Here is a 126376-nt window from a genome sequence, read left to right as displayed (position 1 = left end):
ACATTGACATTTAACCATAGACTGTATATAAAGCATTTAACCAATGTTTAGTTGTAGAAAATAATTCAGTAATTTAGTTTCAATTGAATGTGAGTTAGGCTATTACATATCAAATATTATAACAATATTAATATTACATGGGCAATATTACATTACATTTAATATTACAACCCAAAATGTCCTTGTTTAAAAAAAAGTATAAGCCATTTTATTCTAAAATTGCAGTTTCTTGTCATAAAAATCTTCATAAAACCCCATTTGTTTCTATACGCAGAAGTGACATTCACTATTGTTATTCATCCCATCATTTGAAAATGGTATAATAGCCTGGAAATGTTTTAAAACATCTAATGATAACCTTTTCCCCCATAAACTGTCATCATTATACGCGCCCCCTGCGTGAACGCCATCAGACTCCGATAATCTCGTGCCCTCTGAGTGCATCAGAGTCTGAAGTGCTAGAGTAAACGATCTTCACACAGTGGAAGTTGATGACAATATATTGTTGTCTGATGGGCTTGGAAACACACCCCTGAGAGAACAGTGCAGCGGTTTAAACCACATAAACTACCCTGAATAACTTTTGGCAGATCAAACAAAAATCTTTCTGCCTTTTATTTATAGGCTCTTCCTCACTGCAGTGACACAAGTTAGCACACTGGTAGATGTAGTTGAGTGAATCATGGGAAAAAACATGACTTTATGACTCTGGGGAAGAACACCCTGTCCAAGATTATTACAAAGATTCAATTCTTTCATCTCCTACACAGCCCTGCTGCAGTCAGTTTCCTTTGTGTTCTGTCATGCCTAACTGCGACTATATACAGCACAAAAAGCAACATTTTACTCAAAACCCATAAAGAACACAATTAGCTTTAGTTCCTGGCAAGAATTAGCCTTTAAATATGAAATTCTCTGGTGTGTTAAGACAAAACCTGTGGTGCAAAACTGGAAAGAAATGCATAGAAACAGCTAAAAGAAAAGAAAAATATTTCCCCATAAATTGGTATGTAACAGCATTTGCTTTCTCCTGCACTGAGTGTGACTTAATTAAAAAAGGTTCCACCATACTAACTTGCGAGGTTGCAAGTGCAGCACTGTTATTGGTGATATTCAGAATAGGAAATAATAAGATGAATTATTATATGGTCATTTCTTCAGGGAGAAAAAACATGTACATTTTGCATTGTCTAGACACTGCATTTACACACTGTTTTTTTTTTAACAAAAAAAGCTTATACGTGAATGATGATTTATCAAACTTTTCAAATTGGCTCTTGTTCTATATTGTGAACTATTATAATCCAATTGAAGGAGAAAGGAATTCCAATATTGTGGCAGAAAGATTAAATGATGAAAACATGTTTCATGTCTGGTTATTGGATTCATTTGAATTTGGTTAACTCAAGTTTGCATCCCACATCTGTCAAGATCATCTTGTGGTCATGGTGTTCTGCACAATGTACACACACAGAATCTCTGATATTCATCACAATTATTGCTGTCTTTAGAAACAGCGCTGTGCTGATATAGAATTATGAGACTATTTATCACTCTTCCCAGAGGCACACATCTTTAAACTTTAGTCAGATTTATGGCTGTTGTTTCGCACATGGAGATAAGATGTGAATATCATTTTGACAGGTAATGACTCAAATACATTGTTTAATATGTGATATAATGTGAGCAGCTTCAACAGCAGCATAATACATGTCTATACAATTCTAATGCATTTTCTATTTTGGTTATAAAAAATAAGTAAGGGTTATTCCATCAAAAGTTAGACATTTTTTACAAGATATTTAATTAGATTTATGTTTGAGAATAACAGTCTTCAAGAAGTTTGGAAACCTAAGAGAACAGTGTCAGCCATTTTTCATTTAAATCAGTTTACCCTAGTTGAACTGGTAAAGATAGTGTGAAGGTTCAACATAAAAAAAAACCTAACCCTTAAGAGAAATTTGGTGAATCCCCTAACCCAAACGTATTCAAATGCCCAGAACTTCCTTGACATGTACATGTATGCTATCAAACAACACAACAAACCATCAGTTTAAAGTGTATACAGTATGAAATGTACTTATTTCGATATGAATGTCAAAGCAATAATCAAATTACGATTACGATGATTCTGAGCCTGATTTCCACTTGATAATCATAACTTACAGTCATTTCCCTCATACAAGAGGGACACATACTGCCGTGATAGTGATGGAATGACATTAATTGTCAGTTACTCCCAAAACCATAGAAAATAAAAAATACAACTTTTCTAACACTTATATGTTTAAGCTCTAGTTAGTTTTTAGGCACAACTTGTCATGGCTAGGGTTTGAGAAAAGTGGTGGTTAAAGAATAATTAGATATTTTGGAAAATGTGCTCTCTATCCTAAAGGTAAATGAAAAAACTGAAACAGCATGACGCCATAGCAAGCAGCCGATTAGCTTAGCTTTGCATTACAACGGAGGAAACAGTGAGTATGGCCTTATGCTACAGTGAAAAATATAAAAAGGGACAAAGGCACTGCCAACAGACCTCTAAACCTGAGAAAAAATACATATGTACCAACTAAGCCTGCAAGATTTCTCCACCAGTCTCTCCTTTACCTTTGCTCTCCACTTTTCTTGTGATTGAAAAGAAAGCAGTTAGTCCGGTTACCCTCAGGTCAGTCATTATTTGACACAGTGAAAGGTAATAAATCAGTCCTTTTTCTCTTTTTCTCTTTCCCTCTTGTTTTTCTTCCTAAAGCCTTTAAGTGTCTGTGGCTGTGCGGCCAAGGGACCGGGCGGTGATGTGTAATGAAGGTTCTCTAATGAAAATGGAGAGCAAGGATAATCACACTTTGGGTCAGGTATAAAACCCAATTAGAGTCTGAGTGCCTCCGAGTGCACTCCACTGCTGGCCATCAGCCGTGTGAAACATTATTTTCGCTACTCATCTGTATATCTTTGTATATATATATATACATAATATTGATCTGTTTGTGAGCATACTGAAATGTTTTATTGATATATTATATTACATACATAGTAAATGTGTTCCCTATGGAATGATATACATAATATTTACCTGTGATGAATGTAAAATATCAAGCATTTATCTGGCCAGTTTGACCATACTCTTAAGTTCCAGTTAAGAATCACACACAACAGGACAACAAAAGAAAAATGTCTGTCTCCCATCCTCTTGATCTTCCCAACAACATAACTCCCTGTGCAAACACCATGGGCATTGGGAAGATGAAACAGAAGCAACAGGGCAACATAGTATTCTCATTGATTTCTATAAAACTCTAGCAGTCCATGTGGGAGTTTCAAGTGAATCTCCAAATGTCATATCTCAGTTGACTTGAAAAGTTTGAGGGAACAGAAAAAAAGGCCAAATATTTTTCTTTCAAAGTCCTCATCACCACATTAAACCTTCTGTTGCTCGTGAAGCATGTCAGATCCACACTGATGAACCAGCCCCTTTGAATCATGCTTCCAGAGTGTGTGTGTTAACTGCTCTCTTCCATATTTCATAAAGTCTCGCTTGACGGTTACAGCACCAGATGTCAGAATGAGTTATGATGTCACACTCTGAGACGCGATCCCCACGAGATGTCCCTGAATTACTTTTATCGTCCCGGCAATTGAACATCTGCCATATGAATATTAATGAAAGCCTGAATGAGTCGTGTAGTAAAGGGATTGTCGTCTGTGTAATTGGCAAGACTGTTTCCATTACTTCTGCTGGCATGAAATGGATTCTAAATTGCTGCCTTGTAACACCAAAATTAGTCATCTTTTTACATGCAGCCTGCATAATTTCACACTGGGAAAATGACACATAATAGTCACATTTTATTTATCATAAATACAGCATTATTATGAGTGACACGAAGGACATAAATGGCATAATGATGTAAATCATTAGTGGTAATAAACATACTTGTTCACTTTGTTCCTTCAGGGAATTGGAGGGAATTCATTACTTTAGGAGATTACCTTTTCATTGCATGTGAAATATCCATCTCGTCACTAGCCAGAAACAAGTTTAATATAATGAGTTTAATAGCTCAGCATTATCATTTCATTAAAGCCCGAAAAGTGAATGCTGTGCCTGTGTTCTGTTTGCATGCGTATATAAATTCTACCCTCAGCATTGTCTGAAATGACCCATGCAACTGAGTGCAGATGAAGGCCATGTTATTGTACAGGATGTAAGCATCTGAGCCACACAGTGCAAAGTATGAGGTGAAAATGAGAGTGCTTTTGTAGGAAAGTGTCAAAAGATTAACATTATTGTTTTTTTTGCAGATGGAAAAAAACAACATTATAAATACAAAGTTCAAAAGTTTATTCCTGACCGTGAAAAAAATGGTGCGCTTACAGTATAGGACTTTTAACTTTAAGCCAGCATATAAGTAGAGAAAAAATAAATATTCTAACATTTACATTTCCATGACAACTGAGCATATGGAGCCTGCTTTTGAAGATTAAATGACATAATCAAAAACTGGGATTTCAAAATGGCGGGAGTGTTTTAAAACATTTGAATGTGCGCATACAGAAAAGTAGAAAAAGTGACATTTTATACACAAAACCTGAATCAACAAGTGGGGGGAATATGCAGATGTTTACATGGCACCAGGGTTCACAGGTTTGTGAGCATGAAAGTGAAATATATTAAATGCTATGGCCTTTACATGCACCCCATCTCATCTCACTTAAGCACTACATAAGAGATGTTGGGTATGTGTTGGAAAGGGCTCTCTTCGAGTTTCATAAAAACACCAAATGAGGGACTATTTTTGTAAAAATCCTATGTAAATGACTGTAAAGTTATTATTTTGGGTTAAAGTGACAAAAATATCCAGCAATCTGCATTTATAGCTCTAAAACAAGTGTTCATGAATAGAGTGCTGCAAGGATGATGAGTTTTTGTAATGCAATTGCCAGGAGTACAAAGCAAACGTTATAGATTAACAGACTACACCATGGATGCATGGCTACTACTGTATGGCCATAGCACGAAGCTACAGGTGGAATGGTGTTCAATGAGACTATAGGTAGTGCTCAACAACTTTGTCTTATTTAGCCTCCTGTAAATGAACATGTAAAAGCTTCAAAGTTCATAACCAAAAACCCATTGACTTCAAGCATAAGAGCTGGAAGTGCAAACATGCTAACTATTTCCCCAATGTTGGACTCATCCAGCACAATGACTGGTTGCTAATCGGAAGTATCATTAATAGACATGTTTCTATAGGCAAAGACATTCTCACTCCTAATAGTGGATATTCTGTATGAGTTGGTAAAAAAAACTATGAATTACACTGCTCATTAAGTCTTTGTTGAACCATTATCTAAAGTCTCAAACCAGTTAAATGTTAATAAAGGGAATGAGTCGATAAAATGAGAATGAATTCACATGAACGGATCAAGGTACAGGAAAACCGACACATGTGTCACACCTAAAATTAATTAACACGCATTTGTCAGCCTCATTTTCCAGGGAAGGCAGAAAGAATATTGAATCTAACTTGGAGAGGGTCCCAGTCCGACCCTTGTCAATTATCTACAGGGGTCCCTCAGGGCTCTGTCTGGGTGTGACCCTAGATAACAAACTGTCCTTCACTGTCTGCAAACATCGCTGCAACAACCCGCTGCTGCAGATACACTCTTTACAACATCAGGAGGATACGTCCCCTCCTGACCCAGAGAGCGACGCAGCTTCTGGTCCAGGCTCTTGTCATCTCAAGACAAGACTACTAGACTACTGCAACTCCCTCCTGGCTGGTCTACCTGCATGTGCCATCCGACCTCTGCAGCTCATCCAGAATACAGCGGCTCGTCTGGTCTTCAACCTTCCTAAATTCTCCCACACCACATCGCTCCTCCGCTCACTTCACTGGCTTCCAGTAACTGATAGAATCCACTTCAAGACACTGGTACTAGCGTACCATGCTGTGAATGGATCTGGCCCTTCCTACATCCAGGACATGGTTAAACCGTACACCCCAGCACGTGCACTCCGCTCTGCATCAGCCAAACGGCTCGCTGCACCCGCACTGCGAGGGGGACCCAAGTTCCCATCAGCAAAAACACATCGGTTTGCTATCCTGGCTCCAAAATGGTGGAATGAGCTCCCCATTGACATCAGGACAGCAGAAAGCTTACACATCTTCCGGCGCAGACTGAAAACTCATCTCTTTCGACTCCACTTCGAGCAATAAAATGAAAAATGAAAAACAAAACAAAATAAAAAGCACTTATATACTAACTAAGCACTTACATACTAACAAAGCACTTATATACTAACAAAGCACTTAAATACTAACAAAGCACTTATATACTAACAAAGGACTGGCTTATCTGAAGCCAGTTGAGTAGCATTTGAAATGTTTTGGCTCTATGAAACCTAATGTACTTATATGATTCTGTTTTCTTCAAGTTTGTATCTTCTTGGTCGAATGCACTTATTGTAAGTCGCTTTGGATAAAAGCATCAGCTAAATGTAATGTAATGTAATGTAATGAGTCTAGCTGTAAAACAGTGTCATATCAACCGGATCCCAAGAGAACCATAAGTGGTGCTTCTCAGTCTCCAGGCCACGCTCAACGCCTCATCAACACAAACCACATATGCTGATTTGGCATTACTATTCTTGCTGTGCCATGCTGTGGCCTCCCTCTTGATGTTTTATTAAAGTCTAATAAATGACAAGAAGATTGAACAGGCAGACATTGAATGCCATTAGAGAAGACCAGCCTCTCCCAAGAGCAGCATTAAAAAAGACCTTGGTGTGTGATGTGTCAATAAAACAGTTCGACAGTATTCAACATGCAGGGCAGACAAGGCTTCACAGCCCATTAGATACACTAAGGAACAGTAGCATGGGGATCTATTGAGAGTATTTCAGCAGCTTAATGTGATAATGAAGCATATCAATCTCTAACAACATGATCATCTTTAGACATCTTACAAGCATGCAAATATTTTTTGTTAGTCACTCGCAGATTTTCCCTTCATGCAAAACCTTTCATATTTGTTTTTCTAAGGCAGGGAGCTGTATTATATTCACGTACAGCCCTGGGCACACACACATTCTCGATAATGTACACACACTAATAGTTGGCTTTGCAGTGTGAACTTAGTATGAAGGCTCATTTTTATAAAGTTTCACTTATACCCGTTAAAGTACATCACATATTTTAGTTGGTAATGGAAACAATAAAGACCCAGTTGCCAAGGATACTCCTACACTGCGAGATATGACGGCAAGAGAAATAAGACGACATAAAGAAAGAGAGAGAATTAATGTTTTCCTTTGTATCAATGATCACGTAACGCTTTGGACGTATTCATCGTGCAGGCTTTATTATAGTAGTATATTGATTTGATGAAAATCTAAAAGAGATGAATATAGTGGAAGGAGTGGAAATGAAATGGAGGAGGAGGATGTCAAGGAGAAACAGATAGGATGGATACTCAAGGTTGAAGCGCCCAAACAAGGATGGAAGTCTATAAGCCGAGTCGCTCATTATCACAACTTAGCTGCACAGCGAGACACTGTTCCACCTTCCACACTCCATCCTCCAGCGCAATTTACCCAACCTACAGACCATAAAGAATTACAACCGAACCTTTGCTCCTCTTAATTGTGTATACAGTATATCTGTCTATTCCCATATACACACATTATGTGCAGTCCCGTGTCCACTGGTACACGTATGGGCTTGGATTAGCGGCACTCCGTCACGGACCAGGGACGAGTTATGTGCTAATTATCCCAGTTTCAATTAAGCCAAATTACTTTCCAAGAGCAAGGTTGCATGACAGCTCGATATTAATTGACCGACGCCTTTGCGCAAGTATGATTGTGTGTGTGTCTATGCCAGAGAGTGAATGAGTAGAAATAACAATATGTGTAAGACGGGCAATGATATGAGAAATAAACAGCTGAACATAAAAACCCAGTAAAGTAAGTATTTGCCTTAGGTTGTTTATCTAACTGTCTTGTGCTTTCTGTTGCGAGAGAAGACAGCTTTTGTGAAACGGGTCAAGTCAAGATGAAAAGAGCTGGAGGGCTGAATGCATTACAGAATGGACAGATAGAACATGGAGGATGTGTTGAACCCATCTCGACTATTGTACACTTTAACACTGACCTTAGAGATAGACCTTAAATCCCCTGCAGGTCGGCAAGTTTTATACGGTTTGCTGTTGACGCTTTTTCTATTACTCTTACTCAAATGTTGCTATTGTAGCAGACTGTTATTTTGCATATATTGATTATTGTGTTTTTTGTATCTTAATGTGTGCATATGTTGAAATGTGTCTGTTGAATGTGTATATGATATACATATTTTATACATATCTGTATACTGTATAATTTTACATTCGGGATTGTTGGAAACGTCATTTCGATCTCTCTGTCTGTCAACACAAACTGAGTAAGATTGACATTAAAGTTGACTTTGACCTTTGACCTCTAAGGACATCATTCAGCATTGTCTCTGGGTAAACACTGGCGATCAACGTATGTGCCTTTTCTGTGATGTGTTACCTTCATGCTTACACAGTGAGAGTTGGACAGTGACAATGTGTTGCTATGCATGTTGGTAACTGTTTCCTATGGTTTCCTTGTTGAGTTGTTTTAGCTGGGGTAATAAACGACTCACACATTGTGCAGTCAAATATAGAAATTGTTCATCTCTATTTAAAGTATCTAATGAGTCATCTATGTGAATAACTAAATAAGTCATGTACACATTTTCCAATGAAAAACATCTATCTTGTGTCAGATATTTTTGCTAAACTTAATAATTAAAATCGCAATAGTTTTTATCTTGACTGTCATCTAAGTATCGAGCCTAATTTATAAAATATTATGAAGGAGTTCAGCAACAAACTGCCCAACACATCTTCTAAATTAAAGAGGTCCTATTGTGCTGTTTGGGGGTTTCCCTTTCCTTTAGTGTGTTATATGGGTTTTAGTGCATGTAAATGGTCTGCAAAGACTGAAATCCCCAAATAAACACCAGAGGAAGTTCTCTCCCACACACTACCCTTGTCTGAAACACCTATTGGACTCATTTGTTTGCTTCCATAACATAGTGACATAATAATAATAAAAAAATTATGATTCAACTGACAATGAGAATAAACTTTAAACCACAAAATGTGCCCTTCAGATCTATACACACAGAAGCATTTTTATAATCTTATTTGACTATTCCTTTAAAAACTGTCATAAACCGGTATTGAAAAGAGAGCACGGTTTTAATATATGCTATGGTTAAGGTTTGGTTGGGTGTTGGCATTAGAACAACGTGGATCTTTGTCATCATGGTGGTCAAGGTTACAGAACAACTACAAAAGAAGACGATTTTGGATGTCGGTATAGGAAACAGGAAATAAACAATGGTGTCCCATCTGAATACATTACTTTTACTGGCACAGCATCGCTAGACTAAGTTTTATATCCCTGGGGCTGGTTTATGGACTGTAGCTTATCTGACTTTGCGAAGGAGACGGGCGTTTGCCTCCCAACACTGACCTGTTTTAACTATTTGTAATGTAACAACACCTTTTATATAGTGTTTTAACTAAATGTGCTCATGAATTAGTTTAAACTCAAATTAAAAAGGCTTAATCAGTTACGTTTCAATATCAGCTTGGCAATCACGACACAATAAGATAGAGACAAATGTGTTTTGCCACTGTCAGCTATGTAATAATCCTTTGCATAGAGTGACAGAAATTGGATTGTTTTTTGAAACAGAACAGCAATCTTGGAAACAATTCAGTGCCAGTATCAGCTCCAAAGTGTGTGGTGAGGAAATATGACTCTGAATATATTACATCTGGATTCATAATGGCTGGCAGTGATGTCTGAGGATGAGCAGAATATTTATTTTAGTCATTACAGTTGACAGTGGCATATTTACAACTCAGTTTATTCGTCGCCTTTGTTTGTCATGTTTTTTTTTTCTCATTTGTTTTGGATGGCGGTCTCCAATCAGATTCAAGCCTTAAGTTAAAAAAGGCTGAGGACTGCTGACGTAAATCACCGAACCAATGACCTTTATAAAGCTTCACAGATTAATATCAAACACCTCACTTTGTCCATTGTGTCACACTATCACAGCATTATGCCAAAATCCCCCATTGTTAATAATTCAGACATCAATCTTGACGTTCAGCTCCAGAAACAACAACTTCCATTATTCACACAACAAAAATGATCCATCCCTCAGGCGCTCATCAGTCGCACCATTATCTCAGTTAGATCTGTATCATATCATGGCTAATTTCTCCCTCCCAGGCATACATTTCACACATAACCAGTTACAGCTTTACCAGAATTTGTTATGAAAGTCCTAAAAGCTATCATTATGAAGTAACAGAATACTTAAATAAAGAGGGAGAGTCATTTTTAAAGAGAGTAACATCTGCACAAAGGGAAGATCTCAATGGTAAAAGGCAATGACATTTAAATATCACATTAACGCTTCTTATGGAAGATGAGAAGTGATTTAAAGTCTCTGTAACAGTTTCTATGACACCCACATCTACCATACAAAATATAATAATAATATGCTGGCAGGGTTTAATTGCTCTGATAAGCTCTAGCACATTTGTAAGGATTTTATAATGACTTATAAGTCTTATTTTAAAGTATCATAGTACTACATATTATCTGTTCATTCAATGACATTTTATATTGTGTGTCTGCCTTTACCTCAGGAATTGAATTGCTTCAATAAAATACCCCAATGACCATAACTTAGAGTACCTCATGCTCCCAATATAAGGCATTGCAGCAATGAATAAAATGCATTATAAAAAGATTATGATGTATTACAAAAAACACATTAATAAAACACAATGATCCTTGCGAAAGAAGTTTGTGAGTGACTTTTATTATGTATTATGATAATTGTCCTTTACTTACTCGTGTACTTTAGTTATACATAAGCAGATTATCATGCATTACATGTATGTTTGTAATGCTTTATAGACATTAAAGACATACAAAGTGTTACCGATGTTTCTTACAGAAGTGGTATTGTCATTGGTAGAGTAGCATATAACAGCAAACTTTCAAAAAAGTTCAACAATGCTATGAAATTGAGGTTTCTCACACCCATGTTTTTGGTTCTTGCAGCCTTCTCTGACCTATGCTGGCATTAAAAAAAGAGCGGCGGCGGCGGCACTGATGGTAAGGGTCTGTGTGCTGATTGCTAATCAATCATCCCCACTGCTGAGACGGGCCAGGTTCCACTGCAGTGATCCCGAGGCAGTGACGAGGAGGGAGGAGAGGAGAAGAGACTCCAGGGTGGCAGGAGGGAGGAGGCCAGTGAAGTAAAGTGCAACAGAGTGGAAAAGACAAAGGAGAAGTTTGATCATGTCCCTACCAGGCAGGCATCCGAGACCTGACCCACACAGGGGGGGGAACACAGGGGGAGGTGAGGGGCTTAGCAGTGGAGAAGATGTTGGTTTAAACTTCAACCTGAACTTTAAACCTCAACGATGCAGGCTCAAATATGAATATAAAATCAATCACAGTGGCTGTGTGGATGCCAAATGTGTTCCGGGCAGTATTAAAACGCCACAGCATTTTTGAGAAGCTGCGTTTTAATAAAATGTGAAGGGAATTACATTAAGTGTTATTCTCATAACATGTGATGGATTCATTTGCAGACAATTTGATTACAGCGTATGCTCTGTTTCAGTCATTCAGTAAGCGACTTGTGCCCCGCAGCTATTTATCACCTGTCAGACTGTCATTTGTTCGGGGCTTGATGACTTTGCAATCAGGTGGGAGTAAAAACGACTTGTAAATATGGGGATTAATTAATTGTAAGAAAGCGTTTGGATGTCAATTCATTTGCCTACATAGAAACACACTTATTAACACCATATAGCAACATGTGGACATACACATAGCGACATTATACTGATATAGACACAACACAAAGTCTTCATGAATGTGTCAGCTGAGCTAACAGCAGTGTTAGCAGGGCAGACTGTTAGGGATGCTATTGCAGAAGGATCAAAGCTCCTAGAAAGTTTTGCATCTACAAGCAGACAAACTCTTTCATCGAGATTGCCTTGAAAAATTGACCTATCAGATCATTTGAATGAGCCCTGTGTAAAGGCTTGGTGTTTTTGTGAAGTCTGCCCATGTGCAATACATCTACAAATGAGTACCTCATTTATAATCTGTGCCGGTTTGAACTATGAACATGTTTGATTTCCATGGTCGAAAATAACGAGTTATCTTCCCAATGAAGTATTTGTGTTGACAATTATCAATGAGATACTGCTGTGAAAGGGGTCAAAGTCAAATATGAGTTTGTGACAAAGAGCAACATTCTCGTAGAAAAGGAAAATAACTGTCACTTTAACCCATATTGACTCCCTTAAAAAGGATATTGGACAACAAAGGAGTACAGAGTGAGCGGCTTTAGCTTGAACTGCTGTCAAAAAGTGACACATTTCTCCTGACTCCTCCTCCTGCTTCCCCTGCCTGTCTATTCCCCCGACCAAAATGTTTTTTTTACTCCATGGTCTTTTCTTTGCAGGAGTTTTGAATAAAACATCAGCTGCGATGCTGATGTATTTTCTATACTGCTTGCTGTATAGTACTGGTACACATTGATCTGGTGTGCACCGCCATCTGTCAGAACTTGAATATAGAGACAAAATCACAACCTATATCAGCCTTAGTACATGGATTTTTTTGTCCACTATAAACTGAATGTGTGTAGTCTTAAACTGTAGGTGGGGTATTAAAAATTGATCGTGCATAACCTTTTAAAGAACGGTGATTCAATGAAAACACATTGAGACAGGGTGTGGGCTGAAACTGTCAGTAGGATTTAACTAAACAAGTAGGATTTCCCCTGAATGCTGTTTTGCACCCATTACTATGCCTTAAAATATGGCAAAAAAGCATTTTTGTATGAATATTTTATTGTGCACATGCCGTCATTGAAGAAAGTTTGCAATATTAAATAGCTGTCACGGTGAGATGAATGAATTAAACATTTAGCCAGACGTGAATAGTGCTGGTAAAATGTGCATGCTCACCAGGGCTGATAAGCCGAAGAAAATAAAACTTTTCCCCCCATGCTGCCCGGACTGTATACATCAGCAAATATGTGTTTGTCTTGCATCTCAGCAGAGTGCTTATTAAAGTTAACTTTTGGAACTTAAACATCTCACAGCAGCTTGGTTTCACAGGGAGCTCAACTGAGTCAACGTCTAACTGATGTCAATGGGAGAAGAAGCTCTGACCTTTTAGCAAACCAGTGGGTGGGGTAGAAGTCGTTAAAGTTCACAAAAGACATGGAGCTCTCTTCACTTCAGCTGGTAAAAAAGACAAAACATTATTGGCTGATAGCATGGTGAACAAATATATAAAGGTTTGACCCATGCTGGCAGCAGAGCGAGCGATTGAAATGTTGTCCGTTGGTCCAACAATTTGTCCCAAATACCTCATCCGATTTGATGCTATGAAGTGTTGTACAGACATTCATGTTCCCCAGAGGATGTATTGCACATATGTTGTGTTCCCTTGACTCGTCCTCTAGTGCCACCAGTATTTTTTTCACCTACCCCAAGAAGTACAGTATCTCAACATATGCCAGACAAATTGATAGAACACATATGTATATATACAGTATTTAGAGACATTCAATGTTCCCAGAGGATACATACACGTACTTTTGACTTTTCCTTTAGCGGAGGACCGGACCATGAGATTAAAATGTGTGTTTTTGTGTGAAACGTCTTAAAAGCTGTTGGATAAGTTGTGTTGATGTTGTTAAAATGCCTTTAACAGGATGCATTGTAAACACTGTGGTGATCCTCTGACTTAGACTATGTCTCACTCCATCACCCGTTCTGAATTTCAAGTTGTTTAGTACTTACTGCAAACATTTGCCTTGGTTTTGCTTTGTGTTTATTACCAAAATGCAAATGACGGCTTACTAAACCAACATTGTAAACACATATTGTACGTGTGTAACATCAGCATGTTATAGTTAGTAGTCCAATATATACTTGTGTTTTTATTGGGTGTAAAAAGTACATTAAATAAAAATGCAATATGAGGCATCCGATAACAAGCAGCTCAAATTGAATGACATTTCTATTTCGAATGTTGCTCTGCATTGCTGCTAAAAATAAACTCATGTGTTTATTTCATAAGTTGGAAAAGCATTAGCATATGCATATGGCGAAGTCATTACTTTTGAGCAATAATGCCAGAACTTTGTGTTTTTGCCATAAAGCCGCTAGCCCTCAGTGGAAACAAATGTTAATCCTGCTATGTTGACGCTGGAGAGAATAATGTAACACTGAAACTCTCTGTCTCTCTCTGCCAGAACGAGTGATGCTATTCTGCTTTTGATGTATCTCCACTGGAAGCTCACTAATGGCCCCCCTTAATGCGTTTCCTCATAATAGCGACGTCTGTTTCCATACATAGGGGAACATGGTGGACCTAGTGTGGCTGCATCTCTTCTAATGAGCAGCAATTTGGCCATTGCACCAACTAGAGCAGAACACAGAAAATTAACAGAAAACATTTTCTTGCTGCCGTTGCCAGGTTAAATGGATTTTCAGGGCTGATATTGGGCACAGAGGGAGCTGAAAGAACAAGGCCAGTGTGTGTTTGTGCATTTGTGTAAGAGGATGCATGCACAGGTGAATGGGGATACTGATTAAGGGTTGTTTCTTTGCCAATTTACAATACACCCTGAGCCTTCCAATCAGCTACTTACAACTTTTGCACTCCAATCAGCAGTGGCGGCGCCAGAGCATTTTTGTTGGGTAATCTATGGTAGGGCTAACCCATACAGTGGTGGTGCTCAAGTCAGTATTTGCAATGTAATTACATACACGCTATATCGCCCCCCTTGACAGTGAAACGCCACACGTGAGGTTTAGATTATTTCCCTGTCTCAATCAAAATGGAACTGTATGAAATAAAACGGCACATTTGTCTTGTAGTAAATAAAAAGGGATCACTGTGAACGTGACGTATGATAGTACACGTTGAAGATCCAATGGGGATACTGAATGGCGGTTTCGATTGATCTCAATCAATAAGGCATGACGCAGATCCAACGTTGCGTTGCTCTGATTGGCTGTAGGTCTATTCAAATTGCATTCGGAGGCATTTTGATCTGACCGCGGCCGCGCTGATATTATAACGCCAGAGAATTTCCACACCTTTAGTGTATAAAACTCCCCCACTACTTAGACTATTCCTTGCACCCCTCTTATAGCATAAGCCCGAATGGTCTCAACCATATTGCATCAGTAACGTGCACTTGTTGTTACAGCAGGATCAGTTTGTGTGCTGTGGACACGACCCGTATATTTTCGCAATCCGTGTTCTCAACATTTAGCATTTTGCTTATTATTTAATTGAATTTGCATCACTTTTCATGGTGGGGCTAAGGTGGGGCTAAGCCATTTCTTGGTATGGCTGTAGCCTACCCCAGCCATACCCTGGTGCCGCCACTGCCAATCAGACAGGCATTTCAGAGCAGTGGGGAGAAATGTTTGTAGCACTCTACAAGGCTTTGCGATAATTAACACTACAAGGTTAAAGTAAGCAGAAATATCCTACTCCAAATTATTTGTGCATACTTAATTTAAAGAACAAACACAACAGTGAATGATTGTAGATCATCCAACCGTGCTAAGTGTGTGTATTTGTTTTGCATAATCAGTGTTTGCAGGAATGTTTCACTCAATAGTTAGGTAAACAAAGCTTCTTCAGCAGAAAAGACAGAATGTGAGTGTCTTCAGGTACTATTCATGTCATATAAAATGGAATTCCTGGATATGCTGCTGTGCTTCCAGCTGCAGCTAAATGATTACTGGCTTCATCTTCCGCCCGGACACACTCACAAGATAAAGAGAGCTCGAGGGGAGAAGGAGGAGGGAAACACACGGAGGTTTATTCAACATATCAGCATTCAGGTAATCCGACTGGCAGTGGAATAAGAAGATTAGCAACACACACCCTTGAATGTGAACACAGGAGGAATATTGCTGAGATTTCTGTGCTGACTTTGAACTGGCTGTGCACTGGAATCCAGATCAGGGATTTAACATTGCTGGGTGGAATTGTGTCAGCCGGAGATAATTCTTCCTTGTTCACCTTGAGATTTTTCAGCGTGTCATTAAGGTGTATTTGAAACACGAGTATGAATAATATACTTGTGCTTCAGAAAAATGTCAGTTGCTGTATTTTAAGTTTACTGGTGCTTGCATGTGTTCATATCTATGCAGCCATACAGTCAGGAATGTGATTGGCTTCAATTAGTGGTAATGAAACTAGGGAGTTGGAACACCTTTAGTGGAGCTTTAATTAGACAATACATGCAGATGGAGTATTCATACAACGATGACAGACAAAACAAGATGAGGCAAACCTTAATTTGATAAGCAAGCTAGCAAAATGATCTTAGGACCTTTGAGGATGCATGCATGTTTAATACGTTACAAGGAACATGTTTTTCATTTAGATTAAGAGAGGAGTTGTACCACTTGCCAGATAACATGGTACAAAGATTCATAGACAGGTCATCATCTTTAAATCACTGTTATGATGTATGCATATTTAATGAAGACTTCAGGTACGTCTTGTTCTTTATTTGATAATGAACATTCAGCCAGCATCCCATCGACCAGCCTGAAGGTATCATCATTCACTCGTTCTTCACAAAGCCTTTAAGATGGATGAGTGGCATGCCGGCCTAAATGGAATAGACCGGGTAAACAAACCTATCTGGTCCTGTTTGCTAAGCAAAAGGAAGGAATATTCTACAGCTAACAAAGCCCTCTCTATTAGGAATGGACGGAGGTAGGCAAATTAAGACACATTCATTCCGAGCAGGTTTGATGTCTCGTAGCCTATTACTCTACAGTCAACCTTCTTAAAGGTTAAGCGCGGTGGAAATGGGCTTTTTCTTCTGAACACTATTATCCATTGTAGCAGGGCAACAACAGGGAGGCTGCAGGAGTGGATCTCATTACCGCTGATGCAGAAGTAACCTGGGCAACAAGAAGACATGCTCCCACAAAATTAGAGCACAATTAATCACTAATAATAACACTTTTCAGAGTTAGAGTGCTGAGTGTGTATAAACTTTAAAGGTCTCCTATCATACAAAATGCACTTTTTAATGTATTTTATACATAAATATGTGTCCCCGGTGTGTAAGGGAACTCCCAAAGTATCAGAAAAATAAAACCCTCTCTCTTTTCCTCCGTACCCAAATCTCTAAAAACGGGGGTACAATGGAGCTGATCCAGATTTGCGTCCAATATGACGTAATATCGGAAATGTGGGCTGGCTTTACGTCCACGGCCCTATCAGAAACGTTGCTATCAAATGCACAACGTGTTTTGGACGTAATATGGTCTTTGTTTACATTAGCAAGCATCGCTAACACTCTGAGCTAACGCTGTACTGGAGAGAGTATGTGTAAAAAAAGTAGGAAATAAAAAAAGGAACTCACCTTGTGGTAAACCCGCAAGAGAAAAAGCATTTGAGCTCCATGCTGTTTCAGAAATAAACCTTGATGTGGTTTGGAACATGATATGGCGTTTAATCACGGCAGCATTTAGCTGTATCTGAGCAGAGCAGCCACTCATCTCTCTGGAGCTCACAGTGTGCCTGCGTGCTCTAAAGGGGGCGGGGCCAGAAGCTACTGACCCAGAATCAGCAGTTCTCTAACAGGGCTGAAACAGATGGATATGAGGGATGTCTAAAATGTATATCTGTTTGGTATTTTGAGCAAAACACATCATAGACATGTTTTTATATATTTGTATATATCTGAGACCCATAATATATGCATTTAAATAGCATAATAAGATGCCTTTAATGTAAAAAACTCCACAGCTTGGGTCCAGTCTCTGAGCAAGTATAGCTAGAGCCAAGGCTTTCAAGCCAATTGACCTTGCATGGCCTTGGGAGGCAAAGCTTGTCAAGAGTCTTTATTTTGACTTACTGTATGATTGAATCAACTGAAGTCCTCTACATTTTCAATCAAAGGCAATGTGTTGTATTGCCCTGGGGACATAGAGAGGGGGTCGAGTCATTCCACTGGATGAAAAGAGTATTTTCTAACGTTGCTCAAGGAGTGCAGCAAAGTCACTTTCTCAGTTTCATACCTCATCCCTGAAATCTGCCCAGCATGTCCCAACCTTAATGACACTGATAAATGAGGGGAGTCATGCTTCCATCACCTAAATGCACACAGGGTCACAGGCTTTCTATTCATTCCTTTGGGTAAGAGCTTTATGGTCATTTTCACAGGTAAGGAGATAAACTCACTGCAGCTATAATCAATCATTTGCATATTAAGAGTGCATGACATCACTGCTTGTATGTGGAAGATGTCCCATGTATGAACCCACAAATAAGTATTACCTAACAGTTAATCTCAGCTTTATGGAGTATTTTACTGTCTTTGATCTCATTGTTGTGGCCAAAACAGAGCTAAAATGAGAGTGAACAAAATGATATGTCGCCTTTTCTCCTGTATGTAAATTAACTGTTTGCTATACTACGCATTTAGCATATTACACAAAAGGTGATTTACAGTCTAGGAATTATTTAGTGCTACCCCAAAATGGACCCATGAATCAGTGCAGGTTAATGCTGAAAAATGGCATGCTGCTGACATTTGCCATTTCAATAGCTTACGTTTACCTAAAAACACTAGTTAGATGTTAGATTTCAGGAGCTTTTCTTTTACCCTCCAGGGGGAGGTCCAGACAGACAACAACAAGGGCTTTTGACAGTACATTAACAAGGAACAGGACAGGAATGACAACACTGAAAGGAAGAGAAAAGAGGAAACTGTGGCCAGCATATCGCCTTAAGAGAGAGGAACCAGGCAGTACAAAGAGTGGAGGAAGAAGAGGAAGAATACCCTTCCTAAGTGTAACATCTGTAATGCTGCTGAAGATAACAGGGCAGTTCAAATTCTAATTGACTGAACAATTATGACATCAAGCACTACAACCACTCACAAAACTGTCTTTCAGCCATATATGAGTAAGCGAAGTGACTTATTGTAGAAGAAATCCTGCTGCTTCTGTATAATACACTGAGACAGATTCACCTCACTGTGAACTCATCTCTCATTGGCTTGATTGTTTCCATTCTTGGCATGTATCTGCACTCCCCTCGCTTCACGTCGGTTGTTCTCAGATATTGAGTTAATCTCAGTATCAGATTGGCTCAGTTTTCTGCAAATGGACTGGGCACATTGAGTATGAATCTACAAACCTCCAAGCAATAGCCAGATATTTCTTTCTGACCACTTGCTCTAGACCACATATTGGATTTTGATTCCTCAGTTGCTTGCTAGGAGGGATTTATCTATCTGTAGTCTCAAAATATCCTCTATTATGTTTCAACTTTTTTTATTGTAAAATGCCTTTTATGCTGCTGTAACAAAAACAATTTCCCAATTTGGGATCAATAAAGTACGATCTATCTATCTATCTATCTATTGTATATTTGTTTTATTAACATACAGTGCATCTATTATCACTATGTCAAAACCCAATTCACAGCTACTAGTGTCCACAACGTTTTTGCTGCACCTGGAAGATTTTGAACGTAAACTTGGATCCATCTTTTCCGTCAATGTTCTCATTATCATTTTTGTAATTTGGGTCCAATAACAGAGGGTATTGTAGGCTGTACAAACTGTAAAGCCACCTGAGGCAAATGTGTAATTTTGGAAAGTCAATACAATTTGGTGCATTGAATCATTCTTCACAGACTATTTCAAAGCAGCATTAGCTCTTCCAAGTGTCCCTGCATGGCCCCTGTTGTCCCTCTCCCACTGGAGCCAGGTTGCTGTCAGATTTGATGGAGAATCTTATCCAGGCCAGCTGTAGCCCCTCTGCTCTCCCGGCCCCTCATGGGTTTGGAGTTGCAGTGCCAATGCCCATCAGCACTAAACATCAGTCAGTTCATGCCCCAGATTCACACATCATCTGCACTTCAGAGGGCTGGCCGGATGATGGAAGACATGTGTGTGAGAGTATCTGTCTGTGGGAAAAACATGAACTAACCGAGGCAATTCAGATTTCATGTATATCATTTGTTTCAAAAAGACACAACACAAACAACTTATATTTTTTGAGGCAAGAAGGCATTATAATCTGTGAATTTAGGAAATGTTAGTTACCCATACATAAAACATTGTATTCCACACACTTCTCCCAATTCTATCCCACAGTTTAAATTGTTAAGCACGAACAGTTATCTGAAAAAGGAAAGCACAACTTATTACAGTTGCTCATAAAATGACAAAAATGTTTTTGAAAACACCTTCAAAGATTTGGAGGAACACTTGGTTTCCTTTGAGGTAATGTTGTTAATTCTCACAAACTTTCACAAGCTCTTCAGAGGGAATAAAAAACAGGCTGGGATTCATCAACTGGAACCATACAAAGGGACTGAAAGCCAATTAAATGGATGAAATTAATAAATAAAGAGAGAAAGAATACAGTTTAAATATTGATCGTGTCTGCTCAGTCCCTTTACTCAACACATTTATGTTTAGAACTGATGCTTCCGGTGTTGATCAAAAAATATATTCTATGTTTCTCTCTTCTGCCGCTTTAGATTAAGAATACACATCACCAGCAACAGCAACAACAACAAACACTGTTCATCTATAATTAAAATACTTCTTATCCATCCATACCAAGTGTGATATTTACCTGTGAAGTGTGATGTTTCCTGAAAGGGCCTGAGGGACAAAATGCTTCAGGCAGCCTTGGGGCGGTGGAGCTGCCAGGCTGAAATGAGGCATTATTGTTGGACAGATACTGTGTGACAATATCTATGTGCCCCGGGCAAGATGCGCTTTTGAAGTTTATGGTTTATTAAAATACAGCACAAATCAAGAGAAGTATCTTTTTAGGCTTTTTGAAGTCATGCGTCGTGAGTGGAAGTATTGCCCTGCTCCGTAGATTGTCTATCATGGTGTTATTTTGTAACCTCTAGTCTAGGCTCAACCGTTTCTGAGGTTGATTGAATTTATAATTGCCTTCTCTCACAGCTTTTATCTTGCAGGAAATTCTGACAGTTACTTGGGAATGCAAGAATGCTGAATGAGCTCCAGGTGTCTAAATCTGAGTGTCTGTGGTGTAAGAAGTTGCATTAGTCATCATGATTTTGAGGATGTGATAGACGTCAAATGTTGCTATGGGTATGCAAAAGTCAGCTTTTTAAATAGAGATGTATTTGTTTACTTGCCGTGAGAGTTCAGCAGCATTAGACACATCAATTGTACCTCTCAAAACAGGGTGGTACAAATCAGTGCTTGATGTATACTGTAGCATTCAATTATATTTTAAAGCCTTTCTACAGGATCAAAGTCTCGTCTCAAACCCATTATCAACGCACTGATTGAGTCTGACAAGGAGATTCTTCATCTTTCACTGCACTTTCTTATAAGAACGTGTCCCCATCAAGAGAAGGCTAAGTGCAGTGTTTTAAATCACACCAAGTGTTTGACAACCCTGCATTTCACTGCACATACTTTATGTGGCATGAAGAGTGGAGGAGGTGGACGGAAATGCAGGAGACTGCAGGCAACAAGAACTTTAAGAGGAAACAACTTTTATTTAAAGTTTTGTGCAAGCAAGGCAAAAAATTATTAATAAAAACACAAGGATCCAACAAAGACTGAACAGAAAAGGAAGGACTTAAAATACAAACTTTTCTGATAAGGGGTTGAAGTGCAGTTGGAGAAGCTCAGGTAAGGGGAATGAGGTGATTAAAAAGGATAAAAGGCAAGGATTTGCTATAGGGCAGAAACACTCCGAACAGGAAACGATCTGATTGGCTGGGAAAACGAATGAGGCTGTTTCAGAGAAGGACTGTAGATAGCAGACTTTTGGGAGCTTGGAAAAACTAACAAGTGTGAAGTATAGGAGGTTTAGGGGACAAAGGCAACACTGGAACTCAAATGGAAAATAACTGAAAATAGAAAAAGACCACAACTCAGTCCAGGGTTAACAATATTACAGTATTTATTCGTCATACGGTTAAACTAAATCTCTCTCGCCAAAAAGAACTGCAAAAAACAACAACAAAAAGACGTGTTGTTTTGTTTAAACTAAATGAAAGCTCAGAGAGCGCTCCCGTTTCAGAGAGGTTTTATTTTTTTATTTTTTTATTTCATTTTCTGTATTTACATGTGTTTGATTTCTATCTGTATTTTTGTGTGAAGTGATGTTTGTAGCACTTTCCTGAATCTCAGTGAAGATATTGAATCTGAAGCAAAAGCATATTTTCAGAATCAGAATTCCTTTATTTGTCCCGAAAAGTGGAAATTTACATTATTACAACAGAAGAAGTATAGTGCAGATAAAGTGAAAAGATTAGACTGTATATTAAAATATAACAAAGTAGGCAGACATTATTAATAACAAAGAATCACAATAAGTAAAAACAAATAAGTACATCACGGTTAAATACAAATAGATGGAAATATATTTTTTAAACAACGTTGGTCGAATTAACATCAGCTGTGATCCTGTACAGACTGAACTATCTGGGCAGCAGGGAGGACGTTTCTGGAACAGGAGGAGACTCTTCCTCCTACAGAGGACACAGAGACACTGAGGAACCAGGCCAAACAAAAAACCCAGCATAAAGAGGTTTAGTGAATGTGGTTCTGAAGGTGTGGAGGTGGATCAGTGTGTCAGAGGAGACTCTGTAGAAGGAGAGAGAGCCAGCAGGATGATCCAGATACACTGCTACTCTACCAGAGGAGGAGGAGCAGGAGGAGGAGGAGGAGGTGTGTGTTCTTCTCTTATTGTGCAAGACAGAGTAATGACCATCAGAGCAGCTCAGACTCCAGGACTGATCATTCCATCCAAACACACAGTCATCTCTCTCTCCTCTCCTGCTGATTCCTCTGTAAGTCACTGATATAAGAACCCCTCCTCTCAACTCGACCTCCCAGTAACAGCAACCAGTCAGAGCTCCTCTACACATCAGCTGATGAAAGATATCAAATCTCTCTGGATGATCAGGATATTGCTGCTCCTCTTCCATACATGTCACCGTCCTGTTGTTGTCAGACAGTTTGAGGTTTCTGTGTGCTGTGTTTGTGTCGAGTGTGAGTTCACAGTAATCTGATGAGAGAAACAGCAGCAGTTATTAATCTATCAGCTGTTCATTTATTGACACTTTGATGATGAAGGTTACATTTGAAGATGGTGGCTGCTTTGTTTTCATGAATCAAATCAAATTAAACCACACTCACACTTCCTCAGACCGGGTCTCAACCATCGGACTCCACCAGGCACCATCCTGAAAGAAGGAGGCGGGGGGAGGGGGGGTTAGAGCAGCATGGAAACATGGACATTACATCACTCTCAAACACAGAGCTTTGTTATTCTCCACAGATGAACCTACATGTTCACATAGAGCACCTGTTATTAATCAAAGGATATTATATCAGATCAGTCAAACATCTTATTAGCTCATAAATAAAGCTAATTAACTTCAATTATTATTTATCAGAAAATAAGATGTAAGAATTGATCAGTGTTCAGTTAGTATTTCCTCAACATCTCCTAGCAGCAGTCATGGAGTGTTTCTCTTACCTGGAATCTGAAGAGGAAAATAAATGAACTTTATTTAAAAGCATCTTTCATGCACAGCCCTTTTGGATTGCTTTTAGCAATGAAAGGTGCTTTACACATAACATTTATTATTAGTATTATTATTAATTCACAGGACATCTGATAGTTCATCATTGTTTTTAACAGAGGGAGGGGCTGTTTAGTGTTAAAATAGGAGAAGCACTTCAGAATCAATTCAGATACAGGAGCCAGTGTAGATCGCGTCCATCAGGAGTGGGATGATCTCTGCTGTAGGTTTATGTTGTGGGATGGATCTTATATTTTCAGAATCGTGCCGGCTAAGTAGATGTCTCCACTGACTTTATTGACACATTTTTAAAAAAGTAGTTTTGGTCTGCAAATTGAAAGGAGCATTAAAATCGAGTTCAGAATCTAAAATAAAAGATTTATCCTGTGTTATCGTGTCTTTAATGCAAACACAGAGCTGCTGCCTGTGTCCTCAGAACCCTTCAGTTTTATTGTCCTGACCAATTTTCTTCAAGTCTGGGGTTGCGGTCGAATAGTCCAAAAATCAGCTCCTATCGTCTATCCCTATCGTCTATTCCTTGACCTTTGTGTGAAACGTCACGGAATATCCGATGTATTTATGATGCGCCAGCGGACGTCATAAATGTGCGTCTGCTGCTGTGGGGAAACTACAGTTTTCTATACAGCGGACTACAAAATGGATGTATAATAAGAACGACGGACTACTGTAAACTCATCTAGAGACTCTGCACCGTGCTCTGATGCTGTTGTTTTATGCTTTATGAACGTGGACAACAGAGAAACATATTCTTCATCACCAAAGTTGAAAGTGAGATAAAAAAGGAAAGTGAAACTTATGCTCGTCACCCTCTCCCTCCGGTCCACATTAATACAAATGATCCCAATACGTATTATTGTATGAAAATATCTTAAAATCAATACAAATGTATTTACCATTCAAACATATTTTAAAAGTTGAACAAACCCCACACAGCTCAGTAAAGACTGTGAAATGTTGACTTTATTTGATCATTTCAGTAAAAACGTTCATATTTCTCTTTTTGATTATAATACTGATGAACGTTCAAAACAAAGCACTTTGGCAAATTACCACATACGTTTTGAAATGCTTAATAAGCACCGTAACTTTCATGATATCATTTCTCGGTCATAATCGGTTGTTTCCGTGAACGGCCGACTGTTGTGTGACGGCAAATGCTGTGGCCGCAAGGCATTGTGGTTCCTAAGCTAAAGGAGTTTGAAACCTCCTTTCCTATCATCTAGAGAATTCAAACGGCACTTATCCTGGCTGCCACTGACGTACTTCCGGGTCATTTCACTCCATTAGGAAGGTTCCTAAGCAAAACGGACTATTCGACCGCAACCCCGGTCTTTGTGACTTTTTTGAAAATGTTGATTTATATGAATACATATATACGTTTATAATACCTGACAGTGTCCAGTCTCCAGAATGGATCATCCAGTCCAGCAGACAGCAGCTTCTCTCCTGAGTCTCCTGGATGATTGTAGCTCAGGTCCAGCTCTCTCAGATGGGAGGGGTTGGATCTCAGAGCTGAAGCCAGAAAAACACAGCCTTCCTCTGTGACCAGACAGCCGGAGAGCCTGAAAACACACAAAACTACACGTCACATAATCTGAGGTCACTGTGAGGACTGGAGGGTTAGAGAAGTACTCTGACACTGTCCGCTGATGTGGGAGTATTTTGACATTGTCCAACCATGCTAATCACTAATGTCCCTCAATAATCTGAAAAATTACTCTAGCTTTCTTATTCGTCCGGAAACGTTCAAGATCCCAAAAAATAGAAACAAAAGAAAAAAGAAAAAAAACAGTTGCCATCATTTCACCATGTTGATGAATCCTGACCTGAGAGTCTCCAGAGTACAGTGTGGACTCTCCAGTCCGGCAGACAGCAGCTTCACTCCTGAATCCTGCAGGTCGTTGTTACTCAGGTCCAGCTCTCTCAGACTAGAGGACTGCGAGCTGAGGAATGAGGACAGAGCTTCACTGCTTATCTCTGACAGGTTACAGCCACTCAGTCTGAGGAGAAAATAATAAACAACAACATAAAAACAATAGTCTGCTATAGTTTACTGCTTAAAATTAGTGGGGCCAATTTTGATGATATACTGTAGTCTCTTCTCCACGATGGCCTTAATCATTGCTTTTCCAATCAAAGGTCTGAGTAACAGGATGAGTGTTTTACATCAACTGAATTGTATTCATGTTTAATATAAAAGAAGACTTTGCTTTTGGCTATCTGACTGAATTTAAAAGAGATAGAGAAAGGAAATTGTAAACGAGCAGAATGAGAGAAAGAGAGAGAGAGCGGTGGTAAAGAAAACACAATTATTGAAAAAGATAAAAATGTAAAATCATTTAAGAAAAAATAACTAATCTGACCTGAGAGTCTCCAGAGTACAATGTGGACTTTCCAGTCCAGCAGACAGCAGCTTCACTCCTGAATCCTGCAGGTTGTTGTTACTCAGGTCCAGCTCTCTCAGACTAGAGGACTGGGAGCTGAGGAATGAGGACAGAGCTTCACAGCTTCTCGCTGACAGGTTACAGCCACTCAGTCTGAGTAGAAAATAATAAACAACAACATAAAAACAATAACTTCAGGGAGGTATTTTTCATTAATGACTGCCTTATCGCACATTATTCCTCATTCCAAATATGCAACAGTTTATTGCTTAAAATTTGTGGGGACAATTTTGATGATATACTGTAGTCTCTTTTCCACGATGGCCTTAATCATTGCTTTTCCAATCAAAAGTCTGAGTAACAGGATGAGTGTTTTACATCAACTGAATTGTATTAATGTTTAATATAAAAGAAGACTTTGCTTTTGGCTACCTGACTGAATTTAAAAGAGATAGAGAAAGGAGATTGTAAACGAGCAGAATGAGAGAAAGAGAGAGAGAGGGCGGTGGTAAAGAAAACACAATTATTGAAAAAGATACAAATGTAAAATAATTTAAGAAAAAATAACTAATTTGACCTGAGAGTCTCCAGAGTACAGTGTGGACTCTCCAGTCCAGCAGACAGCAGCTTCACTCCTGAATCCTGCAGGTCGTTGTTACTCAGGTCCAGCTCTCTCAGACTAGAGGACTGGGAGCTGAGGACTGAGGACAGAGCTTCACAGCTTCTCTCTGACAGGTTACAGCATCTCAGCCTGAAGAGACAAAATAGAAATAAAAACCTCTCCATTCAGCCTATGATTTTACTAAAGCGACTAACATACACTTCAATATCATGTCTAAAAAAGCAATTCGGGGTTAAGTATCAAGCCCAAGGACATTTCAACATGTTAACTGTGGGGAGTGAGGATTGACCTTGCCATTGATAATTGCCTATTTCCTCTCTGGGCAATAGCAGTCCAATATAATTCTACATAAATATATTTAAAATATAGCTTAATAATTTGGATGAATCCTGACCTGAGAGTCTCCAGAGTACAGTGTGGACTCTCCAGTCCAGCAGACAGCAGCTTCACTCCTGAATCCTGCAGGTCGTTGCTACTCAGGTCCAGCTCTCTCAGACTAGAGGACTGGGAGCTGAGGACTGAGGACAGAGCTTCATAGCTTCTCTCTGACAGGTCACAGCCACTCAGTCTGATAAAGGAAAGAAACGTAATATTTTAAAATGATGAGCAGAATATTTAAATCATGATATATGAATCGGACTATTTCTGTTCTCACAGAGCTTTGTTGGATGCTTTGACCACTGGCAGCAGCCTCAGAAGAGCCTCCTCTGAAGCAGAGTATTTATTCAGGTCAAACACGTCTAGATCTTCTTCTGATGACAGTAAGATGAAGACCAGAGCTGACCACTGAGCAGGAGACAGATTATTTGTGGAGAAACTTCCTGAACTCAGGGACTGTTGGATCTGCTCCACTAGAGAACGATCATTCAGTTCATTTAGACAGTGGAACAGGTTGATGCTTCTCTCTGGAGACAGATCCTCATCCATCTTATTCTTGATGTACTGGACTGTTTTCTTGTTGGTTTTTGAGCTATTTCCTGTCTGTGTCAGCAGGCCCTGTAGGAGTTTCTGATTGGTCTGCAGTGAAAGACCCAGGAGGAAGCGGAGGAACAAGTCCAGGTGTCCGTTTGGACTCTGTAAGGCCTGGTTCACAGCACTCTGGTAGAGATGTGTTAGTTCAGGTTTGACTTCAGACTTCTGGGAGGTTTTTGGTTCTTCTGACAGCAGGTTGACTCCAGAGTTGATGAAGGTCAGATGGACATGAAGAGCAGCCAGAAACTCCTGAACGCTCAGATGGACGAAGCAGAACACCTTGTCCTGGTACAGTCCTCTCTCCTCTCTAAAGACCTGTGTGAACACTCCTGAGTACACTGAGGCTGCTCTGATATCGATGCCACACTCTGTCAGGTCGGACTCATAGAAAATCAGGTTGCCTTTCTGCAGCTGCTCAAAAGCCAGTTTTCCCAGAGACTCCATCATCTTCCTGCACTCTGGACTCCAGTGTGGATCTGTCTCAGCTCCTCCATCATACTTGATGTTCTTCACTTTGGACTGAACCACCACGAAGTGGATGTACATCTCAGTCAGGGTCTTGGGCAGCTGTCCTCCCTCTCTGGTTTTCAACACCTCCTCCAGAACTGTAGCAGAGATCCAGCAGAAGACTGGGATGTGGCACATGATGTGGAGGCTTCGTGAGGTCTTGATGTGGGAGATGATGTTGCCGGCCTGCTCCTGATCTCTGAATCTCTTCCTGAAGTACTCCTCCTTCTGTGGGTCAGTGAACCCTCGGACCTCTGTCACCATGTCCACACACTCAGGAGGGATCTGATTGGCTGCTGCAGGTCGTGTGGTTATCCAGAGGCGAGCAGAGGGAAGCAGCTTCCCCCTGATGAGGTTTGTCAGCAGCACATCCACTGAGGTGGACTCTGTGACATCAGTCAGGATCTCAGTGTTGTGGAAGTCCAGAGGAAGTCGACACTCATCCAGACCGTCAAAGATGAACACAACCGGGAACTGATCAAACCTGCAGATTCCTGCGTCTCTGGTTTCAGTGAAGAAGTGATGAACAAGTTCCACCAAGCTGTACTTGTTCTCTCTCACCACATTCAGCTCTCTGAAGGTGAATGGAAATATGAACTGGATGTCCTGGTTGGCTTTGCCTTCAGCCCAGTCCAGAGTGAACTTCTGTGTTAAGACTGTTTTCCCAATGCCAGCCACTCCCTTTGTCATCACTGCTCTGATTAGTGCATCTCTTCCAGGTGAGGCTTTAAAGAGGTCTTCTTGTCTGATGGTTGTTTCTGGTCTGTCTGGTTTCCTGGATGCTGTTTCAATCTGTCTGACCTCGTGTTCATCATTGACCTCTGCAGACCCCCCCTCTGTGATGTAGAGCTCTGTGTAGATCTGGTTCAGAAGGGTTGGGTTTCCTGCTTTAGCAATGCCCTCAAACACACACTGGAACCTCTCCTTCAGGGTGGATTTAAGTGTACGCTGACACACCGCAGCAGGAGTTCCTGAATGAACAGACAACAAAGCAGATCAATAAGTCAAAGGAATCCTAAAAGAATAAGGATCTGAACATACTTTGTTCCATCTCTTGAGACATTAGTCAACATTTATCCAGCTTGTTAAATCTCTATAGAAACCCTCTTACTGCTCTGCAGACGGTCAGCCAGCTCCTCCTGCTTCATGCTCCTCAGGAAGTGCAGTGTGATGTTCAGAAATGCCTCTCTGCTGCTCCTCCTCTGCTCTTCGTCCTCTTCATCCTCACCGTCCAACACCTCCTCATCCTCCCAATGACTCTCTAAGCATTCTGGGTAAACTGAACTCAGAGCCTTCTGGAACTTCTTCAGCTCGTTCTTCACAAAAGTGACGATGTTTTCCTCCAGCAGCTGGAACAGAATACATGAACAACACCTTTAAAGTAAAGGCACCAAATATCAGATCCATGTCGGACAGATTGAAAATAACCTGTTCTAACAAGTATATTGTGGAGTTGACTGTGAGCAAAACAGATGTAGTAATTGTACAGACCATAAATGTCGAGTCCATTTCCATCTGATGCTGCTGGGCAGACTGACCTCTGGGAACCTCCGAGCTCTGCTGGTCCTCTCTGTGAGGAATCATGAAGAAATAACTCACATTATCTCAGTCCAAACAGAGACAAACACAAGGTAACGGTCCTTGATGTAACTTTCTGATGTAGTAAATATGTATTCCTCCTGCTAATCCCAATGGGTTTGTCTTTTCAGATATATAATTATACCAAATTTGTCAACCACTGAAAAAAGCTGATCTGTTAAAATAAAAATGAATCACAAATAACAAACGTATGTAGATATACATGTCTAGCTATGCACATGTATACTGTTATACACAGCAAATGAGTAAAATAACATAAAATCAATGCAGGTCAGTATTCATATGCTTCAGTGGTGCTGGAAATGTGGATTGAGTGCACGTGTGAGCATCAGGAGAAAGGACGGGTTTGCATAAATCCCTGGGTTTGCCCTGCAGTCTACATCTACTACATCTACTAAGGTTTAATGTTATGATCTTACATTTTGTTTCCTGTTTTATTTTGAAATGGCTTTTCTCATTTTGTCTTGTCTGGCTTTACTTCCTGTCTTTGTGTTTTCCTGCCTGTGTGATTGTCTGATTGTGTTCAGCTGCTGCCCTCCCCAGCTCTATCTTGCTCTGTCTTTGTGAATAGTCCTCTGTGATATGTCTGTCTGCCTATAGTGTTCTCTAACCTGTTACGCACGGCCCCCCCGGTACCGGGCGGATAAACGCGTCATTTGCAGGAAACAACGTCTAAGGAATCTTAATATTTAATAAAACTATGAATGTTTTATATCCATGTAACGGGAAGAAACTCAGCTAACTGATCTTTTTAATTTTTTTTTTCCAAAAAAAACCCACAATGCTAGCACTCAGCCTCTGAATTATCCACGAGCGAAAAAATGTAACCTAAAACGGCACTTAAACTCACTCTAACTCCCTTATTACTTATCCTAGATGCACAGCCAACCACTCGTTTTTGGTGTCCTGGAGACACTGAATCTAGTGGTGCCCACCTCAACACTCAGTGATAAACATTTGCGACGCTATAAACGAAAGCGTACATCATAACATGTGGAGCTAAGTAGCTAGAAACGCTAACATGGCTTACCTTGGTCAAAACTGGTCTTCAATGGCATTAAAACGATAAAAAAAACGATGCTGCAGTTAATCCATAGGTTCATCCAATGTATCTGTGCCCTCTTTGAAATTATTTCTGATAATCCATAAGCAATAAAACTGCTTTTTTGTTTCCAAATGCCAGAGCTAGAATGTAGCTCCACTCTGCTTTACATTTACATGCGCGCAGCCCCCACCTTTTCTCTTCACAACGTGTGTGTGTGGGGGCCTACCCCTTCGATTCTATTGGCTCTAACGGTCAGAAAGAGGTGTCAACCATCAAAATCGAGCAAGGGGGGCCAGAGGTATAGAAAAAAACCCATTTTCACCCAAATCACCTCAGAGGTGGGGTGGTTTTGGCTAAACCTCTCTAAAAAGGTCAAATGTCACTTGTTTTGCATCAATCTTGATACAGGGTACTTATTATATGTTGTACTTTGGATTCCTAAAGCTTTTAGTCTACTAACCCATCATCCAAGGGTAGTTTTCACTATCTGTAAAAAATAATTTTTGGACGGACACTATAATTTACAGTTTTTTACTATGTAAAATCTGAATTTTCTTTAAAATAAAAACCATTTATATTGATTCTGACACGTCTACATCCAACTCACAGATGTAACCTTACTTTGATAAAAGAAATTATTCATATAACCCTTTTAGAAGTTAAGTTGTAGTAATTTGTTTTGGGCATGTCATTTTCGAGCCTGAAACATGAAAAACAGGCTTGGTGCTTAACAGGCTAATTGAATATTAGCTATGATAAATATCAATGGATTATTTTCTCATCTCTGGTCTATCATCAGCTACATTATACAGAATAAAACGGGTGTGTTAAACTCACACGCAAGTAGACGGCATACTGTTGAATAGTATAGTCAACTACTAACATATTCTATCTGCGATTTTAAAGATGATCTCGTTTATTAAACCTGTCTGACACGTTAAACTCTGGCTTCAGGCTGAACACACCTTGGTAGTCCCTCCCTCAGCTTCAATAAGAGGTCTCTGTTCTTCAGTAACAACATGTTTTCTACTGCTGCTGATATAATGAAGTCACATGATGTCCACTTACTCTGTCTCTGAAGGTCGGCCTTTAAAATATATTGGTGCAGCTATAGACTGGCCACTCTTCATGGAGACACAACTGGGTCCAGGTCCAGGTCCAGGTCCAGGTCCAGGTCCAGGTCCAGGTCCAGGTCCAGGTCCAGGTCCAGGTCCATGCTGCTGCTCTGGGCTTCAACACAACACACACACCGAGCTTTGAGTGTGAATAATGCCTGCTAAGCTCTGGAGAAGAGGACAGTCAGAGGTCTTCATCTCACCTCTGAGCTTTGGTGAGGCGTTCAGGGTCCCCACTCAGAGCGGGTTCAGTGTCCTCACAGGGATTCATAGCAGAGCTCACACCTTCACACACACAACCACCTGCTGGAGAATCACACATTATCTCATCAGGACACACACAGAGAGCTCTCACACAGTAACACAGTTCAAACAGTCAACACAGAAAACGTAGTGTTTTGGAATGTATATAATACATAATACATATAATGTAATAAAGCAGAAATAAATAATAATTAAAGCTGCAAGCAGCGATAATCGGGCCCTCGCACATCAGGATACTTCCAGGATCCCTGTCCACACAGCAGTGAAGCACCATGACAGCAAGGATGAACATTACGTATTTCATGGAGCTGACGTTTTGTGAGACTTGCACAACCTCCGGTGTCCTCTATGTGGCGCTAAAGAAGAAGTGATTAACCAACAGTATGTTTCTCTATCTCACGTGTAGACCACACATCGTATTCTTCATGTAAATCTGATGATGTTCGTAACATGAGGCTGACTTCCTCTAGGCAGTAGGTGGCGCTATGACTCATTTGTAAAAGTCTTAGTCTGGGAAGGCTTCTCAATTCTCTAATTCCCCTCCTCGACTCCTATCCTCGTACAGTATCTTAGTCCCGCCCACAGGAGATGGGAGCGGATCGAGGAGTCGAGGAGGGGAACCGAGGAGAGAGGAGGGGAAGCAGCAGGCGGTTAGAGAAATGAGAAATCCTCTCTTCTGAGTGGTCATTTTAAAGAGACGTCCATTAATGATGACAGGAGGCACAGCAGCCCTCTGTCTGATGGACAGATGTGTTCATGACGACTTATATATTTACTTTAATTCATTGACAGTGCGGTATAATGAGACAATAACAGGCTACAGATGCGGACACACACACATATATATATATAAATATATACAATTTCAGAATCAAACAAGTATGAGAGCACTCTCATAATAACGTAAGACAATCAGAGACTGGATATATCCCCCCCCCACCTTTCTGGTCGCTGAAATGGGGAATTGAAATTACGGTCTTAGAAAAATATTGACTCTTTGTTTGTAGACATCTACTAAACTAAAGCATACAAAGAGAAACCAGCTCGAGTGCGCTAGAATTTGAAAATACACAACCGGAGAAAATCTGCCACTTCCTTACAGAGCCCCTGCTCCAACACACACGAACGTGCACATGACCAATGAGGGCACGAGATAAGTTTGTGCACAGATGGAAGGCTGACAGGCAGGTAGGCCATCCAGTCATTTTAGCCGGGCCCACCTTTAAAGGTGGGGTAGGTAAGTTTGAGAAACCGGCTCGAGATACACTTTTTGTTATATTCCATGGAATGCTCTTAACATCCTGATAGCAATGAATATCTTAACTGCTTTGACAAAAAATCCATACAAAAATGTCATCTGTGGAAGCCGTAGTACTGTAAAAAGCACGACCAATCATTTTAGCTCTTCCTCCTCCTCCTCCTCCTCCTCCTCCTCCTCCTCCTTAGATCTGTAAACTGGTTTTCCTTCGTTCCAAATATCACTAAGGTGAACACACCTTTAGCTTTTATTTTTGTCACATGTTTGAGCTTCCCGACTGAATAGAACACACCTTTTTTTTTGGTTTGTTGACGTGTGACGTTTTTACAGTTAAGACTAAGAAACAAAATGGCTTCCGTCCTGCTCAGCTGGTGTTTAACACAGAACACCTGAAGAGAAGACTACAATAGAGAAAGAGTCCCTCACAGTTTCATCAGAAACTACAACCTTAATGTGCTCTGTGAAAACAGAAAACTTAGAAATATGTTAAAAGTCTTTCAGCAAAAGTAGTGAAACAGTTCCCTTTAAATGACAGTTTATAGAATATATTCTAATGCCATCAGATACAGATATTGGCTGTAAGCACATTTTGTAACTTTCCAGTCTAGTACAAGTACACTTCTTCATTATCAGGACACATGTAACAAGGTGAGAATACTGCATTAAGACATTTGTGAGGGGGGGGGGGGTCAGGAGGGCGTGTTGATCGACCAATGAAACGCAGCCAGAGTTTCTCAGGTGTTTCAGGAGCAAAGGCCCAGGTGAGCTCTCTGCTGGGTCCTAGTGCCGGCCTGCTACCTCACCGTTCACATCAGGAGCCGTTCTGACAGACTGACCCCCATCATCCTGAACTCCTCTTCCTCCTCACAGGGAACTCTTTAAACTAACCTGCACACTCTCTGCTCTCACAGCTAGGAGGCCATCTTGTTTCCCAGCTTTAAACAATCACACGTTCATCAACTCAAGCGTTTCTGCGACCACAACAATCAACAACGTCAACCATTCACAGCCCCACTTACTGAACTGTTAGCCGTGAGATTCATCAGTAGCAGCCTCGTCTGAGCTTCATCAACTTCAGCGTCCATCAGACGAAGTGAAGTGAAGGCGCTTCCTATCCTGAGTGTGTGTGTGTGTGAGTGTGTGGGTGTGTGTGTGTCCTCACCTCACTATGACAGTATGCAGTCCGACTGGTTGGACTGAGTCTTAGTCTGTGCTGCGTTCACATGATCAAATGTGTTTGTGAATATAATTATTGGGAAGGGAAGTTTAACAGAGTTTCCTGGTACTCTAACCTGCAGTGCGTTTTATGAAAACATAGGAAGTCATTACTTTTTTGCAAATTTGCAGAATAATCCAGAGTGTCAGATTGGACTCTTTGCAGCCTCTGTTGTGTAGAGTTATGCTTCCTGGACACAGCTTGAATAAATACATTCATTAAAACAACACAAACTGATCTCATCACTGCTCTTTGGTGATCTGGTTTTTCATTTGTAGAGTAACCGCAGCTGTCAGATAAGTGTAGTCCAGTAAAAAGTACAACATGTACCTGTGAGATGAGTACAGGTATCTCACTCTCATTTCAGGTGTAACATCCTCTCGACCGCCCTTCCAACGTGTGTTATCTCGACCACCTCACCCACATTTCCGTGCCTCTTACCTCACACCAAAGTTCACTTTGTCATGCTGGGGATTGTCAACTTTCGGACTCTTAAACATCCATTAACCCCCTTGAGCCACACCATCCGGACAGATTGCAGTCACATTTTACCGGGTGGGTTTTTTCGTAAATTAGGGTTAGGGTTACGGCTAAAAGGGGAATTTGGCAGCTGATACTATGCTTTAGTTTTTTTGGTTTATTTTCATACAAAGCCTTTGATCCAACAATGATGGATTCAGAAATACACATTTCCAGTGCTTTACCTGCTATAGATGGTATGATTGCATGCTCACTTTATGCTTACGACCATACCCTACCATACCAATACTTAGATGGGACACTTCGGTATTCCCTGTGCTGCAGTCGTTGAATTAAGTGGTTTTGGTGGCACTATCCAGTATAACGGGGGAGTTTTGAATAAGGACGCTGCATATTGGCTTGTTCTGATAGAAATAAGGTTGAAGCTCGTTGTGCCAAAATACGTCACTATTTCAACACGTTCTACAGGTGTAGCACCTCATTTAGGACAGTTTGAAACGCCGGGGCCGTGGCCGGCACGGGTTCTGCCATCGCTGAAAGGAAAACCTCCAGCGTGACTTGAGACCGCCCCCTTGATAAATAAATTAAATTATAATGAAGCCAGCTGCAATGGATCATTGATCCACCAGGGGGTGCAGTGGGGTTCCACACTGGAGCTTATGTGAAATAAACTCTGATACAGAGTAGATTTATGTCTGGTACTACTGTATAGCGGATCTTTGTTAAGATCCATATGTCACGGATAGGATCATACTCTGTGCTAAATAAGAGACATGTAATCATTTACAAAACATCACCATGTCTTTATTTAACAAAATAATGTTGTTTAATCCACGTTGGCGTAAATACAAAACCATCGCTATGTTTTTTCGTCAGGAAATGCAGACCGGCTCATACAAACTATTTTTTTTGTAATGTTCGCCGAATTGACATGAAAGCACTAATACATGTGGTTTAATCCACGTGAGTTTACAACTACAAAAATAATCGGTTTGTCATCCGACGGGAGGAAATGCAGCCCGGCTCTCGATTTTTTAATCCTAATTTAATCATCATCTTCACCACGATCATTTATGTTTATGTTCGCCAAATTGACATGAAATCACTGACAAATATGAATATACTGTATTCAACTTCATTAAAACGTTATTAACGTGCCTAAACTCAGTAATTCACTAAAAATATTTATATTGGAATGGAGCCTCGTCAGGCAGATCAGGATCCCGACGGGTGTTATTTTCCCCATAATGACCAAGTTGCTGCAAATTATCCCGCTTATTACATGGCCACATTCTCAACAAAGTAACAACATGACTCCCAATATTAATTGAAATGCTTTTATGGATTTAGAAAATGTTTTTATTGATTTAAAAAATAGTTGTATGTATTGATTTAAATTGACATAAATCCGCTAAGAAAAAAAGTCACTAGACACTTGACACAGTGGCTTTTGGCAAAGCAGAAAAAGAACACTCAAACCGAGAGATGAGTTATTGTTATTACAATGTGACTTCACTATTATTTAACAACTCTTTTTATTGGGTTCTTTTATTTGGGGTTAAGTAGGGTGAATTGCCCTAATGTGGGACATTTTTTGTATTTCAGACTTCTGGAATATATTGCGATATGAAGCCAATAGAATAAATCAACACCAAGTACCATTCTGAAATCCCCAGGATGTGTCCTAATCAAACCAAAAGAGAAAATGCAGATATTACACTCATAAAAGAAATGGTAGACATATCAGTACTCTTAGTGCCAAGTTGTCTCAGACAATCTGCTTTTCCTAATGTGGGACAGTTCTGTGCAAAATGTGGGACACTGACATTTTGAAAAGCCTCAGTCACCTTAATTCATGTAATAAAAACATCTCAGGTCAGTAACACTCAAAGCTAAATGTGCCATGTTCAGCTATTTTACTATTTATAATGTTATTGTTGTTACAACATTTAGGCTTATAGGTGTGGATGTTACATGGAGAATCAAACATCATCAAACAATAGATTCTAATAGTTTTCAAAAATCATTTAAATGTATTTCACAGGGAACACATACAACTGCAGGTGTATTTGAAGGCAACATATCAAACATTGAGGCAACCCATAAAACCTAAACCTGCGTAAAAAAATTGCTTGTATAACATGCTGCTGTTAACCTGTTACGCACCATCCGCCCGGTACCGGGCGGATAAACGCGTCATTTGCAGGAAACAACGTCTAAGGGATCTTAATATTTAATAAACTATGAATGTTTTATATCCATGTAACGGGAAGAAACTCAGCTAACTGATCTTTTTAATTTTTTTTTCCAAAAAAAAACCCACAATGCTAACACTCAGCCTCTGAATTAGCCACGAGCGAAAAAATGTAACCTAAAACGGCACTTAAACTCACAATAACTCCCTTATTACTTATCCTAGATGCACAGCCAACCACTCGTTTTTGGTGTCCTGGAGACACAGAATCTGTGTAAAAAACCTCAACACTCAGTGATAAACATTTGCAACGCTATAAACAAAAGCGTACATCATAACATGTGGAGCTAGGTAGCTAGAAACGCTAACATGGCTTACCTTGGTCAAAACTGGTCTTCAATGGCATTAAAACGATAAAAAAACGATGCTGCAGTTAATCCATAGGTTCATCCAATGTATCTGTGCCCTCTTTGAAATTATTTCTGATAATCCATAAGCAATAAAACTGCTTTTTTGTTTCCAAATGCCAGAGCTAGAGATAGCTCCACTCTGCTTTACATTTACATGCGCACAGCCCCCACCTTTTCTCTTCACAACGTGTGTGTTTGGGGGCCTCCCCCTTCGATTCTATTGGCTCTAACGGTCAGAAAGAGGTGTCAACCATCAAAATCGAGCAAGGGGGGCCAGAGATATGGAAAAAAAAACATTTCCACCCAAATCACCTCAGAGGTGGGGTGGTTTTGGCTAAACCTCTCTAAAAAGGTCAAATGTCACTTGTTTTGCATCAATCTTGATACAGGGTACTTATTATATGTTGTACTTTGGATTCCTAAAGCTTTTAGTCTACTAACCCATCATCCAAGGGTAGTTTTCACTATCTGTAAAAAATAATCTTTGGACGGACACTATAATTTACAGTTTTTTATTATGTAAAATCTGAATTTTCTTTAAAATAAAAACCATTTATATTGATTCTGATACTTCTACATCCAACTCACAGATGTAACCTTGCTTTGATAAAAGAAATTATTCATATAACTCTTTTAGAAGTTAAGTTGTAGTCATTTGTTTTGGGCATGTCATTTTCGAGCCTGAAACATGAAAAACAGGCTTGGTGCTTAACAGGTTAAAGGTGGGGTAGGTAAGTTTGAGAAACCGGCTCGAGATACACTTTTTGTTATATTCCATGGAATGCTCTTAACATCCCGATAGCAATGAATATCTTAAGTGCTTTGACAAAAAATCCATAAAAAAATTCATCTGTGGAAGCCGTAGTACTGTAAAAAGCACGACCAATCATTTTAGCCGGCCCGGCTAAAATAACTGGATGGCCTACCTGCCTGTCAGCCTTCCATCTGTGCACAAACTTATCTCGTGCCCTCATTGGTCATGTCCGCGTTCGTGTGTGTTGGAGGAGGGGCTCTGTAAGGAAGTGGCAGATTTTCTCCGATTGTGTATTTTCAAATTCTACGCACTCGAGCTGGTTTCTCCGAAATTACCTACCCCACCTTTAATTACAAAGTTAAAATGTTATTCAAATCTAAAATCATTTAAATATAATTCATAGGGAACACATACAATTGCTGGTGTATTTGAAGGCAACATATCAAACATTGAGGCAACACATAAAACCTAAACCTGCATAAAACAATTGCTTATAACATGCTGCTGTTAATTACAAAGTTAAAATGTTATTAAAATCTAAAATCATTACAATTTATTTCACAGGGAACACATACACCTTTAACATGTATATTTGAAGGCAACACAACACACACAAACATGAACCTGCCTAAAACAATTGCTTACAACATTTGTATGGATATTTGAGACGTTTACGGCCCGTCCACACAGCGGCGTGCGTTGAAGCTTGCTCCATTTTTTGGAATATGAGGAAATGACCTGCGGTGTGTCTCTCCCAGCATACACGCAGTTTGATTTGCTGCATAAACGGGATTTGATTGGCTGACGCTTCCACCGAAGCTTCAGAAGCTTCAAAAGTTGAACATTGCTTACCTTTTGCACCTTCGATGCACCACCTCCGACTCCTATCTCTCGGCACTACAATACTATTGTTAATAGTTCATTCTTATCTAAAAACAGCGGGACAATACTGTAGCTCATATATGACATTTCAAAGGTCTTTTATCTTGAAATGTTACATCAGAATGTCCTGATATTCGCTGACTGACTTTCTCAGTCTGAAGTGGAATGACTCTTTGATTATGGACAGTTCCCATTAAACAATAATCAAAATATAGATGGACAATAGATCTAATTTGAGATTTTAAACAGCATACATTTTAAATTGTGCTTCAGAAAGTCATGTTATTTTTGGAGTGTTGTGAGATGGTGTCAACATCAATTGAAATTAGTCACCCAGTGGAAATGGATATTTTAATAATGTATTTAACGGTCAGATAAGTTTTACATTCACTCAGTTATACAGTAATGTGGTAGTTATACGTAGTTTGTTGAAAATCATTATTGATCACATTATAGGCTACATATTTCTTAATTTAAGCTCCAGTAGCCTATATATGAATATGTTTGGTAGGCTATGTTTTTTAGGTATATTTGTTATTTACCGAGTAAGCGCTCATTTTTAATCACACACGTCTCCCCGTCCCGAAAATAATAAAACAAATAAAAAGAGGAAACAATTTGATATGTCTACCATTTATTTTACGAGTGTAATATTGTTAAGATCCATATGTCACGGATAGGATCATACATTTACAAAACATCACCATGTTATAAATAGTAACATAGCTGAACATGGTATTGCACATTTAGCTTTGAGTGTTACTGACCTGAGATGTTTTTATTACATGAATTAAGGTGACTGAGGCTTTTTAACATAGACTTTTCAGTGTCCCACATTTTGCACAGAACTGTCCCACATTAAGAAATGCAGATTGTCTGAGACAACTTGGCACTAACAGTACTGATATGTCTACCATTTCTTTTATGAGTGTGATATCTGCATTTTCTCTTTTGGTTTGATTAGGACACATCCTGGGGATTGTGTTTACAAACATTGACCATACCGTTCACCATCCCCCACCCCCCTATGTTGACTATACTGTATGTTGATTGTTGTTGGTTTAGAGCAGTGAATTGTCTTCCTCTCTGCAGCAGAGAGCTAAGCGCTGTCAGACCGGACCTAACCCTAACCCTGAAAAGTATCATCATCTGAAATTAATCATTATGTTATTAGTATTAAATACATATAAGTATTTTTACAACTTGTATTTAGAAATACTCTGTTGTAATTATTGATGCATAAATGTGTTCATCCATTCAATGTGGCATCTGCTATAATGGGGTTAATGTATGATATTACTTAATAATACAATACACTATATAATATATGATATGATAATTACATTTTAATTTGATTCATTTCTTATTTCATAGTTTCTCATCATTATTATAACAGTTCTGTTTCATATGAGTGTTGAGAGCTGTATCCATACATCTCTTAATTTTGCCCTCAAAGTGCACCAGATTGATGCATTTAACTTCAATATAAAGAAAAACATCTTCTGTTGTAACAACAATAACATTATTAAAACTGCGGTCGCAGAAGTGCGCGCAGTGATGAGCGGGCCCTCGCGTCCGTGCGCCTGTCGGGGAGGGCGGCTGGTCGTCCCGGCGTCAAGCAGACGCGTGCGAGTCCTCCGAAATGAGCCGTTTGTCATTTCTATAATTTTCGCGTCCCAGACTCCCAGGTCCTCCGGCAGCGACCCGGAAACGGATTCTGGCGCGACGTGTCGAAGGAAAACAAATTTCTCTAAAGGCTCGTCGAGGATCGATTATCGAGGAGGCTGTCTGGAGGAGCCGTAACCGAGGATACACTGATTTAGAGGAGAGAGGAGTGTCTTTGGAGGAGCTATAACCGAGGGTACACTGATGTACTGTAGAGGAGAGAGGAGAGAGGAGAGAGGAAAGAGGAGAGAGGAGAGAGGAGAGAGGAGAGAGGAGAGAGGAGAGTCTCTGAAGGAGCTATAACCAAGGGTACACTGATGTATTCTCCGGAGTCGATTTCAGCCAACAGTGATGTTTAAAAGAGGCGTGATGCATGGCTGGACTTATGTCAACGAAGCACAGCTCTGCAAACTGTTCCCGTTGTGATTATAAGTTATTTAAGATGATCAAATGTGCATCAGACTTTCTGCCCTTTACCGTTTGTTTACTCACTAATCACATCTCCCCTGGATGTTAGGCTATTTATTATACAACTGCTTTCATTGTGACGCGATGTTTACAGTGAGAACAGCTGTTGAGGTCAATGCAAAAAGCAGAACAGTGTGTATAATATATATCGCTCAATAATATATGTAACAGGCCTACATTTCACACTTTATTTGTAGGCTTTAGGAGATATCTACACAAAAACAGGTGGGTTAGGGTTAGGTTGTGGGAGAGCGAAGGGCTCCGTGGTGCACTGGCTCTCGGTAAAAAAGGCGTTTAAAAAAACATTAAAAAACTCCATAAACATAGCCCTATTAAGACCTTATAAAAACCCTTTTTAAAAAGCATTATAAAAGCACTGTAAGAACAAGACCGTTTTAAAAGACTGGTTAGAAAGTGCAGGATGGGGCTGGACCACGGAACGGCGGCAGAGTATGTTAAAAAGCAGATCTCCCCAACCCAGGGTCTCTGGAGGGGGGCGTGTGTGTGTGTGCGCGTGCGTGCGTGCGTGCGTGCGCGCGTGCGTGCGTGTGTGTGTATACGTGTGTGCATGCGTGTGCAGGTGTTGTGTGCGTGTATGGAGCTCGTCCCAATGGAATCAGTAAAAGACCTTAAATGAGAAGGGGATCTAAAATGGTTAATTTAAAAGTGATTCTAGTTCTGTTAGTTAAAACCATGCATAAAATACATTTAAAAGTGAAAGTGCAAGTATTAAAACTAGGGCTGTCAAGTTAACGCGTTAATAACGCGTTAACGCAAAAAGAAATTAACGCCACTAATTATTTTAACGCGATTAACGCATGTGTATTTTTTGTCCTCGGCCGCCGTAGTTTCAGAGCGCATCGAGTGTAAAATACCATCGACAAGCTGATGCTGACAGCCCCGCTCCTGCCGCCCGCTTGTGGCAGACCACACTTCCACGCTCACTGGCAGGCCGGGACTGGCCATCGGGAGGACCGGGAGGGAGTGTGTATGTGTGGCGCGACTCGCGCGAGCGAGGCACACCTACGTGTTGTTGTTAGCATCTGGTGCTAGCTAGCTGCGCTAACGGATATAAGGAGCTGTTTCAATGACATTTCGCCGACAACTGCGCCGAGCACTTGACTTTATGCAGGTAGCGAGACAGTGGGACATTGTACGAAAAGTCAGCGCAACATTATTGCAGCGTCCAGGCAGCTCCCATTCGAGCATATATGCCTTGAGCTGCACATAGCTCAACGATCCATCACAGTGTCTATACACACACACACACACACACACACACACACACACACACACACACACACACACACACACACACACACACACACACACACACACACACACACACACACACACACACACACACACACACACACACACACACACACACACACACACACACACACACACACACACACACACACACACACACACACAGTATTATTGTATGAGAGAGGTTCCAGGTTGAATTGAGGCGAATATTTGTAATGTTCAGGTTGTTGTGTTTAATATTCATGAGAATATTTGTCATTGTTCAAATGATAATAAACAAACATATAAAGCATATTTGTCCACTCATATGTTGATAAGAGTATTAAAAACTTGAAAGATATCCCTCTAAGGTACATTTAGAACAGATAAAAAATGTGCGATTAATTTGCGATTAATCGCGATTAACTATGGACTATCATGCGATTAATCGCGATTAAATATTTTAATTGACTGACAGCCCTAATTAAAACACAAGTGCAATAATAAAAATAAATAGATTAATTAAAAAAAGAGGGCACCCTGGGTTAGTAAAATCGTGTAAAATGAACTAGATGTCACTGAAAAATAAAAACTACTAAAATCAAGGTCGGGTAAGTTTAAAAGATTCCAAAGGACAGGTGTTTAGTTTGCTCTGTTTATTTAAGAAGGTGGCAGGTCGGTGAAGAGTTTCTCTCTGCGGGTGGTTTTCTGGCCTCCAGGTAATATATACATTTAAATAAATATAAATAAATAAAATAAAATGATCGCTCCTCATGTGGCTTTGATTATAATCATAAGGTAAAAACATGCACATATATACATTAAAGGAAATAAAAACATAAATATAAACACCATTAAGATAAATAAGATAGTGCTAAAACATGCGTTACAAATGGAGCACACCAGTAAAAAAAGTCCAGATGAGGAGGATCTAAAAATCTCTATAAATAATTAATAAATATAAGTGCTTTTAAATAAAAGACGTGGAGGGTGGATTCAAACAGGCTGACACACCCGCAGAGAAGGAGATTAAAATCACCGATTTCATTCATTGCCTCGTCCTCGACCCCTGCTGCCGCTGCCGCCACGACCACCATCAACGCCACCACGACCAGTGGGGTAATGCTTGGCCTTCTGGTTTCTACACAACATAGTTTTGGCCATAGCATGCATAATCATGCAGGAGGATGTGACCTCTGGCACCACTGTAGAGCTCTCCTCAAACCCAGACTCAATCAGACCACCAGTCACTAAAAATGCAGGGAGAACATCAGTCTAGATTCTGCTACCTGCCAAACCGTTGCCCAGAATGAAATGTATTCCCTTGATTGGCAAAGCTGGACATACACCAACAGCTACTTCACCTTTAACAACGTCACAGTCAATATACATCTTATGAATAGGAATAGGAAGAACCTTTAATCCCATCCCCCAACTCAGAACGGTGTCACCAGTGTCACTTTCATCAGACAAAGGCAAAACAGAGGCAACAATATAGGAGTCAAAAGCCCCTGTGTCCCGCAAGATTTTGATTGGAACTCTGACATTACTACCTACCAATGACACCAAGCCGTCTCGTATAAATGGAGCATAAGATGCCAAAACCTCAGATCCACATAAGTGGGATGTAAGCACATCGACAACACAGCAGCTTTTCACAGGAGCAGCCAACGGAACAGGCCTAACAAAATATCTTCCTCCCTCAGATTTTGCTCTAAGCGCAGGACATTCTGCCTTCCAATGGCCTTTTTCACGACAGTAGTCGCAAATATCAATATTATCCATGTTGTCCACCTCAGATTTTACCAAACCCAATTTCCTTGGATCCATCCCAAACGAACCAACATCAACAGCCTTTCTACTTCCTTCAAAAACAGTTAGGGCCCTAGAGCGCCCTCCGAACCTGCTCTTATGAAGCAACACAAACTCATCACCTGCCACAGCAGCTTCAGCCGCAGAAGTGACCTTTCGCTCAGTGACATATGTTGCAATGCGATCAGGAAGAACATTTCTGAACTGCTCCAAAATCATCAGGTCACACAAATCGTCAAAAGAAGCGATATCAAGAGCAGTTAACCAACGCTTAAAATGAACAGACAAATCCCTCGCCATCTCTACATACGTTTGACCTTGTTTTTGCTCAAAGGATCTAAAACGCTGTCGATAGGCCTCTGGCACCAGTTCATATGCTCTAAGCACCGCCGATTTTATTTTACTATAGCTAGAGCTATCTTCCAGACATAAGGAGGAATATGCAGACTGTGCTCTTCCTGTGAGAACACACTGAAGCATCAGAGCGCAGTCTGCATCAGGCCAATCTCTAGCCCTAGCTACACGTTCAAATAATTAAAAAAACGTTGTTCTTGCTGCAACAACAACATTTCCTTCTGCTGCTCAAAAGAAAGTGCACCAGCCTGAAAAAGAGGTTTTAACAAAACCCCCTCTTCCTTTGCAGCAAAAACTCCTGTCCCACTCAATGCCGACACTATAGAGTCCTTTATGTTCTCTTTCATCCTTCTATCACCGACAATAGACACAGAGAAATGCTCAGCAATCAAGAGCAGCTGCTCTCTTGAAAAAGTGCCAAGAGACTCCTGAGACGGAGCTTCAATAAATGCCTCTACGTCAGCCATATTAAATTACAACGACCCCTCACCGGAACACAACACCGGACCTTTACGCCGAGAGAAGGAAAAAAACAAAAACACAAAAACAAACCGGACAGATACCACAACGTTTATTATGCGTCCAAAGTGGAACAACACACATTTTTTGATTGGAGTTTCCCCACTAACTATTACCATCCCACTGACTAATCTCCTCCCTAGTCTTCATGCAGTTACTTGTGGTGGGTATTTATGCACTGGAGACCACTGGCCCAGCAAAGCGACTAGCAAGCTAGCAACACTACTGAGACCACGGCCATGCTCCCAAGCCGAAGCTTCAACCACTTTCTCCGCAACACTACACACCCCGCTCAACAATCCCAAGGGAACCGCCGCTTAACCTGCCAGGGAAAACTCTGCACCGCTCCGCACTGCTCCACATACAACGCACCAACAAACCCACAACGAGAGAGAAAGGAAAAAAAACAAAACAAACAGCTGACCACGGCTAAGAACAACTAGCAACCACTCTCCTGAAATATAATACCAAACAAATCAAAGCCTCACAAAGTAATTTAATCAGTCCCCAAACAACGATCTGAAATATAATGTCCTTCCCACATGCGGTCTAATGAGCCGAAACACAGAAACCGGCCGCACTGCCTGCGCTCCCAACACACTTTACACACGCGCACCACTCCTAACACAAATCTTACCTATCTGTTGCTGTAGTACAGATAAGAGAAGCGGACGAGCCCTCATCTGTCATGGCCTGGCTCTCGGCCATAACAAAAAGTGTGGAAAGGACAAGAGGATGTATAAGAAAGTATGTTTATTAACCAAAACTAACACAAAGACAAGGCAAAGTATAAACGAGAGTGGCCGCTCTCAGCACAGGTCCTCCGCGGAGAGAGAGATCAAGACTCTGGCTCAGGCCTCTTAATCCTCCCGTGCCAGCCGTCAGGTGTCCTCAATCAGTGCGGGCACAAGCAGAGAAAGAACATTAAAGGGACACACACACACACAACAGGAGATAACAAGGCAGGGGTCGTCACAATGGTGATAGCATCCATCAAATTCAGTAAACTGGGATTAGGGTTTTAATGCAGGGGAAATATATTCACAAGAAATTCTAAAAGTACCTTGTTTTACTGGAGACAGGTTTGGATTGCAAGCTCAATATGATATTGGAAGACAGGCAGGATGTTGTAAAACAGAGATATAGCCTGGCACAGGTTTGTAATCCATGTTGAGCGATTGTACTGTTGAATTATTGATGTTTCTCCGGTTTTAAGAGGCAGGTGGTGCTACTCATGACAAACTAGTCATCCTTCACAGATATGATTTCTCATTCCTTTTAAGCCTCTGCTACGAAAAGGACGAAAAGACACACACATACATACAAATATATGCATCCATACATGAGCATGCACAGACATGAATGCTTTAATCCCAATAGTCAGTGTGTCTGTTAATCGGTTGACAGGTAATCCTGTGGTGTCTAATATTCCTTGAGTCATTCACTTGGAACAGACGGTGTTTACAAGCTTTTGGCATAAAGCTTATTACAAACAGACACCTGCATGTTTTGGGGGATGTGTTCTTTTACTATGATTATCATAGATAACTAAATAAAAACCTCAGGTGGTTTGAAAATGTGCCATGAATAAATAATTTGATTTCTGACAATTACTAATACACCATAGGACTGTGGATTTGGTCCTTCATCACTTACTTGGAATCACAAATAAAGGAAGCTTAATACAGCCGGTATGAGCAAGTAGAATTTACACAGAAACCCATTACAGCTTTCCATGAAAAAATGTAATGTGGGTAGGATTGCTAATGAGAAAGACTTTAAATAATCTTCTGGTCATTTTTTAGATTACTCAATTAGTGTGTGGTCTATAAGATGTCAAAAATGTTTGAATAATGTCCATCACAGTTACTAAAAGTCCAAAGTCACATTTTGTCAGTCCCAAAAGACATTCAATTTAAACAAAGAAAGTGAGAAATCTCCATGTTTTAGAATGCTGAGAAACACTGTCTGCCATTTTTGTATGAAAAACTAAATAGATCGACTTATTGTTGCGGCTCTTAATGTGAGTATATTGTTTAAGACCGACTTAATAAAAATAGGCCTTTAAAGAGGCTTTCTATTTTGCTTTCAGGGTTTTCCCTTTCCTGTGGTGTGTTATTTAGGTTTTTGTACATGTAAGTAGTCTGGAAAGGTAAAACCCAAAAGTTTGCTCCAGAGGGAGTTTATCTCCCACACACTCCCCTTTACTGCTTGAAACGCCTCGATTGAACTCCTTTGTTTTCTTCTGTAACATAGTGACATCAGTACGTAACACTTGTGCTTCTATTTGGCTAGCGCTCAAACACATTGTATGTGATGACTAAGAGGTGGGACATCTCAAAGCAGTCGACCAATCACAACAGAGCAGGCCAGCTAACCAATCAGAGCAGACTGGGCTCTGGTTTCAGACAGAGGGTGAAAAGAGGTGCTGCAGCACAGGCAGTATGCGAAAAATAAAGAGCTTTTTGATCATTAAAACATGGAAACATGTCACAGTAGCGGCACACAAGGCAAATATGAACCTGAAAATGAGCATAACATGTCCTCTTTTACACCGACCCCAAAAAGCATTAACTTGTGGATCATATGCAAAATAACATTCTGTCATTTTGAGCTGATATTGGAAAGGTTATTGTCGTTCCAATTTCCCTAGGGTGCATGTAGCAAATATGGATGACTGCAGGTGTTTTCCCATCTGGTGTATAAAAAGCAAAAGAGATACATCTGAAATCCAAATCTGCTAGGTGTTGACGATTGGATTCTCAGATTCTACTTTAGCATTACCAATCAGGTCTACCAGCCTGCTTCATGTTGGTCCACAGCACTAGGTCATCATGAAATATGTATTTATTCCACACCGGGCTTCATTCCTTCTCACTCAAGCTCTTTTTATTCTCTGATGCACACAGATCTAAAAACACACGTTGGAGGTCTTAAAATACCTGCCACATTTCAACAAAATCTACTATAAAGTTTTGTGTTTACAGTAAAAGCCCAAGACATAGACACACTACATAAACAGAGAGTCATAAATAGGGGTCATCAGTCCCAGTTTCCAGATGGAGAGGTTGATGGAGCTGAGATAAACCCCTTCTCCTCTCCGGGGCACCTTCATCCCTCAGGTGTGCAGATAGCAGATAAATCCATATTTCAGTGGAATACATTAAACTTTACCCTCAACTTAGATTGACCAAAAAGAACCGTTAGAGTTCATGTCCATAAAATGACTCATCTTACTTAGTGATACATTCTGAAAATAAGTTAACTGATGTCAATCACTCAGTATCAGCCTGCAATGTTGCCAAACATGTGTCAAAAGCAGATAGACATTACCTCCTATCATTTTCTCCCCCTAGACTCATGATTTATAATTGTGTGCTGTCAGGTAAGTTTGTATCAGATTGGCAGATACGTCATTTTGAAATGCAGCAGCTTAGTTATAAATGTTGGCAGTAACCACAAACTGGAGATCATTTTCCCAGCAAAATGTTGTTTTACATTCTATAGGAAGAACTGGAAAAACGATATAACTCAACAATACAGTGAATGTTTGTGCAGAAAAGACTGCAGAAATATGTGTATTGGGGAAGTTATTTCAGTTTTTACCACTGAAGATTCAAGTTATTTTTTATCATATGCATAACAATTACAGAAAACAGTCATTGGCGAGGAGTTACTAGACCTCTCCCCAACAATGTTAATTAAATAATATATATATAAATAAAGTTAAGCAAAATGAGAAACTAGACTGGTGCAAGTTCAAATATAAACATAAATGAAATATAATATAAAGGTCATTTCTGGTAGACAATATTGCAAATAAACAAATGATCATGTAATGTAGTGAATGTATTATCAACAGGTAAACAGATGAATGCCCACTGTTGTACTCAACCACTGGTTCAAAACACATCAGCGCTCCAACACATTGTACGTGGAAATCTCAAAGTGGTTAACCAATCATTACAGAGTCGGCCAGCCAACCAATCAGAGCTGACTTGGCTCTGGTTTCAGACAGAGTGTGAAAAAAGTTGCTGCAGCACAGGCAGTATGAGAAAAATAAATAGCTTTTTCAACATTAAAGCTTGGAGACATGTCACAGTGGAGGCACAAAATACAAATATGAAAAAAACAAAAAACAAAGCCATTAACAGTTTTCAGCTTTCTTCTAAAAACCTCTAAGAACCACTTTACTGTGAGGATTACAGTATGTGCAGCCAGCTGAAGCAGCCACAGCAGTGCTTTCTCTCCTCAGAGTCCCAGCAGGCTCTGCCACTCTCTTTCCACTTCTTAAAATGACTCACATCTAGGTCAGTAACTTTTAACATAATGCATTTTACCCGTAGCTGCTGTACCTGGTGCTGAGCAGATCATATAGTAATCCTTTTGCTTCAAGTTCAGCTGTGTTAGAGAACTTGGTGACGCCAAAATTGGCTCACAGCAGTATTGCATCTCAATGTAAACACAGAGATTTTCTGTATTGATTTTCACTATTTTTAATAATCAACTCCTCTTCTGGAGAAGAATACTGACATCTTTGTAGAGGGAGCTTCCTGTCTATTGTTGGAGCGGTCTTATAGATAAATAAATAGCAGCAACGTAAGATTAGTAATTTTTCCATTATATCCCTGTTGATCAAGCACATTGAATCACTTATAAGAAGACACAAAAGTCCTAAATGGCAACTGTTTTGTTAAAGCTGTTGGAAATTGTACCCTTTGGAAAGTGCCAAAAATTGAAATTCAGCTGTGCTAACAATGCAGACCTGGATGTTCTCTTGAGCTCTTTTCGCATCTCTGCCATCAACAACGCAGATGAGACAGCGACAGGAAAGAAGAGGATATAACAAAGTCATCCAGACTGAGCCTCAGCCTGCCGAGTCAACAGGATTATCAGCTCTGTAAGAATGACATTTCTGAGCAATGATTTCAAACATGGCACATCTTATTTTACAGTTAAACATAATATACCACTCATATAGCGGAGTTATTCATTTGATATGAATAGCTACAGTATTTGACGCACACACAGATCTGCCTTCTTTATGAAGCAAACGTGTGGGAGTCAGGTCAACAACAGAAAGCAGTGGGAAGTCAAGAGACATGGAGCAGGCAACATAATCAGAACAATATAAGTGTGCTTCTAATAATAATTTAAGCAGATTAGGCAACAAAAAGAAATTTCAAAGGGGAAGCCAGAGAGGCAAGGATTGTGAGTTATACAAGCTTTATTTTAGGTATTTACTTTATATTGTAAACATAAATCATGACCACTTACAAGAATGCAAAACATTTCCTTATAGAATATATATATAGACGTATACCCTTATAGATAATTGTTGTAAAGAATCAGCATTTTCAGTGTTCTAATTCCCATGACCTTTTTTTTTTTTTTTTAATGCATATGCAGTCAGCTCACTGATCGGCCTGTACGATACGATACGATATACTTTATTGTACCCGTAAGGACATTTGTTCTGGACTCCGTCCTGCAGTTCCGCATACATGTACATATACAAACATAGTGGACATTAAGAGACATACACATATCATCAGTCATACACCGTTTGAACAAACAAAATACACAGACGCACATACTGACAATGGCGACCTATTGCACAACCCTCATGGCCAACATTTAAAAAGTACATTTCATTACATTTGTCTACATTGTAGAATGAAGCAAGACAACAAAACCTTGACCTTTAAGGCATAACATTTGATGGTGACTGACATTTACATGATTGGAGGTGTTATTTCTCAGATGATGTATCATCCAATCAAAACATCAAACTTACATTAGAGAAATACTTTACCCCAAAATCACCATTTATGTTTCAATACTCATCCCGTGTAACCTAAAGTTGAAGAAACCTTTGTTTTTCTAACATGCCACAGTAAAAGAAAAACACAAAAAGGAGAAGACCCGCGGTTAACAACAAAACCATATTTAAAACATCTGTTTACATCTTATGTAGTGTAATCCAAGTCTCATGTATCCACTTGCGTGCTCACTACTTCCTAACCATGTATTTTCAAGTAAATCTTGTATCTCAAACATTTCCACATAAACATGCGCAAAGCATTACTTATTACATACTCGCATGGAAGTTTTTGCTGCTGTATTATGTGGCCCATATTAACTTCAATTTATCAAGATCTTCTTTTTCTGTTTCTGTATTTTCAGGTTTTCTTCCAAGAATTCAGGTAAAACCGGGTGATACTGTATTCAAAAAACTATCTTCATAGGAATGATGCAAGGAGGGGAATGTTGTCATTTTTGAGGGGGAGCATTCTGTCAAAGAATATATCTATACATAGACGAGCATGACAGGAGATTTCCTTTCCAGTTTTGCATTATGTGGGTTTCGGTTTACTGTGCAGCAGAAGCAAGAAAAAAAGACTACAGTTCAAAAGGTTTCTCAAATCTTTTCTCATAATTAAACAACAGGGTTCCTTTTTATACAAAACTCCAAGTATGTTTGCTACATTTAGCATATGTTGTATTTCTGAATGGACAAACACCTTCTCTCTCTGGGTGCAGTCAGTGCTTAGCATTTAAACGAGGAGAGCAAGCCTGACACTCACTATGCAGACACATCCCCAGACCCTTCCTCAAGGGTTTATACTGAATCTTGCACTTTGACAGAATTGTGTTTTTTGTATTAATGAGGCAGACATGACAGAAAACACTGAGTTCTGCAATATAGCACAGTACCCCGAGGAATTTACAGGAGCATGAAAGGTACTTCCACAGCTGTCTGTTCATTGCTATTGATCTATTATGAATGCTAGCTTCTACTCTGGCTGTGAGTCGTGCTGAGGTGCAGGACTATTGTGCATAAAAACTCATATATACCATTTTTTATAGTACAATCAAAAAGTATCGTTTTTTAACACATAGACCTGTAGAACTTTCGAAGGCAAAACTGCATCTACAGCATGTTTCAAGAAGTTATCTGTTTTTTTATAGGAGACCCGTTAAGAAATAAGACAAAGTCATAAACCCAAGAACACAAAAAACAATCTTTGCCCAAAATGACTATTCAGAAAGAGTCACTTTTGTGCATTGCATAATCAAATTATGTAAATGACATATCCTCTTTACAAGAAATGTTTAATTTATGTCAACAAAATATAACTCCTGGAGTGCCCCAAAAAGTTTTTCCGATATCAGTTACAACTCCACAGAAGAAACTTCTTACAGATGAATCTCACATTCCTTGGCTGATCCATGAATTATGAGCCATAGTGATGACTTCTTTATTTGCCACATATTCAGGTTCCAAATCCATTCATTATTCAGAAATGTAAAAAAAAAGCAAAACCAAATTATAGGAGTAGGGAAGAGAGATGAATCTAAAGCTTTTGTTATAAGGAAACACTAGTTGCTACATTGTCACTTATTGCAGTAAGAAAATCATTTCCTCTGTCTCTAAATTATTAGAGGGTTGATCTTTGACAAACCCGGGAAAACACACAAGTTAACCGGCCGGCCGTGTTGTGATTGGTCAATCACTTAGAGATGTCCCGCCCTTAGGCTATCACGTACAATGTGTTGGAGCGCTACCTATGAGCGCTACCAAATAGAAGCACAAGTTTTACAAAGTGCTGTAACTATGTTATAGATGTAAACAAAGGAGTCCTATGGAGTGTACATGCACAACAACCTATACAACTCACTACTGGAAGGGGAAAACCCCAAAAAGCATAATAGACCCCATTTAAGATCAGGTTACTAGTAATTTAAAGCACTATTTGTGAAGAAAGTTGAAAAAGGCCTAATTTACATATTCACCACTATCTATACAATAGACTCTAATGAGTTTACTCCAGCAGTCAGTGTCACTTTCAGAAACTCATGTCTTGTGAGTCCCAGCACTTTATGAAAGTGCAATATAAATGATGGAGTGCCAGTTTATCTCCACAAAACATTTACCAGCAAACAGTTCAAGCACAGACAACCAACTCTAAAAAAAGGTATTTGCCAAATAAACATTTGCTCAAAAATGTAATGCTGTACACTCTGTCTCTTTAGTAATAACTGTGTAACCATTTTCTAATGCTGTGAACTAATGTGACCGAAGATTGATGAAATCACAATTTAAATACCCCTTTGAAAACACTGAATGTGAGATGGATTAATATGTTCAGCATCTTGAAGGGTATTGCAATGTTAAGTGATATTAGATGCCAGCTGACTGTTGATGCATTAGATCCAGGTTGATTTGACTGCCGCTCATTTCGAGGCGGGCAGCTGGCCTTGACAGGTAAACAATGTGGATGTTCGGATGACACATGGCTTTCATTAGGAATTTAAATCCTTCACACCCTGAAAGGCAACCATCTCCTCTATTTCCAAGGCAAACACATTTTTAACTGAAAGGCCTCCCATATGTTACTGTATTGAATGTTAGCCTTCTGCAATGCTGAACAAGGACTTTAGTTTCTGCATAATTTACAGCAGTAGAGCACACACTCTCACAACATGTGGGTTCTTGTAAGGTTTAAGTGGTGAGATGCAACAATAGCTGTCCGTGTAATAGCTGCCATGTGGGTGTTTTATTGTTTGAGTGCTCACTGATCCTTGAAACTATAACACATAGCCTAGCAGGAGCACAAATTCTTAGGAAATGTTATGTGTGGTACCACTACAGTAACTGAAAGACTTTGGAATAATAATTTGATAACACAGACGAGATTTAAAGAAAATAAGTGCAGTCAAAAATGTGATCATTATGTCGAGCTTATAAATGATATCCCCTAATAAACCACATAGCCTACTTAGAGCCATTTAGTTTCAAGTATTAGTCAGGATCTTTAGGTTGCACAAGGCGCTCCCAGCAGGGCAGCTTTCTCTACTTGTTACAGAAGTGTTTGCTGCAGCAGCCTGGGTCTGATTGAATAGATGGTTACATCATACTTGACACAGTTTATATCAGCCGCAGAGGGCAGATGTCCGAGGGTATCAATGTATTGATTTGTAATGTATTTGTCTTGCTGTTCAGCAGGAATGATTTTCATGAGCAGCAAGACTAAAGGGTTAATTGCATGCATCGAAACATTCAGGAATTCAATTTTCAGCCCCTCAAGATAACTGAATTACTTAATTCATTCATATACAGTTTTCACACAAATGGGATTGGAAGCATGGTCAATTTGGTGGTGCAGAAACAAATCCAAATACTTCCAGTTCCCTCGTCTCAAACTCGTTTTTGAGGGTGAATGTCTAAAACTTCTATGTGTTGGCCTATTAAAACAGCGGTTTCTAACAGTGAATAAATTAGACTATGGTCATCACACCGACATGTTAATATGTGGAGATTATCCTGCTGACCAAACTGTGTTTAAGTAACATAAATGTGTGTTTGCCACAGACCTTATTTTCAGCAGTTTACAAAAATCCTATGGAAAAATCCAACTTATTTTTTCGACGGACGCCTTTGCGATGCTAACTTCAGGGTCGGCCTACAAAAATACATCATCACTGCACCACTCTATTACCAACACAAGTTCACTTGATTAGTTATTAATTTAAAAAGATTCTTGACAGATAATTCTAACTAACAAGACTTAAGAGTCTACAATCATGTTGGGAGCTCTGTGATGCTGTACTTAGAAGACACAGTGGTGCCTTGAGCTAAATGCTAACGTTGGCATGCTAACATGCTCCCACTGACAATGCTAACATGCTTATGTTTGTATAATGACATGTTCATCATTAAAGTTTCGTTTTAGCCTGTTAACATTTTCTTTTTAGCACTAAACCCATATTATTTTCTTATTCAAAGAAAGGTTTCATGGGAATGCATTTCAGAAGAATGCTAGCTAAAAACTTTTAACTGGAACAAATGAAAGCTATCAAGAGTGGCCCATCTCTAACACTGATACTGTATGAAAAGCAACAGGCAGACTTAAGCATACACACGTTTATTTAAACTCTCTAAACAAAGTGCAGCACAACTGATGCAGAAGAACACAACACACACTAAGCACAGAGTTCACACACACACTCAACTGCCTCAGTAGCACAGTGCAATCCGACAGCAGGTCCGTTGAAGCATAAATTCATTGAACTGAACTTGGGATACAGCAAACGTCTGTGGATGCATAACGTCCGATTGTTCATTTGCATATTATAACTTAGTGATAACCATGTTCTGATAACACGGACGGAGATTTTTCATATAAACATCCAAAATTGGTTTCTGAATTATGTGTTCAAGTGAAGAGTTCCCATCACGGCAACAAAGGTAGGCTCCAACGATCACAAGTTGACAAGATACATTAGGCTCATCTGTTTTCTTCTTGGACAAATGTCACACAGCTGCTTTTATTTAACACAAAATATATAAACGGTAAAACACAGCTCAAAGAGTTCTCAAGGCCAGACATGCGTATTCATAGAAAGTATTTTCTCACAAATGAAACTGGCATGCCAAGAAAGTTTCTTAAGTCTTACACTCTTTTTTCTTCAGACATCTATTCATAATGATTGATTATAATCTCTTTATTCTTATTTTTTTCACTTTGATTCCTTTAGTCCATGAGAAGGTGAAATGAATGAAAAGAAAAAGATACAGAATAACATGCACTGGTTATCATTGTGCATCCAATTTGAAAAAAATGAATATTTACTGTAATATTATTTATTTTCATTTCAGAATGACAATTTGAACATAAAAGTGACGCTACAAAAGTATCTATAGCACCAAAAAAAAAAGGAAGATGATTAAAAGTCGGGGAATGGGAAACATAAATCCTCTGCTAATAAAGCAAAAATACTGCAACAGACATGACTTCTGAACAACATTTTTTCCAATATACACTGCACCATCTAATAGGTAATACTAAAATGACAAAATACAAACATCAAGTTGCCAGGTCAGGCGAATGCAGGTCTATAGAACATAATGCATCTGTGTCATTTAATCACAAAATCTGCTTCAAGATGTCAAAATATTACACCGATCTGCAGTCTGGTGCTGAAAGACCAGCAAGGAGGTCACAAGTTGCTCTCCAGGCAACTCTCAGAGTCTCGTAAAGTCTCGTCACAGAGTCTTACAGTATGTGTAGTCGAGCACCTTTTTCTCCTCTCTTGCAAAAGGTTTTGTATTGCATCTGTGCAGGATAGGCTTTGTCAAAAACCTGCACACACATTCATAAACAGATTTAAAAAGCTGCCAATGGGTTTCCGTAATGATAGAAGCTTAATTGTGGCTGATTTCAGTAAATGGCGTTTAAAAGAATTTTTGAACAGAGAAGCTTACTTTTTCTATTCTATACGATGCAAAAACCAGCTAGTGACCATTTCAAGTGTTGCTTTCTACATAAATATGTGTCTTGACTGATATGACAAGATAATAAAAAGACAAAATAACCGTCTACGTTGGGCTAGCTGCTCATTTTGTATCATGCTGTTTTCATGTGCTACCTCCAGTTTTTCACCCTTCACGTTTCAGTGCAAATATATATAATCATTGACTTTTCAGTAGCTTGGTTGGTTTCAAGGTAAGCTGAGATTGCACCTTCCCATTAATGTCACAGCAATGGCTTAAAATACACAGTAACCAGGGCAACAAAATGATTAGTCCTTTCTGACAGAACTTGGAAGAGGCAACCAATTGCTTTGTTGATGATAGGGGAACCAGTGTAGTGTTTCATTTTCTCTAATCAAGGGGTGCATACAACCTAAAAAGGAAAAGAGCTACAAATCTTTGGTGTTTCTTTTGACATAACTAACCTAAATTAAGGCTGGAAATATTAATAAATAATGGAACATTTACAAATGAATAAAACATCAGAATCGCTGCCCCGGGTTCAGGGCTGCCATCTCCTGAATGCTAGATGATCTATTTGTGGGGCTACAATGGGCTGAAAGCTATTTGAAATGCGTGGGCCATCTATTGGCCAACTCATATAGTCCTAATGTGCGCATAAGCAGCCGTAGCTGATCCCTCTTAATGAGAACTAATGCAGGATCAGATTGGAGTTTTTGTCTGTCAACTCCAGACACACTTGCACCCCGCCACTGGCACCTCCCTGTTATAGATTGAACTCATTGAGCTACAATTTAGGTTCATGTCCCTGTGCAACCAGTGGGAACAAATGCAGGGCTTTTAAAACACAAGGAGACAAGGAGAAGGAAAGAAATTGGGAAGGGACAATATGCAGGACTGCTGAAGCCTATACAAGCCCAAAGACAATAGGGAGAAATATAATAATCAAAAATGGGTGAATGTAGAATAGTAAAGTTGGGGAACATTGAATACTGTCCTTGATATGGAGCAGTGATTTTGTGCAAAAGCAAATTGGTTCTATATCTAGCTTTATGTCACAATTGACAATTGGACATTTTAAAAAGCATTGTTCCAAATCCTTGGGTGTTTAAAGGAAAACGCAATGTGCATTTTAGAGTATGACTGAAACACAATGTCCTCAGATTTCATGCTATTAAATCCCATTAGCTTTGATTTATGGGGACATACTCTTCTTAACTGGTTAGATTTCATGACTGATTGCTGTGACATTTCATGGGATGTTTCTGGGTATCTCCAACTTGCTTTCCCAATACTTCACAGCAAAACATTAAATGTACTCCAACATAAAACAACCTGTCAACCACATTTCTCATTAAGCCAAAAAAATCCATCAAAAACTGGAGATATTTTCCTCTTCCTTCACCGCCATTAGTAGGATGTGATTCCTCTGGTTTTCAGCATGTTTTTCTCTCTTCCCTCTCAGAGGTGATGTCCCATTTTTCATAAACTCCTCTCATACATCACATCTAAATATAGATTTTTTATAACCCAAAAAAATAAACATGTGGGTGTCACCGAGACGGGGGTATGTAGATGGGTACGTCGTATTAAAGTCCACTGGAATGTATTCAAGAGCCAGCCAGTCACTTGGAATGGGGAGGTGGGCTCGCTGGCTTGGTGAGGGTGTTGGGGGACGTCTCGGTGGTGGCCACTAGTCATACTGGGCCTTCAGTCAGGCCCTCCAGGGGAAGGCTGGTGGCATTGTCCATGGGCTGCGGGTCGTCCTGGGGGTGCGAGGGCAGGTGGGCAGCAGCAGCCAGACTGGCGTAAGGCAGGTGGCAGTCCGTGTGCAGAAAGGGTGGGTAGTGCTGGCGGTAGCAGATATAGGCAAACAGCAACCCGATCACTCCTCCAACAACGGCGTCTGCAAAGTCGCAAAAACACGTATATTTTAAGGTATGCATGTATAGTTAAATTTAGCCCATGTGGAGGAAGAAAAACAACACCTTGTCGAGAACAATCCATTACTGACTGGGCACATCTGAACAATGTAACAAACTTCGAAATGCACAACTTCATCTCCTGTCCTATGGTCTCCTGTGTGCAAAGAAACGTATTCTCCTATTATGGAAATCAAAAGATGTGCCCAGATTTAAAGCTTGGATAACAACATGGACTGATACTCTGCATTTGGAAAGATTTATGACATTATGACATTTATGTGAATTATATTAAATTAATCAGCATCTTCTTATTACTGAAGCATTATCTGAATTGAGAAAGTTGTACACCTTGTTCCTTTGCATGAAGCATTAATGAACTGTCCTGTAGCAGAGTTTGAACCAACCCCTCTCATGGGTTTCTTTTAAATACATACATTTTATTATCCCTAAGAACCGTCCAAAAAGTTGTCTAGGAAAAGATGAATGTAAAAGAAATAAAAATCGCTGGCGTCAATTTTTTTAAATATGACCCCATGCCCCTCTGACATGGGGCATGGGGTCCCCCAGCCTGTTGCTCATGCCTGCTGTACTGTATGTGCAACAGGCTAGTTTACAGCGTGATGGAAGTAAACTGAAAGGCAACGCGATGACTCTGTTTTACCGAGCACTGGGCCCACTTGCCTCCGGACAGGCTGTCTCTGTCATTTTGTCATTTCTGCTGAACAGTTTCATATTATACCAACCCCCCTCTAAGCTATAATACATCATATAATATCATCCTGCCATGGTGAATAGTAAGCCTATATTGCCGGGTATAGATCATAATGACACAGCCAGCTGGTGGCTTGGACAGCTATAGTAGACGATTCCATTATATCAAAATTCTACTTTTCCATGGGGCCCACAGCACTTCCTTTATTTTCCCCTTCTGGGTGAAATGAAACATTGATTTCCACCATCCATAAACTATACAATGCATGAGCACGCTCTGAGAATGTTTCATCGACTCCTGTCAACTGGGTTTAATAGACTGTGACTTGATGCAATGTATTAGTTTGGTGGCCTCATTGAGACAGTGATTGGTAAACCAGCATTCCCCCCCCCCCCCCCCCCCGGAGGAGAAAGCTCACCTCCAAAGTGCGAAAGAATGGGGAGAATAGAGGAATCCACCAAGCATGGCCAGGATAATGGGGGCTCCAATCTTGTGTTGACACTGAGTGCAGATTGTGGGCCCCTCATGTTTAATGGGATGCACCATTGCTGCCTACTTACAGTGTTGAGGGAAGACGGAAACTATTTGTCACGCTAAGAAATTGGAGGACCTATCTTGACTGTAACTGCTGTTTGTGTTGATGTGAATAAATACTGGTTGTTAAAAGAGTTGTCTGCTCTCTGGGAACATATGGCTCTCTAAAACTAATTAACACCATATGACAGAGCTGCCATCATATTCTCACCCACTCATCACACACATATGCAGCGCCTTCCCTCTGTCCCCCCCAACTCTCCTTCCACTCCTTTCAGACCAGATATGCAAAACTGAAGTGTGTAATTATAAGGTTTTTCCAGGCTGCTGAATGAAATGCCACCTCACTGTAATCTGAGGCACTTTTAAGGATATCAAAAATCATGCTATAGGCGACAGAAAACAGGTTCATAGGACAAATATTTGAGTGAGTTGTGTGAATAACCAAGCTGCCTGACCGGATAAACTGTTCCTTTTACCCTTCTTTTTTAAGTGTTTTTTACAGTGGTAAAGCTTTTCTAAAATCAGCATCACCCCGAGAATGCTTTTTACATTATCTGTATAATAATTCCTAAAGTGCCTTGAGCAGCCAGGTGTGATTGAAACAATTTTCCGAACAGCAATCGGCTGACACAAGCAGATATTTTAACACATAACTTTTTTTTTGATAGTCATTTACATTTTAGCATCGTAATCATTTTTTTGTGTCCCATATTTTAGCTGCTTTGCGTACCTTGCCAGTGGTGTTTGTAGTCGCAGGTCCGGGATAATGCAATCATCATGGCGCTGTAGAGAGGTAGCACCATGGCACAGAGACGCCAGCTACGCCCTCGACCTTTATCCGTAAAACACTGCAGCTTCCCCGCCAGGTAGAAGGAGGTGAAGCCAAGTCCGGAGAATGCAACTAGCAGGCAGAGAAAGAAAAAGGTTGGTCAAGATCGAAAATTAAATCACTATACCAGTGAAAACATAAACTTTGACCATGTTTCAAGGGACTTTCCTGTCCACCAAAGTCAATAACAATGCATAATGGACAAGTGTGCAACAGTAACAGTGCAAAGCAAATATAAAATCAGAGAAGAAACAGACAGCTAAAGTGTGAAGACCAAGTATTTTAGACTGAAGAAGGTAATGAAGAAGGCGGATGAGAAATGTGAAGCTTGTCCACTGCCACCCACTCATAGGTTTCCTGTCTGAGGAGAACATTCATGAGAAAATACCTCTGCACTGAAGTCAATCAGTGTGTGACAGGTGCCTGAGAGCAGGCCGAGGTAAACACATCAGCACAACCTAAACACTGAGGAAGACTTATGACGCTAAGGTGTGATTTCAGTCAGGAAGACTATTACTTTACTTTATGTTTATTCATTCTCGATTCTTTGTCACTCAGAGGCCTCTGATCAGCTGATATTGAGAGTCCACTAACCAATAACATTTGGCCAAGATCTCCAAAAGCCAAGCATAGTCTCATAGCTAATGTCAACTTTAAATGTGTTCTTTATCTCACTGTCGGCTGTCATTTTAGGCATTAAAGCTTCATCCAGCTACATCTACTGGATCCAGTAACGGAGGGCGTCTCAATGCTTTTTATTAATGTCCTATGGAGAACAGAAAAAGCAATTCTTGGGTGGTCTTAATTTGCACAATGTTAACAAATATACACTCTAACTTTAAACAACTTTGATCAAGCTGGCAATCTTGGCAATCTAAAAAGCATCATATTTCGGTATAGACCATTTCTCACCTTAAATGTTTTACCATAAGACTTTGGTGGATTGTTTAGACAGAATGAAAAAGAAGGCCAATGACGTTGATTCTTGCTTCAAACGGCTAGCAGAGATCAGGGTGACCAATCAGGTGCCTTCCAAGACAGGAACGTCCGCACTTAAGCAGCCAGTTTAGTGGAGAAGCTCTTTGCCTGATCTCATGGACATCCAGCATGGATGTGCTTTCCTGAGCCAATACACAGTACAACATGTGATCCTTAATGACTGGTTTCTATGCAAATACTGCCGGACTGAGATAGGAGGGGAGACTGTCCCAAATTGAACCAAATCTCACATCAGATTAGTAGAGAGCTAATGCATTTATGCATAGTTGATGCAACAATATATTCCTGTCCAGCCGCTTCCCTCTGCAGAGGCCCATCAATAAATGGTCTGAGGTCACAATGAAAGCGAAACCCCTGTATGGAAAACAAATGAGCTACTGGCTGTGCTAAAGTAGCTGTGCGTCTTAGTTGATGGAGGCGAGTGCAAGGGTCTAATTGTGTGAATTAAAAAGTTGTGTGATAGAGCCGTAAAAGGTGGAGCTGAGACAGGGTCATTAGTTTAATGCTGCAGCGGGCCAAACAACACCCATCAGCAGCCCATTTGTTGCCTAGCCCACAAACTGGCCAAGAATACGAAAGACGCCAGTACATGTGTGCAGCCTGTAGAGAGAGAGAAAGGATGTGGGAAGAAAGGGCAGAAAGTCCAGCTGTCTGAGTAGCTGCCCTGCTGACATGGAGCAGGAGTTGGCTCCATTAACTCAGCATTTTCCATTAGGCAGTATATTGGATGGCTGGTATACTGTAGGCTGATATTGGGTTTTTAATAAAGAATGGTTATACGGCGTCACCCATTTGGGAAATTATGGGTATAATGTAGTTTGCGTTATTGCATATAAATGTTAAATTGAATGAACACTTTTACAAGACTGTCTAATGGGAAATTCTGATTGGATTTCATAAAGGTCTGTTTGTATTTTATACTACATTTTTTATTTTTGCTGCCATATCCAAGTAAGCTCATGTTAGAATGTAATGAGGGCAACATGGGCAAACAAGGGGATGTTGAAAAGTAAGCTCTGGCCACTTTTGTTGGCCCCATAAATGTTTCTGGGGGGACAACGGAAATATGTCTGCTTATCTATGGAGAGAATTGTATTTTGTGTTGTTTTTCATTAGATTGTAGAGGCTCAGAGAGGAACCCAAGAGCCTACGTGTTGTCCAGCTCTGAAGCATACTGACCAATTGAAAGAAACACTGCACACGTTGTCATTAGATGGTCCAAAATCCAAAAAGAGAAACAACAAAAAACCTGGGGTTGATGGTAATGTCTTTATTCTCAGAGGTGTTTTGTCATAAAGCAAAGTTTTGATTCATTAGAAAATGATATCAAAAGTTATGGCATTATTCAAATTCATCCTCTAGCGGCCCCGAATATCTCTAGCAAATCTCAAGGAAATCAATTTAATTGTTGCTAATGTATTTTACTCAAAATCCAAAATGTCAAGGAGTCAGTAAATGTAAATCTCAAGTGACTCTATGAATGTCTGTACACAATTTGAATGGGAGTCTTTCCAATAGCTGTTAATATATTTTCATGCTCCAACAAATGGTAAGCCGACAGTAAGTTTCCATAGAGACGCTAGCTAAAAGGCTAACAACAGAACAACAGCCACCTAGAACGGACTTAAACCCTTATTAAATGGATCTCTTATTGCTTCCGGTATTAACCCCCTTGGGTGGCCTACAACCTCACTTACTTGAAATCATATTGTAGTTTAAGTGGTAAGATTTCATTTGGCCTATGGGTCCTTCTTAATAAGTGGTTCACAGCCTTTGGAAAACAGAAATCCCCAAGGGCTGGATTTATCAAGTTAAACATTTCTGCCAGTTAAATCAATCTACATGGAGAGCAGGGAAAATGTAAAATATGCAAACTAAATAATTGATACCCCGTGGTATATCAAATCTTGCAAATCACCACCCACGACGTTTAGCACATGGGTTTAACAGACAACAACACATTACTGTCAGTTCATCAGACCTTCTGTTGGCAGGTCAAGCCATTCTAGATCTTCAGCACCCCTCAGTGCAAGAACATCTCAATTCTGGGTGATCCTCATTTTCAATCACACAGCAGTTCTCACCATTTATTTCCATAACTCTAGCCATGGCTAAGACGATTACATTACTCATGTGGATAGACAGAACTAAATTATGCATGAACCAGTGACTCAGTCTGCTGACTTTAAATTCGGAAAACTCGCAGCAGTTTCACATGAGAAAATCACACATTTCCAAAACACCTCTCCTCTCGTCTTATAGTTTCTGCAAAGTGCAATTTCATGACAAAGATAAAGACGTTTATTTATAAATGGTATCATTATCTGCCTTATATGAACAATAAGACCTTACTTATTGTTTTTTTCCTACTTATTTGTTTCTCTTGTTCTGTATTCTTAATCAAATTCAGAAACAGGTTTATCAGAATCAGAAGCAGGTTTATTACCAGGTAGGTTGACACGTACGAGGAATTTGACTTGATGTCATGGTGCATAACATTAAAAAAAAGTAAACATAATAAAAAATATAGTAAAATATAGCAGTATTTACATAGAAATAGAATGGAACAAAATGGAATAAAATATGGAATTAAATTCGGCAGTAATAAAAAAAGAAAATTCATCTCCCTAACACAATTTATTTGTGAGTTTAGTGCACAGGGAATCCAGCAGGTTTACCGCTATTACTTGTTATCATTATTCATTGAGATTGATGAAGGCTGGAGCCTATCCAAGAATCTTAAAGAAGAAGGCAGTGCGGACAGATCATCAAACTCTCAGAGGGTGTTTTAGACATTGCTGGTTTTAGGCTCCATAAAATATGCTGATGGTCCATTTAAACCCACATCTCTTCTTATTTTTTTGGAATAGGGTTTTCATGGCTCAATAAGAGGTGATCAGAAAGTGCACAATATTCTGTTGGCCTCTCCGATTGTAACACAGAAATAAATAGATGTCATTAGACCAGTGGTAATTGCATTTTAAATAGTTAAGCTATCATTAGGTGGTTTACTGTAGCATGAAAACACACTGCATACAAACAACATATTTGCACACTGAGTCATCACCTTGAGGAATACAATAACATAATTCTTTGCTGGGCCATGCATTATACATGAGGGTGAAAAGCAAGTGTCTGTCCCTCGCAATCATCTAAACGTGCACAATGTTTTTTTTTTTCTACATTCGAGATTTGCATAATTAACTAAGCCAGAACATTGGTAGGGTGACACAATGAATACTAGGGGTACTAAACAGCCACTGAAGGAGGCTCCTCGAGAGGCAGCAAGGGAAAAGCATTCTGGTCGTGAATCCGCTTCGTGAATCGAAAGCGTTTGACAAGCAATTCCCGCGAGACAAAACAAAGATGCCTAATGAGTGCAGTGAGATTTTTTTTCAAAGGTTTGTTCAGAGGATACAAATGACAAAAGTCTGAATGCACTTTTTAGGATCACTAGGGGGGGATTTTTGCAATCATAGCTATACTGTATATACTGCAGGACAACATTTGATGAATAAACTCAGTAGTTCAAGGTGTACAGGATATTAAACCATTCTAAAATGTAGCATAGAAAACTGAATGTTCTTTATGGGGACAATATGATTAATATACTGTACACTTGAAACTCACTTCACTGCATGATTTGATATAACTCCCTGCAGGAATATTATAGTACTGCATGAAATTGCAGCATAAAAAAGGTCACTTTGAATGTATTAAGTACCACAGACTCATTCAAAGTTCCCTTTAGAAATATTATGGTGATACAAAGAGCAAGTAAGATGCCACAAAGCACAGTAAGGTCGCATTAAATGTACTCTGTGTCATAAATATACAATGGATTACTTAACCAGAGGCATGGTTTACAAATCCATTCTCACATTGTTTCTAGAATGGTGGGGGTGGCAGGGGTCAAAGGTGAGGGAGGTATAAATGCAATGAGGTAAAAAGCAGAGAGAAATTAGTGGGAAGAGGAGTTTTTACGGATGCCGCAGTACATTTGCAGGTGTTCTCTTGAACCCGTTATGGATTTTGACAAGTGAACACAGAGGAGACATTTTAAAGTAGATAAGTGCTCTTTCAAAGCACCGGGTTTGGCTGCGGATTTAAAAAGTGGAGTCATGCTCCGGTCAAACCCTCTGCTAAATCTAATAATTGTGGTAATGTCAGTCTCTTTTCCTTCCTGCCCTGTATTTCTGCTGACATATCTATCCTGGAACTGCACACAAACTGTCTAACTGTCAAACTGCAGCGCTTCTGTTTCCCATCTCCCTTCCCTCTTTCTGTTTGGACCTTTGACCCCTTCAAGAACCGGTGGGACATCCCTCTGCCTCTTACCAGAAGCGATGAATATTAACCAACCACTTGGGCTCTGACTCTCTGACTATGACTATCCATTAGCATACAGAAGCCCAACAGGAAGTCATTATTAGCGCTGCATAATTGCTGTAGAACTCCTACACAAGCTGTTCCTGAACCTCTTTGGACACTCCTGACAGCGTGAAGTGTTCATGAGTGAATTATAGTAAACACATGAGAGCAGAGGTGTAATTCTCTCCAGATACTGAATAATTTGATGGACAGTCCAAGCTTTGGTTCATTTAATAACGTCATTTATTTGCAAAGGAAAAAAGAGATGTGGAGATTCAAAGATGTGATTAGGTCCGTCTCTCAGGATTCATTTCCTTCTTTTCTTAAGTGTGTAATAATTGATCATATTTAAAGGCTTAATTTGCACAGGGGGAGATGGTGTGATGAATATGAATAAGGAGATAACCTACAGCTACTGTAATGCTACAGGGTGTGTTTGATTTACAGCTGTGTGTATCCAAGCATTGTTTGTGTTTATCTGTTGATGTTTGCTCTTTCTGGGACTTGTCTCGTCCGATTTCTATCACTTTGCTACGCGGTGAGGAAAACAAATCAAATCAAGCAGAACCGGAGTGGCTTTAAAAAACTTGGAAACGCAATAATGGTTTGTTTGCTTTAGAAAATAGCTTTCATCAAACACTGAATCCTTGTGTGTGTTTACATTTTGATCCAGGCTGATTCTGATGGAATCGTTAGGGTTTTATTTGACCATGCAGATTATCTTGTGAGGCACAAGGAATAAAAATAGATTCATTTTACCTTTAGTACAGGCTATCATAGCAGCCAGAAGTGTTGTTGCATTGTGTCCAGAAGCCACTTTGAATAAAATGACATTAACCCTTATATCTATCGTCCCGATAGATATAAGGGTTACTCATTTGTCTGAGTAAAAGCTCTGTAACGTATGCGTGGTCCAGCAAGTGTTGTCCTGGTGAAAGGGGACACAGACAGGAAATTGGATTTCTTCTGCTCTCTAGTCGCGCTGGCACACCGGTGCTCCCTGCGTCCCTGTGGCACGGCTCTCTCAAACACTTTCTCACTCACAGCGCTACAACATAAGGCTATTAGAGCTGCCGCGCAGATGGATGTAATCCATACACAGTGGTGCGGTGAATCACAGAGAAATGTCCCACTCTGCTTTTTCTAATGGGACACAGCCAGCACTTCAAAGCATTTCTATTTAATGCAGGTGTCTGAGAAGATGTAAGAACGCAACTTTAAAGCATCAATTTGAAATCAGACTGGACCATGAAATTACAGCGGCAGGGAAATCGTATCCATCTCGCCGCATTATTGTAACTCACAGAGAACAATTAATCCCATGTTTGATTCCAATCAAACCTAACCTTGTTATATTCTAGGCAGAAACACAGTTCTTTCTGAACTCACAGGTAACATATGTAGTTTAATTAGAATATGTAATTAAAAGGCTCAAAGTGTTGAAGGATTTTCATTTCTTTTAACTTCAGTTGGATGCAAACATTGGCGTGTTTACACATTCCTGCAGTACTTAGAAAAATCTGCATAATTACCTTGTTAAATGTGAATGTGCATCTGGAGTGGAACTAAAACAAACAACATAAATATCAAGCATGCAACAGTCCAGGCACAGTTCACTGGAGGATATGATGATATCTTTTTTTACATTTTGCATAATAGATAGAAGGAGGTTCAGTGTAATTCCAGGCTAAGCATTTTACTGTTGATTGTTCTGCGTCGCTAGAGCAAGACGGAAAATAATCTTCAAAGAATGCAGTCACATCAGTGTGTTTTATCAAATATCTATCTTTTTTCAATGCAGTCTTTACATGCCAGTTATTTTGTGATTCCACATCTGCAGGGCCCACAGCCAGCGCTCTACTTAACATGCATCTGCTGGACAACTGGAAAACATGTGAATTATTCAACACGCTGCTAGATTGGAAACAGCTTGGAATGCAATATGGTGGAATAAGATGTCCACAGTCCTACATTGGTTTGCACAGCTAAACGCAGCAGGAAGTGAGATGAAGCGGAAACAGTAGGTGTGCCAAGTGAAAAAGACTGAACGCGCTTGACTCAATCAAGCTAACCCCCGTGCCGCCGCGCATCTCGACAGGCTGCCTGCCTGCGGGTGCGTAAATTGAATGATATCTCATCTCTACATGTTGTAATTAACTTCGATGAGAGGCGGCAAAGGGATCATCACTTTGAAATGGGAAGAAAACACCTTGTAGCTACCAGTCAGCACATGGACTACTTGGCGAAATGTTGCTCATATATGGGGTTAGATTTGTCTCAATCATATGTGTGAACATAAAAAAAACGTGTGTGTAAATGTGTGCTTTGTAAAAGTAAAACACCCTCCACAAATGCATTCAAAAGATTTGCAAACTCACAAAAAATGTTTGCAAATGTAAAACGGATCCGCAAATAAGCAAAATATTTTCACAAATAAAAAAAAAAAAGCGCATTTTTGGTTGACAAATACAAAATGGATTCACAAATGCCTGATTGAAAGTTGTCAATGTTATAGAGGGATTCACAAATTCCTTTTGTTTATTTGTAAACTAATTAAAGTATTCACAGATCTTTCTTTTATTTGTGAAAAATATTTAGCATATTTGCAGATCCGTTTGCATTTTTTGTGAGTTTGCAAATCTTTTGAATGCATTTCTGGAAGGTGTTTTACTTTTTATGCTCACACAAATATTATTGAGACAAATCTAACCCCATACTCAGAGCATCAAGATTAAACTGAGTGAAGACTGGAGTTGAGGTTGCGTGCAGTTTTAATGAGTCAGATATGTTTTGTATTTGTTTCACGAGTGCTGACAGGGGATCTACTTCGGCTGAGAGCTGGTACTCACAGGAGGAATGGCTGCTGGGGAAGCTCTTGCGTCCCTCGGAGACTATATCTGGCTCACCGGTGCACAGCATCTTGGCATTTATCTGTCCATCCGGGAAACAACGGTGGAAGTAATCGGGCCTGGGTCTGAAAGAAAATAAAACCCAAAAGATGGTTTGCGTGTCTTTGATGAAGATAATTCCTGTCAAACAATGTATCACTCATAAATCTAGTAAGCGTATGCTGCAAAATGTATCATCAGTGACACATCTTGTTTGTTTGTTATGCATACCTGCCAACAATCAACTTGATGGTGTTTGTGAAGACTCCATTCAATGCGAGGGCCAGGGACACAGCTGGAATAAGCAGATTGACAGCCAAATAAGCGTTTTGGATTACACAGACAAGGTTGACACATTAGCAATGTGGTAGCATTCATAGAAACAGTGATGCTGTAGTAAAATGATTGATATGTTTTATCAGTGCAGTGCAGCTCTTCTGACAAAATGTTCAAATTAAACAGCTAATTAGGTTTACTGGAGTTCTTTCTTGCAGCTGGACAGATGGTTGTCAGGATTAATGTGTTTATAATTTCTATGCAGCAACAGTAGAAATAATGTTTTAACACAGTGCAAGCTTAAAAAACAAATATAAACACAACTAAACCTTTACACATACATAGAAATAGACAAATCTCTATATTAATGCATGGACATTTCTCCCATAGATTGTTTCATTGAGAGAATAATGTAATCCCTTGTGCATCTCAATGAAACACATTGTATAACATTCATATGCAGATATCTGTTTTTAGAGGTTTATACAAATATATAGATAGACCATAGGTTCAAAGAACACATGTTGGCCTATGTATTCTGCCTCTTTTGCTTTTCAGCGTCATTCAACTGAGCTCTGCTAGAATGTAATTGTTAGTGCTAATCTGACTTCAAATAAAACAAAACAGCAAAATCACGTCCCATTGCCTATAGATTATGCATCTATATGCAGATTCCAATACGGTATACATTAAATCACTAACCTAAGCATAACAAAAAAAGGAACTTTGACAATCCATGCAATACTTTTGAGACATTTTATTCAAAGCCATGGTGACAATGATATTAGTATCTAACCTACAGTATGGGCAACATGATTGTGTGGTGTGATGGCCACAGCCACACATGGTAAAGCAATACCACTGAACCCTAACCTTCACTAGTTTGACCTCATTTCAGTTGAAGTCAACCACATCAATAATTAACAGCACACATTAGATTTAAATGGTAAACTCTTTATTTTATTTAAACCTGACATTATTTAGTATATTTGCCCACATTTTAGCATAGTTAACACAGGTATTTTTTGTATTACTAACTACATTTGCGTTACCATGGTTGTTAGGGGAGGTTCCTTCCTGGTTCAGCAAAAGGCGTGACTGAGGGCTGAGGACTCATAAGTAGTGCAAGCAGCCAATTGGGCCAAATTGGAACAAACCATGTACTTCAATGTCAGAGGGGGGATTTGGGTTTTGTCAGTGTCAGTTTGTATTGTGTTTATCTTAATTACCCCTTGTTTTCTATTTGGTTTAGCCACTCCACTATATATGTTCCATTTTGCATCATTGTCTCATAAGTCTTTTAACCGTTTCATGTTGACTGTTTCATGTTGACTCAGTGCTTGGTCCCAAATTAATGAGAAATGCTGCAAACTGTTTGGTTTCATGCTGGTAAGTACCAATCAGATATTTCATTATGAGAAAAGTGTCTCTACAGTTGTGGTGGCAAAATGATTTCACCCACTTAGAGTCAATCTAACTGTAAAGCAATTACTGCCTCTGCTCAACTTTTGGTAATGGGAAACGGAAGGACTGCCTTTGGTTGTCAGGTAGGCATTGCACTGTACATTCATTTAATTAGCTCTGAGCCAAGCCACTGGGGCTCATCATTAGCTGATACCTGCCCTCACAGGTTCATCCCAGTAGTCTGAGGTTCAATTGAATGCACCCCATGTCACAAGAGTGCAAACCCATTATCCTGCTGAGCTGCTGGGGGAGCGCAGACTCAATATTATTTAACAGCTTGTTAATTGGGGCAAACTCTGCAGATGAAATGAAAATGATCCAGTTGACCGGTTGAAAAATAGAACATTAACTTGCAATGAGTTCCCTTTGTCAGATCCCTCTTGGTGTGAGGAGGCATTATTGTAATAAACTCCAGCTCATATAAAGTATAGCCTCTGAGCGTTTGCTTATTATGATCATTAAAGTATACATACATTTTGGATGGCCCAACAGCAACAGTAGCACTAACACAGCTTTGGCAGTTCAGTTTGTACTGCACTTATGCCTGTTTGTGACACTTATGACATCAAAAGAGTGTTAGCTAGAGTAGCACAGCTCATAAAGGAGACTTCCTCTGACCTTGTGGCATATATTAGTAATGTATTATTGTGGTGTAAGGTATATTCTGCCTTGCACTGGTGGAATGGAACACAGTACATTTACTCATGTCCAATTCTGAGGTACTTGTATTTTAATTTTATGATTTATTATGATACATTTCATACTTCTACTCAAATACATTCTGGAGGCAATATTGTATGTTTACTCTACTACATCTATCTGACCTACTTTAGATTCAGTTTATTAACAAGCACAACATATTTATTTTAATAATAGAGAAACACTGACGTATAATTATAGATATACAGCAGGTAAGGTAATTAAAATGCGCTCCACCATTACTAGCGGTGATTAATACATCAATAATCCAACAATTTAATGAATGATTCTGAATTTTACACAGGACTAGTTCTCTTTAATGTTGGAACTTTTATGAAGACGTTTGCACTTTTTCTTGAGTAAGATTTAAAATACATGACTTTTCTCACAAGCCTCACTCATTTTGAATGGTATAAGATAAACTAATTTGGTCACATGAACCCTACCACAGAGTTTGCATTATTGAATGCCATGGGCAGAGGTGGGAAGTAGTGGAGTAAAAATACTTTGTTACTGTACTCAAGTAAATTGTTCTGGTATCAGTACTTTACTCCACTACTTACTGACAACTTTTAACTTGTACTTTTTACGTTTTTAACACAAATACCTGTACTTTCTACCTCTTACATTTTCAAAACAGGTTTGTTACTTTAGTTTTAATCTGTGTTTCATTAATTAATTAAAAGAGCACTTCCGAAAGCTCAAAGCGCTTTACATTACATATTGCACATATCAGACATGTAACAGTGAATACAGCAAATTAGGGTGAAGTGTCTTGCCCAAGGATACAAAGTTATCTGTACTTTTTACTTAAGTACATTTCGAAGCCCATACTTCTTTACTTTTACTTGAGTAAAGAAGTTTAGTCAGTACTTCTACCAGAGTATTTTCAAACACGAGTATCTGTACTTCTACTTGAGTAAAGACTGTGTGTACTTTTGCCATCTCTGAACAATCTCAGGAACTCAGAGTCACATTGAGTTAAAACAGCGTTTCTGCCACCCTACCAAAGTCCCTAATGTGTTAGCTCATATTTTGTTGACAGCTGATCTGACCTGCTGTTGATGACTGGAATAAAATCTCTGTATGTCAAAACAAATGCCAGTGAAATAATTGGTCTAAATCTTCTCAGTAGTGTCCTGATTTTGATAAACATAATCAAATCGGTGTTTGAAGTTTTAACACATTATACTATATTTGCAGACACCACATAATCTCCTAGTATTGAAAACATTGTTATTGTCTCACTGGGAGATAACTCCCTCTACACGCGCAAAAAAAAATCTGTGTCGCTATGAAACTCCCTTTTTAAATGATGAATAATATCCTTTATGCTGTTTGACCCAAATTAAAAATAATCACTGCAGAATCATCTCTGCATCATTCTCAGCAGAATGTAGTCTTTCTTTGGAAAGTCTAATCAAACTTCCGAAAAGGCCCCATTGCTTCATGACTGATGGATAATTACACAATAAAGCTGCAGGAGTTTGGGAATCATAAAATGTTATTAGGCTACTCTACAAATGGGTGCATTGTGCTCTTTGCACTCAACGGAACAATACAGGAGTCGGTGTTAAAGCAGAGTGCACTCATTGGAGTTCCACTGGAAGGACTAGAGCAGCATGCAACTTCAAAAACTGAATTTATGCCAGCTCTCCAACTACACGGGTTTAACATTTTGATGAGTTAACTCTGGATTAGATGACCTTTAGGAGCAACTTTGAACACGATAGATTTGCATGAATACATAATTTAGGGATTTTAGCTGAAGATCATACAATCTGTAGGTACAGTAGATACAAAAACATTTTAGTTTTTTACGACACACCCAATGCGAAAGTATATATAGTTCAAATACATGTTCAAAACTTTGATTCAGTAGACAATCCTCAGAAAATCTGGCTCACTTTAATTCAATTCTTCTGAGGGACGTAATTTTCTGTTAAACCTATAAAACCTTTTGGAAGTGCTTCTCTGCAGGCGGTAATTGGGCTGTTACATAGCACCCTAATCTGATGCATAGTCACAATTTCTCCACCAGATGCATCTCTGTGTGACTCTTTAATTGGATTTGTGTTAATGTTATTTAATGCTCTCTGATGCGCCAAAGCCTCTGCAGGCCTGTCGACCCAGCGGGAAATGGAAACCGGAGAAAGAGAGTGAAATAAATGGCCAAATGCTCTGAGAATGAAACCAGCAAGACATTGTATGAGTTTTAAATATAATGTCAATTAAGATGAACTTGTGTGTTGCCATAACGACCTGACTTTCAGGTGACCAATTAGCACACGCCCTCCAGGTAGAACAGGTTATTAAAAACTCCAATATATGCAGCAACTGTAAAATGACCAACAAGACATTTTTGACACTTCAACTCATTTGCTCCACATACCAAAACATGCCTCTTTCAGCTCCGTCCTGTCCGTCCTCTGAATTATCTTCACCACAAATATCACTGCCAATGGGGCAAGAAATGAAATAGCCTGGGGGGAAATAAAAAGGAAAAAAGTACCGTTATTGTGACATTTGAGACGTGCCGCAGCTTTCCACGGGGTCTGTTTTGCAGGTTAATGGTAAAATGGCTTCTGCCTCCGGGAATGACATGAACCTATCCATTATTCAGAGTTAATTTTTAACAAGGCAAACTGCAGGGCCAAACAAGCCTCTTTATTGCTCAGTGGGGTCTCAGAGAAGAATTTCGCCCTCCACTTGAGAAGAGATTTGGGCTTCCTCAGCACCTCTGTAATTATTCATGACTCAGAATAGATTAATTACATTTTGGCCAAATTCAATATATTTTCTTTGCCTTAAGCAACAGAGGTAGTAAAACAAAGACAGGGTTTCTGTTCCATTATTAAAACACGCATTCTGAATTTCCCTGGAGTGCTGTTCATCAGTCCCTGCCAATTTTGAACTCATTTTGTTCCTCACTATCCTCTTTGAAGTAGCTAGATTCAAACTGGAAATGGCACCTGGATCAAAGTGCAATAACAGTTACTGTAAGTGGAAATAAAATCAGCCAACATTTATTTGACGTGTTCTCACATATGCAGAGACTTAACTGCTGTTAAAAAATTGGAATCACCACCATGTTATATTGATGCATTTAATCTTTACTTCAATAATGGCTATTTTAACATACAGAGTTATGTTAAACAGTAGGATCTAATGAAGACACAAAATGTATCATGCCTCAGACAAGGAGATTTTGTTTTCAGTCCTGGTTGTTGGTTTGTTTGTCTGTTAGTCAGCAGGATTCAAGAAAAACGACTAACTTGATTTTAATGAACCTTAAGGGTGTAGCACGTACGAACAACAAACCCATTACATATTTTCAATGGATCTGAAACAGGTGGCGGATACACACAATATTTTTCCATTTAGTAAAAGACCTTAGAATGCCCTTCTATCTCATATTTGAGATCGTTTTCCCCCAAAAAGAAGAACCTTTGAATTATTAAAACTTTCATTTAGCTGATTTCCCTACAGTATTGCATGACAGTGAAAAATATTGATGTAACCATTTATTCCCCTACACACCTTTCAATTTAGTTTTCTATTCTCCAACAGTGCAATTGGGGATACAAATATATTGGGAAGCTGTTTTGCTTTGCTCCTCTGCAGTCTGATCAGTGGTTATATTGAATAGGTCAACAAGGAATGAAATCAGAAATCCAATTTATTCGTCCAACAAAAAGGAAATTGACATGGTAAGCTAAGATATATTTTCAAATTCCTTGAGTTCCATAGATGATCAAATCAAACAGCAACACATACTTTAGTCCTCCTTTTAACAGTTTGCACTTACACATAGATGCCTTTTGACAGTGGTGGCACGTTACACAACCACTATGGCCAAAATACCAGGAGGTATTTATTTTATGTTTTTAGCAGTCCCTGCTCTGGGGAACCCTAGATCTTTTACTGAATTGTAAGAACTTTAGCTGTTATTTCCTGATCCATTCTCAAAGTGCTAACTCTAATCTCAGTGTTTCCCCTATATACAAATAGCAGTGGCACTATTTTTAAATTTTTTGTTTTTAAATTAAAATAATAATAAGTGGCGACCCTTTTTGATTTTTGATTGTTTGTTATGTGGATTTGTAGTATTTGTGTTACTGTATGTTCAATAAAGGTGTATTTTGCTAAATCTTGAGACATTGCCACTGTAGTAGACCTCAAGAGCCTTTCTTGTGCTGGCAGACACATAGAAACATATTGGCGGGGCGCACTTCGCACGCGCTCACACTAAAAAATTCCACACGCTCCGCGCTCACATTTTGCTGGGCCTTAGCCGGTGCCTTAGCACCGCTGCTATGACTCCATCCTAGGGGAAACACTGAACCTATACAAAACTTTGTTGAACTGCACCAGTTCTTTGCAATGGCGAGGCACACAACTAGGCATCTACTCTTATTCTATTTCTATGCCCTAGATTTATCTTTTATTTGTATTGTGAAGTTTGAGACACAGCTTTGCTAATAATGCTTCTAATTGAAGCCTTTTAGAGGAATGATTGTGCACTTGACACTGAAACCTGTATCTATTTAAATCTGCACACATTTTGATGTTATGCTTCCAGTTTCTTTAACAAAGGATTTCTGATCTCTTTTATTCTTTTAATTGTTGCTCAGAGGTATCTTTATCTCTTTCTGCCCCTCTAGTTGAAATCATTTCTACAACTTAAAAGCATAAAACACCATTCAATTGGCAGGCAACCTTTTGAATGTCATTGTATGTCAAAATGTAACTTCAGATTTGGACTGATGTCCTATTTCACATTCTGTAGTTGAGACCACATAGTGCTAAAACTTGGAGTTACCATGAATGTAAAACCATACAAGGTGTTCTATAATAGACAGTATCACATTATATTCAGTGGGACACATTGTGGTTGCCCCTGCAGATTGAAACACATTTAACAATGTCTTGCTCCAATGAGGCATTTACTGTATACTGCACAGTGATTAGAATGAGCTTGTATGGTCACGCTTCATAATCCCTGTTCACATCTTAAAAAAAGACAGACACAGATAGGCCTGCCACGATAATCAATAAATTGACTTATCGTACGATAAATAAAAATGGACTCGATAACTTTTCTGAGCTCGATAAATTGCCGTTTACATGCAAGTTTGTGTACATAAGGATGTGACCAGCATTTTAGCCCGGCGGCTGTGAGGGGCGGGGCTCACACACAGCCTATGACACAGCCAGGTCAGGACACTCCGAGTGCAGCAGTGTAGCAGCCAAATTAATAATATAGAGACAAGCAGTAGACAACGTGTGACTTACTCAAGGGGAATTTGAAGTTAAATGGAATTGGTTGCAAAACCTAATACCACATCTCCGGTGTGGGAATATTTTTGGATTCAAGCCAAATCAACGAGGCGAACCTACGGACTTGAATGAGCCGGGCGGTGTGTCGCATTTGTTTAAAAAAGGTAGCAACAAAAGCTAGCAATACGACCAACCTTAAACTGCACCTGAAACACAACCACCCCATTCCGTTTTCCCAGCTGGGAGCAAACACGGCATCTGGAGATGGAGAGCCCCCACCTTCCCGACAGTTTGCAATCAAAGATGCATTTGCCCGACAATGCAAACATGTTGCTGTTCCTTGCTCGAAATCTTTGAAATACAGATTTGGATATAGCCTGTTGAGGCATCTGGGTCTTTGTATGTATTGTTTTTTTTTGCTTGTGAGACAATGTGTGCTCATATTTATTTATTTATATATATATATATATATATATATATATATATGAGAGAGAGAGAGCTCTGTTTTCCAGCCTGAGTCTATTTAATTGATTGTTTTTGTTGTGTGTGATTTTAATTAATTTGTTATAATTAAATGTATTTGTTTTATTTATTATATATAATTTATATATTTGAATATTATTTCACATTTCATTTGCAATGTTGAATGTTCAATAAAAAGTTCTGTTTGAAAGGATGTACTTGAATTATTATTATATATTATCATTATGTCAGTGGTCTAAATTGGTCTTACAACGGTGCCGACAATATTATCGTTTATCGCAATAATTTCCGGGAAAATGTATCGTCCAACAAAATTAATTATCGTGAGAGGCCTAAACACAGATTTAGATACTGGAAATATTTACTCGTAAACGGATTGAAGCAACTAAGCTGTGGCGACTCAGCAGCTGGTGGCATCCGTCATGTTTGCCAGAAGTGCACCCTGAGTCTGAGTGGCCTTTCAGTCACAGCGGCTGCCATTACTTTGTCACTGTGAGGGAATCCACTGAAGTCTCTGCTGACTCAGAATATAATTTTTTGATTTACACTCTCTTGAAGTACTTTATTTACAGAAGCTCTTCATAACCTACAATTAAACATTGGCACCCCTGGGAGTATAAACCACTGATCAAAGATGTTTAGAGTCATGATGAAAGGAGGATTTGTGAAGGTTTGAGTTGCTTAAAGGTTTGACAACTTAAATTATGTTGTCTCTTAAATATACTTAGAAATTAACATTCATGTCTAATAAAGAGATATATTTAGCACATTTTTATTAATGTTCATCATTTGTTCACATTTATAGAAATCCTTTTTATAAATCTGAAAAAAAGTGTAACTTAAAGAGGCCCTTTTTGTTTTCCTTTAGTGTGTTATATAGGTTTCAGTGCATGTAAATGGTCTGCAAAGGCTCAAATTCCACAGTTCCCTACAGAGGGAGTTTCTCTCCCAGACATCCCCCCGCCTTAAACGCCTCCATTGGACTCCTTTCTTTACTTGTGACATCACTATGTAAAACGTTCCTATTGGCTAGCACTCCAACACATTGTACGTGATAGGCTAACTATGAACCTGATAATGAGCATTATAGGGCCCCTTTAAATGTAGGGCTGTAACAAATAGTTTGACATTTGATTCATAACCTTGACATTTAAATGATAAATCTAAATTAGAATGCTGTGCAGCCTGCATGTTTATCCATTGTGGTATTTTTGCACAGTTGCAGATAAAGATTATGCTACAGTAATATTGGTAGTATAATAATATTTGCAGAATTAGATTCCAGTGTTGGCTGCGTGGGATTGTTTTGGACTGGTGTGATTAAAAAGAAAAAAAAAAGACAATTCCAAAGCAAGTCTCAAAGTAAACTCATTGAAAAAATATAAATGCAATCATTTCCAAAATTCACAACTTGCTTTCAGCATTACACTCAGCTTCAATCAATTTGTGTTTTGACTGCTCTCCCTCTATTCACAAAGAAAGGCAAGCACTGACGAGTTATTTTAATATAAAATGTTGATTTAATCAAAAAAGGCTAACTCATTTAATTCAGAGAAATCACTTTATTCAAAGTGTTCATGGGAAAAATTACATTCAGTACAGCCCTACAGCAAAACAAGGTTTTAAAGGTCAGATTTATCTCTGTATGTGAATAACTGCCTAGAGCGGGGACTCGCATTTGCAGCTGTCAGGGACATTCCCAAGGTCTGTATCGTTAAGTACAAATCTTTTAGTATAATTTTCTGTTATTTTCACATTTTGTTGCATTCTAAATATCTCCTCTGGAAATGCTCAGTATTTGTTTTCCTGTGAGTTTCATGAACTTTGCAGAAAATGGGAATTTTGTCATTTCCTCAAAGATTAGGTTTGATTGTATCCACTGATTTGAGGTCTGTCCACTACAGTATCAGCCTGCTTACATAATGTACAGACAGAAACCAGAACTTCGGCTACACTGATCATTGGGTCCTAAAATAAATACCAAACACTGAAGAAATTGCTTCCCCTCACATAATGAGAGAGACTCTTGAGGCTATGCAAACTAATCCAGCATATATCTTAATGAAGGACGCAGTGATTCATAATGTAGCTTCATAATGTAAATCCCTTCCATAGGACTATTTTTAATGGCCAGATAAATTCCCCCCCAGCTTCAGGGCTATTGTCAGCGCGGTGACATTGAAGAAGGCTGACTGTTGGGTCTCAGCACTGGGAGCATTTTTCCTAAGAGGTCAGTGGGTTGAGGGGAAGGGGGTCTCTTTCACTATTTAGTGGCCTGTCACTAGCAAAGATCCATGGACATTGAAGTTAATATAAACTGTCATTTTTCTTAATATAGCATGATAAAAACAGAAATAAGAAAATAAAACATTACATTACATGTTACTTTAGACACTTTTATCCAAAGCGACTTACATACTCAATACTGTGGACAATCCCCACAGGAGCAATTTGGGGTGAAGTGTCTTGCCCAGGGACACAACGACATGCTGACTGCAGTGGGGTTTGAACTGCTCCCCTGATCCGAACACCAACACACTAGCCCACTGTGCCACACGCCTCCTCCTCCTAAAAGAGTTCAGATACCCTGTGTTTAAGCTCAAGGGTTCATCTGCTCAGCATATATGGTGTCTAAAAGGCTATTAGGCGGTCATTTGTTTTCTACTTGATTAGTGGAGTCTCTCTATAGTCAATGCACCTAGCGTCTAAAACAAATGATTTGTTGATGAACACTTTAAAGCTCAGTGTTTTATCTATGAGCAAATCTGCCTCCATTGATGTTTTACCCATTTGATGTTTACCATTGGCTAAATGCATGCAAGCTTCTTAACTTCATTAAAGTGGAGCTATTATGCTCATTGTCAGGTTTTGTATTTGTATTGTGTGTCTCTACTGTAACATGTCTCCATGCTTTAATGTTCAAAATGCTCTTTATTTTTCTCATACTGCCTCATTCACCCTCTGTCTGAAACCAGATTAGCAGGCCGGCTCTGTTATGATTTGTCAACTTTTTTGAGATGCCCTGCCTCTTAACCTATCAAGTGCAATGTGTTGGCGCGCGAGCCAATAGAAGCGTGGGTGTTGCATAGTGATGTCATTATGTTATGGTAAAGTAAACAAAGATTCAAAGGAAAAAACCCAAGCATAAGCAGGGCATAATAGAGCCCCTTTAAGCGGAGTCAAGCTTTAAATCACTATCTACAGTTGATTGTACCTATTTTGTTACTTATTTATGTAGGAGAGAAACGTTTACATTTACAGAAGAGGATTACTTCTAGCTTGAAACGACTGATGTAGTGCTCAACACTTACTCTGCAGCTGTTTCTGTCCAAAATGAAAGATTGATGTGTGTGGGCGAGCATATGACAGATTGCAGAGCTACTCAGTCAAGAGCTGTCAGTTGGCAAAGAGGAGAGCCAAACAAGCGCTGGACAGGCCTGCCTTTGCCTGTTAAGTAGGTTTGATTGTTTGATTTAACAGTCTGATGTCCAACTGCACAGCATTCAAAACATCTGTCTTTCAGCCAAATGATTAAGTGAAACTGTTGCCTATTCATCTAAAGCTCTCAACCACATGCTAACCCTTGCTAGATCATGGCCTGAAGCCTGTGAAAGATGATTTGATTGTTGTTTAATCTGGCAAATTCTTTTTTTATTATACGAGCAAACGGGGAACAGAATGCAATCATTATCAGGACTCAATGTCTGTCCTTGAGCGCTAATGTGAAAACACATTCAGGTTTAAAAAACTTTAATCAGTCTGCCAATAGTTTCTAGACGTTCAAGTTTATCTAATTTGACCATGGAGGTGATTACATGGAGGCGTAATATAAGTGGTTGCAGGTTTTGCGCAACCACTAAGGAAATTCTTGTTATACTTCAGACATATGCTATATGCTCCCACCGCTTCCAATCTTCATGCTAAGCTACACTTAGTGCGTCACCATACTTTTTTTATAGAAATGACAGGGGTATGAATCTTTAGTATCAGATTCACAGCAAGGAAGCAAAAAAAATGTTCATCCAAATCGAACACCAATTTTCTCCCAAACGTTTCATGTCAGTTATGGTGTATGTTGGTGGCACATTTAGTTTATTATTCACAGGTTTAGGCACAGCTTTTTTTTTGGCATCGTATGTGTTGTCATATTTCACCATTATCACTCTTTGAAAATAGGACCATCTAGCGTCCGCCTTCCAAGTCTGTAAACAATGTATGACTCACAACAATATTGGAATGATTCCTGTGATGCTCAGTAAGCTGTCTTTCAACTGCATTGAAGCCAGGGATGAAGCCACTGAGAACTGTGTTGACAAAGGGAATGTGTTTTCCAAGAGATTTTTTTAGGTTCTTTTCTCAGTAATTAACAGCAGAATTCCAATTCATTTCGCGCAGCAGAAATTCATCTGAACCTTTTCTCGCCCACTTCTGTCCAAGTTGATTGTATATATATATATGTTGGAAGTGTTAATCGGCACAGCTCAGTAAAGCCCTTTTTGTATCTGTATAAACGAGATTCAGAGCCTGAACTCGAGAGCGGAAACAAGAGGCTTTGCAGCATTGATCATCCTAACAGAAGGATTTCTGCAGCGCAAAGATCACTAAGAATAAACCAGAGGATGCACGTCATGTAGACCAAAATGTTCGTATTTTTTTGGCAATCAAGTCTGGAACAGGAGGAATGCAAAATTGGACAGCAGGTACTTACGAACATGACCCTCTTGGGAATGTGGTCTGACTCAACGAGGGGATTCTTGTAGAGCCAAAGCTCCTCTGGTTGAATCACTCTCTCAAAGGGCTCCAGAAACTCTGTAAATCTGTAGCAGGGAACAAAAGTACACAGATCAGAAACTCGTTTTTTTTGGCATTTATGCTTTTACACAGAGCAGCATGCCATGTACCCTATTGAGATATCACGTTCTGATTATGTAGAGAGGAGGAATGTTTCTTCCCAAGGATAAACATATCTGAGGCTATGAAAGCATGGGGACTTCACCCGAGATCACCTCCACTGAAGAGCTCTGCTGTCTCACACTTCTACAGAGTGGATACAAATTAGCATGCTCCTGCTTCCTCCAGCCCCCCCCCAGCCACCCGGTGATCTGTCAGACACGACCTTGTTCGCCGTCATCTCAACAAAGTATTTTTCTCTCCGCTTTCTAAAACAATTCAATAGGCTGTTGGGTTGTGAGATTATGTACCTCCTAGGGCCATAGAGAGCTCTACATATTTGAAAGACTATAAGCAAAGCAGAAAAGGATTATTCAAACCAAAGTGTAGCTGGGATATTATTACAAGGGTTATAGAAGAAATATGAAGATTTATATACCTCACCAACCCTGTCTCCTACAAGATTTAGTTCAAATTCAACTTCATCTCAATTACCGTTTACGGGATACATTTTCTCTCTGTCATAGTTTTAAACATGCGGGGATGTGTTGCCAATTGAAAGAAAACATAACAAAAACGAACTTATTGGTTTAAGTTTAGGCAAGAAAAAGGCACCATGATAGACTTAAAATAAGTATGTTTGTTACGTAAATGGATTTTAGGATTTAAATTAAAATATGCTGGGGCTCTGAGGTAGATTGTTCATCTACCAATCGAAAGGTCGGTTGTTAGATTCCCAGGCCCAACATGTCAATGTGTTAAGCAAGAGACCTATCCTTAAGTCTCTTCCATGTCATGGCCAACGGTGTGTGAATGTGTTTGAATGTGAGTCTCCCTGAGCAGGTGTTATCTTCAATGGCTGCCTCTGCCTTTGTATGAATGTGTGTGTGGGAGAATGCTGACTTGTTCAAGTAAAAGCGCTTTGAGCAAAGACTGAGAAAGTGCTAGGTAAATGCAGTCCATTTACCATTTTCCCCTCCAGAACGCGGTACATTAATGAAAAAAACGTACAGCTTTGAATCAGTAATTCTATTCATTAAGAGTAATGGCACAGTTTAAATAGCAAGATCAATCTAAATACATATATGGTTAATATAGAGGGAGTAGAGTAATGGATAAACGGTTGAAATAGCTAAAAGTTACAGAGTTAAAAAGTAAGTGTTATGCTTTTGGGGTTTTCCCTTTCCTGTAGTGTGTTATTAGGTTTTTGTCCCACACATTCCCTCTCTGCCTTTAAGTTTGTTGAAGAATTATTGGGTCCAACAGTGCATTTGTCAGATATACTGCATCGCTTTATTGGAAATAGAGATTAAGTAGTTCTCTCCAAAACGGCATGCCCTTCAGCAAGGCATTTATCTCTCATCTGCTCCAGTAGAGCTGCTCAGTGGCTGGCGGCAGAAGTGTGAGGAAATGCTGGCTGCTGTGCATCTTCTCAGTGTGAATGTAACAGTGGAAATGAGAAGGATGCCTTTCACTAAAAGGCACATGCATCTTCTGCAAACCATTTTCTAGATAAAAATGGATTCCTGCAGAGCAAATTGTCTTATTCTTCCTCTCTTCAGGAAATCAATTATACATTTTTAATCTCTCTGAAAGACAAGCAGCTTATTAAGCAGTGTGGAAAGTCTATTTGTTGGTCTGATAACTGCGTGTCATTATGTTTTTGCGAGAGAACAGTAACCTAATCAGTACTTGCTCATTTTACACCTTGCTGAGCCCGTGTGCATGATTCACTTCAGCCGTATTACATTTTCTGCTATGTGGGGCACAACAATTAAAGTGCTAATGACACACAATATGCTTCCTGAATTACTCTCATTTTCCCAGCTTGTCCTTTTTTCAGACAGGGAATATTATTTTGGGCCCCAGGGATAAAAAAAAAAGAAAAAGGTAGAGATACAGTAGGGCTTTGGCAGCTAGCCATCCGCCCCCCACACCCCTCCAACTCTTCTGGACACACACAGTGTTCTCAAGTCATTACATACAGCAGCAGTTTAACTGTCACTCTGCGAGGCTTATCATGCATTCAACCCCTGATGTCTTAATGAGTTTGAGACACTCTGCCCCAAGGTAACTACAGAGATAAGATTCTTCGGCACAATATTTGCTCTCTCATTAAAATGTGGAAAGCTTGCACAAAACTTGCTGCTGTGGGGAAATGAACAGTTATATATTAAAAAAAGGGGCCATTGTATAAGGTATACCCAGACTACTTCACAAATCTGAAATCCAACCCTATTTTGAAATTATTTATATAATCTTGTTTTTTCTGAAATATGCGAAAATATCATTTTCTTTTGATAATTTCATGGTTGTTAAGGTTTCCTCTGGAACAGTCATTGTATATTGTGTCAAGGAACCTTGCAATCCTGGGTCTCCCATGGCAAATTAGTCTCAGGTGATGGTCCAGAAGAATGGTTTGAGAAAACACCTCATGGAAGTTAGAGGAAGAAGGAAGGTTACCCTGCCCAGAAGAAGCCTGGGTTCTCCTTTTGGAGCCAGGCCCAGAAGGAGAACCCATCAGCGAGCGTCTAGTGGCCGGGCTATGTGGAGGCTGGCCGGAGCACAGCCTGAAAAAGCCACATGGACAACACCTACACTTCATGGTCCCGTGGGCCCACCACCCAAGGGAGAGACCAATGCAGTCGGGTGCGCTGCCAGATGGGTTGCAATAGGGGTAGAGGGTCTCGACTGTCGATTGACCTGACCCTAGCAGCAGAAACTAGCTAGACGTGGAACTTCAACTTTCTGGGGAGGAAGGAGCTGGAAGAAGTGCTACCAGTTGGATCTGGTTGGGCTCACCTCAGCACACAGCGTCAGCTTTCTACAAGCGGTCAAAATTGTTTTCCTCCGGAGGGTGGCTGGCGCCGCGTTACGGCTGCGCCGCGGTTTTGTTCTGACCTCCTACAGCGTCAAACCCCACCGGGAGCATTTCAGAAGCGGAGCTTTTCAGAAGCGGAGCGTCTTGCGTGCCGGCTCGCAGTTTTTGTTAATTTGGTCATATTTCTTGGACAGGCTACTTTGTACAGACAAATGTAATAATACTTGTAATAGTCCAGTTATAAACGACATGAATCAAAGATGTGTTGCTGTATTTTAGTGGTAAAAAATGCATTCATCATAATTCTATATATATATATAATGTACACAGTGCCTGTAAACCGGAGGAGAACGCTGGCATTTCTCCTCCTACTTGAAAGACTACGGAGGGATAGGGTCTGCAAAATTAGTTTATTTTGGGGATTGACTGGATGCTCTGACCGTTCCACTTCCTGCCCGGCGCTATGCAACGCTGCGTCTCGCGTCCAAAATAGACCAGCCGCGTAGTTTTAGCGGAGCCCAGCGCCGAGACGCTTCTGGGACGCTTCTGGGACGCTTCTGGGACGCTTCTGGGACGCTTCTGGGACGCTTCTGGGACGTGGTGACGTGCCTTTGTGACGTGCAACAACATTAAAATGAACCTTTCTGTTGGTCGCTTGTTAGCAGACCCTTCATGCGATGGCAGAGCGAACAGGTACAGGCAGGGCCCGTAGTGATAGCCCTATACTGTAGTTTAAATCTACTACCCACAAATAAACATATGGACATGGATTACTATTTTTTAAAAATTGTACATTTATTTAGGAACCTGTCCATGTGATTTTAAGTGGGGGTGGACTTCAAATCCTCTAGGGGGGTCCGGGGGCATGCTCCCCCAGTAAGATTTTTTATTTTATTTTGGAGTTAAATGCATCATGCGGGCCACTTAACAGGCTAGGCCATCGGGAAACCCCCCGGTCCACCCGATGGCCAGTCCGGGACTGGGTACAGGAGGCGTAGAGCGAGGGGTCATTGTCCACAAGTTAATCGATTGCAGATGGCGTCGTGGTCGCGGACGAATACATTTTTATTTTTTTTTAAAACATAAGAAAAAAAAAAAAAAAATACAAACTAAATGGGTCGTGAACTATACTTGGGCGGCCGTTAATATACCTGGGCGGCCCGCCCAAGTATAGTCTGTGTGGGAAACCCTGACCTTGGAATCCTCCTTTCAGAGCAGGTTGATGTTGCCAGGGAAAAGGACGTTTCGGGTCCTCTGCAGGAACTGCTGCCACTGCAACCAAACTTCGAATAAGCAGTTGTAATTATAATTCATAACTGTTCATTTTTTTGTTATTCTTAGAAGGAAAGGAACACTTCAAATTTCACTTGAGGCACTCTATTTTCAAATATCTTTGTGTTCGCTGGGGATGATCACTTTCATAGGCTCAAAATGTAATTGAATTTCTTTTCTACATGTAATAATATTCCTCCTACATTTACAGAATTGAGTATCCAATCTTCTCCAACAAATCAAAACTGCCCTCAAAGGATTTCCCTTGGCTCAAGATTGTCTTGCCTCATTTTCTCTTTTCTAACCGTAAACTTTATTCAAAGAAAGACTCCAATATGTTTTAGGTGCACTTTAAGGACCCAAGGCTCCAAGTGTCAAACACAGTTAGAATTAATCAAGGCTTCATCCTCGAAGCATGTATTGAAGATCTTTGTGAAAATGAATTTTACTGCGCGCTTTATTTACAGGCTGGTGACTGAGGATGCCTTTTATTTGAGTGAGCAAGGACGATAAGAATTACAGTCACATTGTTGGAGCTAATGTCAGCGCTTGGAGGGGTAATGACAGTAACAGCATGTGCCTCGATTAATCTTGCTGGGAAATAATTGTTAGCATGGTTTAAAGAGAGAGACGGAGAGGTTGGAAAGTGCTGGTGGGCTGAAACTCAGAATTGGCAGATTTAGACAGACAAAATGTCATAACAACGTAAGTGTCATTTAGGGGCTAATTTCTCATTACATTTGCACATCTTTTCCATTTGATTTCAAAGCTTAAAAGCCTTTGAACACTTTCTGTAGATGACCGTGAGAGCAGGAGCTATAGAGAACAGACAAAAATAGGGAAACAAAGAAGTAGAGAGATCCAACCATGTTGAAAGTCTTTCCAAAGGGTATAAAGAAATGTACAAAAAAGCAGACGTTTCTTCTACAAAAGCTGACTCTCATCATTGTTCTAATGAGACCCAAGGCCCTCTGACACAATCTCTGGCCTGAATGGATGAGCTCTCTAAGTGCCCATAAACACAGGGCGCACCAAAAAGCCCTGAACTCAGCACCGCCTGCCAGCTGCCTGGGGAGCAACTCATTTTGTTATCTTCGATCAAACAAGACATCGCTGAGCAAAGGAACACATTATAGATACAACGTAGTGGGTCTGAGGGTGATTATGGAACGTTTGCAAGATAACTGCTAATGGCAAAACTCAAGATTTAGAGTTTTGGGAAGCTTCATTATTTTTTGAAGATGATTTAATTGTATGGAATATTCATGCTCAGTAGGCCATATCACATGCATTCTCATCAATTGTAATAAAGAGAATACTCAAACTTCTCTTCAGTCTGGGCTCGAAATATTTTCATCTTTACATCGAATCATTTATAACTTCTGAGGAAACTTTTGTCTTTTCCCTGTTTCCTCTTCATTAAAACTGAATTTATCTTCACCAATTCCTATCCAACTCTGCACAGCCATGGCCAAGGACACAAAACGAAATAGCTGAAACACATTTGAGATTTAGCACAAAGCAACACCCACAACACTAGGAGCAGCTCATTTGAACACTCTTAATTCTGTGAGCCAAATCTGTGACTATTGGGAATACACATCCTTTGCTGTGCCACCGTGACAGAAAGCAAAACAATTATTTATTTACACGTCGAAAATTCCTCCTTAATTAGTTAGAAACGCTGTGAATCAACGATGCATAAGAGTCGAAAAGCTTAGTTGGAATAACCTCAGGCATGCCCCCATTTTCATAGAAAGTTTGAAAGTAATCTAAACTCCAAGCAGAAGCTGTTTTTTGTTTATATTGATTTCATTATATCTCCTAGCAGGGGCTGACCAAACAGCGAGAGCTCGTATTAAGCTGCACTCACACAGAGAATGTATCTACAGGTGCAGGAGGCCAGAACCATGCAGAGAATAGAGTGCTGCAGGAAAGAGTCGTACAACCCAAAAATGATGTTTGAGTTGGAATAGATTGTTAGTTGTTAACACAAGCTGAAGACATTTATTTTGAAGCTTTTAACACTGTAAGAAATGCAGTTGCTAACACGTAGCTAAGTGACACTGCTAAACGTCATCACCGCGAACATTAGTCCGCCTTTAGCTTAGGTGGTGAGGTCCTCTGATGTTTGTTTGCTATTACACTATAATATTGTATTTATCTGTTAGTCCCAAGCTTTTATCCAAAGTGAATTCAACCATTGGCATGCCCACAGGAGCAATTTGGGGTTCAGTACATTGGAGGACACTTCGACCCATTTACTGCGGGAACTAGGGATTGCACCACTGAACCTCTGATTGGTAGATGACAACCCTGGGCCACGGTTGTTGTCAGCATTAAATTAGCTTTTTACTTATATAGCAAATGCATAAACACGCTATAAAAGCCATATAAATGGTGATCCTTTGTGAGGATTATCCTGCTGAACATAAAGTGTAAGTATCATAAAATGGTGTTCGCCACAGTTATTTTCTGCCATAATTAAAAATCCAATGGGCAAATCCCATTGGCTTCTTCACTCCCATGTCAGTCGACAGAAGTACGTCAAGGCTGTTGCCCTCCATTTTTCCATTCACATTTGATTGCGATTGCACTCTGAGGTGCACACTTTGAAATCTAGGAGGTAGGTGTTTTGTGAAGGTGCTGAGGAGAGAAAGGAATTCGAGCTGACCATCTGCCAGATCTGGGACATAATATGAAATGACTTCCCCCTCCACATCAGAGCTGGGCTATCATCACTGCCTTTCTCAATCTGATGGGGCCCACATTACTCTAGTCATTTAATCATATGGCATGGAGCTAAAAGAACAAAAGTGACTTATGAGATTTACAATCTATTAGATGAGAGGATGTGTGGAGCCCTGAGGGAAATTCCCACCCGTCTCTGTTCAGTGCATCCTCTGGTTCATTTACCACTGGTACATTCCCATTTCTTCACTTACACGCTACCCGATCCAACTGGATAATTAAGCCAGCTATTAAAGCTAAATGGACAGTGGTGAATGTTTGAGAGGTAGGGCGATGAAATGCTTTATATTTAAAAAGATAAAAAAATTAGTATTGGTTTAAATGTGAGGAGGGATTCAAGCAGAAATAGTAAAGGACATAAAGAGAGAGAATGATGGAGCAGACTGTTTTCTGGCTCTCTGATTCCTGGCTTAGTGTTTTCCCGGTGGTGGGTAGCAGCCTGTTTCTGTGGACAAATCAGCCCCATACTGCTTGGACGGCCACTCAACACATCCTAGCAGAGGCCTTTGGTTTTGGCTTTCAAGTTGTTCAGTAATTGATGTGCTTTTTCAAAGAGTATGTGTGTAGTCAGTTTAGCTGAGATTTATTTTCATCATCATCTATTTTTGAATCAGGGAAAAATACAAATGTCTGGTGTCAGATGTGCTATATAAATCTGATCATGACCTGATATATATTTAAAAGTTAAATGAAGGTCTTTGGTCTTTAGGGAACACACAAGCTCAAAAAAGAAGAAAGGACGAAGGCACACTACTGTCAAAGATTTAAAAGGCATTACCAGAAGGATCTTTCATTGTGAATTCCACAAAACACTGATAAAGATGGGTTACAACCCACACATGGCGACACAAACAAACAGAATGGCTGTTTGTGCAGCTATAGGCGTGGGTTCTAGCCATCTGATTAAAGGCTTTTTAGCTTTTTCAAGAAAAGTGACCTTTGAAGAAGAACCAGAGAACCAGGATTGCCATTAGGAGAAAAACTGAGAAGAATAACGTAATTAGTAAAAGGAGTTTTCTGAGATTTAGGTACATTTTTTGTTCTTGTTCTTCCTGAGAGCTAATCTCAAATTAGTTTGTTCAATTTAAGGCTAGCTAGTTTAAAAAAGGCACAGGGGGAACCAGACACTTTGATCCAAAGGCAACAATAAAGCTCACTAAGGAACATTTTTAATACAGTGGCGTGGTATTGATCTTCTTAACTAACAAGAAAGCATATAAGCATAATCCATGATCCCAAATAATCCGGTATTCCTTTAGATACAGTTTCTCCCATGTGCATTTTGGAAATCTCAGTAACAGAAAATGAACAGCTACGAATGTACCTGATGTGTGACAAATAAATCTTAACCAAGTATATTAGTTATATATAAATGGATACCTTTTCACAATGCCCTTCATCTTTTTCAGATTTGTGCATCCAAGAAAATATGCTGCCACAATGTTTTAAACAGCAAAAGAGATCATCTTAATGATTAGTGTATGCGAGTCCCAGTATGTGAGCAGTGGTTTATCTCATATCCACGGCTTACACTTTGAACGCTGCTGGGAGGAAAAAGTAGAGCACAGGTTTTCCTTAAACCTTCAGTTTCTTACTACACAAAATATATTTTTTAATCCTGCATTTGCTATTCAAGCAAAATTAAACTCCTCTGTCACGTCTGGCTTAAGATAAATACAACCGGGTGTCAGTGATTTAATAAAACGCTGCTGCTGTTGCAATTCGATTAGAGGTGGGTCGCAGTGGAGATAGAGGGGAGCCCACTGACAGACCGAGGTTACATCCTTGATTTAATTATGACGCTTTATTCTATTCATTATTTGACGCGTAGACCAAAGCCCACTGCTGCTACTTTGACAACTAATGTGTGCTTATGTGTAGAGAGCCTGGGGTTAACTGCGCCTTTTAGTAGAATCTACAGTGTTAATCATGCTAGCAACAATATGTTAGATTCACATTCATTCCACAAAAACAGGACATTTGAGGCAGCTTCTTTTGGTTTGAAGGCGGCCACCCTTCAGTGGAATATGTGGAAACAGAAGTCATTAAGCCTGGAGGTGAGGTTGTTTGGCTTGGTATGGCAATAGGTGTAAAGACCGACGTTTGGAGACAGAACTGAGACCTAAAGTGAGATATTTTGGGGCTGCTGCAGTATTGTTCCTCTAAGAATAAGCATATCACTTTTTTTTTTACAGCCTATAACAAAAAAAGATACAGATGAGTAAATTAAATTGTTAGCTATTAAAACAAGTCAAACACCTACCCTCATCATTTAATATCCTCATCTGAATTCCCCACACAGCAAACTGCCTATAATCATATTCGATTAGCATAAATACTGGGACGTGTTCATCCGGAAAACACAATATTTCCTGGAGGTTTCTTATGCTTCACTCTGCTCAGCAAGTCAGAATTCTGCGAGTGCAGTAAATGTCAACTCTTTCCTTTCTGTTTGTGTTAGTGTTTACAGTCAGGGCCTCTGTCGAACGTGTCAGGAATGCACAGTCACGGTGCTGTCACATGCAGGGGAGAGGGGAGAGGGGAGAGGGGAGAGGGGAGATGCTGAGTGACACTCGGATAGCTCCAGCCTCCCTGGAGTTATCCCTTCTCCAGTTGACTAAAGAAAACACCATCCTCCGCTTGTCAAGCACAAAATATGCTCCTGGCCAAAGAAACGTAGGGTCATTTTAATTTTAATGACCCATTCACACTGGATGATTCAAGACGGTTTGTTAAAGAGGCAAAAATATAATGAGAAAGCAAACGACGGCTGACTCGATCCGAGCCCCGGAGACACTTAGAAAAAGGTCAGGAGCACGATTTGGAGACAGGTATTAGGAAATGCAGTGGTGTGAAGCTGGCAGAACATGGCCACAGGGACACAGGGGGATTGGGGAATCAGGGAAGCATGGTGGTGGCGGAGAGATAAGTCTCTACCCCACAGCAGGGGAGAAAGCAGCCGATCCACCACACAGACATGATTTGCCAGCAGCCTTCGCAAATGCTCCACAGGTCCAAAGGCTTTATATTCATGGAGTTAAAGCATGACTTTATCGGCCCATTGGAGCCGGCTCATCAGATTTGGGAGAGCTTTCTGCATCTCTTTTGTAAAAGGAACTGTCACCCTCTGATGCTCCTATATAGTACTGTAGTGCGCAGGAGTTATTCTCTAATGAAGTGTTGTAGTTCAATTTTCTGGTGTAATGGATTCTCCTTTCGCATCTACATGAACTTGAACCATTCGTTTCCCATTTTTTTACACTATGACTGATGAAATCCATTAATATGATCAATGTTCATCATTTAACTTTCTGACAAAAAAGAACTATTGCCTTAGAGTGGAAATATCAAGGATCTAATTTAAAAATAAATGTCTGTTAGTCATTATCTATCCACAAAGGAAGTAACACACTATTCATTGAATCTATGGCCCAGTTAAAGTATTGCAATATTTTTTATATTTGCAATTTTATAAACTGGGTGTCTGTGGCGTCATTCCAAGAAACAAATTCTGTTTACAGATTTTCAATGTTTACATAAAACATTTGGAAGTATGCACAAGCTTCTGCACAATTATTTAGTTTTCAATCAATTTCAAATGAAACTCCTTTTACTATGAATTGAAGTGTCAGTAGGAAAGTGGTTTCCACAGCATATGCCTTGTGTTTTGGGAACGTTTCTATCGAAGCTACCAATTATTGGGAAATTGGATTCCCATTCTATTCGAGTGATTGAAAAGGGGCTCCTCTAGAAGGAAGGCGAAGTTTGACAAACTGGCAGCAATTCTTGATTTCTGTCATTGATGTTTATTTCGACACTCGGGTAGAGCAGAGTGTTGCCCACCCATCATACTGTATACATAAAACCACCTTACGGTCACATGACCCTTCCAAAATGATTAGTTATATTATTGATTATTCCTTAAAAAAACTTAAAACTATATGAGTGTTCCTTCTATTAAAGAGAAGATTATTTCGTTTATTTCAGCTATACTTACCTCAGTGCCCTGCTGCAATCTTTATACAGGGTTCATACACTTTTTCCCCAATGATTTTCAATGACTTTTCCATGACCTTTACCTAATTTTCCATGACCAAAAAATTACTCTTTCTCAGCGGTACCACTGAAAATGGTTTATTTTAACATGGAACAGGAAAATAAGGTCTGCATATGAAACATGTTGTGCCTATCTAAATCAAATCAAATAATAGGCTTACTAGCTTCTACAGGCTAAAGCAACTAAAATCTCTCACCAGCAAAATACCTCGTCAGTTAAATGCCATTTTACGTTTCATTACTATACAGTATTTATTATCATTATAGTATTACTATTTTGGCGATTAAATAAAATATAAATTATATTTGATGCAGTTAAATTTCCATGACTTTTCCAAAACTTTGGGAAAAATATTGTTTTCCATAACTTTTCCAGGGCCTGGAATTAGCATTTTGAATTTCCATGACTTTTCCAGGTTTTTACGGACCGTAAGAACCCTGTTTATATAATCCACAGTTTCTGAAGGGTGAATACACATGGAAGTTATGTATTTATCAGTTTACCACGAAATGCTTAAAACTACAGGTCAGATCTGAGTTTCACTGCATTCCCTTGCTTTGACATTGATGATCAAAACATAAAACAGGCAAGCGCGCTGAAAAACGGAATAACTGCTGTCTCTGTTGTTGCCTCAAAGGTTAAGGAATATGTCTCAGAGCAAGCACCTCGTGTTTCAAGTCTCAGCACTTGGGCGAGAGTGGGTTGGTGCTTTTGCAACGGTTTTATTAAGTTAGGCATGAGGGTAACTGTGTTTGGAGTATCAGAGATAAAGACAGAGGAAGGGACGAGGAATAACACACAGACAGCCTGATCACTCACGCTGGCAGTGATGTTGGACACAGATATGCGACCGGGACACAAGCCTGACATTTATCACAGTTGACATGCTTGTTTTTTATCCGAACAAATGTCAAAGTTGACAGCAGCGGGGGAGAGGTTTCAGCCTTGTGCTTTTATTTTTCTTTGAAGCCAGGGTTAACGTATATTCTTTCATCAACAGCATCTGCAGAGTGCTGAAGCTGGTCATTAGCAGCATCAGGAGCCAGAGTGCACTAATAGATACCCACGGACACAAAAACATACACACAACCATTTAAGCATCACAGTCTGCTCTTCTTTTACTAACAAACATGAACAAAAAACACAAACAGATAGTGATGTAATGCTTGTATGGATCTATATTCACTTAAAAAATATATGTTGACACAACCATATGACACATCTCTTCATGAGTCACACTCAATTTCTTGCCACTTAGAAAAGTATCATTGCTACGACTACAAATATTGTGTATTCCATGTTATTTTTGTTGTGTGTTGTCAATCATTTTTATCTGGGATGAGTATTTGGCAGGAAATGACACTTTGTCAACTTGATTTGTTTTTTTGAGAAGACTGATGTTATTTTAGAAACCTTAAGGGATTTGTTTGTTTCACCTGCAAGAAAATGTAATGACTTCCTTTTTTTGTTTTTCTTTAAGCCACATGACCAAATACAAATACTCCCATTGCACATGACAATAACATACAAGGATGTAGGGATAAATCCCAGTTAAAGCCTTTAACACTGCAGGTGTTTACTTTACTCTGGCTGGGTGAAGCCCTGTGGGGTTTGTAGCCCCCTTTTAATTGCCTCTTATGTCAATCACATGACGCAGAATATTGTCTCCTAGTGGAAAAACATGTGCTGGAAATGATTGATGGCTAAATAGAAAAAAGGATTGACCTTATATCCTTGGCTTTCAACGATCTGGTGGAAATCAGTTTAGGGCTTTTGAAATTGCGAGGGGGTTGCAGAATGGATGCAGAGAGAGGAAATTAGATAAAGACGCGCGTGGTCAAAGACACAGCATGCCAGTTTTCTAGAAACAATTACAATTAAGTTATCGTACCTTAGCTCGCTGATTTGGTCTTTTATCAATAAAGTCAGCAGTGATTGCAGCACACCGCACACAGAGGCAGGTGAGGTAACCCTTAGCGCCTGATTGCCCCAATTTGAACCAACACTTTATCGAAACTCCTTCTCAGAGTCCTTAGTCCGTCAAATCTTAACATACATTAAACACATATTTTAAAGGGGGAAATATCATGCCCATATGTTGGCTTTAATTGTTATTTTCTTTTAGATATTTGTGCGTCCTGGGAGTGCCTTTATTGATAGACGCAGGATTGAAAGGGGGGGGGGGTTGATAGTTCAGCGAGCCGGAGTCGAACCCGCCTTCTGGGCATCCAACTGCCTCTATTTTGGGTTTGAACAAATAACACTTCATTTATCTCATGCTGATGCTGCCTGTCTGAACACACCTACATTCACCCTTTGTCTGGAACACTCTGTTACAGCACCTGTCAGCCCCCGATTAAAAAGACCAAACTGGCATGAAAAATGTGGCAAAATGTTGCAAAGATGATACTCAAGCCATGTCTTGAAATACTCAATTGGGAGGGGCGTACCCAAATGTATGTGCACAAGCACGGACAAGCATGTTTTGATAAAAAGATTAGAGAGTTAAGACCTGAAAGCGATATTATTATCAGCTCAAATAAACTGCAGTTGGAAATCAGAAAAAGACGCTCCTCACTAGCCCAGAACCTGCTTGAGAATCAGAATCAGTTTGACTTTTTCACAAGTATCAAATAACCAAGGGCTATGCAAATCTGTGTAACTCTTCAATCTGGAACTTTTTAGTTCAACTTTTTCTATAGTATAGCGTCTAGTGTATATCTTAAAGGCCATGTACACCCACATAGGTTATTCAGATATTCTTTCTGAGTAGACCTCGGCTCAGGTTGCAGGGGCAGAACTACCCAGAAGTAACATTAGGTCACTGAACTTCAAGCACTAATAAGGACGATAAACAACAAGCCAACCAACAGAGAGGGAGCTGTCAATCACACCTCCCTGTACACAAGCACAGTGTTAAGGAGTGCTTGAATCAAACATAATAAATAAAAGTGTGAGGCTTAACTTGGGTCTGCATGGCAGTAACAGTATGTCACTGCTGTCTTACTTGGTCTAAAAGCTGCATTAATAAAACATTAAAATCAACTGTAAGGTTCCGGTGACGTCATCGCCCTGAATGGCAGCCTAAGATAGCAGCTCCTCCAAAGTAATAGTTAATTAACCCCGTAAGGTCGTCAAATAAAACAAACTCTGAGAATAAGCGACTTGGCAGTGGGGCAATAATGGGAAGAAGGGATGGAACCAATAAAAAAGCCGATGGACAACCTGGAATTGAAGAAAAAACGGATAACGGCTCACCTACGCAGGTACAAGATGGTGAAGTTAGCGCTAGCTCATTGGGCTTAGCCAAAGTTTTGGAGGAGATACGGGACTTTCGAAAGGACACGAAACAACAACTAAGCGATATTAAGGCTGAGCTTACCAACGTTAATACAAAAATAGCTGAGGCAGAGACACGAATTGAAAAGATGGAAGACCGTGTTCAAAACGTGGAGCAGGTGCTAGCTAAGATGATGAAAGTGCTGACTCAGCAAGAAAGCAAACTACTCGACCAAGAAGGGAGATCTAGACAGGAGAATATAAGGATATATAATGTCCCCGAAGGTGAGGAGGGAACGTATATGGTGGACTTTGTGGAAAAATTACTACGGGACACCCTTGACCTCCCCCCGTTACCGAGCTCCACATCGAGAGGGCGCACCGGTCGCTCGTCCCAAAGCCCCCCGGGGAACCAGGAGACAAACCAGCCAGGGCCTGGGGAAAGAAACAGGTGTTTTTAAATGGAAGAATGATATACTTTGATCAAGACTATCCCCCTGCAGTCCTGCAGAAGCGAAAGGATTACTCCGAAGCAAAACGGGTGTTAAAGCAGAACAAGATCCGCTTCCAGACTCCGTTCCCCGCCAAGCTGCGAGTATACTATGAGGATGGGACGCGGCTGTACCAGACGGTGGACGAGGCTACAACGGACATGAATAAAAGAGGTCTGCCCGTCAGAGTGACCAAGTCCAAGGAGAGACTGGCTGAGCAACTGGCCCGCTATGCCTGGAAGGTGGTCGGAGGATCTGAACCACAGGGGGCAGAGGATGCGCGAGAGCAGGGCATCAGAGAGAAACTACGGATCTTCAGGAGGGAGCCCTCGCCCCCCTCAGAGGAGATGTGACGTCTGGATAACTTGGAAAACGTCGGTGAGCGGATCTAGATTTAAAATGAACAGGTACTTTATATTTTGTTTGCTATTTTCATCACCTTCCCCCCTCCAAATGGGAATACACACGGGAGGAATACACGGTGTAATGGATGGAGACTGTTATCTTCATGGAGACTGTTATCTTCATGGAGACTGCAACGGGGGCCCTCAACCCACAGGCGAGAGAGGCTTTCCCCCATGGCTAAATGTTCTCTCTAGCCCAGGCAAGGGTCATCCACGGGAGACCCCTACCTTGGAATCACATCTTTGTTATGTTACATGTTTTGTTGTTCTTTATTGTTCAGGGAGTAGATCTGTTATTCTTTTCTTCGTTAGATTTGAAACACAGAAAGTAAGAGACAAATGGCTAACGACAAAGTAAAATTCATCTCCTTTAATGTGAATGGGCTGTTGAATCCGATTAAACGCAGTAACATTTTAACTAAAATGAAAAAAGAACAACCCCATATAGTGTACCTACAAGAAACCCATCTAAACGATAAAGAACATGAAAAACTTAAAAGAATGGGTTTTACTAATGTATTTTTCTCCTCATACAAATCAGGACACAGAAGAGGAGTTGCTATTCTCATCTCAAGCAAGCTAAACTTTGAGAAAGTCTTTGAAATGAAAGATAAGGAGGGCAGGTTTGTTTTAATAAGGGGTAACATAGATGGAAATCAAATTACTCTGTTGAATGTTTACGCACCTCCTGAAAGTGATTTTCATTTCTTCCAGAAAATTGTTGATGTCATTATAATGGAAACTACAGGTATTCTAATTTGCGGGGGGGACTTAAATGTGCACTTACAACCTGAATTAGACTGTTATAGGAAGAAAACTAATGGTACAAAATCTCTACATAAGAAAGTTAACAAACTCTTTGAAGATGTTGGTCTGATATATGGCGGGACCTATTTCCTAACAGAAGAGACTATACTCATTATTCCGCCCCTCACTCTTCATACACGAGAATAGATTATTTCATAACATTTGGTAAAGATAAAGATAAAATAAACACGTGTGGAATTGGATCAATAGATTTAAGTGACCATGCACCCATATATCTGACAGTTGATCTGGACCTAAGACCAAAGAATAATCAATGGAAACTAAATTCAAGTTTACTCAATGATCCCATATGTTAAAGAACAAATTAAGAAGGAGATCGGCCTTTACTTGGAGTTCAATGATAATGGAGAGGTTTCCCCTCCCATTTTGTGGGATGCTTTAAAGGCTGTTCTTAGAAGGAAAATGATAGCACTGTCCTCATACAAGAAAAAAAAGAGGAATAAAGAGGATTTACAAAATAAATTGAAGGAACTAGAAAGAAAACACAACATTAGACAGACTCAGGATGCATTGGAGGAGATTAAGAAAATAACTTAAGGAACGAAATTAACAATTTGGCTACACAAGAAATTGAGAAAGAACTAATGTTTCTTAAACAGAGGTACTATGAAAGCGGGACTAAATCTATGAAAGTACTGGCATGGAAACTGAAAAAAAAGATAGCAGAGAATACAATCCACAAAATCAGGGATCCAAGAACCAAAATAATAAAAACTAAATTAAGTGATATCCAGGAAGCTTTTAAAGCATTCTACAAAAAAATTGTACTCTGGAGTTCCAGGGGGCAGCCTTACTCAAATTGACACTTTCTTAAGCTCTATAGATCTGCCGACCCTAAATGAAGAACAAAATAAAATGATGACTGTTGACATAACTGAAGGTGAATTAAAAATTGCAATAAGTAAACTCAAACAAAGCAAGTCACCAGGATCAGATGGCTATACGGCAGAATGGTATAAGGAATTTAAGGGCGAGTTAACACCGATTATACTCTCAACACTCAATTGGGTCTTAAAAAAGGCTCAAACACCACCCAGCTGGAATGAAGCGATAATATCTGCAATACCAAAAGAAGGAAAGGATAAAATGGAGTGTGGATCATTCAGACCAATATCTGTTCTTAATGTGGATTACAGGCTTTTTACTTCCATCATGGCCAGACGTTTAGAACAATTCCTGCCTAAATTGATACACAATGACCAGACAGGTTTTATTCGACAACGTCAAACACAAGACAACATACGAAGGACACTACATGTCATAGACCACATTCAAAGAAGCAATGGTGATAAGCATGGATGCTGAAAAGGCTTTTGACTCGGTAAATTGGGATTTTCTCTATCGAGTTCTACATAGATTTGGTATACATGACACAATTATTAAAACTGTACAGGCATTATACAACAAGCCCACTGCTAGAATGAAAGTTAATGGATATTTGTCAAATAGCATTACCCTCGAAAGAGGCTCGAGACAAGACTGTGCATGGTCACCGCTACTCTTCGCACTATACTTGGAACCATTGACTCAATACATAAGACAAAATGAAGAGATTAGATGAATCTCTAATCTCTTCATTAGAATTTGAGGATGGACACAAAACACAGTGGCTGTTTACCTTAAAGGTCTCCTATCATGCAAAATGCACTTTTTGATGTCTTTTATACATAAATATGTGTCCCTGGAGTGTAAGGGAACTCACGCAGCATCAGAAAATAAAACCCTCTCTCTTTTCCTCCGTACCCAAATCTCTAAAAACGGGGGTATAACGGAGCTGATCCAGATTTGCGTCCGATATGACGTAATATCAGAAATGTGAGCTGGCTTTACACCCACGGCCCTATCAGAAACGTTGCTATCAGAAACAATGCACAACGTGTTTTGGACGTAATATGGTCTTTGTTTACATTAGCAAGCATCGCTAACACTCAGAGCTAACGCTGTACTGGAGAGTGTATGTGTAAAAAAGCATTTGAGCTCCATACTGTTTCAGAAATAATCCTTGATGTGGATTTGAACATAATATGGCGTTTAATCACGGCAGCATTTAGCTGAGAATCTCTCGGTAGAATTATCCTGCGTTTTTTTTTTTTAAAGTTACAGACCCAGAATCAGCACTTCTCTAACAGGGCAGAAATAGATGGGTATGAGGCATGGCTAGAATCGGTGATGTGTTTGGTATTTTGAGCAAAATACTTCATAGACATGTTTTTTATATATCTGAGAGCTATAATATATGCCTAAAAATAGTATAATAGGAGACCTTTAAAGTTATAAAAGTTTACGAGACATGTCTCAACTTCTCTCCTACAGTGGGCTATGACCCTGTGTGTGATTCACCTCGCTGTGGCTAAAAAGAACCTGTCACTCTGCAGCGCATCGTCTGAAGGAAACCACAGAGTACACATCAAGGAAAGAGACTGATCTGACAGCAAAACCCAGGGGCCTAAGAGGGACAAAAACACACATACACTCACACACACACACACACATATAGAAGAGGGGCTTTTTGTTATGAGACTTAGGCCTAGGGACCGCTGCATGTATGAGTGTGTTGGAGAAAGACTCTTTCATCTCCTCAGCCCCTCTTCTGTCTTTGTACACATAAGAATATATATATATAATCTGAATATATATATATAATCTGAGAATAACAGTAATGGAGCAGATCTAAGAAAATACCTGAGCAAAGGAGAAACAGAGGGAGGAAGTGACAAAGAGAGAAGGTGAGTGAGATGGAGAAGGGATATGAATAAAAATATCACAATGGGAAGAAGTGTTAGAAGAGTACGGGGATCTTTCTCTCACCCCTGAAAGGAAGTGTCACTTCCAACACTCCGTCCACACCTCTGAGGTTGACAGGCTCCCTCAGCGCAGCCTCCACCTGCTGAGCACCAGCCGGGGTTCAAATATTTCATCATCTACAATACTAATAGGGAGATTTTCAACATTGTCTTGGAGTTGGTTAAGTGTTATCTACATCTTCTTAATCGTTTCAGATAAGATTTTCATTTTTAACATCAAGAATCTGCACTTGCCTAGGGTTATTAAAGTGGCATTTAACAGAACACCTCACAGCAGTAAGACATTCTTCCAAAGGATCAGCAGTGTAAAATATAACTAGCAGTTAAATTCCAGCATATGATGTTCCAGCTGAAAATGTCAATTAGGAAATGCCTACCAGCATAAGCACAATCCTCACTGTGACTGCGGTCTTAATGACTGGATTTCCTTCATTGAATGCCCCCCTGTAAACACGGTAGCTTCTTATTAATTTTCTTAATTTCACTTTGTAATGAGAGCTGAGAATTCAGTCAGATTGGGGATGGAGGCTGCAACAAAATGTGAGAAACTATTCATCCTTTGTGTCACTAATGACCACACCATTAAGTTGAGAAAACGAGCTGTGATTACTGTTAAAACTGAGAGCATACTGGATGAGACACTAAAATGTTCAGATAGAATATTATAAACTCTGTGCTATAATGTCTGCTTTGATTTATTTCATCTTGACCTGAATCTGTCTATTGACCAAACGTGTTGTTTTCTCTGAGAATATACACTTTGTTAAGATACACCCAGGTAAACAAATGCGGTCTACATCAGCTGTACCAATAATAGGGTTATGTACTATGAACTAAGTGTAGTTGCAACAAGGCATGCCATGGTGATAGTAGTTTTTTTTTTCTTCTGTTTCATGCCTCGCTATACTTCTACTGCACTACAGTACATTTCTGAAGGATAAGTTGTACTTTTTACTTCATAAAATGTATTTAATAAACATAGTAACAAGTGATTTTGCATTTTCAAATAAAAAAACAACTTATAGTTATCACTTGAGTTCCAAATAAGCAATATATAAATGTGTTATGCACCAACTGCAACATATAAGTGATGTTATTCACTCAATGATTTAATAAATGATTCTGCATTGGGACATTTGGGAATTCAAAGGTATTTTGAAGAAATCTCTGTTTGTCTTTATTTGGTGGCATTTTTGGCTACAAACTATTACTGTAGCTATATTTCTTTTGCACATTTCCCAACCACAGCGGTCAGTTTTGCAAATGGGATGCTTTCATTACTTGGCCACAGCCTAAGGCCACGTTTACACGGAGACGAAAATGAAAACTAACCGATGTCGATATCAAAAAAGTCTTCCGTCCACACGGAATCGGCTCAAGAAACGTGTCCGTCCACATGAGACCGCTCGACCCGCTGGAGACGCTGTAGTACATATGCCGGGCCTGTAAGTGGCGCTGTACTTCCGCCACAAAATACACCGAAAGCAGCGAAGAAGACCCCCCGAGCATGGTTGCCATGGTTGCCCTTCTGTTTATTCTCCGCGGTGGATTTAGCAACATGTAGTTCATGTAGTTCTCCATGTCCACTTGTTGCTGATGGTTGTGGTAGAGGAGCCGTAGATTTTGCACTAACATCTGTAGCATGGTCAGTAGCGTCTGGAGCACGAAAGCAACCCTGTGATCCGCCATTGTTGTTGTTGTTGGCGAAACACATCAGCAATGACACGGGTGACGCGGGGGTGAGCAGCAGAGGTGGGGAGAGGCGGGGCTATGGCGTCATCGTTATCAGGAAATTATCGTTTGTACACTTCCAAGATGGCAGCACGTTGATTTGTTTCTGTCTCTGTTAGTGTTTGTCTCATTCTCGTTGTTTTTTTGGCATTAACTACCTCTTGTGCATACTGACATTTTATCATTTTTATTTAGCTTTTTAGACCCGTTTTTAAATTGGTCTGCCGACGTTTTAAAAGCTTTTAAAAGTTTTTGGGCTGTTTTGCGTCGTTTTGTGCCGGTGCCTCGCTGGCTGGATTGTTTGCTCTCTGCCTGAGCTGTCGCTCTTTCGGACTCTGGATTGCTGTCTGTCCTGCCGTGCTGTCGGGGGCTGGTCGACCTGAGCTGCTGATCGACCTGAGCTGCTGGGACCTGAGCTGCGGATCCTGAATTGGGTGTGTTGCAGCACAATGTTGCCTAAAGCTACCCTTGTGTTTGCTTTTTTCCTGGGATTAATTGTCAGCCCGCATGTCGGCAAAACTGACGGATTGCCTCCCAGCGATGCCTCTGTTCACTTTGGACATTCGGATGGTGGAACCTCTGGAGCGCTGACTCCATCGGATAGTTTTTACCAAAAGCTGACGTTTCATGGCACGAAATGCGCTCTCCCGTATGCCCTTTTGACTCTGGACTCGCTAATATCGAAGGATCGGAGCAGCCCCACCCCTCTGAGGAGTGACGCGTCCAGAGCCCATGTGAAAAAATCATCTTCCAGACTGTTAATATTGTTACTGCTATTACTCTCTGGTAACGTTAACATTAACCCTGGTCCTGAGTGTTTCTCTGCTTCCTTGCATCATTTGCCAACTCCGAATGAGTTTAGCTGTAGGCAAGGATTGGGTTTTCTGCATGTTAATGCTAGAAGCCTAGTGACCAAATTAGATGTTTTCAAGACCTGGTTTTTAGTTGCTAAGCCTGATATTGTTGTAGTTTCTGAAACCTGGTTAAAACCGTCTGTCACTGACACTGTTATTCACATTGATGGCTATAATGTATTCAGAGCGGATCGTAAGGGCAGAGCTGGTGGTGTTGCAATATACACTGCTGAGAAACTACAGTGCTCTGTCCTTCACTCAATTTCAATTCCAAGGCAATTTGAGTTGCTAGCTGTCCAAATAACTATAGCAAATGCTCCTCTCACTGTTATTGGCTGTTATAGGCCATTATGGATGCAACTACTAGCCTTACTGAATTGTTGTCTAAGTTTTCTTCTGAAATCATTTTATTGGGTGATTTAAATTGGGACTGGTTAAGTGATAAATCTTCACAGTTTAAGCAGGTTTGTGATTCTTTGAACTTAACTCAGCTTATTGATAGTCCCACTAGAATAAACCCTGCCAAACCCAATGACGATACCCTTATAGATGTCATTCTAACAAATGCAGCTCATAAGTATGTGTCTGTTGGTGTTTTTCCTAATGATATCAGTGACCATTGCACTATCGCTTGTGTTAGGAGCACTAAGTTGCCCAAAGCCAAGGGCCTTATTGTGCTCAGGCGCTGCTTCAAACACTTCTCTGAGCAGGCTTTCCTACATGATCTGGTGGAGGTTAAATGGCACTTCACAGCGTTAATTCCATCTGTCGATGTTGCCGTCCAATTTTTTATTGATCACTTTTTATCGATTATTAATAGACATGCCCCCCTTAGAAAATTCAGAGTTAAGAATAGGAACACTCCATGGTTTACTAGAGAACTATCTGATCTCATTCATGATCGAAATAAGCAATGGTCCTTAGCTAGAAAGTCTAACACTAGTGATGACTGGCTTCTTTTTCGTGTCCTGAGAAATAAATGTTCTGCCCTTATTAAAAAAGCTAAAGCTGATTACTATCTGAGCTTAACCACTGATTGTTTTAATGACCATTCTAAATTCTGGAAAACAATTAAATCACTTCAGACCAAGAAGGTTTCTAGTTTCCCACAAAAACTGAAGATCAGTGATTCTTTTATTTCAGATTCAGATGGTATGTATAATGCCTTTAATGCTCACTTCAAAAAGGCTGGTCACATTTTTGATGAGCAAAGTCATGACTCTCTAAATGGTCGTACTCAGTGGCGGCCGGTCCATAGGGGCGCTAGGGGCGCCGCCCCACCTCTTCCCATATTGAAAAAAAATAAAAATAATAATAATTAAAATTAAAATTAAAAAAAAAAATATGTTTAAAAAAAAATATATGTTTTTATTTTTATTTTTAATGAACAAGGTAAATATTATATAATTGGTATCAGTAAAATGTATAATCTACAATAAAATCTCGTTTAAAATTGTGTTACGATGTCTAAAGTTACTGATAAGTCACATGTTTCCTGCCTGGCCTTGCCCATGCACCTTCTCTCGTCTGGGCGCTAAGAGAGGAGCCTTCAACCAGTGCAGCATCAGCCACTAGCAGCTGACTGTTGCTATCTGTAACGTGTAAACTATGCCGCGAAAATATAATTTCAGCCAATCAGCGTCGTCAAAGATGACGGTCACCAGGCGCCAATGTCAGCGCCCAGTGCAGTCTGTGAGTAGTTTGGACAGTGAGTCGTATCCGGTTGACGCAGTAGTTGATGAGGATGGCTTCGTGTGCAGGTGGAGTCTCCGGACCTCGGTCCCCGGCTAATTCTGTTCAAGAGCTAATCTCCAATCCTTTCGAAAGGAGAAGTTTGGCAGATAAATTGTTGCTTAAAGACCTTGCACCGGACCAACCCGATTTGAATATATCGCAGCAATCTCGTGAAAAAGACAACATTTATACACGAGGCTTCACAAGTAGCTGGTACACAAGAAAGGCTTGGCTAGCTGGATGCAAACAGGTAAATGCTGTCTTTTGTTTCCCATGCTTGGATATCACTTTATATGTAGAGAGGAGGTTTCCCATGGTTGTTAGAAGTTTATTAATAAGTGGGCATTTATCACAGAAGTGATTGTTCTGTCTCCACGTTTGTTGCATTGTCTGTGATGTATTTTCCAACGGTTATAGCTCCTGTTCTGTCCCAGCAACACTACACGGTTTGCAGCTCCACCACATTTTTGGTTTATCTTCGGTGTCGCTTAAAATCTGCTTCCCATCGGACTAAAACCTCCACGTAATCTGAAGACAGATACTTGAAGTTATTTAAACCTTTTGCAAACTTTATGTTCTTTCTTGCTCTAGCCTTGCCAGTTACATTGTACATAACACATATATTATCATTATGCTAACTGGTTGTTCGTGTTAGACGATGTAGCTTTTTCATTTCTGAGTTATTGCTATATGTAAATAAGCCTGTTTGTAAATAATCCTCAGAGAAACAAAGAAAAAACACAATTTATGACATTTTGTGCTGTGGTTATTTTTTTTAAATTGCATTTATTCACAGTTCAGTTTGAAATGCTGTAGTGACTTGTATTGAACCACTTAAATATTTATAATTAATGCTACTGAAAAGATGCTATTAATTTTATATCTCACATGCAGTTCACTGTAAAGCTACTTGGTGAAGGTGTTGGTTCATAAAACATGAACAGTTTTAAGAAAGAAAAAAACAGACCAGTTCTGAGAACACAAATTCCTGGTAAAGTAGTAGATGTTGAGGTTGATAAATAATATTTTCCACACTGAAGATTATGGAGGTATTGATCAGTCTTCTCATATTTTTAAGCCTCGATTTCTCCTTTCCCCCCCCCTCTAACATCACCAGAAGTCATCATTTAAGGGGTCATTTCTCGAAAACAATTTCCGGGGGGAAACCCCCCGGACCCCCCGGGTAGGTCACTTACGGTACGTCAAGAGCCCCACCAAAAAAAAAGACCACCGGCCGCCACTGGTCGTACTCACAGCCATAGTCAAGAGATGAACTCCCCTGTTTTTGATTTCGCTTATTTCTCGGTCTCTGAAGTCTTACCCCTAGATTCCACCGGGTCCGTCTGCGCCGCGTTGCGGTTTTGGTCCGGCCTCCTCCGGCGTCATACCCTACCAGGCGCGTTTCAGAAGCATTTCAGAAGCGGAGCATCTTGCCTGCCGGCTTGCAGTTTTTGTTGATTTGGGCATATTTCCTGGACAGGCTACTTTGTACAGACAAAGTTAATAATAACTGTAATATTCCAGTTATAAACGACATGAATCAAAGATGTGTTGCTGTATTTTAGTGGTAAAAAAATGCATTCATCATCATAATTATTCTATATATATAATTTACACAGTGCCTGTAAACCGGAGGAGAACGCTGGCATTTCTCCTCCTACTTGAAAGACTACGGAGGGATAGGGTCTGCAAAATTAGTTTGTGTGTGTGTAGGCCTATATATATATATATATATATATATATATATATATATATATATATATATATATATATATATATATATATATATATATGTATATATATATATATATATATATATATATATATATATATATATATATATGCTATATATGCTCTGAACGTTCCACTTCCTGCCTGCCCAACCTTACGTTACGGCTTTGCCGCGACAAAAATAGGATTCGATCCTAATTTTAGAGGAGCCCTGCGCCGAGGCGCTTCTGGGACGCTTCTGAGCCGTAACGCGCCGCGTGTGGTGGAATAGCACCCATTGACTAGAGTGGCCGCGATCGCCGCGATCGCCGTGAGCAGCGCGGCGCAGCCGTAACGCGCCCGTAACGTGCCGCAGACGGACCCGGTGGAATCTAGGGGTTACAGGGTTTGCACTCAATTGATCCTAAAAAGTCTGCCGGGCCTGACGGCCTCGACCCGTTCTTTTTAAAAATTGCAGCTCAGATTATAGCACAACCAGTAACTGATATTTTTAATCAAATCAAATCAAATCAGGTTTTATTTATATAGCACATTTAAAAGCGATTTTTGGTCGAGCCAAAGTGCTGTACATGTAATAAAAACACATTACTACAATCACAATAAAAGACAATAAATTACAACAGATATATATAAAAAATAAAATAAAAAAACACAAGGAAAAGTCAGGAGTCGTGCTCCGCTCTAACTAGAAAGCCAGAGAGAAGAAGTGTGTTTTTAGTGTAGATTTAAAAACCCCTAGGGTCTGGTGTTCCAGAGCCTAGGGCCAGCTGCTGCGAAGGCTCGGTGCCCTCGGGTTTTAAGCCTGGTCTTGGGCACTACCAGCAGCAGCTGGTCAGCAGACCTTAAAGCTCTGGCTGGGGTGTAGCGCTGGAGGAGTTCAGCTATATAGGCCGGAGCCAGCCCATTTAGTGCTTTAAAAACAAATAAAAGGATTTTAAAATCAATTCTGAACCGAACTGGAAGCCAGAAGGCCAGAATAGGGGTGATGTGGTCACGCTTTTTGTGGCCAGTCAGCAAACGTGCAGCTGCGTTTTGGACTAGCTGCAGGCGTTTAATTGAGGCCTGGTCCATACCCACATACAGAGCGTTGCAATAGTCCAGTCTCGAGGTTACAAAGGCGTTAATAACCCTTTCTAAGTCATTAAAAGATAAATACGACTTGGTTTTGGCCAATAGTCTTATTTTAAAAAAGCAGGATTTGACTACGGTGCTGACCTGCTTGTCGAATTTAAAAGTGCTAGTGAAGGTCACTCCAAGGTTCATGACCGAGGGGAGGATGTTTTTTTTGAGAGAGCCCAGAATATCAACCGGAGAGGCTGGAGGTTGGGGTCCAAAAAAGATGACCTCAGTCTTGCTCTCGTTGAGGTTGAGAAAGTTTTTGCTCAGCCAGGATTTTATCTCTGTTAAGCAGTCCATCAACTGCTGTAGTGAGTGTTTGACATTTGCTTTGAGAGGCAGATAGATCTGTACATCGTGGGCGTAGCAGTGGAAGGGAATATTATGTTTTGTGAGAATTGAACCTAGGGGCAGTATGTACAGTAGAAAAAGGATGGAGCCCAGAATCGAGCCTTGGGGAACCCCACAGGTAAGAGGGGCTTTGGCAGAGGAGAAGGCACCTAGCTGTACCGAGAAGCTACGGTCTGTCAGGTAGGACCTGAACCATGCAAGGGCAGAGCCTGTGATGCCAGCGGACTGTTCAAGCCGTGACAGCAGGATGCTATGGTCCACAGTGTCAAAGGCAGCTGTCAGGTCTAACAGCACCAAGACAGCTGGGCTACCTGAGTCGGCGGCTAGGAGCAGATCATTAAAAACTCTTAAAAGAGCTGTTTCAGTGCTGTGCATGGGTTTGAAGCCAGACTGAAACTTTTCATGGATGCCATGGATGGTTAAAAAAGACTGCAGCTGGGCGTAGACTACTCGCTCCAGGGCTTTTGATAAAAAAGGTAGCTGGGAGATGGGCCTAAAATTTGCGAGAATGGAGGGGTCGAGATTTTTCTTTTTAAGTAGTGGCTTAACCACGGCATGTTTGAAGGCAGCTGGGACACATCCTGAGCTAAGAGAGGTGTTTAAAAGTAATAAAATACTTGCTCCAACTGAATCAAAAACATCACTGAGAAGGCGAGAGGGAATGCTGTCTGAGGTGCAGTTTGTCGGCCGCAGGTGCTTGACTACATCCGAGAGAGAAGAGAGGGATACAGGCTCAAAGTGGTCGAGGACAGCAGGGCACAGAAAAGGAGCAGGATCTGGGGTAGCACTAGTGTGGGCTAGCCTAAGAGCAGATACTTTTTCAATAAAAAATGTAAGAAACTTATCACAGAGAGTAGTCGATGGGACAATAGAAGAAACATCACAGGGATTAATGATAGAGTTGAGGACATTAAAAAGAACCTGAGGTTTATGGCTGTTTTTGGAGATTAACAGAGAAATGTGCTGTTTTGGCTGCTTTGACTGCCGTCTGGTAGTCAGAAAGGCAAGCACAAAGGATTTCTAGGGAGACATGGAGTTTATCCTTTTTCCATTTTCTCTCTGCACACCTGCAAGCGCGTCTGAGAGCACGAGTACAGTCATTGAGCCACGGCTCTGATAGAACTTTGGTGCGTCTAAGCGTAAAAGGAGCAACAGAATCCTGTATTAGTGTGCATGTCGAGTCAAACATGGAGATAAGCTCATCAGCATTAAAAGCACAGTTCACATCTAATTTACAGATCGGAGAAGCATTAAAAACATCAGAGAACTGTGAGGCAGTCAAGGGGTTAATCGAACGCAGACGACGCGCCGGGGCACGTGATTCGACTCCTGCGGAAGGGATGGAGGTTGTAAACAGAACCGGTAAATGGTCTGAGATACGCGTTGCTGCACATATTTCATCCATAGACACAGACAGTCCAAACGATAATACTAAGTCCAAAGTGTGTCCTTTTTCGTGTGTTGGGCCAGCCACGGACTGAACGAGACCAAAAGAATCAAGGAGATTTAAAAAGTCCCTAACCAGAGGTTTGGACTCGCAACACACATGGACATTGAAGTCTCCGGAGATCAAAACACGATCATATTTCACCATGATCCCAGACAGAAAGTCAGAAAAGTCATTTATGAAATCCTTATTGCACTTTGGCGGACGATACACGACTGCGCAGAGTATAGGCGAGGCCGGGTTCAGTTCAAAAAGCTGCAACTCAAAGCTAGCATAGCTAGTTACAGGGTGAAGCAATCGGCATTGGAGGCTAGCTCTAAACACTGATGCTATGCCCCCACCATGGCCGGTGGCACAGGGGGAGCTGAAGAATGTACAGTCAGGAGGAAGAAGTTCAGAGAACGGTGTATACTCGCCAGCGTGGACCCAGGTCTCCGTCAGGAACATAAAATCCAGTTCACGAGAGGTGAAGAAGTCGTTTAGCAGGAACGTTTTGTTTGCTATCGACCTAGCATTTAGCAAAGCCATGCAAAGTTTTCGCTCCGGGCTTGCCGAAGGTGTAGTGCGTCTCAGCTGTCGAAGATGTGCGTGTTGAACGCCGCACGGGCCGGGAGCAGTCAGTCGGGCAGGAGGAGCTGCCAGCGGGCACAGCAGAGTCCGCAGCTCCGGAAAAACAGGGTGAATCCACCGATCCCTCACATGGCGTGCAGCGGGAGGGCCATGACATCCGAGGCGTGGATAAGTCCCAGAAGAAGCCGTCAGGTATGCCTTAAGATGGACCAGTGCACCACCACGCTTTCCCCGTCGTCTAAAGCGCTTTCGGCGAGGCAGGATGCAGGGCAACCGGCGCAGGTAGGTGGGAATATTCAACAGTAGAGGGGGGGGGGGGGGGATTTATGGTTGCCAGATGTAGGTTTGGGCAGCAATATCAACTCCAGTGAGGGTCTGAGGTGGAGGAGAGCTTGGCGATCATAAACGAGCAGAGCAGAGACATTCTGACAAACATAAAACAAAAACAGGATAGCTAAAGGTAGAGAGCTGAGGGAGGCACAGGCGCCATCTTGAATCACGTCACGTAATCTCTCCCTGTCCACTCACACACTGCCAGCTGTGTGGAAGCAAGCTCTGGTATCGCCCCTCTTGAAAGCTGGTGATCCCACGGAGTTGAATAACTATCGTCCTATCTCAAATCTTTCTGTGTTATCAAAGATTCTTGAGTCCCTTGTTTCTACTTTCAACTTTTTTTAAATTCACACAACATCCTTAACCCTATGCAATCTGGATTCAGATCAAAGCACAGTACTGTGACTGCCAGTCTGAAAGTCTTAGACGATATTAAGGCTGCTTTGGATAAGAAATCAGTTTGTGTTGCATTGTTTATTGACTTAGCCAAAGCATTTGACACTGTAGATCACCACATTATGTCTAATGTTATGTTGGTGTCTCGTTTCGGTCACAATGCCATTTGCTGGTTTCAGAGTTATCTAACCGACCGTACTCAATGCGTCAGGTTGGGTAGTACTGTCTCTGACCCTGTCACCTTGGAGAAGGGAGTTCCACAGGGCTCTATTTTGGGGCCCTTGCTCTTTTTATTATATGTAAACAATAATTGTAATCAGATGCAATTTTCTACCTATCATATGTATGCTGATGACACTATTGTATACTCATGTGCTCCTTCTCTGGATATGGCCGTTTCCAATTTAAAATCAGATTTTATCACGCTGCAGCATGCACTTCTTGATTCCAAACTGCTATTAAACAGTAAGAAAACCAAAGCAATGCTTTTTGCTCCCAAGTCAGCGTCCTCTTGCCTCTCCATTGACACCCTTGATGGCGTTTCTGTTGAGTTTGTTGATACCTACAAATATCTGGGCTTTTGGTTGGACAGTAATCTGAACTTTAAACACCATATTGAAGTCTTAACAAAGAAATTGAAATTCACTCTTGGCTTCCTTTACAGACTTAAATGTTGTTTTTCAATTTCATCCCATAAAAGGTTGGTCTCTGGCTTATTCCTGTCCCAGCTGGACTACGGTGATACCATTTATAGATTTGCCTGTCCCACTGTTTTGGCCAAACTTGACCCACTTTACCATGCTGCACTGCGTTATATATCAAATGCACCCTATAGGACTCATCATTGCACACTGTATAGCCTAACTGGATGGTCCTCACTTACTATGCGTAGGATGCAGCACTGGTTTTTATTAATGTATAAAGCCATTTAGGTAAGCTTCCACTCTACATATGTGTCAGATTTGCCCCAGTTTGCGACTCTTACAACCTCAGATCCAGTGCCTGGATACGGTTCCAGGTTCCTGCTGTGCGGACTGAGGCTGGAAAAAGGAGTCTTTCTTATTATGGTCCTTGGTCTTGGAATGACCTTCAATCAAGCCTAAAACTGATGGCACTTGTCTCTATAGCATGTTTTAAATTGAAGTTGTCTGAAGTCCTCACCACCAGCTGCTCTTGCAGTAACAAGTAGTGTACTTGTCTTACTGTCCTAATGTGCACAATGTAGTGACTGCTTTTTCGTCTTTACTTTCTTAGTTATGTTCTCTGTATTTTATATGTTTGTGTTATGTGTTATGTGTAACGTCGCTGCCTTCTTGGCCAGGTCAGCATTGAAAATGAGATTTTATCTCAATGTTTTTATCTGGTTAAATAAAGGTTAAATAAAAAATAAACACGTAAACACGGAGCCGTTTGGCCCCCCAGAGCGTTTCGTCCGCAGATCTACCAACCTTGGGAGCCTTTATCGTTTGAGGGCTCCGTTTCCGCGGTTCCGTTACGGCCTTGTGTGGACGAACCGTCCATACGATAGAGAACTGTAGCGGATACAACCCGTTTCCTCTCCGTGTAAACGTGGCCTAAATCACCATTTTGCTAGCTCATTTAGAGATAAGTAATGACCTAAAAGATACTGTATTTACCTACATTAAACTCAAATCCTCAAAATCCTCTAGATGAGTAATTCCTAACTGTATTTACACTTTTGCTTTCTTCCACCACTTAATATAAGTCCACATGCTAAGACCTCAGTGAAGTTGTCCTTTGGCACAGCATTGCTAACTTAATACAGCATTAGTAACTAAATACTAATGTCAACATGCTATGCTGTGATCTTAGTTTAGCATGATAACAAATGCTCATTAGCAATAAGTAGTAATTATAAAAAGTAGTAAAGATGAAACGTTAAAAGATAAACACACTTCTCTCCCATCGTTTGTCTGCCTCCAGCAAATGTTAATCATCTAATGGATAATTTAACCCAAGGGGGCGATTTTTGATAATCTGTTTTCCTTTAAGGAGAAAAAGGACACATGGAGAGAAACTGAGTGATGTGATGCCCACGGAGGGATAAAGAGATGGGGTTGGATAAATGACAACGCGGACAGTGAAACATAATGAGCTGATCAAACGATAGTGGAGAATGAAATGCCAGAGTAGTTCAGAGCAGTGACAGACCGGCTGCTGGGGAATGGCTGGTCTTGCTGTGACAGTCAGCTGCCTTTCATTGGAATAATGGTTAGTTCTGCCGAAACACCTGCAGAGTTTGCTGATCCACATTATCCTTCTGCTTAACCCAAACAGCTCCATTCTGTCCATCAATTATCTTTCACAATGCCTTGGCCTTTTCTGTTGCATCCATCTATTCTCCATTATTCTTTTATCACAGACGTCTCAGATTCTGAATTCGCCTTGTTCACTCATTCAAGTCCTTTTAAAACTTTGGTCTTCTGGTTTATTCCCCCATCTTTTGTATGTTCCGCTAGTGCTTTCACCTGTACTTGTCGAATTATCTTTCTTTTGTTTGGTTTAATTGGATCCCCTGAATAGACTGCGACTTCTCAAAAGCTGCTCCTTCAAGAACTAAGTACCGTAATTAACCAGGAGGTATATTTTACATAATCAAGTACAACAATGGGTGTTCTCTCTCTCTTTCTGCGCCGTTTCAAAGGTCAATGATTGAACACTCCTGGGGGTCACACTGCTTTCAGTTCTCGTTTTCTCTCGGTCTCTGGTCAATTTGTGTCAAAGGCATCCAGTCGCTAAGTGTTTCCACGTAAGTCCACCCTGCTGTTGTTGTGAACTTTTCCTTCATCTCCAAGGTAATGAGAGGATGACCAGTGATTTAGTGCTTCAGATGTTGGCTGCCAGAATATAAAAACACAGCAAGAGAATAAACTGTACCAATAAGGCAGGCAGTGAAAAGTAAACAAACAGCCGATTACCATAGCTAGTGAGTCACATTCTGGAAAAGTCATTTCTAAACCCGATACACAAAAACAAGGTCAAATTAACAAGAGTGTTTGTTAACTGTACAGTATGTCAGAAATAGAGCAACACAGTCATCAGAATCCTCTTTCTCATTACCTGATGAATATAATTCCATTATTTACATGCCTTTTTTGGCTAAGCAGTTTCTGAGAAAAACGTATTTTTCTAAATGCTAAATGTTCAACTCTATTCCCTTTGCTCTTTGTCACTGCTCACTGCACAGCTATCATAAAATCAGCTTGAGTGAGCTTGTTTGCATGGAGATTTTGCCCATGGGAAACGCAGTTGGGACTAAACCCGTGAGATAAAATAAAAAGCTAAAAGCTTCAGGGCTGAACGAAGGAGCACCGATTTTTAGGGGATTATGGGGATTAATATTGAAACATCTTCAAAGTGGTACTCATTCTAATTTCGCAGTAGAGTTTTGGAAGAATGTATAAGAATATTCTTGTGGAAGTACTTTTTTAACATTCTGTAATGCATGTTCGATAATTTAAGGTTCGTATTGGTATTGCCATTTAAATGCAGAACTCAGCTCTCTTAAGACAGATGCAAATGAAACTGTAGACAAGAGTTTGGTATTGCAAAGATTCTGGTTTGTAGTCCGTGTATGTTTGAGCAGGCTTTGGTTGAACGCAGGTATGGAATGGAGAGAAAAGAGGCAAAACCCTTTCGCTGAAATGCAATCTGAGAGGCTATTTGCCGCAATCACCCTGAGCCAATCATACTGCATCACTGCCTCTATCAGTTGTCTTCTTAGTGGAAAATCGATGGAACTCCCTAAACCCCATTCAACCCCAGTTTCCACATCCTATCCATCCAAATCCTCACCATCTCCACCATCACCATACATTCTATATGGGCTTAGATATGTCTCATAATTATTTGTGTGAAACATAAAAATAATTTGTGTGTAAATTAGGGCTGTCAAAAAAATGTAACGCCACTAATTATTTTAACGCGATTAACGCATGTGTATTTTTTGTCCTCGGCCGCCCCGTAGTTTCAGAGCACATCGAGTTTAAAATACCATCTACAAGCTGATGCTGACAGCCCCGCTCCTGCCGCCCGCTTGTGGCAGACCACACTTCCACGCTCACCGGCAGGCCCGGACTGGCCATCGGGAGGACCGGGAGGGTGTGTGTTAGGGATGCCAGAAACTGACCATGATGAAATTCGAAAATCAGACAGCCCTGGCGAATATTAATCGATTATTCGCCGCCCCCCGCGGGAGAGAAAAAAAAAAGTATTTTCGCAGAGCTTGCATTTTACTTCATTTGCACTTGTCAATATTTGTAATGTTCAGAGGTTGCTGTGTTTAATATTCATGAAAATATTTGTCATTGTTCAAATTATAATAAACAAACATATAAAGCATATTTGTCCACTCATATGTTGATAAGAGTATTAAAAACTTGAGAAATATCCCTCTCAGGTACATTTAGAACAGATAAAAAATGTGCGATTAATATTTTAATCGACTGACAGCCCTAGTGTAAATCTGTGATTTGTAAATGTAAAACACCATCCACAAATGCATTTAAAAGATTTGCAAACTCACAAATACATTTGCAAATGTAAAACGGATCTGCAAATACGCAAAAAAAATTTACAAATAAAAAAAAGATCTTTGAATATCTCTTTAACATTTACAACTTCAGGCAATTGTGAATCCATTTTGTATTTGTCGACCAAAAATGCGCTTGTGGATCTCACATTTCTGCTTGTGGATCGTCTTTTTACACACACAGAGTTTTGAGACGAACTTTCCGCCGGTCTCGGCTAAAATCTCTCGTGTCACTCGGTTATTTTCGGAAAACACGTGATGGCCGGCTGATGACGACATTTCTGCATGCTTTTCAAAGTAAGAGCATGATGTTTTTGTCATGCTCTTACTTTGTCTATTGTTTATTATAATGAACAGCGGAACGTTAGATGCATTCTTCATCACCATCATCATCATGTTATAGTGATACAGTTAGTTTGTGTTAGTTTATTGGTTCAATACAGCATATCGAGCACATTCGTATGCATTGATGTTGAAGTACAGGCTATGCCACTTTCGGGTCCCGGGGGGAGCAGCTGGCAGCGAAGCAGCCCAGAGATAACTCTTTCTTCATTGTTTTTTGTGTATTCAGTCAAGCGGGTCAAAGTTACAAAGCACTTCACATCTTATTAATCGGCCTAGTTTTACCTTACCAGTGCAGTGGTAAGGTAATCTGTAGAAAAGCACCGTATTTAGGTTAGCCTTCATAGTAAGGCTACATTAAATGTTATAATATTCATCGTGTCCTTTCTACTGTATATGCATATATTCCTGTCTATTGCTTTCATTTGTATTTAATGTTATTAACTATTACAATGAAGGCTCGATAATCAGCTCACGACATATAGGAAGGGTAAAGTGCTATTTTTTATAAGTGGGGGCGGACCAGCCTCCTAGGGGGGTCTGGGGGCATGCTCCCCCGGGAAGATTTATTTTTTAATTATTGAAGTTAAATGCATCAATCTGGTGCACTTTGAGAGCAAAATTAAGAGATCTATGGATACATCTCTCAACACCCATATGAAACAGAACTGTAAACAGATTTACTTTTTCTTTATGGATATTTTACTAATCACTCCCCTTTTAAACTGTATTCTTGTTTTACTGTCATATAGTATTTCATACCTGTTTTTCATTTATTCTCTTATTGTTTTATAGCCTAACTATAATGATCATATGAAGGTGTGCCTCGGAAATACTTGTTTACATAAATGGTGATCAAACTGTTTTGAGACCCACTGAGATAACTTAGACTAAAGTTAACTATCTAAACACTGAGAGAGTCCTTTACCTCACTGAGCTGACGTTATCTGACAGGAGGGGACTTTCCTTTCACTTAGTTGTAGAAACAGCTTCTAATATCTGTTAGCGCAGCAACAACAATCTTGCTCTCTCTCTCTCTCGCGCTCGCTCACTCGTGCGCTCGTGCCACACACACAGAGCCAAGCTTGAATGAAACACCCAGAAGGGCTACTTGTACTGTACTGTAGCATATCATTTTCGAATCAATCGTTTTTCAAATTATGAATTTCACATACAAAGAAAAAACATACAGTTATTGGGGTTGCTTAGCAGTTGCTAGGCCAATTGTTGGTGTTGCTGTAGCAACTGCAAGCTACCACCTGGCGCCGCCCCTAGATAGATAGATAGATAGACAGACGGACAGACAGACAGACAGACAGACAGACAGACAAATAGATAAATAGACAGATAGACAGATAGACAGATATATAGATAGATATAGATAAATGGCAAATTCAGATGATAAATACAACTTTGAAGCTTGTAACGGCATAATTACAAGCGGAGAACGGAGTAACTTGACGTCATAGCCGGCATAACAACAGCCGGTGTTTCTCGTGAGTGTTTTCCCCGGGAAACAAACACAATACACACAAATGCAAAATTACACAAACACACACACACACGTATACACACTCGCGAGCTTCCCCCAGACCAGTAATCCAAACGAAAATATCTTCCCTCCGTAGTATTTTGATCATTTGCTCCGCAAATAATCAATCAGATCGATGGATTCCAGAGAAGAGGAAACTTTAAAGGCCTTTTTCTCAAAATGATGACTCGGTGAAAGTCATAATATAATGTGACATATTTTGCTTAATATTTGGAGTACAAAAACAATCCTGATATCATAGAAAGCTAGGAATCTCCTCTTTCCAACAGTGTATACAACTCAAAATGTGTCTTCGGGTCAATGCGACTGATTTTGATGGAGCAGGTCACATATGCATATACAGTAGAAAGGACACAATGAATATTATAAAATGTAATGTAGCCTTACTATGAAGGCTAACCTAAATAATGATGGTGATAAAGAATGCATCTAACGTTCCGCTGTTCATTATAATACAAAAACATCATGCTCTTACTTTGAAAACCATGCGGAAATGTCGTCATCAGCCGGCCATCACGTGTTTTCCGAAAATAACCGAGTGACACGAGTAGATTTTAGCCGAGACCGGCGGAAAGTTTGTCTCAAAACTCTGTGTGTGTAAAAAGACGATCCACAAGCAGAGATTTGAGATCCACAAGCTGAAATGTGAGATCCACAAGCGCATTTTTGGTCGACAAATACAAAATGGATTCACAAATGCCTGATCGAAAGTTGTAAATGTTTAAGAGATATTCAAAGATCTTTTTTTTATTTGTAAAAATATTTTGCGTATTTGCAGATACGTTTTACATTTGCAAATTTATTTGTGAGTTTGCAAATCTTTTAAATGCATTTGTGGATGGTGTTTTACATTTACAAATCACATATTTACACACAAATTATTTTTATGTTCACACAAATAATTATGAGACATATCTAAGCCCATAGTTCTAGGACTCTATCAGGGGGATTGTGCCTGTACTACTCATGGCATCACAACCCCATTACAATGAGGGGTCTAAATGCCAAAGATTCTTCAGTCTAAACTGGATTAGAACTGCCTTAATATGCCTTAGATGAATAACTCCACCGTGCCCTGTTGTGTGGAAAACTATTCATAACGTGTGAAGCATGAAATCACAATCAGATCCTTTTTGGCATATTCATTTAAAAAAATATGATTTGCCTGGACTGTGAACGCATACACCAGTTGCTCCTCTGTTGTTTTTCTGTGAAAATTAGTCAGAATGTTTATTGCATTATAAAACAACATTTGCTGTTTTAACGATAGCCAGGGGTGTTGCAAAATCAGCCGAGACTTAAATCTTAAGGATTTTATGATTAATCCAATTACCATAACATAAATAGCCGTAACATTCTCAGAGATTAGAAATGCTCTTTTTTGGTTCATACTACAGAGACAATGTGTCCTGATGACACGGTAACCGATCCTTTACAACGAGAGCCCAAGAGCCTACATTCTCATCATACAAGCTAAACAATCCGCTTATTCTTAAACAGTCGAGAGCCTGACATTCTGCCCTTTCCCAACATCTCACAAAACTTATTGACTCTTGCCAAGGCTCTGGGCTGAAACCCAGCACTGCTTCTAAGCCCTCCTATAAGTGGAGAGGATGATATGCAGTGAGCCCAACTCTGGTGATATTTTAGAGTGCAAGCTGTTAACCTCAGATGACGATAACTATGTTGTGATCCCTACAATTCCAAAACTGTGTCAATGGTATTAAGCTTGTCTTGTATTGGATATTCTGTCATTTTTCAATGTAACAATCAAGACTCTGACTCAGTCACAATAATACTCTGCAATAAAAGAGTAAATTCAGTTTAAATCCAAATTATTAGCCCCGGCATAAACAGATCTGTTATTTTTTGTTTTGTACATCAGACCAAAAAACATCTGCCCTCTTCTCTAGCGAATTGCTCCATCGCACAACTTTTAGATTGCATTGATAAAAAAAGGTATTTTTATGCCTTAGGATTTAATCTGTAAAATCGCAAAACAATCTAGATCCTTATAACTCCATGTCCTCCTTCTTATCTTCCACGTCTCTTTCGTCCTTGCTTTGTCCCCTGTTCTCTCTTGAGACAGTAATCTTATATTTATTTGAATCTTATTGAAGTGTGTAACTATGAACAAACACGTAGAAACGTCAACTCTGAGCTTGTGTGTCGGTTGAGGAAAAAAGCTGTGCCGCACCACCACTCAAGGAAGAAATGACTTCCTGGGTATTCGTCTAAGCTCTTCTTGTTTCGCACCGGATTACAAGTAAAGTGAAATAGCGCCCATGTCATTATCCTTCCTTTCTGTGTTGAGTAGCTAGCCACGGAAGAAAAATAACGGTATTGTTTTCTGATGAAGCCGCTTTCGTTTTTCTCCCATTTTTATAAATGTCAAAGATCTATTTCCATTTAGATTGAACTTTTTGCTGTGCTCTCAGGAGAAGTGTGACGCCTGTGGTGCTCACCAAGCTATGATGACTGCATAGAATTAGCTGTTTGATAGCCCAGGGTTGACCTTATGGCTCAAACTTGGCCCGTGACTTAAGGTCGATGCACCTCTTGAGGAACGGATCAGACAGGCAGCTTGGCAAGAAAAGGCAAATTAAAAGTAATGTTCGCTTTGATTCAAGTCAAATTTGAGGGAATAACGAAGGGATTGTCCTCCCAAACAAAATCAGTCCTCAGAGACATGTTTTATTGTGTGGTTGAGAAAAACAACAGTTTGTTTGGGTGAACAGTCAAAGTGAGAATTATTTCATCAGAATCAAAGACAAAAACAATGACAGAACTCAAATGTGTGATCTCTGATTATCCGCCTATGAGCCCAAACTAAAGGATTAATGGATTCAATTTCAGCATCCCTTGGTATAGTCACAATTATGAAGGAGTATAAACAACAAATTGAAAAAAGGGACTTTCGTCTTATTAAAATGTAATTGTGAGCTGCAGAGGCAGATTGCAATAAAATGAAAATATATTAAGAGCAGCAGCATTTTAGAAGAAAGGATGATTGCTAAAGCTAATTGGTAAACATACACAGATAAGAATGCCATTTTCTTTCTAAGATAAAACTACAGCACATTACATCTATTCTGAACAGCAGACACAAAGGCTTACACAATGTCCTTTACACCTTAACTCAAGATAACAACAGATTTTAGGTGACCCCAATTATTCTTCTCTCACCTCAGGCTTGGAGGTGTGACAAGAACAGGGCACTGCTGCCCCACAGAGCCAGAGAGCAGCTCTCTCAGATCTGCTAAGAAATTCAATGCAACACTTACTGTGAGTCCCAAAGAAAAGACCAAATCAGATGAAATGCTTCCTGTCATGATTGTTATTTTCCTATGAAATGTTAAGACTCTTAATCTAAAGCATAAAGCCAAAAGGTGTATGAATGTGTTTATTTTCTTTACAACTTTAATCCAGATAAAATATAATTAATAAAAGAATGGAATTAGGCTGTAGCAGCTCTGTGATTCCCTATGCAATCACAACAGCACCATGCTCAAATATCACCACACTGCCAAAGCTGGACGAAACACAGAGCAGGTATGAAAATTAGATGTGTGTAAAAGCAAGTGGTGTTGCATAGTGTGCGGTCAGTAGTAAAAGGCACTGCTCTGAGAAAAAAGCAGTAGGAATGCACCAATATCGAGCTGATACTGTCTCAACTGGGCCAATCTAATCAATTAGGTTATATGTTCACATATTTTATAAAATACATAATGGAATTTGAATTCATATTTAAGTGTTGACCTATTTTTGTATGCAAGTTAATGTGTGTGTGTTACATCTTTTTGTATTCTAGTATTTCTATGCCTGTATTTGTTCAGTTTTCTTCTCAAGCCTGATTTTGCCATACACATAAAAGAATGATCCTCCAACACAGTAAGGTAAGAACAGCTCTACAAATATCCAAAGCCCATGTATTATTATGGGGACTGAAAAAGTCGGCATGTGAGCAGTTTACTAATGGGGGGCCCCATTACAAGCACGGTTTACTGGCTCTTAACTTGCTTTCTGTGTATCGTAGAGGGAATTTGGGGAGTGACACTCAAACCATTACGGCGATCAAGGACTTTGTGATAGACGGGGGCTTCTGTGACAGCATGCAGCAGTTAGTTGATGATGATGATATTGTGTGAAATTGCTTTTTTATATGGCCTTGAGCACTGATGCAATAAGAAATCAGCCACTAATGTGAATCCAGCAGACTCACACAAAGGGCTTCACCAGGAGGCTTCACTGCAACAGTCCATTTCATCCACTCCTGACATGTTTCATGCCTCCTGTTGAGTTTCCCGCATGTCACACACTGTGAGCATGCATCATCAGGCTGTATGATCATTGTAGGGTGACAGCACATGCACAGCTGGACCCCTTAGCCACAGGACATGTTAACATAATGAACACTGGCTATGCAGTCTATGCGGTCTATGCAGCCAAACAATTTTGAGTTTTCCCCCACAGATAGAATGAAAGCTGCAGCAAGGTGAGTCATTTCAGATAAGACCTGGAGCTTTTATCAGATCATAGGAAAGCAGAGACACAACCATGATGCAAACGAAGATTAATGCCTCCAGGATAGAGTAGACAAACATTTCATAATTCATATTTAGGGTTAGTTTGGAGTCATGCTGCAAAGAAAGTATTGAGCACATTCATCACTGCCTTCCCTTTGGATTACTGTCTGTTTGAGGGAAATAAACTGTGTCTCTTTTACCATCTCTAATCAGACAAAATGTCCACTATGAAATGATACTTAATATAAGTGCAATCAAAGAATGGTGACAAAATGACTTGAAGTTAAATGCTGCTGTATACAACTTGTTTTTTTGCAACCTGTTAACGCAGCATCTGTCTAGTCTTTTAGCACTGATGTGACCATTAACTGCGCCTTACTACAGTGACCATGCAGCACCACACACCGCGACAAATATACCCTAAATACAGCAGTTCAAGCATGTAGACACATGGATAACATCAGTCATGAAACTGGATATCACCCTCAGGGTCCATAATGGCATTAGCTTTTTTGTTAAATCAGCTGTTCGAAGGTTTTACTTACACAAAAACTCCGAAAAGCAGCACCCGGATGCCAATCTCCAAAACCAGCTCTCGCACGTTTTTCCTCCGGTCTGGTGGCGACACGTTCATGGTTCTGGTGATAATCCGTCAAGTTAAAACAAAACAGCTAGATCAGGGCGGTCAGTTTCTGGTCACTTTGTAAATCCACCTTCACAAAGCGAGCGCTCTCTAGAAGCGGTGCTCCCTAATGCTGATAATCACGCATGCCGAGCGCCTCCATCGCCACTTGGTCACCTCAAGCAGTCTTCTCCTTTTATTTCTCGCCTTCGCCTGTCTCCCGCTGCTCTCCGTCTGCTTCTATCCCCTCGGGCGGTTGTCTTTATTGCAACTCTGTGGCTGACAGCTGCTCCTCTACCGAGTGAAAGTCTCCTTCCTCCACTCCATCAATTACTTAAACTGGGTTAGAGTTTGAAGTTGATGCGGGAGAAGATCGGAGGTGTGGGTTAGCAGCGGTGTAGGGGGGAAAGTGATGGGAGACGGCAAAGTGAGGAGAGAGTCTGAGTGTGTGTCGAGTCAGAGTGTCTCTCTCTCTCTCTTTCTCTTTTTCTCTCTCACTCCTCCCGTTGATCTTTGGAGCATCAGAACACACTAGAAGTCTATTGAACACCACTCAGGACCTCACAGGAGGACACAGGAATGAGTTCCTGTCTAGTTATGCAATAAAGTGTGATGAACTGAATTTCTTCTTCTCTGGTTTAAGGCCAAGAGACCTCCTGAACAAACATCTCATAAATAATGAATGAAGCACCCATAGTAAATGTGACATAAACAAAGCAGAGAAGCACTCGGTCGGTCCGGTTCACCGTGCCAATGGCTGGTGGGAGGCATTACGCCAAACTGTCATATAATATTACATTGCTGTGCTGAAAGATGGCCAGTTCAAGGGGGGGGGGGCTTCAAACCCTTGGCACCACCATACAGCCCAATCATACAACTATGAAGAATCCAGGACTTCAGGGTCTATGGAGTCAGACAGTGATAAAGGAGCACAGGCAGGAGCATACCTGAGGGGCCAAGAAACCTGGCAGGCACTTCACAGACCCACATGAATATTTGATGCTTTATAAAACTGGCCCTCGTGCTCTACCTGCCTGTCCAATATTTGCATCTATGTGTATGTAAGTATGTATGAACGTGAGAGAGAACCCCTTGTTTGCCGCCTTTCTAGGTCACATGCTTGACAAGCTAGAAGCTCACTCTGCAGATGCAATTTAGAAGGTGTGCAGTCTTTCACAAGGCATCCCAAAACTACCTATGACAAAGATAAATGAATGTACATGCACGTACACAGAGGTTTTTGATGTATTGTTGTGGGTGATGCGCCTGAAGTGTTTGCCGGCTCCCTAATAAGAACAAAACAAAGCAACAGGAGATGTGAAATGGTGGTAGGTTAGGAGGTGAGATCTTACTTCAAAGCTTTCTGGCAGCCATCAGACCTTTTAGAGAGTGTGGCGTGTTTATTACAAGCTATCAACATGCTTTACCTCGCTCGCAGCATCAGAGCACTCGTGATTCAGATGATTCACTTTGGTCAGAGAGGCTTTCTAGACCTGCACCAGAGTCCACATAAACACTCAATTATAGGACATCAAAAATATGACTTAGCTCTCTCCGGCTAATGCCATAATGATATGTTCTTTGTTGTTGAAAGGGCTGCTTTACCTTTTCATCTCTTATATTTTGTTTTTTGTATAATTTTAATATTCTATTTCCTTGAACTACTCCTTGAGTCGTTTTCTACTTCTCAGTGTAGACTGTGAGTCACATTTCCAGAGGTTGTAGTTACTGTAGGGTTAGGACATACTGGTGAACTCTAAAATAGATCGTGCTCTCATAAATCAAAGTTCACTGCTTCATAATAAAGTGCTCTTAATCACCTTAATGGGTATGGGTGCTTGCATTTTCTACTGTTGAGAATATTCTTTGTGACAGAGTGACTCATCATGCTATGTATGGGATTGGTTCATTTCTCCCGGAGTTCTAGGCATTACTGGGCGTCTCTCCTTATTACACTTTAGGTTAGGTTTTATTGGAACACATCCCTCAGTCATGGTTTATGTACAGTTATATCAGTATGTGGGCAGCATTTTTACATCCTGCAGGGGGCGTAAAGTTTGATGCTGTTGTATAATGCTACTATGTGAAAACATAACTCCTTTGCTGAACGCTGTACAGTATCTGTTGCTAAGACGTGTATCCGGAAAAAATTATCTGCTGGAATGTGGAAAAAACGTATTGTAGTACATTTGAGTGGCATGTGGGGTAAAGCAACCAATTGAATGTGTTATTCTTGGACTTCTATAATTAGTCTCTAAAAAGTCTAGAATTGCCACCTGTGTGAGTCGCTCCAGCTACTCCCCAAAGTGGACTGGGACATATTTCTCCTCTCAGAAATGTTGGCATCCTGTATCAACGGCATTCCACCATGGAATTAGTCATCCTGCTTTTTGTCACATTTGTTATTCTCTAACCTTCTTGAACTTGCTTTTTTGAGTTTTTTTGGAGCTGCAGATTAGTGCAGGAACATCTTATTTCTATTTGTATTTTACACTATTGTCTTTTCATTATTTTCCTATAAATGTATTGATATTTTAGCACTGTGATTCATGTTTGTGAATTTGTAAAGCCCACTGAGTCAGACATGTTTTGTGTTATTGGGCTATATAAATAAACTTTGATTTGATTAATTGTGCATTTTAAATGTAAATCTTTCAAAACAGCTGCACCTTTAACATTGTTATTCTTGTTTGAATGTCTGCAAAAAAGACATAAGCATATCTTTTGCTAAACATTTGCTTCTGCAGGCAGCTAAATGACTACAATGGTACAATGCTTACCACTCAACTACATTTTTATCACCTACCTAAAATCATAGGAAAAATAAATAACGCGCGTTCACACCAAGTACTTTGCCGTATTTAGTGCCGGCACTCAGTGCCCCGGCACTTATTACCCCAGGGCATTTAGTACAGATCGCGTTCACACCGGAGTACTTTTCCCTGAGGGAAGATTACGCAAATGAGCCGCTTACGTCACTTCGTCTTCTTCTGCTTTGGGTTTACTGGCAGGCCGCAAACAACTTCACGGCGTATACTGCCACCCGGAGTCCCCGGCCGGAAGTCCCCGGAGTTGGGGACTGGCTTCAGTAGAAGCTGCTTCGCACTGGGCGAATGCTAATGCTAATAATGCTAATGCCAGGATAATAAAATGGCGGCTCTACAAAACATTTCAGAGTTGTACGGGGCGTGGTTTGCAATTCGCCAAGCCAATCAGAACTGGGGCACTTTTTTCCCCCAGGAAAGTACCATCTCTCAGCAGGCACTAAAAATGGGGGTAAAAGTTCCCGAGATTAAGTGCTCTTTTTGTTGTGAACGCGACATAAGGGGTACTAACGGAACTAAACGCGAAAAGTACGGTGAAAAGTACTCCGGTGTGAACGCGGCTATGTCACAAAGTAGGGTTAAAACATACTTTTTATGAAATATATTTCTCATTTGTTATAAACAGTGTATGGTTTTATCCCTAGAGGCTTTTGGAAACATTACATCTACATTGCTTTACATTAAGTCATTACAATTTAAAAGGTTGGGAATCACAGCTATAAAAGAATAATGCTGTGAGCCACTGAAGCTTTCAAGTAGGCTAAGAAAAGAGTAATGAGAAATCAATAGACCATTTCACTGGAATTGCACTGCTTTAGGCCGAGGTTAACTTCCTGATGACCATTGGTATT

At 40.0% G+C, this 126376-nt stretch overlaps 2 protein-coding genes across 2 annotated transcripts; both read right to left on the bottom strand.

Moving 5' to 3' along the window:
- Nucleotides 1-22339: 22339 nt before the first annotated feature.
- Nucleotides 22340-34647, bottom strand: LOC117499899 (NLR family CARD domain-containing protein 3-like). The gene is made up of 12 exons (XM_034152569.1): nt 34520-34647; nt 32182-32284; nt 31932-32093; nt 29711-29789; nt 29331-29568; nt 27396-29190; nt 27135-27308; nt 26098-26271; nt 25561-25734; nt 25123-25296; nt 23325-23371; nt 22340-23193 (listed from the first exon to the last, which is right to left on the bottom strand). The coding sequence occupies exons 2-12, from the start codon at nt 32247-32249 to the stop codon at nt 22655-22657; spliced, it is 3624 nt and encodes a 1207-aa protein (XP_034008460.1). The 5' UTR covers nt 32250-32284; nt 34520-34647; the 3' UTR covers nt 22340-22654.
- Nucleotides 34648-56158: 21511 nt separating this feature from the next.
- Nucleotides 56159-123065, bottom strand: plpp4 (phospholipid phosphatase 4). The gene is made up of 7 exons (XM_034152416.1): nt 122624-123065; nt 81955-82063; nt 73876-73966; nt 69276-69339; nt 69006-69130; nt 60688-60858; nt 56159-58689 (listed from the first exon to the last, which is right to left on the bottom strand). Exons 1-7 carry the CDS (start codon nt 122710-122712, stop codon nt 58481-58483), a joined length of 858 nt encoding a protein of 285 aa, XP_034008307.1. The 5' UTR covers nt 122713-123065; the 3' UTR covers nt 56159-58480.
- Between the last annotated feature and the right edge of the window lie 3311 nt (nt 123066-126376).

This window comes from Trematomus bernacchii, unplaced genomic scaffold (genome assembly GCF_902827165.1).
Source record: "Trematomus bernacchii unplaced genomic scaffold, fTreBer1.1, whole genome shotgun sequence".
Classification (NCBI taxonomy): Eukaryota; Metazoa; Chordata; class Actinopteri; order Perciformes; family Nototheniidae; genus Trematomus; species Trematomus bernacchii.
The sequence above is the reverse complement of the archived record's forward strand: the minus strand, read 5'-3'. Positions and strand labels throughout refer to the sequence as shown.

Bases quoted from the DNA above. Each gene is read 5' to 3' on its own strand.
- plpp4 (XM_034152416.1), bottom strand. From the start codon at position 122,712: ATGAACGTGTCGCCACCAGACCGGAGGAAAAACGTGCGAGAGCTGGTT. The intron at 69,131-69,275 runs GTATGCATAACA...ATTTTCTTTCAG, and splicing joins ATCAAGTTGATTGTTGGCAG to ACCCAGGCCCGATTACTTCC. The intron at 58,690-60,687 runs GTACGCAAAGCA...GCGACTTTGCAG, and splicing joins CTACAAACACCACTGGCAAG to ACGCCGTTGTTGGAGGAGTG.
- LOC117499899 (XM_034152569.1), bottom strand. From the start codon at position 32,249: ATGAATCCCTGTGAGGACACTGAACCCGCTCTGAGTGGGGACCCTGAA. The intron at 29,191-29,330 runs GTAAGAGGGTTT...CTGTTCATTCAG, and splicing joins GGCTGACCGTCTGCAGAGCA to GAACTCCTGCTGCGGTGTGT. The intron at 25,735-26,097 runs GTCAGATTAGTT...TTTTCTCCTCAG, and splicing joins TGTACTCTGGAGACTCTCAG to ACTGAGTGGCTGTAACCTGT.